The 121896-nt window shown below is 37.6% G+C and overlaps 11 protein-coding genes, 3 long non-coding RNA genes and 1 pseudogene across 14 annotated transcripts; all 15 read left to right on the top strand.

Moving 5' to 3' along the window:
• The first annotated feature begins 4347 nt into the window (after positions 1–4347).
• Positions 4348–5290, top strand: LOC117972716 (olfactory receptor 6N1-like; annotated as a pseudogene).
• A 3229-nt stretch (positions 5291–8519) lies between these two features.
• LOC117972894 (olfactory receptor 6N1-like) lies at positions 8520–9485 on the top strand. Its single transcript, XM_034923294.2, has one exon. It carries the CDS (start codon positions 8520–8522, stop codon positions 9483–9485), a length of 966 nt encoding a protein of 321 aa, XP_034779185.2.
• Positions 9486–15324: 5839 nt separating this feature from the next.
• LOC117968356 (olfactory receptor 6N1-like) lies at positions 15325–18011 on the top strand. The gene is made up of 2 exons (XM_034915982.2): positions 15325–15655; positions 16593–18011. The coding sequence occupies exon 2, from the start codon at positions 16621–16623 to the stop codon at positions 17605–17607; it is 987 nt and encodes a 328-aa protein (XP_034771873.2). The 5' UTR covers positions 15325–15655; positions 16593–16620; the 3' UTR covers positions 17608–18011.
• Positions 18012–27067: 9056 nt separating this feature from the next.
• LOC117968333 (olfactory receptor 6N1-like) lies at positions 27068–28101 on the top strand. The gene has a single exon (XM_059028361.1). It carries the CDS (start codon positions 27090–27092, stop codon positions 28065–28067), a length of 978 nt encoding a protein of 325 aa, XP_058884344.1. The 5' UTR covers positions 27068–27089; the 3' UTR covers positions 28068–28101.
• A 3931-nt stretch (positions 28102–32032) lies between these two features.
• Positions 32033–34631, top strand: LOC131737700 (uncharacterized). Its single transcript, XR_009329322.1, has 3 exons — positions 32033–32672; positions 33355–33593; positions 33814–34631. It is a non-coding gene; the product is annotated as an uncharacterized LOC131737700 (long non-coding RNA).
• A 1327-nt stretch (positions 34632–35958) lies between these two features.
• On the top strand, positions 35959–37376 carry LOC117968360 (olfactory receptor 6N1-like). Its single transcript, XM_034916059.2, has one exon. The coding sequence runs from the start codon at positions 36057–36059 to the stop codon at positions 37131–37133; it is 1077 nt and encodes a 358-aa protein (XP_034771950.1). The 5' UTR covers positions 35959–36056; the 3' UTR covers positions 37134–37376.
• Positions 37377–45681: 8305 nt separating this feature from the next.
• Positions 45682–46647, top strand: LOC117968337 (olfactory receptor 6N1-like). Its single transcript, XM_034915987.2, has one exon. It carries the CDS (start codon positions 45682–45684, stop codon positions 46645–46647), a length of 966 nt encoding a protein of 321 aa, XP_034771878.1.
• A 4166-nt stretch (positions 46648–50813) lies between these two features.
• Positions 50814–53098, top strand: LOC131737701 (uncharacterized). The gene is made up of 3 exons (XR_009329323.1): positions 50814–51171; positions 51822–52060; positions 52281–53098. It is a non-coding gene; the product is annotated as an uncharacterized LOC131737701 (long non-coding RNA).
• Positions 53099–54276: 1178 nt separating this feature from the next.
• Positions 54277–56480, top strand: LOC117968338 (olfactory receptor 6N1-like). The gene has a single exon (XM_034915988.2). It carries the CDS (start codon positions 54523–54525, stop codon positions 55597–55599), a length of 1077 nt encoding a protein of 358 aa, XP_034771879.2. The 5' UTR covers positions 54277–54522; the 3' UTR covers positions 55600–56480.
• Positions 56481–61325: 4845 nt separating this feature from the next.
• LOC117968359 (olfactory receptor 6N1-like) lies at positions 61326–62366 on the top strand. Its single transcript, XM_034916058.2, has one exon. It carries the CDS (start codon positions 61326–61328, stop codon positions 62364–62366), a length of 1041 nt encoding a protein of 346 aa, XP_034771949.2.
• Positions 62367–64134: 1768 nt separating this feature from the next.
• LOC131737699 (uncharacterized) lies at positions 64135–66450 on the top strand. Its single transcript, XR_009329321.1, has 3 exons — positions 64135–64308; positions 65061–65299; positions 65520–66450. It is a non-coding gene; the product is annotated as an uncharacterized LOC131737699 (long non-coding RNA).
• Positions 66451–67744: 1294 nt separating this feature from the next.
• On the top strand, positions 67745–68782 carry LOC131737844 (olfactory receptor 6N1-like). The gene has a single exon (XM_059029623.1). The coding sequence runs from the start codon at positions 67817–67819 to the stop codon at positions 68780–68782; it is 966 nt and encodes a 321-aa protein (XP_058885606.1). The 5' UTR covers positions 67745–67816.
• Positions 68783–73601: 4819 nt separating this feature from the next.
• Positions 73602–74941, top strand: LOC131737696 (olfactory receptor 6N1-like). Its single transcript, XM_059028363.1, has one exon. It carries the CDS (start codon positions 73625–73627, stop codon positions 74588–74590), a length of 966 nt encoding a protein of 321 aa, XP_058884346.1. The 5' UTR covers positions 73602–73624; the 3' UTR covers positions 74591–74941.
• Positions 74942–79979: 5038 nt separating this feature from the next.
• Positions 79980–101178, top strand: LOC117968354 (olfactory receptor 6N1-like). The gene is made up of 2 exons (XM_059029624.1): positions 79980–80879; positions 100906–101178. The coding sequence occupies exons 1-2, from the start codon at positions 79980–79982 to the stop codon at positions 101176–101178; spliced, it is 1173 nt and encodes a 390-aa protein (XP_058885607.1).
• A 12287-nt stretch (positions 101179–113465) lies between these two features.
• LOC131737694 (olfactory receptor 6N1-like) lies at positions 113466–116537 on the top strand. Its single transcript, XM_059028357.1, has 2 exons — positions 113466–113550; positions 114928–116537. Exons 1-2 carry the CDS (start codon positions 113510–113512, stop codon positions 115886–115888), a joined length of 1002 nt encoding a protein of 333 aa, XP_058884340.1. The 5' UTR covers positions 113466–113509; the 3' UTR covers positions 115889–116537.
• The last annotated feature ends 5359 nt before the right edge of the window (positions 116538–121896 follow it).

The raw sequence follows: 121896 nt of genomic DNA on the forward strand, positions 1-121896 counted from the left end.
AGTCGCCTTGGATAAAGGCGTCTGCTAAATAAACAAAAAAAATAAATAAATAAAAAATAACAGCATAGGACGGATATCCTGAGCTGACCGGCTTAGCAGCAGTGGGGGCACTGCGTAAGCAACACCTTTATTTTGTAGTTTTATTTTCCCTTTTCATTTCGCCTTTTGTTTCATTATTATTTTGAGCACCTGTCAGTGCGCCCGCATTAAACTGTTTACCTGTGTTGGTATTCCTGTGGACCTGATTACTGTTACCGGTATTCAGGCCAACAGACAACAGCGCCCTCTGCGGACTAAAATAAATAAGTGCACCTGCGCGGCATTACAAATAAAGTTCTGTCTCCTGTGTGTCAGTGAATTGTCCACCACCCTTTCACATTGGGATACAGCAGGGTGATGCTGTGACTTGTCTTTTTGTTGTCGCGTGTATGTTTTTCAGGACAGAAATGAAGACGCTGTTTGCTGTTTTAAAGTGGGTATCTGAAACTAGGTGTATACTTTGTTCCACTGTGAGAACATTTAAAAAACGACGCAGGCCAGCTCGCAAGCTTGTGTAGCTGCTAACTAAATATTCTAGAAACTAATACAAACTGTTTTTATTTCAGTCTTAGATGCTGTTTTCCAGTTCATATTATTTTTGGTTTGTTTTGACCAATCATTAAAAACTGACACAGCCCAAGCGGTTACTTTTTTAGTATTCCGCTCTTCTTTATTGGCTTCAGTTGTATTAATTTCAGCAGCACTGAGAGAGAGGTGTCTTGTAGTACTCACTGTTTCATTATTATTTTTTTTTTAAATTATTACTGAACTGTTGCGGTCTAAATCCTCCAGGAATGTGTGGACATTGGATTTAGCAAACAAGTTAAAATTTACATGGAGGAAGTCTGACATTGTATTATTATTTAGTTTTTTATTGGGGGAAAAATAGGCAGACATTTCAATTTTTTTTAAACGTTCTTAAACGCTCGGCGCAATAATATCTGTTTGTAAAAAGTCTTAGTTGCTGGGACTTGTTTTTACCCATTGGTTGTACCGTAATAATTCAATGGCTTGGAATGCCTATCAGCCAATCAGGACGCAAATATCTCCCAACCCATTTTATAAACATGTATAAGTAGAAATGTTTAACAGTAAATCGCTCACAAAAAATCAAGTCCAGCAAATTTTGTAGACTGATCAGTGCGTTTACAGTATATCACAGTTAACTAAAGTAGGAGCACAAAAGCGAGCCCAGACATACCTGTATATTTACAGTTTACAGGCATTACATTTCAAACAAGAATGCACTCGCTACATTTTTCAGATACTGCCCAAGCATGGTCTAAAGCAGTGTTTCTCAAACTGGGGTTCCTGACTCAAAAGGGTGTTGCGTGATCACAAAATACTGTCATAACCTTAAAATCCTTAGCATTTCATTACAGCGCATGAACACTTAATCCCTAACAGTAAAAGATGTATTATAAAGCCAGCACCCTCCCCCCCGCCATGTTTTACTGTTCAGTTAATTCACTTTTTCTTGTTTCTTTTTACTTGACACTAGAGCTATACTATAAACGCACTTAACAGTGTCGCCTCTCCCTGCCCACCACACACTGCAAGATTCGAAACAAATGTGTTTGGTGGGAAGGTGAATGGAAGTGAAAATCACTCTTTAAAAATAATATTTGTTATAAATGAAGTTGATTACTACAACCCCTGTCAGGAACTTAACATGTTTGTTTAAATCACAAATACCTTATACTAGTTAAGCAGAAAAAGCTTTAAAAATAATAATGATAAATAGAAAACGTATCTCAGTCCATAGGTAAAAGTGTGGCTAATCTCCTCTTTTTTGATCCACTCGACTGGCGGATTATTTGCATTTTATTTTCTTAGAGTAAACGGTTCCGAGATGAGTCCATAATTGAAAATACCATCTTCTGAAATTATTGTTAATTTAGGTAAGGGACCTAGAATTGGTAATCGGGTTTGTGAAACCAGGAGGGTTTTTTTGTACTGCCCTCTCCTGTGTTGAAGTACTGTAAATGGCTTCTGTACAAAGTATACAATATATATATATATATATTGAAGGCATATGAAAGATACGGTTTTCTTTTTTTTAAATGTACACAAAATGTTTAAAAGATTAAAGAATCTTTTATTTTCAGGACGTTTCGGGCAAAAGCCCTTCAGCTGTTTAAAAAGAAAAGTAAACACAGTGCAGTAAACGTGTTGTTATTCAAGAAATGTAATTATACAAACATTCTGTGGATAGTGTCATGATTATTAGAATAGAATGTTCATTCCCAGAGGTTCCAAAGTTCCCAGTTTGAAGATAAACTCTCGTTTCTTTTATTTCCGAGCATCATCACTGTTGAAGTGACGGACTACTGGAAATGCAGTCCTGTTAATGTGAATGCTTCTTCAGTGTTCTACAAACCGGTCTGCTAAAAGCCTTTTATTTTCCCGAATATACAATTTGTTGCATTTCTTGCAGATGATGCAGTAGACTATTCCTACAGGTACAGGTAAAATGTTCATGAATGAATGTATTTACAGGTATTATTACATCGTGGTCTATTACATGGATATATGCCTGTCAAAGTTTTCCCAGAAGGGCGAATAGCACTGTGTACCACAGGCTCTGTAGATGGGTCTTGTTGTAAAATTTTAAAGTTTCTTTGCACTGCAGTTATGGAAAATGGATATTGCTATTAATTACATTGTAACTATGCATAATAACATTGGAAATATGTGTAAGTACACATGTATTTACTATTATTATTATTTGTTTATTTAGCAGACGCCTTTATCCAAGGCGACTTACAGAGACTAGGGTGTGTGAACTGTGCATCAGCTGCAGAGTCACTTACAATTACGTCTCACCCGAAAGACAGAGCACAACGAGGTTAAGTGACTTGCTCAGGGTCACACAATGGGTCAGTGGCTGAGGTGGGATTTGAACCGGGGACCTCCTGGTTACAAGCCCATTTCTTTAACCACTGGAACACACAGCCTCCTAAGTAACTACTATGTAAATACACAGTAATTAGAGCGACAATGTAAAGTGTTACCTGATCCTGAGGAAAAGCTGAGAAATGTATTGTAAACACTCTTCAAATATTTAGAAAAATATTCCTTTAAACAGTCCTTAAAGTTTTGTGTATAGGGGCCATGATAGATGCATAAATATAACAACAAGTTGGCTTGTGTTGAAATAATATATTGCTGCGATACAGACAGCATTGGATACAAAAAAAGTAAAGTAAGACATTTCTTGTAAACAGTACAGGGTGTTCTGTAACTTTAACACTGAATTTAATTTTATCAAGTGAAAAGGGCCCAATGACTGAATGTGAACTTACTGGAAACATGTATAATAGGTACAAAGTTAGCTAATGAGATCCCCAACCAGTCAGCAGAGTGCTCAGGGCCTTTGGACACAAACTGCTTTGAACCCTGTTGACGCCTGGATATTTTAAACATGGAAAGTGAACACAGCACCTCCCAGAGTGAAGGATATAAAGCTGCATAATGCTGTTTGACAACACACTGCATCTGTGTGACCTTGTATGTTATGGTAGCAAATTTATTGCTAGATTTTAAAGACATTTCTAAATATACCAACTTCAGTTTATTTAACCTTTTTATGTACAGTATGTGTCTATCTTGCAAAAACTAATTTGTGGGCCATAAACATACAGACAAAACACACTGCAAGCAGCATTAGCATCATGGAAATCACTGTATCTACACTGTTCAACACTGCAGAGGCTGCTGCGCACTGGAAAACAATGCCAGTTTAAAACAAAATGTAGTTCCTGGTTGAAACAAAAATCCAGACTGTTGGTTACGGGAGGCCCAGGGTTGAAAACCACTGGCATGCTGTCTAGAAGGTAATTCTGACAACTAATTTGACTGTACTGGCATGTGAAAAATAATACATTACAATCTGTAAATTACACCCTATTACATAAGACATTACTAAGACATCATTGTTAAGTACAAGTGAACAGTTCAAATGTATCAATAGACTGTATAACTTTTTTTTCATTCAAGGTTTAAAGCTGTCCATATCATAGCGTGTTTCAATGAAGGTTTGTCACTCTAGTAGTCATTAAAAATAGTAGTTTACTGTCCATTAATCAAAAACTGTATCATATGACAGCTTAAAAATACTAAACTCATGATCGTTTTTTAATTATTTTTTTTTTAATAAAACTGTCATACATTTTATTGCAAGATAACAACTATGGCATGTATTTTCAAAAGTTGGTTAGTGTTTGTTATTGAGATGTGACATTTCCACCTGTATTTTTTATCAACAGGACTCCTTGGCTGGGACATTCTGATCTCATGAGAACAGGAATGGAAAACAGGTCTTACACTGAAACTTTCACACTCATTGGATTTGGGGACATGGGTAATATGAAATATGTATATTTTCTACTTGCCCTTAGTGGTTACCTCTTGATAATCTTTGTAAACGTAGTTCTTGTGTTAGTAATATTTCTGGAAAGAAGCCTTTATGAGCCTATGTATATCTTTCTCTGTAGTTTATCTGTTAACGCCCTTTATGGAACTTCTGGTTTCTATCCTAAACTTCTGGCTGATCTTCTATCAGAGACCCAAGTGATTCCCCGTGCTGGATGCTTCATTCAAATATTTGTTATCTATGGTTACGCAGCTGCTGAATTTTCAATATTTACAGATATGTTGCAATTTGTAAACCTTTACACTATACAAATATCATGACAGATAGAGTTGTTTGTAAATTGCTGGCTGGTGCCTGGCTATTTCCATTCTGTAGCATGACCCTTCCTCTTTTGTTTTCTTCAAGACTGCCTTTGTGTGGAAACCAAATTGAAAGACTATATTGTTCCAACTGGTCAGTTGTTAAGCTATCTTGTGTATCAGCTACTCTAAACAATGTTGTTGGTTTTGTAGTTACTATTTGTGCAATTTTTCCACCTCTGTTTTTTATATTGTTTTCCTATGTAAATATACTTATTATTTGTCAGAAAAGCTCCAAGGCATTCAAAAGGAAAGCTCTCCAAACATGTCTCCCACTACACTGATTAACTATTCTATCACCATGCTTTGTGAAATAGTTCTTAGCCGTTTAGACTCTATGGCTTTACCCCAAATTGTTGTTGTCACCTTGTCATTAGAGTTTCTAATAATTCCTCCGCTTTTGAACCCACTCATGTATGGTCTTAACCTGCCAGAGGTACGTGAAAGGGTTAGAAATATGCTCCAAAGAAAGCAAGTTAGAGCACTATGTAACATTCCACACACTGTCAAAACCTAGTTTGTTAATATTTAGTACATTTGTTTTATTTTAATTATGCATGATTCTTGAGTCAGGACAACTGACCTGTGTAAGGAAGCTGGGCCTGGAACTCAATTTAAATTGACCCAGAAATCAAGACTCAATTATTTTTTTTCTCATATCAAACTGCGGCTGCTACTTCGTTCCATCTGCAGTCTACAATCCAATATGCAACTGGAAGTTACAGGTTATCATAACAAATAGGCTAACAGATTGAAATCCCTTTATATTCACTTTCAGTACATGTACCAAATAATGACAGGTATGTTATAGTTACAAAATAAATTCACAGCTGAGACAGAAAATAGATGTGCAGTGTATGTAACATTCACTATGTGCCACAGGGATTTCCAATCACAGAATGAGAGAAATAAAAACATATTGTATATTTTAAGTTGTTTTCTTAGGAACATACATTCTTTATTTAAGGGGCCAGTGTAAAAAAAAAAATCTTGTTCAATAAAACTTTATTTCTACAAAATATGTGTGTTTTTTTTTTATTAACAAAAAAGCATATTTATCAACGGATTGTAGAGCAACTGCATTGAGTCTGCATGCTTTTGAAATATTTCTGAGGGTATACAGGACCATTCCTCAATAAATAGCCTCTAATTCTTTCAGTGTAATTCCTTTATTTAACCATGTAAAAAAAAAAAAAAACAGTAGAGAGCAAGTTGTTATTTACCATGGTGACCTGGCCAAGAAGGCTCAAACTGCAGCAAAGACACCATATAATTAACATCCATCATGCAAAATAATTAAAAACAATACTGATGTAACAGAATAAAACAATACATACACTAAATCACAACACATCACTAAAATAAGTAAAATAAAACAATACAATCCTGACCTTTGATGCAGATTTAACAATTGCAAGGATCAGTTTATGACTAAAAAGTTTGGTCCATTTCAAATCCCTCTGTAAAACATTCCAACTATCTGCTGCTGAAAATTCAAACAAGTGCTACCAAAAGTAAAAACCAAAAGTGCTGATAGTTTGAAGTAGAAAAGGTAAGTACATTCCAGAGATAGGCTGGCATTTGCCAGTTATTGTAATCTAAACAAACATTTAACAGGGTTTAAGATGCCAAGTAGTCAAAGAAGGGCAATGTAGCAGTTCATACAAATCACAATGATGGGTTTGGTAGGGCACTCAGGTTACAAATCTAATGAGTAAAATGAATTGTATTATGATTAGGGCTTCTGATTTTCGGTTTTAACCGATAAAACCTGATAAACACCCCCGATACAAATGCTTCTTAAGTGTTCTACAAACCGGTCTGCTAAAAGCCTTTTATTTTCCCCAATATACAATTTGTTGCATTTCTTGCAGATGATGCAGTAGACTATTCCTACAGGTACAGGTAAAATGTTCATGAATGAATGTATTTACAGGTATTATTACATCGTGGTCTATTACATGGATATGTGCCTGTCAAAGTTTTCCCAGAAGGGCGAATAGCACTGTGTACCACAGGCTCTGTAGATGGGTCTTGTTGTAAAATTTTAAAGTTTCTTTGCACTGCAGTTATGGAAAATGGATATTGCTATTAATTACATTGTAACTATGCATAATAACATTGGAAATATGTGTAAGTACACATGTATTTACTATTATTATTATTTGTTTATTTAGCAGACGCCTTTATCCAAGGCGACTTACAGCGACTAGGGTGTGTGAACTGTGCATCAGCTGCAGAGTCACTTACAATTACGTCTCACCCGAAAGACAGAGCACAACGAGGTTAAGTGACTTGCTCAGGGTCACACAATGAGTCAGTGGCTGAGGTGGGATTTGAACCGGGGACCTCCTGGTTACAAGCCCATTTCTTTAACCACTGGAACACACAGCCTCCTAAGTAACTACTATGTAAATACACAGTAATTACAGCGACAATGTAAAGTGTTACCTGATCCTGAGGAAAAGCTGAGAAATGTATTGTAAACACTCTTCAAATATTTAGAAAAATATTCCTTTAAACAGTCCTTAAAGTTTAGTGTATAGGGGCCATGATAGATGCATAAATATAACAACAAGTTGGCTTGTGTTGAAATAATATATTGCTGCGATACAGACAGCATTGGATACAAAAAAAGTAAAGTAAGACATTTCTTGTAAACAGTACAGGGTGTTCTGTAACTTTAACACTGAATTTACTTTTATCAAGTGAAAAGGGCCCAATGACTGAATGTGAACTTACTGGAAACATGTATAATAGGTACAAAGTTAGCTAATGAGATCCCCAACCAGTCAGCAGAGTGCTCAGGGCCTTTGGACACAAACTGCTTTGAACCCTGTTGACGCCTGGATATTTTAAACATGGAAAGTGAACACAGCACCTCCCAGAGTGAAGGATATAAAGCTGCATAATGCTGTTTGACAACACACTGCATCTGTGTGACCTTGTATGTTATGGTAGCAAATTTATTGCTAGATTTTAAAGACATTTCTAAATATACCAACTTCAGTTTATTTAACCTTTTTATGTACAGTATGTGTCTATCTTGCAAAAACTAATTTGTGGGCCATAAACATACAGACAAAACACACTGCAAGCAGCATTAGCATCATGGAAATCACTGTATCTACACTGTTCAACACTGCAGAGGCTGCTGCGCACTGGAAAACAATGCCAGTTTAAAACAAAATGTAGTTCCTGGTTGAAACAAAAATCCAGACTGTTGGTTACGGGAGGCCCAGGGTTGAAAACCACTGGCATGCTGTCTAGAAGGTAATTCTGACAACTAATTTGACTGTACTGGCATGTGAAAAATAATACATTACAATCTGTAAATTACACCCTATTACATAAGACATTACTAAGCCATCATTGTTAAGTACAAGTGAACAGTTCAAATGTATCAATAGACTGTATAACTTTTTTTTCATTCAAGGTTTAAAGCTGTCCATATCATAGCGTGTTTCAATGAAGGTTTGTCACTCTAGTAGTCATTAAAAATAGTAGTTTACTGTCCATTAATCAAAAACTGTATCATATGACAGCTTAAAAATACTAAACTCATATGATCGTTTTTTAATTTTTTTTTTTTAATAAAACTGTCATACATTTTATTGCAAGATAACAACTATGGCATGTATTTTCAAAAGTTGGTTAGTGTTTGTTATTGAGATGTGACATTTCCACCTGTATTTTTTATCAACAGGACTCCTTGGCTGGGACATTCTGATCTCATGAGAACAGGAATGGAAAACAGGTCTTACACTGAAACTTTCACACTCATTGGATTTGGGGACATGGGTAATATGAAATATGTATATTTTCTACTTGCCCTTAGTGGTTACCTCTTGATAATCTTTGTAAACGTAGTTCTTGTGTTAGTAATATTTCTGGAAAGAAGCCTTCATGAGCCTATGTATATCTTTCTCTGTAGTTTATCTGTTAACGCCCTTTATGGAACTGCTGGTTTCTATCCTAAACTTCTGGCTGATCTTCTATCAGAGACCCAAGTGATTCCCCGTGCTGGATGCTTCATTCAAATATTTGTTATCTATAGTTATGCAGCTGTTGAATTTACCATTTTGACAGTGATGGCATATGACAGATATGTGGCCATTTGTAAACCTTTACACTATACAAATATCATGACAGATAGAGTTGTTTGTAAATTGCTGGCTGGTGCCTGGCTATTTCCATTCTGTGACACGGCCCTTCCTCTTTTGTTTTCTTCAAGACTGCCTTTGTGTGGAAACCAAATTGAAAGACTATATTGTTCCAACTGGTCAGTTGTTAAGCTATCTTGTGTATCAGCTACTCTAAACAATGTTGTTGGTTTTGTAGTTACTATTTGTGCAATTTTTCCACCTCTGTTTTTTATATTGTTTTCCTATGTAAATATACTTATTATTTGTCAGAAAAGCTCCAAGGCATTCAGAAGGAAAGCTCTCCAAACATGTCTCCCACATTTAACTACACTGATCAACTATTCTATCACCATGCTTTGTGAAATAGTTCTTAGCCGTTTAGACTCTATGGCTTTACCCCAAATTGTTGTTGTCACCTTGTCATTAGAGTTTCTAATAATTCCTCCGCTTTTGAACCCACTCATGTATGGTCTTAACCTGCCAGAGGTACGTGAAAGGGTTAGAAATATGCTCCAAAGAAAGCAAGTTAGAGCACTATGTAACATTCCACACACTGTCAAAACCTAGTTTGTTAATATTTAGTACATTTGTTTTATTTTAATTATGCATGATTCTTGAGTCAGGACAACTGACCTGTGTAAGGAAGCTGGGCCTGGAACTCAATTTAAATTGACCCAGAAATCAAGACTCAATTATTTTTATTCTCATATCAAACTGCGGCTGCTACTTCGTTCCATCTGCAGTCTACAATCCAATATGCAACTGGAAGTTACAGGTTATCATAACAAATAGGCTAACAGATTGAAATCCCTTTATATTCACTTTCAGTACATGTACCAAATAATGACAGGTATGTTATAGTTACAAAATAAATTCACAGCTGAGACAGAAAATAGATGTGCAGTGTATGTAACATTCACTATGTGCCACAGGGATTTCCAATCACAGAATGAGAGAAATAAAAACATATTGTATATTTTAAGTTGTTTTCTTAGGAACATACATTCTTTATTTAAGGGGCCAGTGTAAAAAAAAAAATCTTGTTCAATAAAACTTTATTTCTACAAAATATGTGTGTTTTTTTTTTATTAACAAAAAAAGCATATTTATCAACGGATTGTAGAGCAACTGCATTGAGTCTGCATGCTTTTGAAATATTTCTGAGGGTATACAAGACCATTCCTCAATAAATAGCCTCTAATTCCTTTCAATGTAATTCCTTTATTTAACCAGGTAAAAAAAAAAAGAAAACAGTAGAGAACAAGTTGTTATTTACCATGGTGACCTGGCCAAGAAGGCTCAAACTGCAGCAAAGACAACATATAATTAACATCCAACATGCAAAATAATTAAAAACAATACTGATATAACAGAATAAAACAATACATACATTAAATCACAACACATCACTAAAATAAGTAAAATAAAACAATACAATCCTGACCTTTGATGCAGATTTAACAATTGCAAGGATCAGTTTATGACTAAAAAGTTTGGTCCATTTCAAATCCCTCTGTAAAACATTCCAACTATCTGCTGCTGAAAATTCAAACAAGTGCTACCAAAAGTAAAAACCAAAAGTGCTGATAGTTTGAAGTAGAAAAGGTAAGTACATTCCAGAGATAGGCTGGCATTTTGCCAGTTATTGTAATCTAAACAAACATTTAACAGGGTTTAAGATGCCAAGTAGTCAAAGAAGGGCAATGTAGCAGTTCATACAAATCACAATGATGGGTTTGGTAGGGCACTCAGGTTACAAATCTAATGAGTAAAATGAATTGTATTATGATTAGGGCTTCTGATTTTCGGTTTTAACCGATAAAACCTGATAAACACCCCCGATACAAAAAAAAAATGAAATCGGTGGAAGGCCAATAAACACTGGAAAACACCGGAAAATCTGTGGAAATGGTTAATCAATTCACGTTGACTTTACCCTATTCCCATTAAAAAATAAAACCTACTACAAAAATAATAATAAATACATTTCCCAGTGCTGCTGGACGTGTCCCGCCTACCTGACTTGCATCTATTATTGATTCGTTCTCAGTACTTTAAAGCCGCCCCAACTACTGAATGACAACACACTCCTACATTTCTATTGGAGACTCTGCTTGCGAGATTTAAAATGAGATTACAATCAGGATGGAGGCTTGTTAGCGGGATTTCAATCTATATTACAGTTAAGATACAGAGGATTTAAAACAGAATTGTGGTGAAATGTACAAAAAAGCATACACACAAAAACTCCAGAAGAATGTGCCCGTGACCATCGGTGTTTTGTTGTGGAAGACAGCAATGGAAAGAAGGTACAACTTAAGTGTGCAAGTACTGATACAAGAAACCCAATTTAGCCTTGATTTTTTGTTTAACAGAAGTAATATGTGTTCTGAAAGTAAAAGCAGTTTCCAACCATATGCCCGGGTATTTGTACTCTATTACATGTTCCAGTGCCGCTTGCTTGAAGTTGTTATATTAAATAAGCTTGAGTGAACTGTAGAATAGCAACAAATCTCTGTTCAGTTCCTTGATGACCAAAGATATACAAGAACCTGCAGAGTACAACATTGTATCATCTGCATGAAGGTGAGCAGTTACCAGGCCTAGAGTCAGACTGGAGCTCAGACAGCATCTTTCAACAACAACAAACCAAAACACAGAAAAATGATGACGAAAATGATGACGAAAATCAATTGATTAATAGAAAATGAATTGGCTTTCATGACTGCTTATCTGCTTTTAAGATATGTTTTTAATTTGATAAATGATTGTGAAATAAATAATCAATAATGGTATTATGTTCTAACACGTTATCAGTATGTAAAATGACATCATAACTAAGGCTACATTTTAATGTTGTTTATGTATCAGAGTACAATATAAAATATATAAAAGGGATCAGTTGGGACGGTTATATTTGAAATGATTGTACATTCAGTAAATTAAAGCAACAAATGGTGAGGACATGACTGACCTTTTTCATTTATTTATTTAAAAAAAATAAATTGTTCCTTCCAATAGTAAATAAAAAACGATGAAAAATAAAAAGTGGTTTATGTTATTGTGGCAGGCCAGCGGCCCTGCACAGGTACATAAAGAGTTTTGTTGGGTTTGTAAATAACATTTGTATGATTTGGAAATAAAGTTTTTGTTGCATATGGCAGGGCTGCCACGCGTTTTTTGGCTGTATTTGACTCTTCCTATAAGAATTCACAATTTATTTTTTTATTTTTTATATTAGCATCTTGGAATTGGTGTCAGTTTTTCAGAACACTCTGGGGAACATTATAAAGTACTTCAGAAACCATTAAAACTTTTTTTTCAACACTATATTTAGTTGTTTTTTTAATTTTATTTATTCTGTATATCCCTTAGTGTTTTCAAAGAGATACATGTATAAAACACATGTACGTGTTATTCTATAACCTGAGGGACCTTAGAACCCTTCCTGAAAGTCTTGTTGAAAAATATTAATGTTTGGGCAAACTACAAGACATTTTTTGTACACATAGCTGACTTTGCCTTTCTATCTTTGAAATTCATCAAAACATCTATTTTAGTCGTAGAATTGAAAATTGTATTTTTTCGTTTAGGACGCTCTATAGAATATTATACAATATAGGAGCTATAAAAAGTACTTTTACTGATTTTCCACTCCAATAAGTAAAAAAAAAAAAAAAAAAACTGATATTTTTTTAAAATTATGATTTCAGTAGATTATGGGGTTTCAAAGAGATAAATCACAAAAAACATTGTATTCTGTTACCTGAAGGACCCTATAACACTACCTGAAAGTGTTGTTGGTTCTTTTTTTTTAAATATGGGTAAAATACAAAACATTCTTTCACCTGAGTGATTTTATGAATTTAGAGCCTTTTGTTAAAAAAACAAACTGAACACATGGTTTAGAACTGAACGTTTATTTAAAAAATAAATAATACTAAGAACACCTATTCTTGCCACATGCTGCTGTACTGTCTGTGCAAGAACAAAATATATCAACCTGTAGGGTAAAGGATGGTGGCCCAGTAAGTTCATAAAATGAAGTGTGTTTTTTTATCATGTTTACCTGATCACAGGCCCCGAAAAGTCATTTCAGTATGATTGTGTTTACACGATCCCGGTCCTTAAAGGGTTAAAAGGGGCTGAAAAGCAAGTCCTTTGTTCGTTTGAAGCCCTTGACTGCGTGTCTTAACCAGGGTGAGTGAGCCAAAAATGCAGGAACAACTGTGTGCATACCGGGGTTCCCGTGTTTAGCGCATAGGGATTTATTTGGGGGATTTTTGATCACAGAAAAGCATTGCTTAGTTGCGCCAGGGAGAAGGTTCCTAGAGCACCACCTCCCTTTTAGTAGAAGCAGCGTTGAGCTATTGTTTGGCCAACTTTTATTTTTAACTGTTTTCCCACTGTGTTTCATTTTTGCCTGTTTGTACTGTATAATTCTCATGTACACTTGAGTGTATATCCTCCCGCACTAGGTCTACCATTGTTGGTACCCTAGTGGCGGCTCCACTTACTGCAATTGCCTGTCAACTTAATAAAACCTGGACACCTGAGCGGTGTTTCAACATTAACCTCTGTGTCTGTCTCATCTATCAGCGGATCCCCACACTCTAACAGAAGCCCCTGTTACAGTTTCTGAGCCTCTTGTAACATGTTTCAAAGTAAAACAATGTTGTGTGATAAATATAATTTGCTTCTGTGAAATCGGCATCAGGGACAGTGCTCGAATTATGGGACAATAAGTAGGGGGTCCTAAAATGTGAGCCCGAAGTGACTGTTAGCACAGCCAATCAATGTTTTCCTGACAGACTTCTCAAGCATATATGAACTCCAGTATGTAACCACAGTATTCCAGGACGCACTATTGATACAAAATCGACATATTTGTCATGTTTGATTTATTTATTCTTGAGTTTTTTCTTCAAGGAAACAAAGCGAGTGGACACAGTAAATATTGTACTACTAATTACCATTGACTTAAATTAATGTATTATTTTTTTAGCTTGTATAACTGACCTTTGTCTTGGTCACATAGACAGGAAGTTGCGCGCCATGAGCTGTCAAGGCTTATTGATGGGCTATCAGGTGGAATGCAGACTGATATAATCAAACTTCAATACATGGCGGCAAGTCCCGACTGATAAATACAAATAATACCGCAACATTTCACTGTTATAATATGTTTTATATGTAGTGGTCAGTTTGACCGCTCCTGGTCGGAATAGATATGACAGTATTTTATCTCCCTAATTTTTGCAGCTACGCGATTCTTTCTTTGTCAGGGTAATTAGAACATATATTTTGGAAATCTCAGGAAAGCACAGCTTCGTATCGTAAACACATGCACCGCAATTTAAATTTAAATTCCCCAAAACAACCGCCGTGGTCATTAAATAGATAAATACATGCCATTGTATTCTCTCATTTTACTAACACTACAGAAAGTATGACCTTAATGCCACATAGGTTTTAACAATATCTTGATACATAATAATATTATTAGTTGATGTTTCTCGATTGGTACAACTTTTGTATTATTTGTTGTTCATCATATAAAACACATTTGTTCTGTTATTTGGTGTCTTGTTGGTGCGAATGTGTGAGTAAATTGAAAATACTCTCACATTCTGTACAATAAAGTGAATGATGCACAAGCACTCTCAGTTTAAGCACTTTTGTGCACACTTTTAATAATCATCAACACAAATGAAACCAAAACACAGGAACAAAATAACAGTTTTAATCAAACGCCTACACAGAACTCTCAAAATAAACAAAACATTTTACAGCTATAGCCTAAGTCTTAATTATGGCATATTCAGCTAACTAAATTAAACTAAAATAAAATAGCACTCAATAGATTACCTGTTAGTTTATACTAAAAACAGCCCTATTCAACAAGTAATTAATTGCCTGTTGAACGTTAGGAGGCCTTAATAAATGCTTGCATTTTATTTAAATAGCATTAATACCAAGTGTTACTTTTAGTTGTCTTTCACTACAATTGCATATTATAGTAAACTAATATGGTTAATAGACTAATTAATCGCCCAGATGGTGGTGGTGGGGGGGGGGGTAATCGATTAAAAGAAAATGCCAGGATTAAAACTCCTAATAATAACATTTATATGTGTAACTATACATGTATTTACTAAGTAACTACAATGTAAATACAGAGTCATTGACACTTAATATAAAGTGTTACGTGATCCTGAGGAAAACTTGAGAAATATATCTTAAGGGAATGTTTGTAAACACTCTTCAAATCAAATATTTAGAAAAATACTGCATACAAGCCGCACTCTGAGATCACGGATGCAGGGCTGCTGTGATCTCAGAGTGAGGGAGGGCTTTTTCTTGTAGAGCTCCTAAATTATGGAATGCTCAGCCTTTGATTGTCAGGGAAGCTGGGACGGTTACAGTTTTCAAGTCAAGACTAAAAACGCACTTTTATAAAATGAATAGGGCCCAATGACTGAATGTGAACTTACTGGAAACATGTATAATAGGTACAAAGTTAGCTAATGAGATCCCCAGCCAGTCAGCTGAGTGCTCAGGGCCTTTGGACACAAACTGCTTCGAACCCTGTAGACTCCGGGATATTTTAAACATGGAAAGTGAACACAGCACCTCCCAGAGTGAAGGATATAAAGCTGCACAATGCTCTGTTTGACAACACACTGCATCTGTGTGACCTGCTGCAGGGTGCTCTGACTAAGGCTGTTGGAAGACAGGTAACTTATATTTTTGAATTTTTGTTATTTCTAAAATTAGGAAAAGTCACAAAGGCCACAAACAATGCAATATAACCACAGGTGGCTGTGTTAATTTTGGTCCTATGTTATGGTAGCAAGTTCATTGCTAGATTTTAAAGACATTTCTAAACATACCGACTTCAGTTAATTTAACCTTTTTATGTACAGTATGTGTCTATCTTGCAAAAACTTTAACTGCATTTGTGGGCCATAAACATACAGACAAAACACACTGCAAGCAGCATTAGCATTAGGGAAATCCCTGAATCTAAACACTGTTCAACACTGCAGAGGCTGCTGCGCACTGGAAAACAATGCCAGTTTAAAACAAAATGTAGTTCCTGGTTGAAACAAAAATCCAGACTGTTGGTTACGGGAGGCACAGGGTTGAAAACCACTGGCATGCTGTCTAGAAGGTAATTCTGACAACTAATTTGACTGTACTGGCATGTGAAAAATAATACATTACAATCTGTAAATTACACACTATTACATAAGACATTACAAAGACATCATTATTAAGCACAAGTGAACAGTTCAAATGTATCAATAGACTGTATATAACTTTTTTCTTCTTCACTGTACTGTTTCATTCAGGGTTTAAAGCTGTTCATATCATAGCGTGTTTTAATGAAGGTTTGTCACTCTAGTAGTCATTAAAAATAGTAGTTTACTGTCCATTAAAAAACTGTATCATCTAAGAGTTTAAAAATTACTAACAGTCATATGATAGTGTTTTTTTGTTTTGTTTTTTTTTTGTTTGTTTTTTAAATAAAACTGTCAATATTTAGCACTCCCATTACAATTAGGTAATACATTTTATTGCAACACAACAACTATAGCATGTATTTTCAAAAGTTGGTTAGTGTTTGTTATAGAGATCTGATTTATTTCCACCTGTATTTTTTATCAACAGGACTCCTTGGCTGGGACATTCTGATCTCATGAGAACAGGAATGGAAAACACATCTTACACTGAAACTTTCACACTCACTGGATTTGGGGACATGAATAAAACTAAATATGTATATTTTCTACTTGCCCTTATTGGGTACCTCTTGATAATCTTTGTAAACGTAGTTCTTGTGTTAGTAATATTTCTGGAAAGAAGCCTTCATGAGCCTATGTATATCTTTCTCTGTAGTTTATCTGTTAACGCCCTTTATGGAACTGCTGGTTTCTATCCTAAACTTCTGGCTGATCTTCTATCAGTGACCCAATTGATTCCCCGTGCTGGATGCTTCATTCAAATATTTGTTATCTATGGTTATGCAGCTGTTGAATTTACCATTTTGACAGTGATGGCATATGACAGATATGTGGCCATTTGTAAACCTTTACACTATGCAAATATCATGACAGATAGAGTTGTTTGTAAATTACTATTTGGTGCCTGGCTGTTTCCATTCTGTGACACGGCCCTTCCTCTTTTGTTTTCTTCAAGACTGCCTTTGTGTGGAAACCAAATTGAAAGACTGTATTGTTCCAACTGGTCAGTAGTAAAGCTATCTTGTGTACCAACTACTCTTAACAATGTTGTTGGTTTTGTAGTTAGTATTTGTGCACTTTTTCCACCTCTGTTTTTTATATTGTTTTCCTATGTAAAAATACTTATTGTTTGTCAGAAAAGCTCCAAGGAATTCAGAAGGAAAGCTCTCCAAACATGTCTCCCACATTTAACTACACTGATCAACTATTCTATCACCATGCTTTGTGAAATAGTTCTTAGCCGTTTAGACTCTACAGCTTTACCCCAAATTGTTGTTGTCACCTTGTCATTAGAGTTTCTAATAATTCCTCCGCTTTTGAACCCACTCATGTATGGTCTTAACCTGCCAGAGGTACGTAAAAGGGTTAGAAATATGCTCCAAAGAAAGCAGATTAGAGCACTATGTAACATTCCACACATGTTTTATTTTAACTATGCATGATTCTTGAGTCAGGACAACTGACCTGTGTAAGGAAGCTAGGGCTTAAGCTCAGTTTAATTTGACCCAGAAATCATTCTTATATCAAACTGGGGCTGCTGCTTCATTCCATCTGCAGTCTACATTTCAATCCAATATGCAATTGGAAGTTACAGGTTATAATAACAAATAGGCTAACAGATTAAAATCCCTTTATATTCACTTTCAGTGCATGTACCAAATAATGACAGGTATGTTATAATTACACATGTTGTGTTTGAATAAAGTCACAGCTGAGACAGAAAATAGACAGAAACAGATGTCCAGTGTATGTAACATTCACTATGTGCTACGGGGATTTCCATCTGATATCACAGAATGAGGGAAATAAAAACTGCATTGTATTCTGTTACCTGAAGGACCCTATAACACGACCTGGAAGTGTTTCTTTTTTTTTTTTTTAAATATGGGCAAAATACAAAACATTCTTTCACCTGATTGATTTCATGAATTTAGAGCCTTTTGTTAAAAAACAAACAGAACACATGGTTTAGATCTGAACGTTTATTTAAAAAATAAATAATACTAAGAACACCTATATTATATAAACTGGATCACTGTCAGACAAGTCTGATTCACTCAGACATAGGGTGACCAGATAGCAAGAGTGAAAAATCGGGACTCTTTCAGTTGGTGCAGGGAGGATAGAAACCTTGTTTAAATGAACTGCACAACGCAAGTGACGCAAACTACGTATCTTTCTCCTGTAGATAGGCTTTTTTTTATTGCTTCGCCTTCCTGTGTGCATTGCACTTAGGCAAAATCAAAAACGTTGAGAAATGTAATTTAAAAAAAAAACCCCAAAGAGGTTAATTTTCTTATTTATTGTTCTGATGACAATGATGTTTTAATCAGCCTATCAGCGCGTCTGTACTGGCTTTTCTGTACAGTAGTAGGTGGGACAAAGTCAGTGCTGCATTGTTTTGATTTAGGTTTGCCAAAATCTAGTTTTCAGCATTAGATGTAAAATACCAAAAATGGATGACAAAGCAAAACAAGCAAAGTATATTTTGGCTGAGGATCGTGTCAAAACATTTACCAAATAAACTGTACATAAGATGGAGGTGGTTGTTTTGCCATCTTGTAATGTGACTTAAAGAAAATACAGTCGATTGCTATAACTTCAGAATCACACATTAAACAAAAGGCTACTACAGAGGCTGCTGAACAGAACGTAAAACAAACAACAGCTTTCAGAAAACAAACTGGAAAGTCAGCGCAGACAAAAAAGTATTCCTGTGTTGGTTGTACCCAAGTTAAATCAGCACTACAGGTACAATCAAGCACAGCTACCTCGGTTCAAACAACCTGATGTTTACTTTTTTAACGCAGTTAGAATTTTAGACCCGAATAGGCAGGTTTTCTTTGTTTGACTTGGTACTGATAAAATAAATTCCTGGATGAGACAAATAACATGACAACAAACGTGCTGCATATATGGTCTTTATTAAAGAATGCCAGATGCCCTTGGGTAACTGAGTTTTGGGACTGTTTCTAATCGATTTCCACATATGTATAACTTGGGAAAGCTTTGCCTTACACTTCCAAGCAATTCAGTGGATGCAGACGTGCAGTCTCAATGTATGGGCAGGCCCACACCAGACAGAGAATGTCGGCAGCAACTGCTGGGGATGTTGCATGCTTGCATTTTAACAAATGACAGCACTCTGTTTTAGTAAGGAAGCAAGTACTGCAATTTTTAGGCTTTTATAGTGCTATGAAATATTATCTAGGTATATTTTTATTTTCGATTCATTTTTACTTTTGAGCTTCAATTACTCCCGCAAGCTTCAATTCACAGTCACAATAAATAATAATAATAATAATCGCTTCATTTGTCAGAAAAGCTCCAAGGAATTCAGAAGCAAAGCACTACAAACATGTCTCCCACATTTAACTACACTGATTAACTATGCTATCACCATGCTTTGTGAAGTAGTTCTTAGCCGTTTAGACTCTACGGCTTTACCCCAAATTGTTGTTATCACCTTGTCATTAGAGTTTCTAATAATTCCTCCGCTTTTGAACCCACTCATGTATGGTCTTAACCTGCCAGAGGTACGCGAAAGGGTTGTAAATATGCGCCAAAGAAAGCAAATTAGAGCACTATGTAACATTCCACACACTGTCAAAACCTAGTTTGTTAATATTCAGTACATTTGTTTTATTTTAACTATGCATGATTCTTGAGTCAGGACAACTGACCTGTGTAAGGAAGCTGGGCCTTGAGCTCAGTTTAAATTGACCCAGAAATCAAGACTCAATTAATTGCATTCTCATATCAAACTGCGGCTGCTACTTCGTTCCCTCTGCAGTCTACAATCCAATATGCAACTGGAAGTTACAGGTTATCATAACAAATAGGCTAACAAATTGAAATCCCTTTATATTCACTTTCAGTGCATGTACCAAATAATGACAGGTATGTTATAGTTACAAAATAAATTCACAGCTGAGACAGAAAATAGATGTGCAGTGTATGTGACATTCACTATGTGCCACAGGGATTTCCAATCACAGAGTGAGAGAAATAAAAACATATTGTATATTTTAAGTTGTTTTTCTTAGGAACATACCTTCTTTATTTAAGGGGCCAGTGTAAAAAAAATCAATCTTGTTCAATAAAACTTTATTTCTACAAAATATGTGTGTTTTCTCATGAACAAAAAAGCATTTTGTCAACTGGTTGTAGAGCAACTGCATTGAGTCTGCAAGCTTTTGAAATATTTCTGAGGGTATACAAGACCATTCCTCAATAAATAGCCTCTAATTCTTTCAATGTAATTCCTTTATTTTACCAGGTAAAAAAAAAAAAAAAAAACAGTAGAGAACAATTTGTTATTTACCATGGTGACCTGGCCAAGAAGGCTCAAACTGCAGCAAAGACACCATATAATTAACATCCATCATGCAAAATAATTAAAAACAATACTGATGTAACAGAATAAAACAATACATACACTAAATCACAACACAGCACTAAAATAAGTAAAATAAAACAATACAATCCAGACCTTTCGCTGCAGATTTAACAATTGCAAGGATCTGTTTAAAAAGGTTAACAGAAACCAGATTGGTCCATTTCAAATCCCTCTGTAAAACATTCCAACTATCTGAGCTGAAAATTCAAACAAGTGCTACCAAAAGTAAAAACCAAAAGTGCTAATAGTTTGAAGTAGAAAAAGTAAGTACATTCCAGAGATAGGCTGGCACTTTACCAGTTATTGTAATATAAACAAACATTTAACAGGGTTTAAGATGCCAAGCAGTCAAAGAAGGCCAATGTAGCAGTCCATACAAATCACAATGATGGGTTTGGTAGGGTGCTCAGGTAAGAGTAAAATTAATTGTATTGTGATTAGGGCTTCTGATTTTCGGTTTTAACCGATAAAACATCCCCGATACAAAAAAAATGAAATCGGTGGACAGCCAATAAACACTGGAAAACACCGGAAAATCTGTGGAAATGGTTAATCAATTCACGTTGACTTTACCCTATTCCCATTAAAAAATAAAACCTACTACAAAAATAATAATAAATACATTTCCCAGTCCTGCTGGACATGTCCCGCCTACCTGACTTGCATCTATCATTGATTCGTTCTCAGTACTTTAAACCCGCCTCAACTACTGAATGACAACACACTCCTACATTTCTATTGGAGACTGCTTGCGAGATTTAAAACAAGATTACAATCAGGATGGATGCTTGTTAGCGGGATTTCAATCTGTATTACAGTTAAGATACAGAGGATTTAAAACACAGTTGTGGCAAAATGTACAAAAATGCCTACACACAAAAGCCCCAGAAGAATGTGCCCGTGACCGTAGGGATTTCATTCTGGAAGACAGCAATGGAAAGAAGGTACAACTTAAGTGTGCAAGTACTGATACAAGAAACCCAATTTAGCCTTGATTTTTTATTTAACAGAAGAAATATGTGTTCTGAAAGTAAAAGCAGTTTCCAACCATATGCCCAGGTATTTGTACTCTGTTACATGTTCCAGTGCTGCTTGCTTTAAGTTGTTATATTAAATAAGCTTGAGTGAACTGTAGAATGGCAACAAATCTCTGTTCAGTTCCTTGATGACCAAAGATATACAAGAACCTGCAGAGTACAACATTGTATCATATGCATGAAGGTGAGGAGTTACCAGGCCTAGAGTCAGACTGGAGCTCAGACAGCATCTTTCAACAACAACAAACCGAAACACAGACAATTCAGTAAATGATGAGAAAAATCAATTGATTAATAGAAAATGAATTGGCTTTCGTGACTGATTATCTGCTTTTAAGATATGTTTTTAATTTGATAAATGATAGTGAAATAAATAATCAATAATGGTATTATGTTGTAACACGTTATCAGTATGTAAAATGACATCATAACTAAGGCTTCATTTTTAATGTTGTTTATGTATTAGAGTACAATATAAAATATATAAAAGGGATCGGTTGGGATGGGTATATTTGAAATGATTGTACATTCAGTAAATTAAAGCAAAAAATGGTGAGGACATGACTGACCTTTTTCATTTATTTATTAAAAAAAATGTTTTATTGTTCCTTCCAATAGTAAATAAAAAATAAAGAGAAATAAAAAGTGGTTTATGTTATTGTGGCAGGCCAGCGGCCCTGCACAGGTACATAATGTGTTTTGTTGGGTTTGTAAATAAGATTTGTATAATTTGGAAATAAAGTTTTTATTGGATATGGCAGGGCTGCCACGCATTTTTTGGCTGTATTTGACTCTTCCTATAAGAATTCACAATTTATTTTTATTTTTTATATTGGAATTGGTGTCCGCTTTTCACAACACTCTGGGGAACATTATAAAGTACTTCAGAAACCATAAAAACGTTTTTTTCAGCACTATATATAGTTGTTTTTTATTTTATTTATTCTGTATTTCCCTTAGTGTTTTCAAAGAGATACATGTATAAAACACATGTACATGTTATTCTATAATCTGAGGGACCGTAGAACACTTCCTGAAAGTCTTGTTGAAAAATATTAATGTTTGGGCAAACTACAAGACATTTTTTGTACACATATTTAGCTGACTTTGCCTTTCTATCTTTGAAATTCATCAAAACATCTATTTTAGTCGTAGAATTGAAAATTGTATTTTTTCGTTTAGGACGCTCTATAGAATATTATACAATATAGGAGCTATAAAAAGTACTTTTACTGATTTTCCACTCCAATAAGTAAAATAAAATAAAAAAATCAGGTATTTTTCAAAAACTTACATTTTTAAAAATTATGATTTCAGTAGATTGTGGGGTTTCAAAGAGATAAATGTACAAAAACATTGTATTCTGTTACCGGAAGGACCCTATAACACTACCTGAAAGTGTTGTTGGTTCTTTCATTTAAATATGGGCAAAATTCAAAACATTCTTTCACTTAAGTGATTTTATGAATTTAGAGCCTTTTGTTAAAAAAACAAACTGAACACATGGTTTAGAACTGAACGTTTATTTAAAAAATAAATAATACTAAGAACACCTATTCTTGCCACATGCTGCTGTATTGTCTGTGCCCTTTAAAAAAACAAGAACAAAATATATCAACCTGTAGGGTAAAGGATGGTGGTCCAGTAAGTTCATAAAATGAAGTGTGTTTTTTTTATCATGTTTACCCGATCACAGTCCCCGAAAAGACACTTCAGTATGATCGTGTTTACACGATCCTGGTCCTTAAAGGGTTAAAAAGGGGCTGAAAAGCAAGTCCTTTGTTCTTCCTCTAGCAGTTTGAAGCTCATGACTGCGTGTCTTCACCAGGGTGAGTGAGCCAAAAACACAGGAACGACTGTGTGTATACCAGGGTTCCAGTGTTTAGCGCATAGGGATTAATTTAGGGGATTTTTAATCACAGAAATGCATTGCGCCAGGGAGAAGGTTCCTAGAGCACCACCTCCCTTTTAGTAGAAGCAGCGTTGAGCTATTGTTTGGCCAACTTTTATTTTTAGTTGTTTTCCCACTGTGTTTCATTTTTGCCTTTTTCTATTGTATAATTCTTGTGTACACTTGGGTGTATATCCTCCCGCACTAGGTCTACCATTGTTGGTACCCTAGTGGCGGCCCCACTTACTGCAATTGCCTGTGAACTTAATAAAATCTCGACACCTGAGTGGCTTTTCAATGTTAACCACTGTGTCTGTCTCATCTATCAGCAGATCTCCACACTCTAACAGAAGCCCTTGTTAAAGTCTTGGTAACATGTTGCAAAGTAAAACTGTTGTGTGATAAATATAATTTGCTTCTGTGAAATCGGGATCAGGGACAGTGCTTGAATTATGGGACGATAAGTAGGGGGTCCTAAATGTGAGCCCGAAGTGACTGTTAGCACAGCCAATCAATGTTTTCCTGACTCCAGTATGTAATCACAGTATTCCGGGACACACTATTATTACAAAATCGACATGTTGGTCATGTTTGATTTATTTATGCTTGAGTTTTTTCTTCAAGGAAACAAAGGGAGTGGACACAGTAAATATTGTACTATTAATTACCATTGACTTAAATTAATATATTATTTTTTTAGCTTGTATAACTGACCTTTGTTTTGGTCATTCCAGATCCAACTCATGATGTACAAAGAAAAAATTAATAAAAAAAACTAGACTTCTGTCTGCTTCAGAGCCAGATTCATCATTGTCTGTCTCTGCTGCATCAGAATCGTTGTTTGGTAAACTTTGCAATAATCCCAAACACTGCTTTGATGTCATGCGTCTTCCACAGTCCATTTTCAATGTGTATTGGGGTAACAATGAATTGCTTAGAAAAACAAGCGACTTATATAGTAACCAGAGTGCATCTAAAACATAGATCAGAGGAGAAAAGTAGTGGCTCACACAAGTGATAGACTGTCACACAGACAGACAGTTGCGCACCATGAGCTGTCAAGGCTGATTGATGGGCTATCAGATGGAATGCAGACTGATATAATCAAACTTCAATACATGGCGGCAAGTTCCGACTGATAAATACAAATAATACCGCAACATTTCACTGTTATAATATGTTTTATATGTAGTGGTCAATTTGACCGCTCCTGGTCAGAATAGATGTGATGGTATTTTATCTCCCTAATTTTTGCAGCTACGTGATTCTTTCTTTGTCAGGGTAATTAGAACATATATTTTGGAAATGTCAGGAAACCACAGCTCCGTATCGTAAACACATGCACCGCAATTTAAATTTAAATTCCCAAAAACAACTGCTGTGGTCATTAAATAGATAAATACATGCCAGTGTATTCTCTCATTTTACTAACACTACAGAAAGTATGACCTTAATACCACATAGGTTTTAACAATGTCTTGATACATAATAATATTATTAGTTGATGTTTCTTGATTGGGATTGGTACAACTTTTGTATTATTTGTTGTTCATCATATAAAACACATTTGTTCTGTTATTTGGTGTCTTGTTGGTGCGAATGTGTGAATCAACTGAAAATACTTGACACAGTCTGTACAATAAAGTGAATGATGCACAAGCACTCTCAGTTTAAGCGCTTTTGTGCACACTTTTAATAATCACCAACACAAATGAAACCAAAACACAGGAACAAAATAACAGTTTTAATCAAACGCCTACACAGAACTCTCAAAATAAACAAAACATTTTACAGCTATAGCCTAAGCCTAAGTCTTAATTATGGCATATTCAGCTAACTAAATTAAACTAAAATAAAATAGCACTCAATAGATTACCTGTTAGTTTATACTAAAAACAGCCCTATTCAACAAGTAATTAATTTCCTGTTGAACGTTAGGAGGCCTTAATAAATGCTTGCATTTTATTTAAATAGCATTAATACCAAGTGTTACTTTTAGTTGTCTTTCACTACAATTGCATATTATAGCAAACTAATATGGTTAATGGACTAATTAATCACCCAGACGGGGGGGGGGGGGGGGGGGGGGTTAATCGATTAAAAGAAAATGCCAGGATTAAAACTCCTAATAATAACATTTATATGTGTAACTATACATGTATTTACTAAGTAACTACTATGTAAATACACAGTCATTGACACTTAATGTAAAGTGTTACATGATCCTGAGGAAAACTTGAGAAATATATCTTAAGGGAATGTTTGAAAACACTCTTCAAATCAAATATTTACAAAAATACTACATCCAGGCCGCACTCTGAGATCACAGGATGCGGGGCTGCTGTGATCTCAGAGTGAGGTAGGGCTTTTTCTTATATAGCTCCTAAATTATGGAATGCTCAGCCTTTGATTGTCAGGGAAGCTGGCACCGTTAAGACTAAAAACGCACTTTTATGAAATGAATAGGGCCCAAAGTCAGCTGAGTGCTCAGGGCCTTTGGACACAAACTGCTTTGAACCCTGTTGACTCCTGGATATTTTAAACATGGAAACTGAACACAGCACCTCCCAGAGTGAAGGATATAAAGCCGCACAATGCTCTATTTGACAACACACTGCATCTGTATGACCTGCTGCAGGGTGCTCTGACTAAGGCTGTTGGAAGACAGGTAAATTATTTTTTTATATTTTTGTTATTTCTGAAATTAGGAAAAGTCACAAAGGCCACAAACAATACAATATAACCACAGGTGGCTGTGTTAATTTTGGTCCTATGTCATGGTAGCAAGTTCATTGCTAGATTTTAAAGACATTTCTAAATATACCGACTTCAGTTAATTTAACCTTTTTATGTACAGTATATGTCTATCTTGCAAAAACTCATTTGTGGGCCATAAACATACAGAAAAAACACACCGCAAGCAGCATTAGCATTAGGGAAATCACTGTATCTAAACACTGTTCAACACTGCAGAGGCTGCTGCACACTGGAAAACAATGCCAATTTAAAACAAAATGCAGTTCCTGGTTGAAACAAAAATCCAGACTGTTGTTTACGGGAGGCCCAGGGTTGAAAACCACTGGCATGCTGTCTAGAAGGTAATTCTGGCAACTAATTTGACTGTACTGGCATGTGAAAAATAATACATTACAATCTGTAAATTACACCCTATTACATAAGACATTACTAAGACATCATTATTAAGCACAAGTGAACAGTTCAAATGTATCAATAGACTGTATATAACTTTTTCCTTCTTCGCTGTGCTGTTTCATTCAAGGTTTAAAGCTGTTCATATCATAGCGTGTTTTAATGAAGGTTTGTCACTCTAGTAGTCATTAAAAATAATAGTTTACTGTCCATTAATACAAAACTGTATCACCTGACAGTTTAAAAATGACTAAACTCATATGATAGTTTTTTAAATAAACCAACTGTCAGTATTTAGCACTCCCATTACAATTAAGTAATACATTTTATTGCAACATAACAACTATGGCATGTATTTTCAAAAGTTTGTTAGTGGTATAGAGATCTGATTTATTTCCAGCTGTATTTTTTATCAATAGGTCTCCTTGGCTGGGACATTCTGATCTCATGAGAACAGGAATGGAAAACATGTCTTACACTGAAACTTTCACACTCACTGGATTTGGGGACATGGGTAAAACTAAATATGTATATTTTCTACTTACCCTTATTGGGTACCTCTTGATAATCTTTGTAAACACAGTTCTTGTGTTAGTAATATTTCTGGAAAGAAGCCTTCATGAGCCTATGTATATCTTTCTCTGTAGTTTATCTGTTAACGCCCTTTATGGAACTGCTGGTTTCTATCCTAAACTTCTGGCTGATCTTCTATCAGAGACCCAAGTGATTCCTCATGCTGGATGTTTCATTCAAATATTTGTTATCTATGGGTATGCAGCTTCTGTATTTTCAATATTAACAGTGATGGCATATGACAGATATGTGGCCATTTGTAAACCTTTACACTATACAAATATCATGACAGATAGAGTTGTTTGTAAATTACTATTTGGTGCCTGGCTATTTCCATTCTGTAGCATGGCCCTTATTCTTTTGTTTTCTTCAAGACTGCCTTTGTGTGGAAACCAAATTGAAAGACTGTATTGTTCCAACTGGTCAGTAGTGAAGCTATCTTGTGTACCAACTACTCTGAACAATGTTGTTGGTTTTATAATTACTATTTGTGCAATGTTTCCACCTCTGTTTTTTATATTGTTTTCCTATGTACACATTCTTATTGTTTGTCAGAAAAGCTCCAAGGAATTCAGAAGCAAAGCACTACAAACATGTCTCCCGCATTTAACAACATTTATCAACTATTCAATAACAAGTTTTTGTGAAATAGCTCTTAGTCGATTAGACTCAAAGGATATGCCCCAAATTGTTGCTGCCATCCTGTCATTGGAGTTTCTAATAATTCCTCCCCTTCTTAATCCTCTCTTGTATGGATTCCACTTGCCTGAGGTACGGAAAAGGATTATAAATATGCTCAGAAGAAAGCAAATTATACCAATATTAGACAGCTCACACGCTGCAAAATACTAACTATTATGTATTATGTACTTTCTTGTTAAGATTATGTTTGTGTACTTTTATACTAAATAACAAAAGTCCTTCAGTTTGTGCATATGCACGACTGCAAATAATAGTACTTTCATTTTTCATTGAAAAAAACTCACAACTGTATAATTTATTGAAATTTGTATTTGTGTTATCAGAGTATTTTGTGTTTTTTGCAATCTTCTCTTTTGCCATTTTGTGTTGTTTATTTTTTTGTGCCACGGTGTGTTTAAATTCAGTCTTCCTGTTCTTGTTTTAATTAAACAAAAGTAATGGAATCCCTTTTTAAGGAGGTGTTTCTTGTGGGGCTTTTTTGTTTCCCTTGGTTTTTATTTGAGATCAGGTGTACATTACATAATACATTTTTATTTTTATTCATATATCATGAGGAATAAAACCAGAGATCTCAGTTGTGGTTACTGTGCTGCAGCTGACAGCAAACACTATTGTATTTTTTTAATTTATTTTTTTTCCTTTATTTGCTATGATGTAAATAGATAGATTGAATGTATATGACAGTGAGGAATCATAGTTTTGTCTACTTTGAAAGAAAACATTCAAAGGGTGTGTACAGAGAGTTTCTTTCATGAAACAGAAAAAAAGGTAAATTATATAAGTAAGTGTATGTTGTATTTACATAATTTCTGGCAAGTTGATTTGGAACAGAGACTAAACATAGTTTGAAAGAACATTCAAGGCCCTTTACCAGAGATTAGGGACCTGATAGTGACCAATCAAGTCAAAGGAAATCTCTGATTGATATTTTAATCAAATTTAAAACACTTTGAAATAAATCACTTCCAGAAATTACATTATGTGTAAAAAGTATGATGTGTAAAAAAAATAATAAAAATTGTTTTCCATATAAAAGTATATTTTTCAGAGCAGCAATAAAGGTAATGAAGGCGCATTCCACATCATAGTGTGCACGGCTACATTTCTTATTGTTTATTTTATAAAAGAAAATTTAAAAAAAACATTGAACATTGTTTGAAGAAAGTGTGTTGCCTTTTATGCTGTTGATGTTTTAAAAGTACATCTCATTTATAATACCGAAAGTTCACATTGTCTTGTACACTTGGTATCCAGTACATATTTTACTGAAGCACGACATCCGCTAAAACTACCTTCGAATTCCTGGCTAGCGAACGAACCTTCAAACACAGCACTACTCAAAGTAATGCAAAACAGATAGCCAGTGGTGCTTATGCAGCACGTAAATGAAATAGCTCCCTCTGTGACTATGAAGGGGAGTTACTACATTTAATTCTATTTATTTATTTAAATTGTACCTATCTTTTTAAAAAGTGTAATTAGTTTCAGCATTGAAACTGTTTCAGTTGGCATATGTATAGTGTTCGTGTGTCATTATAATTGCATAAGCACATAGTCAGTTTATAAAAGTACTCTCCAAACTAATCCAATTATTTTCTCTGCTATGTGTTTGTAGTGTCAAATAATGACAAGGTGACAGCAGAAATCAGCATGAGGGCCCGCTGTTTCAGATCCTTGAAGCACAAGGAGAAGCTGCATAGTTTAAGAGTAGGATGTACAGTTCAGAGTTACAGTTCTGTTTTTGTTATTATTCGTTGCATTACCATAAGTATTATGTCTAACGCTTCTACTAATACATCTAATAATACACAATAATAAACCATTTTGTTTTACTTATCACAAAACTGTTTAATCACTAATGTGTTATACGCAATTTAATTATTTTTGTTTATTTATGATTGTTTGATAATAAATCATGGTCATAATTGTCTGAAATTGTCTCTGTATGTGTGTGTGTATATATATATATATATATATATATATATATTAGTGGCAGGATGGGGAGAAAGAGAAAGAAAATATAGTCCTGGGGGTTCAGGACTACATTCCCCAGAATGCCACAATGGAGTGTATAACTGTTTTCAAATTGATTTAATTGTTTGCCAGCTGGTGATCATAAAAGAAAGGCAGGCAGGCAGTCTATTGGGGGCTGCTGAGTGAAGAGCCTGGTTGGGAGTGTGTGCAACCGTAGAAAGAAAAAGAAAAGGTAGTGAGAAAACCTTTTTTTGATCAGTGTTTGTGAAAAGTATTTTTTTAATCTGGCAAGCAGAGTAGCTGCCCCGTTTTACAGATCAAGGTTACTGTGCAAAGATTAGTTTAGTGCTGCAAGGGGAGCTAGGCTTTTTGTTTGTTTATTTTTGTTGTGTATCTGGGTCACGAAAGTGCTGAAAAAGAACGTATACAGTATACAGTATATATATATTTTTGGTAACATGCTTACTGGGACTAGTTTTGAAATGTGTCTTTGCTTACATTCCAATCCAGTGGTGTGCTGCTGAAGTTCAGAATAGAGCTGTGTGTCGGTAATTCAAACAATACTGCCTGTGATATGTGTTTTATAACAACTTTAAAATAGGCATAGGTGCAGAAAGACGGGCCAATGTAAAACTACGACATTCTTTTGAACACATGAAACGTTCTCTGTGAGCCATTGCTTGTTCTCGAGACCATGGCATTGTACCACACCGCTTACAATTTATCCTCCTGTCTGCTCTGTTATGGCCACCGATACAGAGAAAGTTTTTGATGGTGAGTGAGATTGCCGCTAATAGTTTTTTTTTTCCCCAACTATATTAAATGTTGAAAACCAAAATGAATTGCCATAAATGCGATTCTTCTATGGTCCTAACCCCAACCCTAATGTTAAGGTAGGTGTGTGTGTGTGTGTTGGAGTTAAGAACAGATTTAAATCATAACTCAGTACTCGAATTCTCAGCTGGCCCGTTGCTGAAAAACCTGACCTATCTTTCTACACCTATGCCTTAAAATGCCTGAAATAATTTCAGATTTCTATTGTTGTTTTGATTTGGAGTCCTTGAGAATGAGTTTAGTCAATAAATGCCAGTCTCCGCTCTGCCTGCGTTTGACTTATCCAAACAGCCCGCAGCCCTTTATTTAAAACTGGAAAAGGTAGGAAACAACACAGAGGATGTAAGTTAACAGACTGAGGTCAAGGTTCTTTCTAAAGACGGTTGTGAAGAGTCCATATACAGGTTTCGAAATGCATCCGTGTCAAAGCATAGTCTGTTGACAATGAAAGTAAAGATCTGCCGGGTAAAATACTCCCTGAATTAATTGATTAATATAAAAAACGTACACACTGTATTGCTATTTATTATAAATATATACTTGTGGTCTAAACAGAACACTGAATGATCAGAGCAAGATATTGTGGTGTTTTGTTTGTGTTTTGGTGGTGGTTGGCAGGGATGGGCTTAATTCCTGTCCCTGCCAAAAACATGTGAGAATGTGACTGCTCCTTAATAGAATAATTGGTGCTAATTGGGAGCAGCCACATTCTACAAAAGGAGAGCCCAGGGCTCCATTAAAGTGTCTATCCAGCGAAAATCTAAATATTTTTTACTTTCACCATGTGTTCCCCGCGGGTCCCAGAGTATGATAAAACTATTGGTAACTGAAACTTTTAATTGGTTATTTTTTATTGAGCTCTGTTCAGCTGATTTCTGTAATTTTTATTTATTTATTTCTTAGCAGACGCCCTTATCCAGGGCGACTTAGTCATAAACAAAAAATACATTTCAAGAATCACAGTACAAGTATCGATACAATTAGGAGCAAGATAAAATACAATGACTTCAGTTCTAGTAAGTACAAGAATATGACAAAATACGATTCAATATGGGAGCAGATAAGTGTCAGTGATAGTTACATCAGGATACGATTACATTTTAATTCGATCAGAAAAAAAAAACAGCCACTTCCTGGTTTAGAAAACTCCTCTCGGGAGACGCCGGCGGAAGTGAAGGGGAACACAGCTGCCTTGTATCATTGTAACAGTATGGGAGGCAGATTTGGAAAATGCCAAAAAGGGGTATTGCTGCCAGATGTGGAAACCTCACCAAACAGGAGGTCTCTGTTTCAATTCCCAACTGAAACAAAAATAGCATAAAACATAAAAGTGCAAATTGGCATGGCGCAACTGAGTTGTCTACACTGTGCTCAGATGTGCCCCAGCCTCTGAGGAAAAAGAAACGCAGAGCAATAAGAAAGTGTAACACAGCTGAGGTAAGGGTCCCAATAATGTGCTACTTCATATGGATGCAGAGCACTTTGAAATCGATCGTATATGAAGTATTTCACTTTAAAAAAGTTTTTATTGTCATTTTTTTTCTTCTACCTTTTATTACCTTGGCTGTTATTACAGAAATGTGAAATGGAAGTTTGTCGCTATGTGTCTATTGTAATTTTTTTCTGACTACACAGAAGATCAGATTATCGGATTACTAATAGTACAGGTCATTACATCTTCCCTACAGGGTAAATGGAAATCCACAGGTTTTACAAACAAATGTGTGCGATTAATTGTTAGTCCTGTTATACATTATTTTATTTTTTAACAGATCTTGCAAGAGTCTCATAAAGATCACGAAAGCATAAATGACAGTGCAGCAAAGGACAGCGTAGAGGACACTAGTGAATCCGAATCATTTCCTCCAGCAGGGTGTGGTGTAGATGTAGAAAGCTGTCAGACAGCAGTCCAAACACCGAAATGGAGATTGCCTTACAAAGGCGTGGGTAAGAGTACAATTTAAAACAGTAGTAACATTTCCATAAAAACAAGATATCATCATAATTCACAATCAGGGCACTTCCTGAGTTGTAGATATAAGTTTTGGCACCCCCTGTCTGAACTCAGATAATTGACCTGCAATCTTTAATAGTACTTGCTAGGATGAATGAGTGTTTAATAAACTTCAAAAACATATCACTGTTAAATAAGTATAGTTTAACAATATGTATTATTATTATTATTATTATTATTATTATTATTATTATTATTATTATTATTATTATTTGTTTATTTAGCAGACGCCTTTATCCAAGGCGACTTACAGAGACTTGGGTGTATTAAACTAAATAAATTAGTGAATAACATTGTTTCACTTTAAGGATGACAATACTTTCTTCTGCGACTGAAGATAGATGGATGGATAGAAAGTCTAGTAATCTAGCTGTAAAGTAAATCTTACATTCCCTACAGTAAATGGTTATGTTAGAATGTATAACTGAACAGCAATGACACAATGATTAGCAGTTCACAAGCAATCTGCTGACTACCATCAAGTGCAGAATAATTCTGAAAAACGGCATCACAAATGTATACGTCATTACTTTTAATTAGAACACCGTGAGATCAAGATGCTCTTATTCCACCTTTACATGTAAAATAATACTACCATTGTAATTGTTACTGCAGCTGTGCAGGTGAATGATAGCACACCCAAAAAACTTTTAAAGATGCAGCTGTGCAAACGGATGAAATTGGCTCACCTTGCACAAACTCAACATCTCCAGAACGAGATGACGATCAGAAGCAGAACAATCCTTAAAACCAGTACAAGATGAGATGTTGATACAAAGTGAGGAAGTTGAGGAAAATGAAAACAAGCTGGACCCATTATCTGACACTGACACCTACCAATCTGATTATTCAGAGTAAGAAACCATCTTGTTTACTTATCAGTTTTCTCCATAATTACAGTGCTTGATTTTCACGTTTTTATAATGCCTGTCCAAAGTTATTTCTGTAGTAGCTGCATCCAGTATTTTATTATGTAATTGTCATCCAAGTGATGTTATAACATGCTATAATATTGAAATAAATATGAAAGCAAATTCAGCATTCTAATTGTACGTTCATCTCCATATTTTGCAGAACTTCAGAAGCTGCTGAAGAAATTTGTAACCCCCAAATACAGCTGAGGAGAGAAAGTTTATAGTTTTTGAAAGTCAGCTATTACAATTATTTATAATCGCTTTTATAATTATCGCTTGCTTCAGGATCGTATTGATAAGGATTTTTGGTTTTAAATGATGTTTCTTCTGAATCCCTTCAACAAAGTCGTCCTCCTCACTCTCCGAGGTTTCAGCATCATTTTTTTGTAAACACTTGCTAGCTCCCTGCGTAGCCATGCTGCTTCTGTTCCACTTGCCTTCCCCTGCGCACATCATATAGCAACGGGAGGAGTTCCATAGCAACCACTGAAGCACGCTTCCTGTTTACCAAAACGCTGATTTAAAACTTAAAATTATACTGCTTTCCAGCAACTTTTGAGTAAAACAGAACATTGGAGTTTGTTTTGGGGTAGTTTAACTAGTTAATTTTTATTAGTTGTACAAATCGCTGGAAGGACACTTTAAGGAGGTAGGGAGTTTGGTGAGTTTTTGTTCTGTGTGTTCAGGGAGAATGAATGGGAGAGAAGAGAAAAGCAATTAAAATCATAACAATTGCTACGCATGGTGGAGTGGAAACAGCATGGTACTTGTTTTGCATCTGTTTGTTCGTTTTGGCCACTGTGCCGTTTTGCTTTACAAAAGTGTTTTGTGTTTAAATCTTTTTATTTATAATAAACCGGCGCAACAGCACATTTCACTCACCAAAACCATCTGTCTATTTCCTGGCCTGACATCAGCACATGAGCCACTGTGTCACAGGGATATATCGTTTGTGATACAACTGTGCCCTTATATTTATCATGCATAAAGATTTACACATTAAGTACACTGTAGCTATGCATAATAACATTGAAATTATGTAATAGTACACATGTATTTACTAAGTAACTACTATGTAAATACACAGTCATTAGACACACTTAATGTAAAGTGTTATCTAAGCCTGAGGAAAACTTGAGAAATGTAACCTAGGAGAATGTTTGTAAACATTCTTCAAATCAAATATTTAGAAAAACATTCCTTTAAACAGTCCTGAAAGTTTTGTGAATAGGGCCCACGATAGACGAATAAATATAAAAACAAGTGGGATTGGGTTGAAATAATGTATACAGACAGCATGGGATACAAAAGAGGTAAAGTAAGGCATTTCTTGTAAATATTACAGATTGTTCTGTAACTTTAACACTGACTTTAATTTGATCAAATGAAAAGGGCCCAATGACTGAATGTGAACTTACTGGAAACATGTATTAATAGGTACAAAATTAGCTAATGATATCCCCAGCCAGTCAGCCGAGTGCTCAGGGCCTTTGGACACAAACTGCTTCGATCCCTGTTGACTCCTGGATATTTTAAACCTAGAAAATGAACACAGCACCTCCCAGAGTGAAGGATATAAAGCCGCACAATGCTCTATTTGACAACACACTGCATCTGTATGACCTGCTGTAGGGTGCTCTGACTAAGGCTGTTGGAAGACAGGTAAATTATATTTTACATGTTTCTTATTTCACAAATTAAGCAGGTGGATACAAAGGCCACAGACAATACAATATAAACACAGACAGATGTGTTATTTTGGTCCTATGTTATGGTAGCAAATTAATTGCTAGATTTTAAAGACATTTCACAATATACCAACTTCAGTTTATGTAACCTTTTAATGTACAGCATATAATGTTGCAAAAACTAACTGCATTTGTGGGCCATAAACATACAGAAAAAACACACAGCAAGCAGCATTAGCTTTAGGGAAATCACTGTATCTAAACACTGTTCAACACTGCAGAGGCTGCTGCGCACTGGAAAACAATGCCAGTTTAAAAGAAAATGTAGTTCCTGGTTGAAACAAAAATCCAGACTTGGTTACGGGAGGCCCAGGGTTGAAAACAACTGGGATGCTGTCTAGAAGGTAATTCTGACAACTAATTTGACTGTACTGGCATGTGAAAAATAATACATTACAATCTGTAAATTACACCCTATTACATAAGACATTACTAAGACATCATTATTAAGCACAAGTGAACAGTTCAAATGTATCAATAGACTGTATATGACTTTTTCTTCTTCGCTGTACTGTTTCTTTCAAGGTTTAAAGCTGTTCATATCATAGCGTGTTTTAATGAAGGTTTGTCACTCTAGTAGTCATTAAAATAGTAGTTTACTGTCCATCCCATTACAATGAAGTAATACATTTTATTGCAACATAACAACTATGGCATGTATTGTCAAAAGTTGGTTAGTGTTTGTTATAGAGATGTGACATTTCCACCTGTATTTTTTATCAACAGGACTCCTTGGCTGGGACATTCTGATCTCATGAGAACAGGAATGGAAAACATCTCTTATACTGAAACTTTCACACTCACTGGATTTGGGGACATGAATAAAACTAAATATGTATATTTTCTACTTGCCCTTATTGGGTACCTCTTGATAATCTTTGTAAACGTAGTTCTTGTGTTAGTAATATTTCTGGAAAGAAACCTTCATGAACCTATGTATATCTTTCTCTGTAGTTTATCTGTTAACGCCCTTTATGGAACTGCTGGTTTCTATCCTAAACTTCTGGCTGATCTTCTATCAGAGACCCAAGTGATTCCCCGTGCTGGATGTTTCATTCAAATATTTGTTATCTATGGGTATGCGGCTTCTGAATTTTCAATATTAACAGTGATGGCATATGACAGATATGTGGCCATTTCTAAACCTTTACACTATACAAATATCATGACAGATAGCGTTGTTTGTAAATTGCTGGCTGGTGCCTGGCTATTTCCATTCTGTAACACGGCCCTTACTCTTTTGTTTTCTTCAAGACTGCCTTTGTGTGGAAACCAAATTGAAAGACTGTATTGTTCCAACTGGTCAGTTGTTAAGCTATCTTGTGTATCAACTACTCTAAACAATGTTGTTGGTTTTGTAGTTACTGCCTGTACGGTGTTGCCACCTCTGTATTTCATTTTGTATTCCTATATAAAAATACTTCTTGTTTGTCAAAAAAGCTCCAAGGAATTCAGAAGCAAAGCACTACAAACATGCCTCCCGCATTTAACAACATTTATCAACTATTCAATAACAGGTTTTTGTGAAATAGCTCTTAGTCGATTAGACTCAAAGGATATGCCCCAAATTGTTGCTGCCATCCTGTCATTGGAGTTTCTAATAATTCCTCCCCTTCTTAATCCTCTCTTGTATGGATTCCACTTGCCTGAGGTACGGAAAAGGATTATAAATATGCTCAGAAGAAAGCAAATTATACCAATATTAGACAGCTCACACGCTGCAAAATACTAACTATTATGTATTATGTACTTTCTTGTTAAGATTATGTTTGTGTACTTTTATACTAAATAACAAAAGTCCTTCAGTTTGTGCATATGCACGACTGCAAATAATAGTATTTTCATTTTTCATTGAAAAAAACTCACAACTGTATAATTTCTTGATAGTTGTATTTGTGTTATCAGACTATTTTGTGTTTTTTTGGAATCTTTTGCCATTTTGTGTTGTTTCTTTTTTTGTGCCACGGTGTGTTTAAATTCAGTCTTCCTGTTCTTGTTTTAATTAAACAAAAGTAATGGAATCCATTTTAAGGAGGTGTTTCTTGTGGGGCTTTTTTGTTTTCTTTTGTTTTATTTGAGAACAGGTGTACAATGTTATTTTGAACCACATTTTTATTTGTATTCATTTATCATGAGGAATAAAACCAGAGATCTCAGTTGTGGTTACTGTGCTGCAGCTGACAGCAAACACTATTCTATTTTTTTAATTTATTTTTTTTTACTTTATTTGCTATAATATAAATAGATAGATTGAATGTATATGACAGTGAGGAATCATAGTTTTGTCTACTTTGAAAGAAAACATCCAAAGGGTGTGTACAGAGAGTTTCTTTCATGAAACAGAAAAAAAGGTAAATTATATAAGTAAGTGTATGTTGTATTTACATAATTTCTGGCAAGTTGATTTGGAACAGAGACTAAACATAGTTTGAAAGAACATTCAAGGCCCTTTACCAGAGATTAGGGACCTGATAGTGACCAATCAAGTTAAAGGAAATCTCTGATATTCTGATCAAATTTAAAACACTTTGAAATAAATCACTTCCAGAAATTACATGATGTGTAAAAAGTCAGAGCAGCAATAAAGGTAATGAAGGCACGTTCCATATCATATTGTGCATGGCTACATTTCTTATTGTTTATTTTATAAAAAAAAAGAAAAAATAAAAAAAAAAAAAAAACCATTGAACATTGTTTGAAGAAAGTGCGTTGTCTTTTATGCTTTTGATGTTTTAAAAGTACATCTCATTTATAATACAGAAAGTTCACATTGTCTTGTACACTTGGTATCCAGTACATACTTTACTGTAGCACGACATCTGCTAAAACTACCTTCGAATTCCTGGCTAGCGAACGAACCTTCAAACACAGCACTACTCAAAGTAATGCAAAACAGATAGCCAGTGGTGCTTATGCAGCACGTAAATGAAATAGCTCCCTCTGTGACTATGAAGGGGAGTTACTACATTTAATTCTATTTATTTATTTAAATTGTACCTATCTTTTTAAAAAGTGTAATTAGTTTCAGCATTGAAACTGTTTCAGTTGGCATATGTATAGTGTTCGTGTGTCATTATAATTGCATAAGCACATAGTCAGTTTATAAAAGTACTCTCCAAACTAATCCAATTATTTTCTCTGCTATGTGTTTGTAGTGTCAAATAATGACAAGGTGACAGCAGAAATCAGCATGAGGGCCCGCTGTTTCAGATCCTTGAAGAACAAGGAGAAGCTGCATAGTTTAAGAGTAGGATGTACAGTTCAGAGTTACAGTTCTGTTTTTGTTATTATTCGTTGCATTACCATAAGTATTATGTCTAACGCTTCTACTAATACATCTAATAATACACAATAATAAACCATTTTGTTTTACTTATCACAAAACTGTTTAATCACTAATGTGTTATACACAATTTAATTATTTATGTTTATTTATGATTGTTTCATAATAAATCATGGTCATAATTGCCTCTGTATGTGTGTGTATATGTGTGTGTGTGTGTATATATATATATATATATATATATATATATATATATATATATATATATATTATATATATATATATATATATATATATATATATATATATATATATATATATATATCCCCAGAATGCCACAATGGAGTGTATAAGTGTTTTCAAATTGATTAATTGTTTGCCAGCTGGTGATCATAAAAGAAAGGCAGTCAGTCTATTGGGGGCTGCTGAGTGAAGAGCCTGGTTGGGAGTGTGTGCAACCGTAGAAAGAGATAGAAAAGGTAGTGAGAAAAACTTTTTTTGATCAGTGTTTGTGAAAAGTGTTTTTTTAAGCCGGTAAGCAGAGTAGCTGCCCCGTTTCACAGTTCAAGGTTACTGTGCAAAGTTTAGTTTAGTGCTGCAAGAGGACCTAGGCTTTTTGTTTGTTTATTTTTGTTTTGTATCTGGGTCACAAAAGTGCTTAAAAAGAACCAGAGAGAGGGTCATCTCTCACAATTATATGTATACAGTATATATATTTTTGGTAACATGCTTACTGGGACTAGTTTTGGAAAGGTTGTGGAAAGCAGATCACTCTCTCTCTCTGATCACAATGTTAAAAATGCCTGCACGCTTTTCCACTCGTGTGACGACATATTCATGTGACAGACATGGACCAATCAAAACGCGAGACTGTTATGCGGTTCCATCCCGGTTCCATCATATAGCAACGAGAGGAGTTCCATAGCAACCACTGAAGCAAGCTTCCTGTTCACCAAAACGTTGATTTAAAACCTAAAATTATACTGCTTTCCAGCAACTTTTGAGTAAAACGGAACATTGGAGTTTGTTTTGGGGTATTTAAACTAGTTAATTTTTATTAATTGTTCAAATCTCTGGAAGGACACTTTAAGGAGGGAGGGAGTTTGGTGAGTTTTTGTTCTGTGTGTTCATGGAGAAAGAATGGGAGAGAAAAGAAAAGCAATTAAAATCATAACAATTGCATGGTGGAGTGGAATCAGCATGGTACTTGTTTTGTATCTGTTCATTCGTTTTGGCCACTGTGCCGTTTTGCTTTACAAAAGTGTTTTGTGTTTACATTTTTTTATTCATAATAAACCAGCGCAAGAGCACATTTCACTCACCAAAACCGTCTGTCTATTTCCTGGCCTGACGTCACCACATGAGACATTATGTCACAGTGATATATCGTTTGTGATACAACTGTACCCTTATATTTATGATTGTAACAGGGCGAGGTGCCCTGTACATTGATTTGCTTATTTATTTTAGAACAGGGTTTCCCCCTCCACCCGTGTTATTTTGTATTTATTTGTTTGTTTGTTTAGTTATTTACGGCATAGCCGTGTTTTGTTTAAAAAAAAAAACCTCGTGGAAATGCGTGACTGTCAGCTGGCGATTATTGAATTAGCTGGCAGTCACGCATAGTAATACTACCTGTGCAGACTGTGGCCAAGGGGTAATGAGAATTGATAGCCAGTTAACCCCTCGGCCAGGATATAAAAGACCTGCTGTTTTAGCTGCGGGGGGGGAGGGGGGGGTGTTAGAAAGGAAAAAGCGAGAGGAACGAGAGAGCGGAAAACGAAACGAAACGAAACTTAAAAAGACATAGGAACAGTGAAGGCAATCTGCCCAGCCTGACCTGTGTTTTATTTAGTATTTTGTGTTTGTAATTATTTTTATTTACTGTTTTATTTTCGCTCTGTGAGCAAGTGTTTTTTGTTTAAATATTTATTTTATTTTTGTTATTTAAAAATAAAAAGACGCGCCGCGTCATTTACTTTAACTGCAGTACTTGCCTGGTGTGTGTTTACCTTCCTGCTTCTGCCAGACGTCATCGCCCAGTCACCCTGCCACACTTGGTGTCCAGCATGGGATAACCAGCGCCTCCTAGACTCAGGCAGAAGAGGGGTACTGCAGTTTTTTTTTCGTTTTTTTCGTTTTTTTTATTATTATTAGTACTTGTGGAGAAAGGAGAGTGAGGAGGCAGAAGGATGAGAGGAAAGAGGAGGAAGAGCTGCCAGTAGCAGCAGCAGCAGCATGAGAGAGGTGAGAGGAGATGGTGGTCACAGGACCCCACCCAACTGGGACCCCCTTACTGGGACATGGAACAGGAGCAGTGGAGAGCTGAAGGGGACTGCCCCTATGAAGACCCCTGCTTCTGGGAAGCCTACACAATGGGGAGGTGTCCTGTGCATAAGGCTGGTTTTGGCTGCTGGAGCAGCAGACCCCATCACCTCCACAGGCCAAGGGAGAAAAGGTGAGCAGAAGGAGGCAGAGAGGGGACACGGACCTGGAGTGGGAGACGGTGCGTCCACAGCCCAAGAGGGGGGAGGCTGAATGTCCACAGCCCAAGAGGGAGGAGCCGGTGCGTCCACAGCCCAAAAGGGGGGAGGCCAAACGTCTACAGCCCACGTCTCCACCAGCAGAGGGAGAATTCCTGCTGGTTCCACCTCCGTGGGAGGACTGTGTGTGTCGCTCCCACCTCCGCCAGCAGAGAGTGAGTTCCTGCTGGTTCCGCTTCCACCTCCGTGGGAGGACTGCGTGTCGCTCCCGCCTCCGCCAGCAGAGGGAGAGTTCCTGCTGGTGCCACCTCCACCGCCCTGGGAGGACTGTGTGTCGCTCCCACCTCCGCCAGCAGAGGGAGAGTACCTGCTGGTTCCGCCTCCACCTCCATGGGAGGACGACTTGTCGCTCCTACCGCCACCAGCAGAGGGAGCATGCCTGCTGGTTCCGCCTCCTTTGCCGCCACCAGCAAAGGGAGCATGCCTGCTGGTTTCACGGCTGCAGCCAGAAGGGGAGGGCAGTTCGTACCGTCCGGGGATGCCAGCCTCGCACCGCCCGGGGATGCCAGCCTCGCACCGCCCAAGGATGGCAGCATCGCACCGCCCAAGGATGCCAGCATCGCACCGCCCAGGGATGCCACGCCCGGTCCGCTCAGGGATGCCACGCCTGGATCACCTGGGGCTGCCTGTTGCTCCACATCGCCTGGTGCTGCCTGTTGCTCCGCATCACCTGGGGCTGCCTTTTGCTCCGCACAGGGTACAGGGTACGAGGGAGAAGTGGAGCTCCCGCTGCCGCCTCCATGGCCAGGGGCTCCGCTCCTGAGTTTGCCTCCCGAGGGTCCGCTGCTGCTCCCGTCGCCTCCCGAGGGTCAGCTGCTGCTGCCGTCGCCTCCCGAGGGTCTGCTGCTGCTGCCGTCGCCTGGGGTCATCGAGGATCCTGCTTCGCCTGGGGTCGCTACACTGTGGCCGGAGCCCCATGAAGGGGAGCTGGCGGCCACGAAGAAGTGGGGGAGAGGTCAGGAGACCAGCTCCCCCCGCAGCAGTTTCGCTGCCGGAAATTGGGTGGCCAGAGCCCCACGGAGGGGAACTGCCAGCCATGAAGAAGGTGGGGGGGGGGGGTCAGGAGACCAGCTCCCCCAGCTGCACTTTCGCGGCAGGATAGTGTGTGGCGGGAGCCCCGAAAGAGGGAGCTGTCGGCCACGTAGAATTGGGGGTACCGGACCTCCCACCATGGCCACCCCCATGGACACTGTGCTTCCCCTATTCCAGGACTTTGAGACTGAGGGGGGAGGTGGCCGTTGGGGCCAAGTGTGCGTTGCACAAGGGGGGGGGATATGTAACAGGACGAGGTGCCCTGTACATTGATTTGTTTATTTATTTTAGAACAGGGTTTCCCCCTCCGCCCGTGTTATTTTGTATTTATTTGTTTGTTTGTTTAATTATGGTATTTATATGACGGTGAAGCGCCAGTTGTTTTGTTGTTGTATTTATTTAAAAATGTATTTACGGCATAGCCGTGTTTTGTTTTAAAAAAAAACCTTGTGGAAATGCGTGACTGTGTCAGCTGGCGATTATTGAATTAGCTGGCAGTCACGCATACTAATGCTACCTGTGGGGTAATGAGAGAATTGATAGCCAGTTAACCCCTCGGCCAGGATATAAAAGACCTGCTGTTTTAGCTGCAGGGGGGGGTTAGAGAGGAGAGAGCCGAAAAAGAAACGAAACTTAAAAAGACATAGGAACAGTGAAGGCAATCTGCCCAGCCTGACCTGTGTTTTATTTAGTATTTTGTGTTCGTGATTATTTTTATTTACTGTTTTATTTTTGCTCTGTGAGCAAGTGTTTTTGTTTAAATATTTATTTTATTTTTGTTATTTAAAAATAAAAAGACACACTGCGTCATTTACTTTAACTGCAGTACTTGCCTGGCGTGTATTTACTTTCCTGCTTCTGTCTGACGTCACCGCCCAGTCACCCTGCCACAATGATGCATAAAGATTTACACATGAAGTACACTGTAACTATGCATAAGAACATTGAAATTATGTAATAGTACACATGTGTAACACCTCCCCAGTCATGGAATCGTAAAAAACACACCACAAACCTGCCTTTAATTCATAAATATCACAAGATGTAGCAAGTGTTGAATGTAAAAGTACTAATGTAGCCCGACTACGCCAGTTCAGTGCGATAAGGCACCCAACAAATTACAGAAGATGTAGGAACAAGGTCACCAAGAAAATCAAATACATTTTAGCAGACGTTTGTTTATTATAAACTTCCAATAGCAACTCAAAGTTTCAAACGTTACTGGTATAATTAGACAATTCCATTAACCTACTAACAGGTAGCAAGATTTCAAGCGGTTAAACAAGGTTCACCTGAATTAGACCATGTATTAAAGTGCAAATGCAACAACGCTGCTACCCAGCAATAAAGTGGAGATACACATTGAAAGACATGATAAAACTATCAATAAAAACAATACCACGGTTCAAAAGTACAAATACCCACACCACACACACAATGTCCGTGCAGGGGAGGGAACACACACAGAGAGAGCGAGAGAGAAACCAGCATCGCAATATAGCCTATTCTGTGCACTTCTTAGACTCCAATCGACTACCAAATAGGCTAAAAACACTTGGGCCGATCGCACTCATTATTCCACACCGGCATACCATCAGCCCAATACTTATTGTCGGGATGCTCCATTTACTGATCCGTTTCAGTCTCTCTCACTCATCGTTCCACGCTCCAAACACTGCGTTCCCACTCCTGCACAGACATACAAACCCCAGGATGGTCATCCCGTTTGTGAAAACATGTGCTATTTATATTCAGGTGCATAAATTGATCAATAATTCAATTACTAGGTGCTCAACAGGGCAAACATAGGGAAGTGGGTGGAGAAGCCAACATAACGTGATACAAATCAATTATCAAAAAGTGTCAGACAACACAAAGCGTGCACTAATCAAATCATAAAATACATAATCACCCGTAAGGTAATGTAAAGTGTTATCTGATCCTGGGGAAAACTTGAGAAATGTAAACTAGGAGAATGTTTGTAAACATTCTTCAAATCAAATATTTAGAAAAACATTCCTTTAAACAGTCCTGAAAGTTTTGTGAATAGGGCGCACGATAGACGAATAAATATAAAAACAAGTGGGATTGGGTTGAAATAATGCATACAGACAGCATGGGATACAAAAGAGGTAAAGTAAGGCATATCTTGTAAACAGTACAGGTTGTTCTGTAACTTTAACACTGACTTTAATTTGATCAAGTGAAAAGGGCCCAACGACTGAATGTGAACTTACTGGAAACATGTATAATAGGTACAAAGTTAGCTAATGAGATCCCCAGCCAGTCAGCCGAGTGCTCAGGGCCTTTGGACACAAACTGCTTCGATCCCTGTTGACTCCTGGATATTTTAAACATGGAAACTGAACACAGCACCTCCCAAAGTGAAGGATATAAAGCTGCACAATGCTTTATTTGACAACACACTGCATCTGTGTGACCTGCTGTAGGGTGCTCTGACTAAGGCTGTTGGAAGACAGGTAAATTATATTTTACATGTTTCTTATTTCACAAATTAAGCAGGTGGATACAAAGGCCACAGACAATACAATATAAACACAGACAGATGTGTTATTTTGGTCCTATGTTATGGTAGCAAATTAATTGCTAGATTTTAAAGACATTTCACAATATACCAACTTCAGTTTATGTAACCTTTTAATGTACAGCATATAATGTTGCAAAAACTAACTGCATTTGTGGGCCATAAACATACAGAAAAAACACACAGCAAGCAGCATTAGCTTTAGGGAAATCACTGTATCTAAACACTGTTCAACACTGCAGAGGCTGCTGCGCACTGGAAAACAATGCCAGTTTAAAAGAAAATGTAGTTCCTGGTTGAAACAAAAATCCAGACTTGGTTACGGGAGGTCCAGTGTTGAAAACCACTGGCATGCTGTCTAGAAGGTAATTCTGGCAACTAATTTGTCACTGTACTGGCATGTGAAAAATAATACATTACAATCTGTAAATTACACACTATTACATAAGACATTACTAAGACATCATTATTAAGTACAAGTGAACAGTTGAAATGTATCAATAGACTGTATATGACTTTTTTCTTCTTCGCTGTACTGTTTCATTCAAGGTTTAAAGCTGTTCATATCATAGCGTGTTTTAATGAAGGTTTGTCACTCTAGTAGTCATTAAAAATAATAGTTTACTGTCCATTAATACAAAACTGTATCACCTGACAGTTTAAAAATGACTAAACTCATATGATAGTTTTTTAAATAAACCAACTGTCAGTATTTAGCACTCCCATTACAATTAAGTAATACATTTCATTGCAACATAACAACTATGGCATGTATTTTCAAAAGTTTGTTAGTGGTATAGAGATCTGATTCATTTCCAGCTGTATTTTTTATCAATAGGTCTCCTTGGCTGGGACATTCTGAACACATGAAACGGAAATGGAAAACATGTCTTACACTGAAACTTTCACACTCACTGGATTTGGGGACATGGGTAAAACTAAATATGTATATTTTCTACTTACCCTTATTGGGTACCTCTTGATAATCTTTGTAAACACAGTTCTTGTGTTAGAAATATTTCTGGAAAGAAGCCTTCATGAGCCTATGTATATCTTTCTCTGTAGTTTATCTGTTAACGCCCTTTATGGAACTGCTGGTTTCTATCCTAAACTTCTGGCTGATCTTCTATCAGAGACCCAAGTGATTCCCCGTGCTGGATGTTTCATTCAAATATTTGTTATCTATGGTTATGCAATTGCTGAATTTACCATTTTAACAGTGATGGCATATGACAGATATGTGGCCATTTGTAAACCTTTACACTATACAAATATCATGACAGATAGAGTTGTTTGTAAATTACTATTTGGTGCCTGTCTATTTCCATTCTGTAGCATGGCCCTTATTCTTTTGTTTTCTTCAAGACTGCCTTTGTGTGGAAACCAAATTGAAAGACTGTATTGTTCCAACTGGTCAATAGTGAAGCTATCTTGTGTACCAACTACTCTGAACAATGTTGTTGGTTTTATAATGGCTTTTTGTACAATCTTTCCACCTCTGTTTTTTATATTGTTTTCCTATGTACACATTCTTATTGTTTGTCAGAAAAGCTCCAAGGAATTCAGAAGCAAAGCACTACAAACATGTCTCCCGCATTTAACAACATTTATCAACTATTCAATAACAAGTTTTTGTGAAATAGCTCTTAGTCGATTAGACTCAAAGGATATGCCCCAAATTGTTGCTGCCATCCTGTCATTGGAGTTTCTAATCATTCCTCCCCTTCTTAATCCTCTCTTGTATGGATTCCACTTGCCTGAGGTACGGAAAAGGATTATAAATATGCTCCGAAGAAAGCAAATTATACCAATATTAGACAGCTCACACGCTGCAAAATACTAACTATTATGTATTATGTACTTTCTTGTTAAGATTATGTTTGTGTACTTTTATACTAAATAACAAAAGTCCTTCAGTTTGTGCATATGCACGACTGCAAATAATAGTATTTTCATTTTTCATTGAAAAAAACTCACAACTGTATAATTTCTTGATAGTTGTATTTGTGTTATCAGACTATTTTGTGTTTTTTTGGAATCTTTTGCCATTTTGTGTTGTTTCTTTTTTTGTGCCACGGTGTGTTTAAATTCAGTCTTCCTGTTCTTGTTTTAATTAAACAAAAGTAATGGAATCCCTTTTTAAGGAGGTGTTTCTTGTGGGGCTTTTTTGTTTTCTTTTGTTTTATTTGAGAACAGGTGTACAATGTTATTTTGAACCACATTTTTATTTGTATTCATTTATCATGTGGAATAAAACCAGAGATCTCAGTTGTGGTTACTGTGCTGCAGCTGACAGCAAACACTATTCTATTTTTTTAATTTTTTTTTTTTTACTTTATTTGCTATAATATAAATAGATAGATTGAATGTATATGACAGTGAGGAATCATAGTTTTGTCTACTTTGAAAGAAAACATCCAAAGGGTGTGTACAGAGAGTTTCTTTCATGAAACAGAAAAAAAGGTAAATTATATAAGTAAGTGTATGTTGTATTTACATAATTTCTGGCAAGTTGATTTGGAACAGAGACTAAACATAGTTTGAAAGAACATTCAAGGCCCTTTACCAGAGATTAGGGACCTGATAGTGACCAATCAAGTCAAAGGAAATCTCTGATTGATATTCTGATCAAATTTAAAACACTTTGAAATAAATCACTTCCAGAAATTACATGATGTGTAAAAAGTATGATGTGTAAAAAAATAATAAAAATTGTTTTCCATATAAAAGTATATTTTTCAGAGCAACAATAAAGGTAATGAAGGCGCGTTCCATATCATATTGTGCATGGCTACATTTCTTATTGTTTGTTTTATAAAAAAAAATAAAAATAAAAAAAAAAAAAAAACATTGAACATTGTTTGAAGTGTGTTGCTCTTTATGCTGTTGATGTTTTAAAAGTACATCTCATTTATAATACCAAAAGTTCATATTGTCTTGTACACTTGGTATCCAGTACATATTTTACTGAAGCACGACATCCGCTAAAACTACCTTCGAATTCCTAGCTAGTGAACAAACCTTCAAACACAGCACTACTCAAAATAATGCCCAACAGATAGCCAGTGGTGCTTATGCAGCACATAAATGAAATAGCTACCTCTGTGACTATGAAGGGGAGTTACTACATTTAATTCTATTTGTTTATTTAAATTGTACCTATCTTTTTAAGTGTAATTAGTTTCAGCATTGAAACTGTTTCAGTTGGCATATGTATAGTGTTCGTGTGTTATTATAATTGCATAAGGGCAGCAGTGTGGAGTAGTGGTTAGGGCTCTGGACTCTTGACCGGAGGGTTGTGGGTTCAATCCCCAGTGGGGGACACTGCTGCTGTACCCTTGAGCAAGGTACTTTACCTAGATTGCTCCAGTAAAAACCCAATTGTATAAATGGGTAATTGTATGTAAAAATAATGTGATATCTTGTAACAATTGTAAGTTGCCCTGGATAAGGGCGTCTGCTAAGAAATAAACAATTATGCGCAATTTAATTATTTATGTTTATTTATGATTGTTTCATAACAAATCATGGTCATAATTGTCTCTGTATGTGTGTGTATATATATATATATATATATATTAGTGGCAGGATGGGGAGAAAGAGAAAGAAAATATAGTCCTGGGGGTTCAGGACTACATTCCCCAGAATGCCACAATGGAGTGTATAAGTGTTTTCAAATTGATTAATTGTTTGCCAGCTGGTGATCATAAAAGAAAGGCAGTCAGTTTATTGGGGGCTGCTGAGTGAAGAGCCTGGTTGGGAGTGTGTGCAACCGTAGAAAGAGATAGAAAAGGTAGTGAGAAGACCTTTTTTTGATCAGTGTTTGTGAAAAGTGTTTTTTTTAAGCCGGTAAGCAGAGTAGCTGCCCCGTTTCACAGTTCAAGGTTTCTGTGCAAAGTTTAGTTTAGTGCTCCAGGAGGAGCTAGGCTTTTTGTTTGTTTATTTTTGTTGTGTATCTGGGTCACAAAAGTGCTGAAAAAGAGCCAGAGAGAGGGCCATCTCTCACAATTATATGTATACAGTATATATATATATATTTGGTAACATGCTTACTGGGACTAGTTTTGAAAAGTGTCTTTGCTTACATTCCAATCCAGTGGTGTGCTGCTGAAGTTCAGAATAAAGCTGTGTGTCAGTAGTTCAAACAATACTGCCTGTGATATGTGTTTTATATCAACTTTAAAATAGCCATAGGTGCAGAAAGACGGGCCAATGTAAAACTACGACATTCTTTTGAACACATGAAACGTTCTCTATGAGCCATTGCTTGTTCTCGAGACCATGGCATTGTACCACACCGCTTACAATTTATCCTCCTGTCTGCTCTGTTATGGCCACCGATACAGTGAAAGTTTTTGATGGTGAGTGAGATTGCCGCTAATAGTTTTTTTTTTCCCCAACTATATTAAATGTTGAAAACCAAAATGAATTGCCATAAATGCGATTCTTCTATGGTCCTAACCCCAACCCTAATGTTAAGGTAGGTGTGGGTGTGTGTGTTGGAGTTAAGAACAGATTTAAATCATAACTCAGTACTCGAATTCTCAGCTGGCCCGTCGCTGAAAAACCTGACCCCGTCTTTCTACACCTATGCCTTAAAATGCCTGAAATAATTTCAGATTTCTATTGTTGTTTTGATTTGGAGTCCTTGAGAATGAGTTTAGTCAATAAATGCCAGTCTCCGCTCTGCCTGCGTTTGACTTATCCAAACAGCCCGCAGCCCTTTATTTAAAACTGGAAAAGGTGGGAAACAACAGAGAGAATGTAAGTTAACATACTGAGGTCAAGGTTCTTTCTAAAGACGGTTGTGAAGAGTCCATATACAGGTTCTGAAATGCATTCGTGTCAAAGCATAGTCTGTTGACAATGAAAGTAAAGATCTGCCGGGTAAAATACTCCCTGAATTAATTGATTAATATAAAAAACGTACACACTGTATTGCTATTTATTTTAAATATATACTTGTGGTCTAAACAGAACACTGAATGATCGTTCATGGTTGTGGCAGAGCAAGATATTGTGGTGTTTTGTTTGTGTTTTGGTGGTGGTTGGCAGGTTTAATTCCTGTCTCTGCCAAAAACATGTGAGAATGTGGCTGCTCCTTCATAGAATAATTGGTGCTAATTGGGAGCAGCCACATTCTACAAAAGGAGAGCCCAAGGCTCCATTAAAGTGTCTATCCAGCGAAAATCTAAATATTTTTTACTTTCACCATGTGTTCCCCGCGGGTCCCAGAGTATGATAAAACTATTGGTAACTGAAACTTTTAATTGGTTATTTTTTATTGAGCTCTGTTCAGCCTATTTCTGTAATTTTTATTTCTTTAATTCTTAGCAGACGCCCTTATCCAGGGCGACTTAGTCATAAACAAAAAATACATTTCAAGAATCACAGTACAAGTATCGATACAATTAGGAGCAAGATAAAATACAATGACTTCAGTTCTAGTAAGTACAAGAATATGACAAAATACGATTCAATATGGGAGCAGATAAGTGTCAGTGATAGTTACATCAGGATATGATTACATTTTAATTCGATCAGAAAAAAAAACAGCCACTTCCTGGTTTAGAAAACTCCTCTCGGGAGACGCCGGCGGAAATGAAGGGGAACGCAGCTGCCTTGTAACACTGTAACGGTATGGGAGGCAGATTTGGAAAATGCCAAAAAGGGGTATTGCTGCCAGATGTGGAAACCCCACCAAACAGGAGGTCTCTGTTTCAATTCCCAACTGAAACAAAAAAAGCATAAAACTTAAAAGAGCAAATTGGCATGGCGCAACTGAGTTGTCTACACTGTGCTCAGATGTGCCCCAGCCTCTGAGGAAAAAGAAACGCAGAGCAATAAGAAAGCGTAACACAGCTGAGGTAAGGGTCCCAATAATGTGCTACTTCATATGGATGCAGAGCACTTTGAAATCGATCGTATATGAAGTATTTCACTTTTTATTGTCATTTTTTTTCTTCTACCTTTTATTACCTTGGCTGTTATTACAGAAATGTGAAATGGAAGTTTGTCGCTATGTGTCTATTGTAATTTTTTTCTGACTACACAGAAGATCAGATTATCGGATTACTAATAGTACAGGTCATTACATCTTCCCTACAGGGTAAATGGAAATCCACAGGTTTTACAAACAAATGTGTGCGATTAATTGTTAGTCCTGTTATACATTATTTTATTTTTTAACAGATCTTGCAAGAGTCTCATAAAGATCACGAAAGCATAAATGACAGTGCAGCAAAGGACAGCGTAGAGGACACTAGTGAATCCGAATCATTTCCTCCAGCAGGGTGTGGTGTAGATGTAGAAAGCTGTCAGACAGCAGTCCAAACACCGAAATGGAGATTGCCTTACAAAGGCGTGGGTAAGAGTACAATTTAAAACAGTAGTAACATTTTCATAAAAACAAGATATCATCATAATTCACAATCAGGGCACTTCCTGAGTTGTAGATATAAGTTTTGGCACCCCCTGTCTTTAATAGTACTTGCTAGGATGAATGAGTGTTTAATAAACTTCAAAAACATATCACTGTTAAATAAGTATAGTTTAACAATATGTATTATTATTATTATTATTATTATTATTATTATTATTATTATTATTATTATTTGTTTATTTAGCAGACGCCTTTATCCAAGGCGACTTACAGAGACTTGGGTGTATTAAACTAAATAAATTAATGAATAACATTGTTTCACTTTAAGGATGACAATACTTTCTTCTGCGACTGAAGATAGATGGATGGATAGAAAGTCTAGTAATCTAGCTGTAAAGTAAATCTTACATTCCCTACAGTAAATGGTTATGTTAGAATGTATAACTGAACAGCAATGACACAATGATTAGCAGTTCACAAGCAATCTGCTGACTACCATCAAGTGCAGAATAATTCTGAAAAACGGCATCACAAATGTATACGTCATTACTTTTAATTAGAACACCGTGAGATCAAGATGGTCTTATTCCACCTTTACATGTAAAATAATACTACCATTGTAATTGTTACTGCAGCTGTGCAGGTGAATGATAGCACACCCAAAAAACTTTTAAAGATGCAGCTGTGCAAACGGATGAAATTGGCTCACCTTGCACAAACTCAACATCTCCAGAACGAGATGACGATCAGAAGCAGAACAATCCTTAAAACCAGTACAAGATGAGATGTTGATACAAAGTGAGGAAGTTGAGGAAAATGAAAACAAGCTGGACCCATTATCTGACACTGACACCTACCAATCTGATTATTCAGAGTAAGAAACCATCTTGTTTACTTATCAGTTTTCTCCATAATTACAGTGCTTGATTTTCACGTTTTTATAATGCCTGTCCAAAGTTATTTCTGTAGTAGCTGCATCCAGTATTTTATTATGTAATTGTCATCCAAGTGATGTTATAACATGCTATAATATTGAAATAAATATGAAAGCAAATTCAGCATTCTAATTGTACGTTCATCTCCATATTTTGCAGAACTTCAGAAGCTGCTGAAGAAATTTGTAACCCCCAAATACAGCTGAGGAGAGAAAGTTTATAGTTTTTGAAAGTCAGCTATTACAATTATTTATAATCGCTTTTATAATTATCGCTTGCTTCAGGATCGTATTGATAAGGATTTTTGGTTTTAAATGATGTTTCTTCTGAATCCCTTCAACAAAGTCGTCCTCCTCACTCTCCGAGGTTTCAGCATCATTTTTTTGTAAACACTTGCTAGCTCCCTGCGTAGCCATGCTGCTTCTGTTCCACTTGCCTTCCCCTGCGCACATCATATAGCAACGGGAGGAGTTCCATAGCAACCACTGAAGCACGCTTCCTGTTTACCAAAACGCTGATTTAAAACTTAAAATTATACTGCTTTCCAGCAACTTTTGAGTAAAACAGAACATTGGAGTTTGTTTTGGGGTAGTTTAACTAGTTAATTTTTATTAGTTGTACAAATCGCTGGAAGGACACTTTAAGGAGGTAGGGAGTTTGGTGAGTTTTTGTTCTGTGTGTTCAGGGAGAATGAATGGGAGAGAAGAGAAAAGCAATTAAAATCATAACAATTGCTACGCATGGTGGAGTGGAAACAGCATGGTACTTGTTTTGCATCTGTTTGTTCGTTTTGGCCACTGTGCCGTTTTGCTTTACAAAAGTGTTTTGTGTTTAAATCTTTTTATTTATAATAAACCGGCGCAACAGCACATTTCACTCACCAAAACCATCTGTCTATTTCCTGGCCTGACATCAGCACATGAGCCACTGTGTCACAGGGATATATCGTTTGTGATACAACTGTGCCCTTATATTTATCATGCATAAAGATTTACACATTAAGTACACTGTAGCTATGCATAATAACATTGAAATTATGTAATAGTACACATGTATTTACTAAGTAACTACTATGTAAATACACAGTCATTAGACACACTTAATGTAAAGTGTTATCTAAGCCTGAGGAAAACTTGAGAAATGTAACCTAGGAGAATGTTTGTAAACATTCTTCAAATCAAATATTTAGAAAAACATTCCTTTAAACAGTCCTGAAAGTTTTGTGAATAGGGCCCACGATAGACGAATAAATATAAAAACAAGTGGGATTGGGTTGAAATAATGTATACAGACAGCATGGGATACAAAAGAGGTAAAGTAAGGCATTTCTTGTAAATATTACAGATTGTTCTGTAACTTTAACACTGACTTTAATTTGATCAAATGAAAAGGGCCCAATGACTGAATGTGAACTTACTGGAAACATGTATAATAGGTACAAAGTTAGCTAATGATATCCCCAGCCAGTCAGCCGAGTGCTCAGGGCCTTTGGACACAAACTGCTTCGATCCCTGTTGACTCCTGGATATTTTAAACCTAGAAAATGAACACAGCACCTCCCAGAGTGAAGGATATAAAGCCGCACAATGCTCTATTTGACAACACACTGCATCTGTATGACCTGCTGTAGGGTGCTCTGACTAAGGCTGTTGGAAGACAGGTAAATTATATTTTACATGTTTCTTATTTCACAAATTAAGCAGGTGGATACAAAGGCCACAGACAATACAATATAAACACAGACAGATGTGTTATTTTGGTCCTATGTTATGGTAGCAAATTAATTGCTAGATTTTAAAGACATTTCACAATATACCAACTTCAGTTTATGTAACCTTTTAATGTACAGCATATAATGTTGCAAAAACTAACTGCATTTGTGGGCCATAAACATACAGAAAAAACACACAGCAAGCAGCATTAGCTTTAGGGAAATCACTGTATCTAAACACTGTTCAACACTGCAGAGGCTGCTGCGCACTGGAAAACAATGCCAGTTTAAAAGAAAATGTAGTTCCTGGTTGAAACAAAAATCCAGACTTGGTTACGGGAGGCCCAGGGTTGAAAACCACTGGGATGCTGTCTAGAAGGTAATTCTGACAACTAATTTGACTGTACTGGCATGTGAAAAATAATACATTACAATCTGTAAATTACACCCTATTACATAAGACATTACTAAGACATCATTATTAAGCACAAGTGAACAGTTCAAATGTATCAATAGACTGTATATGACTTTTTCCTCTTCGCTGTACTGTTTCATTCAAGGTTTAAAGCTGTTCATATCATAGCGTGTTTTAATGAAGGTTTGTCACTCTAGTAGTCATTAAAATAGTAGTTTACTGTCCATCCCATTACAATGAAGTAATACATTTTATTGCAACATAACAACTATGGCATGTATTGTCAAAAGTTGGTTAGTGTTTGTTATAGAGATGTGACATTTCCACCTGTATTTTTTATCAACAGGACTCCTTGGCTGGGACATTCTGATCTCATGAGAACAGGAATGGAAAACATCTCTTATACTGAAATTTTCACACTCACTGGATTTGGGGACATGAATAAAACTAAATATGTATATTTTCTACTTGCCCTTATTGGGTACCTCTTGATAATCTTTGTAAACGTAGTTCTTGTGTTAGTAATATTTCTGGAAAAAAACCTTCATGAACCTATGTATATCTTTCTCTGTAGTTTATCTGTTAACGCCCTTTATGGAACTGCTGGTTTCTATCCTAAACTTCTGGCTGATCTTCTATCAGAGACCCAAGTGATTCCCCGTGCTGGATGTTTCATTCAAATATTTGTTATCTATGGGTATGCGGCTTCTGAATTTTCAATATTAACAGTGATGGCATATGACAGATATGTGGCCATTTCTAAACCTTTACACTATACAAATATCATGACAGATAGCGTTGTTTGTAAATTGCTGGCTGGTGCCTGGCTATTTCCATTCTGTAACACGGCCCTTACTCTTTTGTTTTCTTCAAGACTGCCTTTGTGTGGAAACCAAATTGAAAGACTGTATTGTTCCAACTGGTCAGTTGTTAAGCTATCTTGTGTATCAACTACTCTAAACAATGTTGTTGGTTTTGTAGTTACTGCCTGTACGGTGTTGCCACCTCTGTATTTCATTTTGTATTCCTATATAAAAATACTTCTTGTTTGTCAAAAAAGCTCCAAGGAATTCAGAAGCAAAGCACTACAAACATGCCTCCCGCATTTAACAACATTTATCAACTATTCAATAACAGGTTTTTGTGAAATAGCTCTTAGTCGATTAGACTCAAAGGATATGCCCCAAATTGTTGCTGCCATCCTGTCATTGGAGTTTCTAATAATTCCTCCCCTTCTTAATCCTCTCTTGTATGGATTCCACTTGCCTGAGGTACGGAAAAGGATTATAAATATGCTCAGAAGAAAGCAAATTATACCAATATTAGACAGCTCACACGCTGCAAAATACTAACTATTATGTATTATGTACTTTCTTGTTAAGATTATGTTTGTGTACTTTTATACTAAATAACAAAAGTCCTTCAGTTTGTGCATATGCACGACTGCAAATAATAGTATTTTCATTTTTCATTGAAAAAAACTCACAACTGTATAATTTCTTGATAGTTGTATTTGTGTTATCAGACTATTTTGTGTTTTTTTGGAATCTTTTGCCATTTTGTGTTGTTTCTTTTTTTGTGCCACGGTGTGTTTAAATTCAGTCTTCCTGTTCTTGTTTTAATTAAACAAAAGTAATGGAATCCCTTTTTAAGGAGGTGTTTCTTGTGGGGCTTTTTTGTTTTCTTTTGTTTTATTTGAGAACAGGTGTACAATGTTATTTTGAACCACATTTTTATTTGTATTCATTTATCATGTGGAATAAAACCAGAGATCTCAGTTGTGGTTACTGTGCTGCAGCTGACAGCAAACACTATTCTATTTTTTTAATTTTTTTTTTTTTACTTTATTTGCTATAATATAAATAGATAGATTGAATGTATATGACAGTGAGGAATCATAGTTTTGTCTACTTTGAAAGAAAACATCCAAAGGGTGTGTACAGAGAGTTTCTTTCATGAAACAGAAAAAAAGGTAAATTATATAAGTAAGTGTATGTTGTATTTACATAATTTCTGGCAAGTTGATTTGGAACAGAGACTAAACATAGTTTGAAAGAACATTCAAGGCCCTTTACCAGAGATTAGGGACCTGATAGTGACCAATCAAGTTAAAGGAAATCTCTGATATTCTGATCAAATTTAAAACACTTTGAAATAAATCACTTCCAGAAATTACATGATGTGTAAAAAGTCAGAGCAGCAATAAAGGTAATGAAGGCACGTTCCATATCATATTGTGCATGGCTACATTTCTTATTGTTTATTTTATAAAAAAAAGAAAAAATAAAAGAAAAAAAAAACCATTGAACATTGTTTGAAGAAAGTGCGTTGTCTTTTATGCTTTTGATGTTTTAAAAGTACATCTCATTTATAATACAGAAAGTTCACATTGTCTTGTACACTTGGTATCCAGTACATACTTTACTGTAGCACGACATCTGCTAAAACTACCTTCGAATTCCTGGCTAGCGAACGAACCTTCAAACACAGCACTACTCAAAGTAATGCAAAACAGATAGCCAGTGGTGCTTATGCAGCACGTAAATGAAATAGCTCCCTCTGTGACTATGAAGGGGAGTTACTACATTTAATTCTATTTATTTATTTAAATTGTACCTATCTTTTTAAAAAGTGTAATTAGTTTCAGCATTGAAACTGTTTCAGTTGGCATATGTATAGTGTTCGTGTGTCATTATAATTGCATAAGCACATAGTCAGTTTATAAAAGTACTCTCCAAACTAATCCAATTATTTTCTCTGCTATGTGTTTGTAGTGTCAAATAATGACAAGGTGACAGCAGAAATCAGCATGAGGGCCCGCTGTTTCAGATCCTTGAAGAACAAGGAGAAGCTGCATAGTTTAAGAGTAGGATGTACAGTTCAGAGTTACAGTTCTGTTTGTTATTATTCGTTGCATTACCATAAGTGTTATGTCTAACGCTTCTACTAATACATCTAATAATACACAATAATAAACCATTTTGTTTTACTTATCACAAAACTGTTTAATCACTAATGTGTTATACGCAATTTAATTATTTATGTTTATTTATGATTGTTTCATAATAAATCATGGTCATAATTGTCTGAAATTGTCTCTGTATGTGTGTGTATATATATATATATATATATATATATATATATATATATATATATATATATATATATATATATATATATATATATATTAGTGGCAGGATGGGGAGAAAGAGAAAGAAAATATAGTCCTGGGGGTTCAGGACTACATTCCCCAGAATGCCACAATGGAGTGTATAACTGTTTTCAAATTGATTTAATTGTTTGCCAGCTGGTGATCATAAAAGAAAGGCAGGCAGGCAGTCTATTGGGGGCTGCTGAGTGAAGAGCCTGGTTGGGAGTGTGTGCAACCGTAGAAAGAGAAAGAAAAGGTAGTGAGAAAACCTTTTTTTGATCAGTGTTTGTGAAAAGTATTTTTTTAATCTGGCAAGCAGAGTAGCTGCCCCGTTTTACAGATCAAGGTTACTGTGCAAAGATTAGTTTAGTGCTGCAAGGGGAGCTAGGCTTTTTGTTTGTTTATTTTTGTTGTGTATCTGGGTCACGAAAGTGCTGAAAAAGAACGTATACAGTATACAGTATATATATATTTTTGGTAACATGCTTACTGGGACTAGTTTTGAAATGTGTCTTTGCTTACATTCCAATCCAGTGGTGTGCTGCTGAAGTTCAGAATAGAGCTGTGTGTCAGTAGTTCAAACAATACTGCCTGTGATATGTGTTTTATATCAACTTTAAAATAGGCATAGGTGCAGAAAGACGGGCCAATGTAAAACTACGACATTCTTTTGAACACATGAAACGTTCTCTATGAGCCACTGCTTGTTCTCGAGACCATGGCATTGTACCACACCGCTTACAATTTATCCTCCTGTCTGCTCTGTTATGGCCACCGATACAGAGAAAGTTTTTGATGGTGAGTGAGATTGCCGCTAATAGTTTTTTTTTTTTCCCCAACTATATTAAATGTTGAAAACCTAAATGAATTGCCATAAATGCGATTCTTCTATGGTCCTAACCCCAACCCTAATGTTAAGGTAGGTGTGGGTGTGTGTGTTGTAGTTAAGAACAGATTTAAATCATAACTCAGTACTCGAATTCTCAGCTGGCCCGTCGCTGAAAAACCTGACCCGTCTTTCTACACCTATGCCTTAAAATGTCTGAAATAATTTCAGATTTCTATTGTTGTTTTGATTTGGAGTCCTTGAGAATGAGTTTAGTCAATAAATGCCAGTCTCCGCTCTGCCAGCGTTTGACTTTTCCAAACAGCCCGCAGCCCTTTATTTAAAACTGGAAAAGGTGTGAAACAACAGAGAGAATGTAAGTTAACATACTGAGGTCAAGGTTCTTTCTAAAGACGGTTGTGAAGAGTCCATATACAGGTTTCGAAATGCATCCGTGTCAAAGCATAGTCTGTTGACAATGAAAGTAAAGATCTGCCGGGTAAAATACTCCCTGAATTAATCGATTAATAAAAAAAACGTACACACTGTATTGCTATTTATTTTAAATATATACTTGTGGTCTAAACAGAACACTGAATGATCAGAGCAAGATATTGTGGTGTTTTGTTTGTGTTTTGGTGGTGGTTGGCAGGGATGGGCTTAATTCCTGTCCCTGCCAAAAACATGTGAGAATGTGGCTGCTCCTTAATAGAATAATTGGTGCTAATTGGGAGCAGCCACATTCTACAAAAGGAGAGCCCAAGGCTCCATTAAAGTGTCTATCCAGCGAAAATCTAAATATTTTTTACTTTCACCATGTGTTCCCCGCGGGTCCCAGAGTATGATAAAACTATTGGTAACTGAAACTTTTAATTGGTTATTTTTTATTGAGCTCTGTTCAGCCTATTTCTGTAATTTTTATTTCTTTAATTCTTAGCAGACGCCCTTATCCAGGGCGACTTAGTCATAAACAAAAAATACATTTCAAGAATCACAGTACAAGTATCGATACAATTAGGAGCAAGATAAAATACAATGACTTCAGTTCTAGTAAGTACAAGAATATGACAAAATACGATTCAATATGGGAGCAGATAAGTGTCAGTGATAGTTACATCAGGATATGATTACATTTTAATTCGATCAGAAAAAAAAACAGCCACTTCCTGGTTTAGAAAACTCCTCTCGGGAGACGCCGGCGGAAATGAAGGGGAACGCAGCTGCCTTGTAACACTGTAACGGTATGGGAGGCAGATTTGGAAAATGCCAAAAAGGGGTATTGCTGCCAGATGTGGAAACCCCACCAAACAGGAGGTCTCTGTTTCAATTCCCAACTGAAACAAAAAAAGCATAAAACTTAAAAGAGCAAATTGGCATGGCGCAACTGAGTTGTCTACACTGTGCTCAGATGTGCCCCAGCCTCTGAGGAAAAAGAAACGCAGAGCAATAAGAAAGCGTAACACAGCTGAGGTAAGGGTCCCAATAATGTGCTACTTCATATGGATGCAGAGCACTTTGAAATCGATCGTATATGAAGTATTTCACTTTTTATTGTCATTTTTTTTCTTCTACCTTTTATTACCTTGGCTGTTATTACAGAAATGTGAAATGGAAGTTTGTCGCTATGTGTCTATTGTAATTTTTTTCTGACTACACAGAAGATCAGATTATCGGATTACTAATAGTACAGGTCATTACATCTTCCCTACAGGGTAAATGGAAATCCACAGGTTTTACAAACAAATGTGTGCGATTAATTGTTAGTCCTGTTATACATTATTTTATTTTTTAACAGATCTTGCAAGAGTCTCATAAAGATCACGAAAGCATAAATGACAGTGCAGCAAAGGACAGCGTAGAGGACACTAGTGAATCCGAATCATTTCCTCCAGCAGGGTGTGGTGTAGATGTAGAAAGCTGTCAGACAGCAGTCCAAACACCGAAATGGAGATTGCCTTACAAAGGCGTGGGTAAGAGTACAATTTAAAACAGTAGTAACATTTTCATAAAAACAAGATATCATCATAATTCACAATCAGGGCACTTCCTGAGTTGTAGATATAAGTTTTGGCACCCCCTGTCTTTAATAGTACTTGCTAGGATGAATGAGTGTTTAATAAACTTCAAAAACATATCACTGTTAAATAAGTATAGTTTAACAATATGTATTATGTATATGTTTCTTATTTCACAAATTAAGCAGGTGGATAAAAAGGCCACAGACAATACAATATAAACACAGACAGATGTGTTATTTTGGTCCTATGTTATGGTAGCAAATTAATTGCTAGATTTTAAAGACATTTCACAATATACCAACTTCAGTTTATGTAACCTTTTAATGTACAGCATATAATGTTGCAAAAACTAACTGCATTTGTGGGCCATAAACATACAGAAAAAACACACAGCAAGCAACATTAGCTTTAGGGAAATCACTGTATCTAAACACTGTTCAACACTGCAGAGGCTGCTGTGCACTGGAAAACAATGCCAGTTTAAAAGAAAATGTAGTTCCTGGTTGAAACAAAAATCCAGACTTGGTTACGGGAGGTCCAGTGTTGAAAACCACTGGCATGCTGTCTAGAAGGTAATTCTGGCAACTAATTTGACTGTACTGGCATGTGAAAAATAATACATTACAATCTGTAAATTACACCCTATTACATAAGACATTACTAAGACATCATTATTAAGTACAAGTGAACAGTTGAAATGTATCAATAGACTGTATATGACTTTTTTCTTCTTCACTGTGCTGTTTCATTCAAGGTTTAAAGCTGTTCATATCATAGCGTGTTTTAATGAAGGTTTGTCACTCTAGTAGTCATTAAAAATAATAGTTTACTGTCCATTAATACAAAACTGTATCACCTGACAGTTTAAAAATGACTAAACTCATATGATAGTTTTTTAAATAAACCAACTGTCAGTATTTAGCACTCCCATTACAATTAAGTAATACATTTTATTGCAACATAACAACTATGGCATGTATTTTCAAAAGTTTGTTAGTGGTATAGAGATCTGATTTATTTCCAGCTGTATTTTTTATCAATAGGTCTCCTTGGCTGGGACATTCTGATCTCATGAGAACAGGAATGGAAAACATGTCTTACACTGAAACTTTCACACTCACTGGATTTGGGGACATGGGTAAAACTAAATATGTATATTTTCTACTTACCCTTATTGGGTACCTCTTGATAATCTTTGTAAACACAGTTCTTGTGTTAGTAATATTTCTGGAAAGAAGCCTTCATGAGCCTATGTATATCTTTCTCTGTAGTTTATCTGTTAACGCCCTTTATGGAACTGCTGGTTTCTATCCTAAACTTCTGGCTGATCTTCTATCAGAGACCCAAGTGATTCCTCATGCTGGATGTTTCATTCAAATATTTGTTATCTATGGGTATGCAGCTTCTGAATTTTCAATATTAACAGTGATGGCATATGACAGATATGTGGCCATTTGTAAACCTTTACACTATACAAATATCATGACAGATAGAGTTGTTTGTAAATTACTATTTGGTGCCTGGCTATTTCCATTCTGTAGCATGGCCCTTATTCTTTTGTTTTCTTCAAGACTGCCTTTGTGTGGAAACCAAATTGAAAGACTGTATTGTTCCAACTGGTCAGTAGTGAAGCTATCTTGTGTACCAACTACTCTGAACAATGTTGTTGGTTTTATAATTACTATTTGTGCAATGTTTCCACCTCTGTTTTTTATATTGTTTTCCTATGTACACATTCTTATTGTTTGTCAGAAAAGCTCCAAGGAATTCAGAAGCAAAGCACTACAAACATGTCTCCCGCATTTAACAACATTTATCAACTATTCAATAACAAGTTTTTGTGAAATAGCTCTTAGTCGATTAGACTCAAAGGATATGCCCCAAATTGTTGCTGCCATCCTGTCATTGGAGTTTCTAATAATTCCTCCCCTTCTTAATCCTCTCTTGTATGGATTCCACTTGCCTGAGGTACGGAAAAGGATTATAAATATGCTCAGAAGACCACACCGCTTACAATTTATCCTCCTGTCTGCTCTGTTATGGCCACCGATACAGAGAAAGTTTTTGATGGTGAGTGAGATTGCTAATAGGTTTTTTTTTTCCCCCAACTATATTAAATGTTGAAAAACTAAATGAATTGCCATAAATGCAATTCTTCTATGGTCCTAACCCCAACCCTAATGTTAAGGTAGGTGTGTGTGTGTGTGTTGGAGTTAAGAACAGATTTAAATCATAACTCAGTACTCGAATTCTCAGCTGGCCCGTTGCTGAAAAACCTGACCTATCTTTCTACACCTATGCCTTAAAATGCCTGAAATAATTTCAGATTTCTATTGTTGTTTTGATTTGGAGTCCTTGAGAATGAGTTTAGTCAATAAATGCCAGTCTCCGCTCTGCCTGCGTTTGACTTATCCAAACAGCCTGCAGCCCTTTATTTAAAACTGGAAAAGGTAGGAAACAACAGAGAGGATGTAAGTTAACATACTGAGGTCAAGGTTCTTTCTAAAGACGGTTGTGAAGAGTCCATATACAGGTTTCGAAATGCATCTGTGTCAAAGCATAGTCTGTTGACAATGAAAGTAAAGATCTGCCGGGTAAAATACTCCCTGAATTAATCGATTAATAAAAAAAACGTACACACTGTATTGCTATTTATTTTAAATATATACTTGTGGTCTAAACAGAACACTGAATGATCAGAGCAAGATATTGTGGTGTTTTGTTTGTGTTTTGGTGGTGGTTGGCAGGGATGGGCTTAATTCCTGTCCCTGCCAAAAACATGTGAGAATGTGGCTGCTCCTTAATAGAATAATTGGTGCTAATTGGGAGCAGCCACATTCTACAAAAGGAGAGCCCAGGGCTCCATTAAAGTGTCTATCCAGCGAAAATCTAAATATTTTTTACTTTCACCATGTGTTCCCCGCGGGTCCCAGAGTATGATAAAACTATTGGTAACTGAAACTTTTAATTGGTTATTTTTTATTGAGCTCTGTTCAGCCGATTTCTGTAATTTTTATTTCTTTATTTCTTAGCAGACGCCCTTATCCAGGGCGACTTAGTCATAAACAAAAAATACATTTCAAGAATCACAGTACAAGTATCGATACAATTAGGAGCAAGATAAAATACAATGACTTCAGTTCTAGTAAGTACAAGAATGTGACAAAATACGATTCAATATGGGAGCAGATAAGTGTCAGTGATAGTTACATCAGGATACGATTACATTTTAATTCGATCAGAAAAAAAAAACAGCCACTTCCTGGTTTAGAAAACTCCTCTCGGGAGACGCCGGCGGAAGTGAAGGGGAACACAGCTGCCTTGTAACACTGTAACAGTATGGGAGGCAGATTTGGAAAATGCCAAAAAGGGGTATTGCTGCCAGATGTGGAAACCCCACCAAACAGGAGGTCTCTGTTTCAATTCCCAACTGAAACAGAAAAAGCATAAAACTTAAAAGAGCAAATTGGCATGGCGCAACTGAGTTGTCTACACTGTGCTCAGATGTGCCCCAGCCTCTGAGGAAAAAGAAACGCAGAGCAATAAGAAAGCGTAACACAGCTGAGGTAAGGGTCCCAATAATGTGTTACTTCATATGGATGCAGAGCACTTTGAAATCGATCGTATATGAAGTATTTCACTTTTTATTGTCATTTTTTTTCTTCTACCTTTTATTACCTTGGCTGTTATTACAGAAATGTGAAATGGAAGCTTGTCGCTATGTGTCTATTGTATTTTTTTTCTGACTACACAGAAGATCAGATGATCGGATTACTAATAGTACAGGTCATTACATCTTCCCTACAGGGTAAATGGAAATCCACAGGTTTTACAAACAAATGTGTGCGATTAATTTTTAGTCCTGTTATACATTATTTTATTTTTTAACAGATCTTGCAAGAGTCTCATAAAGATCACGAAAGCATAAATGACAGTGCAGCAAAGGACAGCGTAGAGGACACTAGTGAATCCGAATCATTTCCTCCAGCAGGGTGTGGTGTAGATGTAGAAAGCTGTCAGACAGCAGTCCAAACACCGAAATGGAGATTGTCTTACAAAGGCGTGGGTAAGAGTACAATTTAAAACAGTAGTAACATTTTCATAAAAACAAGATATCATCATAATTCACAATCAGGGCACTTCCTGAGCTGCAGATATAAGTTTTGGCACCCCCTGTCTGAACTCAGATAACTGACCTGCAATCTTTAATAGTACTTGCTAGGATGAATGAGTGTTTAATAAACTTCAAAAACATATCACTTTTAAATAAGTATAGTTTAACAATATGTATTATTATTATTATTATTATTATTATTATTATTATTATTATTATTATTATTATTATTATTATTATTATTATTGGTTTATTTAGCAGAAGCCTTTATCCAAGGCGACTTACAGAGACTAAGGTGTATTAAACTGGATAAGGGCGTCTGCTAAGAAATAAATAATAATAATAATAATAATAATAAACTAAATAAATTAGTGAATAACATTGTTTCACTTTAAGGATGACAATACTTTCTTCTGCGACTGAAGATAGATGGATGGATAGAAAGTCTAGTAATCTAGCTGTAAAGTAAATCTTACATTCCCTACAGTAAATGGTTATGTTAGAATGTATAACTGAACAGCAATGACACTATGATTAGCAGTTCACAAGCAATCTGCTAACTACCGTCAAGTGCAGAATAATTCTGAAAAACGGCATCACAAATGTATACGTCATTACTTTTAATTAGAACACTGTGAGATCAAGATGCTCTTATTCCACCTTTTACATGTAAAATAATACTACCATTGTAATTGTTACTGCAGCTGTGCAGGTGAATGATAGCACACCCAAAAAACTTTCAAAGATGCAGCTGTGCAAACGGATGAAATTGGCTCACCTTGCACAAACTCAACATCTCCAGAACGAGATGACGATCAGAAGCAGAACAATCCTTAAAACCAGTTCAAGATGAGATGTTGATACAAAGTGAGGAAGTTGAGGAAAATGAAAACAAGCTGGACCCATTATCTGACCCTGACACCTACCAATCTGATTGTTCAGAGTAAGAAACCATCCTGTTTACTTATCAGTTTTCTCCATAATCACAGTGCTTGATTTTCACGTTTTTATAATGCCTGTCCAAAGTTATTTCTGTAGTAGCTGCATCCAGTATTTTATTATGTACTTGTCATCCAAGTGATGTTATAACATGCTATAATATTGAAATAAATATGAAAGCAAATTCAGCATTCTAATTGTACGTTCATCTCCATATTTTGCAGAACTTCAGAAGCTGCAGAAGAAATCTGTAACACCCAACTACAGCTGAGGAGAGAAAGTTTATAGTTTTTGAAAGTCAGCTATTACAATTGTTTATAATTGCTTTTATAATTATCGCTTGCTTCAGGATCGTATTGGTAAGGATTTATGGTTTTAAATGAGGTTAAGCAATTAAAATCATAACAATTGCTACGTATGGTGGAGTGGAAACAGCATGGTACTTGTTTTGTATCTGTTTGTTCGTTTGTTTTGCTTAAAAAAAGTGTTTTGTGTTTAAATCTTTTTATTTATTATAAACCGGCGCAACAGCACATTTCACTCACCAAAACCGTCTGTCTATTTCCTGGGCTGATGTCACCACATGAGGCATTGTGTCACAGGGATATATCGTTTGTGATACAACTGTGCCCTTATATTTATGATGCATAAAGATTTACACATTAAGTACACTGTAACTATGCATAATAACATTGAAATTATGTAATAGTACACATGTATTTAATAAGTAACTACTATGTAAATACACAGTCATTAGACACTGTTAATGTAAAGTGTTATCTGATCCTGAGGAAAACTTGAGAAATGTAACCTAGGAGAATGTTTGTAAACATTCTTCAAATCAAATATTTCGAAAAAAACATTCCTTTAAACAGTCCTGAAAGTTTTGTGAATAGGGCGCACGATAGATGCATAAAGCATATAAAAGGGCAGCAGTGTGGAGTAGTGGTTAGAGCTCTGGACTCTTGACCGGAGGGTTGTGGGTTCAATCCCCAGTGGGGGACACTGCTGTTGTACCCTTGAGCAAGGTACTTTACCTAGATTGCTCCAGTAAAAACCCAACTGTAAAAAATGGGTAATTGTATGTAAAAATAATGTGATATCTGTATAATGTGAAATAATGTATAATGTGATATCTTGTAACAATTGTAAGTCGCCCTGGATAAGGGCGTCTGCTAAGAAATAAATAATAATAATAATAATAATAATAATAATAATAAAAACAAGAAGGATTGGGTTGAAATAATGTATTGCTGTGATACAGACAGCATGGGGCACAAAAAAGGTAAAGTAAGGCATATCTTGTAAACAGTACAGGTTGTTCTGTAACTTTAACACTCACTTTAATTTGATCAAGTGAAAAGGGCCCAATGACTGAATGTGAACTTACTGGAAACATGTATAATAGGTACAAAGTTAGCTAATGATATCCCCAGCCAGTCAGCCGAGTGCTCAGGGCCTTTGGACACAAACTGCTTCGATCCCTGTTGACTCCTGGATATTTTAAACATGGAAACTGAACACAGCACCTCCCAGAATGAAGGATATAAAGCTGCACAATGCTCTATTTGACAACACATTGCATCTGTATGACCTGCTGCAGAGTGCTCGGACTAAGGCTGTTGGAAGACAGGTAAATTATATTTTACTGCAAGTTTCTTATTTCAAACATTAAGCAGGTGGTTACAAAGACCACACACAATACAATATAACCACAGACAGAGGTGTTATTGTGGTCGTATGTTTCGGTAGCAAGTTAATTGCTAGATTTTTATATTTAACCTTTTCATCTACATTATATGTCAATGTTGCAAAAACTCTAACTGCATTTTTGGGCCATAAACATACAGAAAAAACACATCGAAAGCAGCATTAGCATCATGGAAATCACTGTATCTAAACACTGTTCAACACTGCAGAGGCTGCTGCGCACTGGAAAACAATGCCAGTTTAAAACAAAATGCAGTTCCTGGTTGAAACAAAAATCCAGACTGTTGGTTACGCGAGGCCCAGGGTTGAAAACCACTGGCATGCTGTCTAGAAGGTAATTCTGACTGTACTGGCATGTGAAAAATGTTACATTAAAATCTGTAAATGTTTCATTCAAATTATAAAGCTGTTCATATCATAGCATGTTTTTAAGATTTGTCACTCTAGTAGTCATTAGAAATAGTAGTTTACAGTCCATTAATAAAAAGATAACTGTATAAACAAACTGTATAATACAAAGGTTTTTTTGTTTTGTTTTGTTTTTTAATAAAATAACTGTGAGTGTGTGACACTCCCATTACAATTAAGTAATACATGTTATTGCAACATAACAACTATGGCATGTGTTTTCAAAAGTTGGTTAGTGGCTGAAATAAATGTTTTAACACAGTGTTATGAGATCAGATTTTTAAAATATTTTAAAGGGTTGCCTGCCTGGAATACATACCAAGGAGTTCTGACTCAATATTTCCACCTGTATTTTAATCAATAGGACTCCTCGGCTGGGACATTCTGAACACATGAAACGGAAATGGAAAACATGTCTTACACTGAAACTTTCACACTCACTGGATTTGGGGACATGGGTAAAACTAAATATGTATATTTTGTCTTTACTCTTATTGGGTACCTCTTGATAATCTTTGTAAACATAGTTCTTGTGTTAGTAATATTTCTGGAAAGAAGCCTTCATGAGCCTATGTATATCTTTCTCTGTAGTTTATCTGTTAACGCCCTTTATGGAACTGCTGGTTTCTATCCTAAACTTCTGGCTGATCTTCTATCAGAGACCCAAGTGATTCCCCGTGCTGGATGTTTCATTCAAATGTTTGTTATCTATGGTTATGCAGCTGTTGAATTTACCAATTTGACAGTGATGGCATATGACAGATATGTGGCCATTTGTAAACCTTTACACTATACAAATATCATGACAGATAGAGTTGTTTGTAAATTACTATTTGGTGCCTGGCTATTTCCATTCTGTAGCATGGCCCTTGGTATTTTGTTTTCTTCAAGACTGCCCTTGTGTGGAAGCCACATTGAAAGACTGTATTGTTCCAACTGGTCAGTTGTTAAACTATCTTGTGTAACAACTACTCTTAACAATATTGTTGGTTTTACAATTACTATTTGTGCAATTTTTCCACCTCTGTTTTTTATCTTGTTTTCCTATGTAAATATACTTATTGTTTGTCAGAAAAGCTCCAAGGAATTCAGAAGGAAAGCTCTCCAAACATGTCTCCCACATTTAACTACACTGATCAACTATTCTATCACCATGCTTTGTGAAGTAGTTCTTAGCCGTTTAGACTCTACGGCTTTACCCCAAATTGTTGTTATCACCTTGTCATTAGAGTTTCTAATAATTCCTCCGCTTTTGAACCCACTCATGTACGGTCTTAACCTGCCAGAGGTACGCAAAAGGGTTAGAAATATGCGCCAAAGAAAGCAAGTTAGAGCACCATGTAACATTCCACACACTGTCAAAACCTAGTTTGTTCATATTCAGTACATTTGTTTTATTTTAACTATGCATGATTCTTGAGTCAGGACAACTGACCTGTGTAAGGAAGCTGGGCCTTGAGCTCAGTTTAAATTGACCCAGAAATCAAGACTCAATTAATTTCATTCTCATATCAAACTGCGGCTGCTACTTCGTTCCATCTGCAGTCTACAATCCAATATGCAACTGGAAGTTACAGGTTATCATAACAAATAGGTGAATAGATTGAAATGCCTTATTATTCACTTTCAGTGCATAATGATGACAGGTATGTTATAATTACAAAATATGGTACCCTATCAGAAAACTGTAACGCATATGGCAACAGTTCAGACTGTATTCTGAAACATGTTGTGTTTGAATAAAGTCACAGCTGAGACAGAAAATAGACAGAAACAGATGTTCAGTGTATGTAACATTCACTATGTGCCACGGGGATTTCCAATCACAGAATGAGAGAAATAAAAACATATTGTATATTTTAAGTTGTTTTCTTAGGAACATACCTTCTTTATTTAAGAGGCCAGTGTAAAAAAAAAATCAATCTTGTTCAATAAAACTTTATTTCTACAAAATATGTGTGTTTTTTCATGAAAAAAAAAAAACATATTTGTCAACTGGTTGTAGAGAAACTGCATTGAGTCTGCATGCTTTTGAAATATTTCTGAGGGTATACAAGACCATTCCTCAATAAATAGCCTCTAATTCTTTCAGTGTAATTCCTTTATTTAACCAGGTAAAAAAAAACAGTGGAGAACAAGTTGTTATTTACCACGGTGACATGGCCAAGAATGCTCAAACTGCAGCAAAGACACCATATAATTAACATCCATCATACAAAATAATTAAAAACAATACTGATGTAACAGAATAAAACAATACATACATTAAATCACAATACAGCATTAAAATAAGTAAAATAAAACAATACAATCCAGACCTTTCGATGCAGATTTAACAATTGCAAGGATCAGTTTATGACTGAAAAGGTCGGTCAATTTCAAATCCCTCTGTAAAACATTCCAACTATCTGCTGCTGAAAATTCAAACAAGTGCTACCAAAAGTAAAAACCAAAAGTGCTGATAGTTTGAAGTAGAAAAGGTAAGTACATTCCAGAGATAGGCTGGAACTTTGCCAGTTATTGTAATATAAACAAACATTTAACAGGGTTTAAGAAGCCAAGTAGTCAAAGAATGCCAATGTAGCAGTTCATACACATCACAGTGATGGGTTTGGTAGGGCGCTCAGGTTACAAATCTAATGAGTAAAATTAATTGTATTATGATACAAGAAACCCAATTTAGCCTTGATTTTTTTTGTTTAACTGAAGAAAAATGTGTTCTGAAAGTAAAAGCAGTTTTCACCATTATGCCCAGGTATTTGTACTCTGTTACATGTTCCAGTGCCACTTGCTTTAAGTTGTTTTATTAAGTTGTTATATTAACCTTGAGTGAACTGCAGAATGCCAACAAATCTCTGTTCAGTTCTTTGACCAAAGATATACAAGAACCTACAGAGTACAACATTGTATCATCTGCATGAAGGTGAGGAGTTACCAGGCCTAGAGTCAGACTGGAGCTCAGACAGCATCTTTCAACAACAACAAACCGAAACACAGAAAAATGATGACGAAAATGATGACGAAAATCAATTGACTAATAGGAAATGGATTGGCTTTCGTGACTGCTTATCTGCTTTTAAGATATGTTTTTAATTTGATAAATGATTGTGAAATAAATAATCAATAATGGTATTATGTTCTAACACGTTATCAGTATGTAAAATGACATCATAACTAAGGCAACTTTTTTAATGTTGTTTATGTATTAGAGTACAATCTAAAATATATAAAAGGGATTGGTTGGGATGGGTATATTTGAAATGATTGTACATTCAGTAAATTAAAGCCAAAAATGGTGAGGACATGACTGACCTTTTTCATTTAGTTATTTAAACAAATGTTTTATTGTTCATTCCAATAGTAAATGAAAAATAATAAGAAATAAAAAGTGGTTTATGTTACTGTGGCAGGCCTTTGGCCCTGCACAGGTACATAATGTGTTTTGTTGGCTTTGTAAATAACAATCAAGTTTTTGTTGGATATGGCAGGGCTGCCTGGCATTTTTTGGCCGTATTTGACTCTTCCTATAAGAATTCACAATTTATTTATTTATTTATTTATTTATTTAATTTTTTTAACATTAGCATCTTGGAATTGGTGTCCTTTTTTCAGAACATTCTGGGGAGCATTATAAATATGGTTGCCACCTGTCCGGGAATTGGCATCTGTGTCCGGGTGGCTGGAATTAACAAACCCGGACGCACTAATGTCCGGTTTTAAGTGAAACGCATGAGAAACACCAACCATCCTTCATTTAATTTTTTTTTTTTTTTTGACATGCCATATAACAGGACATTTTGGAGTGGAATTTATTTTGGTTTTATTGGAGGTTTGGATTGGATCACCAATAATACTTCCACCAATCAGAGTGTGGCATACAGTGTGCAATCCCGCCCTCTGACAGACTTGTGGTATGCAGAACAGGTTAAAGAGAAATAATGTGTCGGATGTCAAAATGAGAATGGCAGCGAGTGATTAAGCCAATTTGCTTAAAAAATTAAAAGCAGACCGGACATTTCCATCAATGGATTTAGGAAATCTGGAATTTACGCTGCGATCAGAAACTCTGAGGCAGTGTAAACTGCACCTGCTACTGTGGAACGTGCACAACTGTTCTTTTTTAGGTTAAGCAGTTTTGTGTTATTATTTATTTATTTATTTATTTTTACAAGGGGTTAATTAAGTTGCAGCCAAAAATTGTTTATGCCAGACTTGTTAGAAAATCTGTAACAATGGTGCAAATTTGCTTTGGATTGTTATTGTCAATACGTGTAGATACTACTATCCACCGTGTAGGTATTCCAAAGTCCCTAAACAATATGTTAAAATAAATTAGTTCTGCACTGTATAAAAAAAGCTGATTTTGCCAGTGCCACACTGATAGCCGAGCTAAGTGTGTATTTGGTGGGTGAGCGTAGAGTTAAGCCCCGACATGCCCCCGCACCGCTCGCGGGAGAGAGGGAGAGCAGAGTGGGAGTAACATAATGCCAAGAGCGAGCAGGCAGACAGTGAAGGCAGGCCGCTCTGATGGGAAATCCCTGAGGGAGGCTTACCACGCTAAGTTCAGAATGGTAGCACTCACTAATGGCTGGGGGCCTACCGAGAAGGTTGGACACCTGACAGCTGCATTGGCGGGGAAAGCGCTGCAGGTTCTGCCGGACCTGGGCCCAGGAGAGATGGTCCAGTATGAGGTGTTAACCACAGACCTAGAGGGTCGCTTTGGGGGAGTGGAGCATGCAGTTGGCCTGCGCCTACGCCTGGCTAACTGAATCCGAGGCCCAGGAGAGAAACTGGGAATACTGGCGGCTGACATCAGGTACGTGACCCGAAGAGGTACCCCAATTATCCGCAAGCCACGCAAGAGGATCTGGCCATGGAGGCCTTTGTCTGTGGACTAACCCTGACTTCCCTGAGTCAGTAGGTCTGGCTCACTGCCCCAACCTCCCTAGAGCTCACCGTGACTCATGCAGAATGAGTCGAGGCTGTGCTCGAGGTGGGGGGGGGGGGGGGGGTGCGACCGTGCCTCTGAGGGGAAGAGACGGCCCGACCACACACCACCCAAAGTCTGCCAGGGCCAAAAAGGGCCCAATGACTGAATGTGAACTTACTGGAAACATGTATAATAGGTACAAAGTTAGCTAATGATATCCCCAGCCAGTCAGCCGAGTGCTCAGTGCCTTTGGACACAAACTGCTTCGATCCTTGTTGACTCCTGGATATTTTAAACATGGAAACTGAACACAGCACCTCCCAGAGTGAAGGATAAAAAGCCGCACAATGCTCTATTTGACAACACATTGCATCTGTATTACCTGCTGTAGGGTGCTCTGACTAAGGCTGTTGGAAGACAGGTAAATTATATTTTATATTTTTCTTATTTCAAACATTAAGCAGGTGGTTACAAAGATCACACAGAATACAATATAACCACAGACAGAAGTTTTACTGTGGTTGTATGTTACGGTAGCAAGTTGATTGCTAGATTCTATATATTTAACCTTTTCCTGTACAGTATATGTCTATGTTGCAAAACATGTAAATGCATTTATAGGCCATAAACATAAAAAAACACACCCTAAGCAGCATCATGGAAATCACTGTATCTACTGTATCTACACTGTTCAACACTGCAGAGGCTGCTGCGCACTGGAAAACAATGCCAGTTTAAAACAAAATGTAGTTCCTGGTTGAAACAAAAATCCAGACTGTTGGTTACGGGAGGCCCAGGGTTGAAAACCACTGGCATGCTGTCTAGAAGGTAATTCTGACTGTACTGGCATGTGAAAAATGTTACATTAAAAGCTGTAAATGTTTCATTCAAATTATAAAGCAGTTCATATCATAGCATGTTTTTAAGATTTGTCACTCTAGTAGTCATTAGAAATAGTAGTTTACTGTGCATTAATAAAAAAATAAACAAACTGAATAATAGAAAGTTTTTTTGTTAGTTTTTTTTTTTTTAAATAAAACAACTGTCAATGTGTAAGTCCCATTACAATTAAGTAGTACCTTTTATTGCAAAAGTCTTTTCAAACGTTGGTTAGTGGCTGAAATAAATGTTTTAACACAGTGTTATGAGATCAGATTTTTTAAATGTTTTAAAGTGTTGTCTGCCTGGAATACATACCAAGGAGTTCTGACTCGATATTTCCACCTGTATTTTAATCAATAGGACTCCTTGGCTGGGATATTCTGAACACATGAAACGGAAATGGAAAACATGTCTTACACTGAAACTTTCACACTCACTGGATTTGGGGACATGGGTAATACAAAATATGTATATTTTGTCTTTGCTCTTATTGGGTACCTCTTGATAGTCTTTGTAAACATAGTTCTTGTTTTAGTAATATTTCTGGAAAGAAGCCTTCATGAGCCTATGTATATCTTTCTCTGTAGTTTATCTGTTAACGCCCTTTATGGAACTGCTGGTTTCTATCCTAAACTTCTGGCTGATCTTCTATCAGAGAACCAAGTGATTCCTCATGCTGGATGTTTCATTCAAATATTTGTTATCTATGGTTATGCAATTGCTGAATTTACCATTTTAACAGTGATGGCATATGACAGATATGTGGCCATTTGTAAACCTTTACACTATACAAATATCATGACAGATAGAGTTGTTTGTAAATTACTATTTGGTGCCTGGCTATTTCCATTCTGTAGCATGGCCCTTGTTCTTTTGTTTTCTTCAAGACTGCCTTTGTGTGGAAACCACATTGAAAGACTATATTGTTTGAACTGGTCAGTTGTTAAACTATCTTGTGTACCAACTACTCTTAACAATATTGTTGGTTTTGTAATTACTATTTGTGCAATTTTTCCACCTCTGTTTTTTATCTTGTTTTCCTATGTAAATATACTTATTGTTTGTCAGAAAAGCTCCAAGGAATTCAGAAGGAAAGCTCTCCAAACATGTCTCCCACATTTAACTACACTGATCAACTATTCTATCACCATGCTTTGTGAAGTAGTTCTTAGCCGTTTAGACTCTACGGCTTTACCCCAAATTGTTGTTATCACCTTGTCATTAGAGTTTCTAATAATTCCTCCGCTTTTGAACCCACTCATGTATGGTCTTAACCTGCCAGAGGTACGCAAAAGGGTTAGAAATATGCTCCAAAGAAAGCAAATTAGAGCACTATGTAACATTCCACACACTGTCAAAACCTAGTTTGTTAATATTTAGTACATTTGTTTTATTTTAACTATGCATGATTCTTGAGTCAGGACAACTGACCTGTGTAAGGAAGCTGGGCCTTGAGCTCAATTTAAATTGACCCAGAAATCAAGACTCAATTAATTTCATTCTCATATCAAACTGGGGCTGCTGCTTCATTCCATCTGCAATCTACAATCCAATATGCAACGGCGAATAGATTGAAATGCCTTATTATTCACTTTCAGTGCATAATGATGACAGGTATGTTATAATTACAAAACATGGTCCCCTATCAGAAAACTGTAACGTATATGGCAACAGTTCAGACTGTATTCTGAAACATGTTGTGTTTGAATAAAGTCACAGCTGCTATCACAGAATGAGAGAAATAAAAAAAAAAATACTGTATATTTTAAGTTGTTTTCTTAGGAACATACCTTCTTTATTTAAGAGGCCAGTGTAAAAAAAAAATCAATCTTGTTCAATAAAACTTTATTTCTACAAAATATGTGTGTTTTTTCATTAACAAAAAAGCATATTTGTCAACTGGTTGTAGAGCAACTGCATTGAGTATGCATGCTTTTGAAATATTTCTGAGGGTATACAGGACCATTCCTCAATAAATAGCCTCTAATTCTTTCAATGTAATTCCTTTATTTAACCAGGTAAAAAGAAAAAAAAAAACATGGAGAAGAAGTTGTTATTTACCATGGTGACCTGGCCAAGAAGGCTCAAACTGCAGCAAAGACAACATATAATTAACATCCATCATACAAAATAATTAAAAACAATACTGATGTAACCGAATAAAACAATACATACATTAAATCACAACACATCACTAAAATAAGTAAAATAAAACAATACAATCCAGCCCTTTCGATGCAGATTTAACAATTGCAAGGATCAGTTTATGACTAAAAAGGTCGGTCAATTTCAAATCCCTCTGTAAAACATTCCAACTATCTGCTGCTGAAAATTCAAACAAGTGCTACCAAAAGTAAAAACCAAAAGTGCTGATAGTTTGAAGTAGAAAAGGTAAGTACATTCCAGAGATAGGCTAGCACTTTACCAGTTATTGTAATATAAACAAACATTTAACAGGCTTTAAGAAGCCAAGTAGTTAAAGAATGCCAATGTAGCAGTTCATACACATCACAGTGATGGGTTTGGTAGGGCGCTCAGGTTACAAATCTAATGAGTAAAATTAATTGTATTATGATACAAGAAACCCAATTTAGCCTTGATTTTTTGTTTAACAGAAGTAATATGTGTTCTGAAAGTAAAAGCAGTTTCCAACCATATGCCCGGGTATTTGTACTCTATTACATGTTCCAGTGCCGCTTGCTTTAAGCTGTTGTATTAAATAAGCTTGAGTGAACTGCAGAATAGCAACGAAGCTCTGTTCAGTTCCTTGATGACCAAAGATATACAAGAACCTGCAGAGTACAACATTGTATCATCTGCATGAAGGTGAGGAGTTACCAGGCCTAGAGTCAGACTGGAGCTCAGACAGCATCTTTCAACAACAACAAACCGAAACACAGAAAAATGATGACGAAAATGATGACGAAAATCAATTGATTAATAGAAAATGAATTGGCTTTCGTGACTGCTTATCTGCTTTTAAGATATGTTTTTAATTTGATAAATGATTGTGAAATAAATAATCAATAATGGTATTATGTTCTAACACGTTATCAGTATGTAAAATGACATCATAACTAAGGCTACTTTTTTAATGTTGTTTATGTATTAGAGTACAATCTAAAATATATAAAAGGGATCGGTTGGGACGGGTGTATTTGAAATGATTGTACATTCAGTAAATTAAAGCCAAAAATGGTGAGGACATGACTGACCTTTTTCATTTAGTTATTTAAACAAATGTTTTATTGTTCCTTCCAATAGTAAATGAAAAATAATAAGAAATAAAAAGTGGTTTATGTTATTGTGGCAGGCCTGTGGCCCTGCACAGGTACATCATGTGTTTCGTTGGGTTTGTAAATAACAATAAAGTTTTTGTTGGATATGGCAGGGCTGCCTGGCATTTTTTGGCCGTATTTGACTCTTCCTATAAGAATTCACAATTTATTTATTTATTTATCTATTTATTTAATTTTTTTTACATTAGCATCTTGGAATTGGTGTCCTTTTTTCAGAACATTCTGGGGAGCATTATAAATATGGTTGCCACCTGTCCGGGAATTGGCATCTGTGTCCGGGTGGCTGGAATTAACAAACCCGGACGCACTAATGTCCGGTTTTAAGTGAAACGCATAAGAAACACCAACCATCCTTCCTTTAATATATATTTTTTTTATCATGCCATATAACGGGACATTTTGGAGTGGAATTTATTTTGGTTTTATTGGCGGTTTGGATTGGATCACCAATAATACTTCCACCAATCAGAGTGTGGCATACAGTGTGCAATTCCACCCTCTGACAGACTGGTGGTATGGAGCACAGGTTAAAGGGAAATAATGTGTCGGATGTCAAAATGAGAATGGCAGCAAGTGATTAAGCCAATTTGCTTAAAAAATTAAAAGCAGACCGGACATTTCCATCAATGGATTTAGGAAATCTGGAATTTACAATGTGATCAGAAAATCTGAGGCAGTGTAAACTAAGGGGTTAATTAAGTTGCAGCCAAAAATTGTTTATGCCAGACTTGTTAGAAAATCTTTAACAATGGTGCAGATTTTCTTTGGATTGTTATTGTCGATACGTGTAGATACTACTATCCACCGTGCAGGTATTCCAAAGTCCCTAAACAATATGTTAAAATAAATTAGTTCTGCACTGTATAAAAAAAGCTGATTTTGCCAGTGCAACACTGATAGCCGAGCTAAGTGTGTGTTTGGTGGGTGAGCGTAGAGTTAAGCCCCGACATGCCCCCGCACCGCTCGCGGGAGAGAGGGAGAGCAGAGTGGGAGTAACATAATGCCAATAGCGAGCAGGCAGACAGTGAAGGCAGGCCGCTATGATGGGAAATCCCTGTGGGAGGCTTACCACGCTAAGTTCAGAATGGTAACCGAGAAGGCTGGACAGCTGGCAGCTGCACTGGAGGGGAAAGCGCTGCAGGTTCTGCCGGACCTGGGTCCAAGAGAGATGGTCCAGTATGAGGTGTCAGCCACAGCCCTAGAGTGTCGCTTCGGGGGAGTGGAGCATGCAGTCGGCCTGCGCCTACGCCTGGCTAACTGAATCCGAGGCCCAGGAGAGAAAATGGGAATACTGGCGGCTGACGTCAGATACGTGGCCCGAAGAGGGTACCCCAATTATCCGCAAGCCACGCAAGAGGATCTGGCCATGGAGGCCTTTGTCCGTGGACTAACCCTGACTGCCCTGAGTCAGTAGGTCCGGCCTGCTGGCCCAACCTCCCTAGAGATCACCATGGCTCATGCAGAATGAGTCGAGGCTGTGCTCGAGGAGGTAGGGTGTGACTGTGCCTCTGAGGGGTCCAACCACACACCATCCAAAGCCTGCCCGGGCCAATTCAGCAAAGAGAAGCACCGGACGGTACCAAACACCCCCCCGCCCCCCCCCCCCCCCCACACAGCAGCTGCAGGGCAAGCGCCAAGGGGTCTGCATAGAGGGACAGCACAGGCCCGGCCATAGTGGTTGGGAGGACCACTGCAGGGGACTTCTGCCACGTCCCCATTCAAGTCAAGGAGGTTCCATGTACTGCTCTAGTGGACACCGGTTCAACAGTGACTCTGGTCAGTCCTGATGTGTTCCCCGCCGGAGTCCGGCTGGAGCCCACTACCGTGCAGCTACACACTGGGACAGGAGAGCTACACAACAGCGCAATTCAATCACCAAAACTGTCTGTCTATTTCCTGGCCTGATGTCACCACACAAGCCATCGTGTCAGAGGGTTATATCGTGCAAAAATATTTACACATTAAGTACACTGTTACTGTGCATAATAATATTGAAATTATGTAATAGGACACATATATTTATGAAGTAACTACTATGTAAATACACAGTCATTAGATGCACTTAATGTAAAGTGTTATCTGATCCTGAGGAAAACTTGAGAAATGTAACCTAGGAGAATGTTTGTAAACATTCTGGCATATCAAATATTTAGAAAAAACATTCCTTTAAACAGTCCTGAAAGTTTTGTGAATAGGGCCCAAGATAGACGAATAAATATAAAAACAAGTGGGATTGGGTTGAAATAATATATACAGACAGCATGGGATACAAAGGAGGTAAAGTAAGGCATATCTTGAATGTGAACTTACTGGAAACATGTATAATAGGTACAAAGTTAGCTAATGATATCCCCAGCCAGTCAGCCGAGTGCTCAGGGCCTTTGGACACAAACTGCTTTGATCCCTGTTGACTCCTGGATATTTTAAACATGGAAACTGAACACAGCACCTCCCAGAGTGAAGGATATAAAGCCGCACAATGCTCTATTTGACAACACACTGCATCTGTATTATCTGTTGCAGAGTGCTCGGACTAAGGCTGTTGGAAGACAGGTAAATTATATTTTACATTTTTTTTAAATGATTTCAAACATTAAGCAGGTGGTTACAAAGACCACAGACAATACAATATAACCACAGACAGAGGTGTTATTGTGGTCGTATGTTTCGGTAGCAAGTTAATTGCTAGATTTTTATATTTAACCTTTTCATCTACATTATATGTCAATGTTGCAAAAACTCTAACTGCATTTGTGGGCCATAAACATACAGAAAAAACACATCGAAAGCAGCATTAGCATCATGGAAATCACTGTATCTAAACACTGTTCAACACTGCAGAGGCTGCTGCGCACTGGAAAACAATGCCAGTTTAAAACAAAATGCAGTTCCTGGTTGAAACAAAAATCCAGACTGTTGGTTACGGGAGGCCCAGGGTTGAAAACCACTGGCATGCTGTCTAGAAGGTAATTCTGACAACTAATTTGACTGTACTGGCATGTGAAAAATGTCACATTAAAATCTGTAAATGTTTCATTCAAATTATAAAGCTGTTCATATCATAGCATGTTTTTAAGATTTGTCACTCTAGTAGTCATTAAAAATAGTAGTTTACAGTCCATTAATAAAAAGATAACTGTATAAACAAACTGTATAATACAAAGGTTTTTTTGTTTTGTTTTGTTTTTTAATAAAATAACTGTGAGTGTGTGACACTCCCATTACAATTAAGTAATACATGTTATTGCAACATAACAACTATGGCATGTGTTTTCAAAAGTTGGTTAGTGGATGAAATAAATGTTTTAACACAGTGTTATGAGATCAGATTTTTAAAATGTTTTAAAGGGTTGCCTGTCTGGAATACATACCAAGGAGTTCTGACTCAATATTTCCACCTGTATTTTAATCAATAGGACTCCTTGGCTGGGACATTCTGAACACATGAAACGGAAATGGAAAACATGTCTTACACTGAAACTTTCACACTCACTGGATTTGGGGACATGGGTAATACAAAATATGTATATTTTGTCTTTGCTCTTATAGGGTACCTCTTGATAGTCTTTGTAAACATAGTTCTTGTTTTAGTAATATTTCTGGAAAGAAGCCTTCATGAGCCTATGTATATCTTTCTCTGTAGTTTATCTGTTAACGCCCTTTATGGAACTGCTGGTTTCTATCCTAAACTTCTGGCTGATCTTCTATCAGAGACCCAAGTGATTCCTCATGCTGGATGTTTCATTCAAATATTTGTTATCTATGGTTATGCAATTGCTGAATTTACCATTTTAACAGTGATGGCATATGACAGATATGTGGCCATTTGTAAACCTTTACACTATACAAATATCATGACAGATAGAGTTGTTTGTAAATTACTATTTGGTGCCTGGCTATCTCCATTCTGTAGCATGGCCCTTGTTCTTTTGTTTTCTTCAAGACTGCCTTTGTGTGGAAACCACATTGAAAGACTGTATTGTTCCAACTGGTCAGTTGTTAAACTATCTTGTGTACCAACTACTCTAAACAATATTGTTGGTTTTATAATTACTATTTGTGCAATTTTTCCACCTCTGTTTTTTATATTGTTTTCCTATGTACAAATTCTTATTGTTTGTCAGAAAAGCTCCAAGGAATTCAGAAGGAAAGCTCTCCAAACATGTCTCCCACATTTAACTACACTGATCAGCTATTCTATCACCATGCTTTGTGAAATAGTTCTTAGCCGTTTAGACTCTAAGGCTTTACCCCAAATTGTTGTTATCACCTTGTCATTAGAGTTTCTAATAATTCCTCCGCTTTTGAACCCACTCATGTACGGTCTTAACCTGCCAGAGGTACGCAAAAGGGTTGTAAATATGCGCCAAAGAAAGCAAATTAGAGCACTATGTAACATTCCACACACTGTCAAAACCTAGTTTGTTAATATTTAGTACATTTGTTTTATTTTAACTATGCATGATTCTTGAGTCAGGACAACTGACCTGTGTAAGGAAGCTGGGCCTTGAGCTCAGTTTAAATTGACCCAGAAATCAAGACTCAATTAATTTCATTCTCATATCAAACTGCGGCTGCTACTTCGTTCCATCTGCAGTCTACAATCCAATATGCAACTGGAAGTTACAGGTAATCATAACAAATAGGTGAATAGATTGAAATGCCTTATTATTCACTTTCAGTGCATAATGATGACAGGTATGTTATAATTACAAAACATGGTACCCTATCAGAAAACTGTAACGTATATGGCAACAGTTCGGATTTTATTCTGAAACATGTTGTGTTTGAAAAAAGTCGTGGCTGAGACAGAAAATAGATAGAAACAGATGTGCAGTGTATGTAACATTCACTATGTGCCACAGGGATTTCCAACTGCTATCACAGAATGAGAGAAATAAAAAATGACTGTATATTTTAAGTTATTATTATTTGTTTATTTAGTAGACGCCTTTATCCAAGACGACTTACAGAGACTAGGGTGTGTGAACTATGCATCAGCTGCAGAGTTACTTACAATTACGTCTCACCCGAAAGATGGAGCACAAGGAGGTTAAGTGACTTGCTCAGGGTCACACAATTTCAGTGGCTGAGGTGGGATTTGAACCGGGGAACTCCTGGTTACAAGCCCTTTTCTTTAACCACTGGACCACACAGCCTCCTAGTTGTTTTCCTTGGAACATACCTTCTTTATTTAAGGGGCTAGTGTAAAAAAATGAATCTGTTCATTAAAGCTTTATTTCTACAAAATATGTGTGTTTTTTTCATGAACAAAAAAGTATATTTGTCAACTGGTTGTAGAGCAACTGCATTGAGTCTGCATGCTTTTGAAATATTTCTGAGGGTATACAAGACCATTCCTCAATTAATAGCCTGTAATTCTTTCAATGTAATTCCTTTATTTAACCAGGTAAAAAAAAACAAAAAAAAACAGTGGAGAACAAGTTGTTATTTACCATGGTGACCTGGTCAAGAAGGCTCAAACTGCAGCAAAGACAACATATAATTAACATCCATCATACAAAATAATTAAAAACAATACTGATGTAACAGAATAAAACAATACATACATTAAATCACAACACATCACTAAAATAAGTAAAATAAAACAATACAATCCAGCCCTTTCGATGCAGATTTAACAATTGCAAGGATCAGTTTATGACTAAAAAGGTCGGTCAATTTCAAATCCCTCTGTAAAACATTCCAACTATCTGCTGCTGAAAATTCAAACAAGTGCTACCAAAAGTAAAAACCAAAAGTGCTGATAGTTTGAAGTAGAAAAGGTAAGTACATTCCAGAGATAGGCTAGCACTTTACCAGTTATTGTAATATAAACAAACATTTAACAGGCTTTAAGAAGCCAAGTAGTTAAAGAATGCCAATGTAGCAGTTCATACACATCACAGTGATGGGTTTGGTAGGGCGCTCAGGTTACAAATCTAATGAGTAAAATGAATTGTATTATGATACAAGAAACCCAATTTAGCCTTGATTTTTTGTTTAACAGAAGTAATATGTGTTCTGAAAGTAAAAGCATTTTCCAACCATATGCCCGGGTATTTGTACTCTATTACATGTTCCAGTGCCGCTTGCTTGAAGCTGTTGTATTAAATAAGCTTGAGTGAACTGTGGAATAGCAACGAAGCTCTGTTCAGTTCCTTGATGACCAAAGATATACAAGAACCTGCATTGTATCATCTGCATGAAGGTGAGGAGTTACCAGGCCTAGAGTCAGACTGGAGCTCAGACAGCATCTTTCAACAACAACAAACCGAAACACAGAAAAATGATGACGAAAATGATGACGAAAATCAATTGATTAATAGAAAATGAATTGGCTTTCGTGACTGCTTATCTGCTTTTAAGATATGTTTTTAATTTGATAAATGATTGTGAAATAAATAATCAATAATGGTATTATGTTCTAACACGTTATCAGTATGTAAAATGACATCATAACAAAGGCTACTTTTTTAATGTCGTTTATGTATTAGAGTACAATCTAAAATATATAAAAGGGATCGGTTGGGATGAGTATATTTGAAATTATTGTACGTTCATATTGTTCATTCCAATAGTAAATAAAAAATAATGAGCAATAAAAAAGTGGTTTATGTTATTGTGGCAGGCCAGCGGCCCTGCACAGGTACATAATGTGTTTTGTTGGGTTTGTAAATAACATTTGTATAATTTGGAAATAAAGTTTTTGTTGGATATGGCAGGGCTGCCACGCATTTTTTTGGCTGTATTTGACTCTTCCTATAATAATTCACAATTTATGTTTTTATTTTTTATATTAGCATCTTGGAATTGGTGTCAGTTTTCCAGAACACTCTGGGGAACATTATAAAGTACTTCAGAAACCATACAAAATTTTTCTTTTTCAACACTATATTTAGTTGTTTTTTATTTTACTTATTCTGTATTTCCCTTAGTGTTTTCAAAGAGATACATGTATAAAATCGTGTTATTCTATGACCTGAGGGACCTTAGAACACTTCCTGGAAGTTTTGCTGAAAAATATTAATGTTTGGGCAAACTACAATACATTGTTTCACCTGAGTGATTTTATGATTTTTTTTTTTTTTTTTACACATTTTTAGCTGACTTTGCCTTTCTATCTTTGAAATTCATCAAAACATCTATTTTTAGTAGTAGAATTGAAAATTGTATTGCATGCCCTGTACCTCACACAAAAAAATAAAATCTAAACAATAATATTATAATTAGTATTATATATATATATATATATATATATATATATATATATATATATATATATATATATATATATATATATATATATACATACATACACTACCGGTCAAAAGTTTTAGAACACCCCCATTTTTCCAGTTTTTATTGAAATTTAAGCAGTTCAAGTCCAGTGAATAACATGAAATAATACAAAGGTAAGCGGTAAACTGCCAGAGGTTAAAAAAAAAAGTTTAGGTTACCAAAAACTGAAAAATAATGTACATTTCAGAGTTATACAAAAAGGCCTTTTTTCAGGGAACAAGTAATGGGTTAACAACTTACAGCTGTTCTGCAGCAATGGAAGTAAATTAAGCCTTGAAAGTTGATGCTAACAATTCCTACAAGTGTCCCAACTTTTGTCGATTACTTACAAATCCTCTGTCTGTATAAAAGCAGTGTTGGAACAGACTGTGTTACTACACCCTCTTAAGCATTATTTGGACAGTATTGTACTGCAGGAAGTAGTATATTGCTCTCATAATGGCGAGAAAAAGGCAATTAACAAAGGAAGACAGACATACCATTATAACCCTTAAAAGTGTAGGTCTTTCCTTTAGAGAAATTGAAAAGAAAGCCAAGGTGTCAGTGAGTACAGTTTCCTACACCATCAAAAGGCACTTGGAAACTGGAGGAAACTCTGACAGGAAGAGGTCTGGCAGACCCAAAGCCACAACAGAATCAGAAGACAAGTTTCTGAGAGTCAACAGCTTGCGTGATAGGCGGCTCACAGGACAACAGCTTCAAGCACAGCTTAACACTGGTCGAAGTAAGCAAGTCTCAGTTTCAACTGTGAAGAGAAGACTTCGAGCTGCAGGTTTGACAGGTCGAGTGGCAGTAAGAAAGCCATTGCTAAGATGGCAAAATAAGAAAAAGAGGCTTGCCTGGGCCATGAAGCACCGCCAGTGGACTACTGAAGACTGGAAGAAGGTCTTATGGACCGATGAATCAAAATTTGAAATCTTCGGTTCATCACGCAGGGTTTTTGTACACTGTCAAGTAGGTGAAAGGATGGTTCCTCAGTGTGTGACACCAACTGTCAAACATGGAGGAGGAAGCGTGATGGTCTGGGGCTCTTTTGCTGGATCCAGAGTCGGCGACTTGCACAGAGTGAGTGGCACCCTGAACCAAAACTGCTACCACAGCATTTTGCAGCGCCATGCAATACCCTCTGGTATATGCCTAGTTGGTCAGGGGTTCATCCTACAGCAAGATAATGACCCAAAACATACCTCCAGGCTATGTCAGAACTACCTTAGAAGAAAAGAACAAGACGGTAGGCTTCAAATCATGGAATGGCCAGCATAGTCTCCAGACTTAAACCCCATCGAGCTGGTTTGGGATGAACTGGACAGAAGGGTGAAAGCAAAGCAACCTACAAGTGCAACGCATTTGTGGGAACTTCTGCAACAGTGTTGGGAAGAACTTTCCGAACAATATTTGATTTCCATTGTAGAAAGAATGCCACGAGTGTGTTCGGCTGTTATATCTGCAAAAGGTGGCTACTTTGATGAGTCAAAAATTTAGATTAAATTTTGTTAAACAGAACGATTCCATGATTTTCTTTTTATCTCCAATTGTTTATTTGTTCTATGCTTTAATTTCAGAGTACATTGAGACATTAAACTGCGTAAATTTCAATAAAAACTGGAAAAATTGAGGTGTTCTAAAACTTTTGACCGGTAGTGTATATTTGCATGTAAGAAGAATCATATCGGGTGTGTCCAGTATGTCACTGCATGCAACGCCCCGAGTTGCATCTCGTTGCCCGGGCAACGCGACGCTGTGCGACAGATCTCCAGTCTAAAACTTAGCTAAGGCATGCAGCTGAAGAAATGAATAGTCCTGACGGAACAGAGCGAGCAGGCCAACTCACAGCTGCCACCTTGTGGGGCTTAGATCATGAGCGGAAACGGAAGGCAGAAAAACATGGTTATTTTTTGCATAACAAGAGAATACGATTTGAGTGAATTGCGTAAGCAGCTTCAATAAATGTGTTTAATTGATTAATTGCAGTGGTGATTCTATTGGGAGAGCATTACAGCATGTATTAATTGTATTGCATGAAATTCTATATGGTAAACAATAGCTATCAAAAGAATTATGCACTCACCCACACTCTTTCTCGTTTAACCTTGTGGTTAAGTTTCTATTTATCTAATATTTCTTCATGCTTCGCACAATCCTGCGCCAATCAGACAAATACAGCAAATTAGCAAGCTAATTGATGGAAACGATCCTCCCACCCCTGGACAGGTGTGTGCTTTTAGTAACTACAGGACAACATCGCCTATCGACCCCCTGTGGACTGGGGTATAGGCGGATAAGTCAAAGTCGGATTTGCGAACATCTATAGAAAAAGCAGTTGCACATCCATAAATAGGTTAGTGAACAAAAACAACACGCAAACTGCTTTAAACATTTTTTGCTTTAAAAGTAAGCAAACATAAACAAGATTAATTAGGCTACAAATACACAGTGTTGCTATGCGGTTTGCTATAAGCCATCTCCACGCAAAGCTTTAAAAAAAAAATAATAATACAAAACAAACGGTAAATGTACAGTAACCTGCAACTGATGGCTTCTTTCTTAACTCTAGAAATCCCTGCCTCCCTGGTTCTGCTTTCTTAATATCTCTGTCACGGTACTTTGCCAACAGCCGATAAGCAGCTCGGTTTGAATATTGCTTTGGCTATCTTAAACAAACGTCATACAAACATACTGCACAAAAAAAGCTTTCTCAACTGGTGTACTGAAACATCACTGCTACACGCAGCTGACTGACACACGCACACAGCTCACCTCTCTTAAAGGGGAACGCACCAAAAGGCTAATTGTTATGAGGCTTTCTTTCTGTTTCCATCGCGGAAGCTGCATTTGCTGCCAATGCCATTACTCTCGTAGCCTACTTTTAATATTTATTTATTTATTTATTTAGCGAGGCAGTTAATTGATCAAGGCTGTTATGTGACGATCGGATATGCGACGTTCCACTGTAGTTAGCAAAACAATTAAATTCCTTTAGCGACAGTTCACGCAATTCACACTCACGTTACATGATCAATAAAGTCTGCCCGTAACCATGGTAACCCTGACAGTCCCAATCCCCACTGCGCCATGTGGTGACCTGAGGCATCGCCTGCAGGCTTCCGCGACAGCCAATACCTGGGGCCACCCGCAGAGACGGGGAAACTATTTTACAGTTCCTACAAGATCTGCTGGAAGTGGACAGGTCCCCCTCTATACTGAACGTGTATCTAGCAGCTATATCTGCATGCCATTTCCCCAGGCACTCATTTTCTGGCTACCCGTTTTCTAAAGGGTGCTTGGCGGCTTCGTCCTCCTAGGAAGGACATCCTCCATGAATGAAGTCTAGAAGTGGTATTGGAGGCTTTCACTAAGGTCCCTAAGGTGGTTATGGCTTTCCACTTGAATCAATCAGTGGAACTAGAGGCTTTCCACCCCCCTCCTTTTTCTTCGGAAGAGGATTGGAGATTGAATTCCCTCTGCCCGGTTCAGGCATTGAGATGTTATGTGGATAGAATGGATAGGATGACAGTGCTGCGTCAGTCTGACCAGCTGTTTGTCTGTCATGGTGAAAGGACCCTGGGTCAAGCCCTCTCTAAGCAGCAACTGTCCCACTGGATTGTGGACACAGTTTCGACTGCATATACTGATGCTGGCCAACCCCCACCTGGGAAGGTGGCCACGCACTCTACCAGAGGAGTGGCTACGTCATGGGCCCTCTTTAGAGGTGCCACATTGACTGATATCTGTACTGCAGCTAGCTGGGCTACTCCGCATACATTCACCAGGTTCTACCGACTCAATGTGGTAGATCCCTCCATGCCTTCATTAGGCACAAGGGTCCTTGAGGTTGCACGCTCACACCACAAAGATTAGTTTGGTGGTAATGAGACGTCCCTCATCTGCTGTCCACTCACACGACGGCTTTGACATACTTTCCCAAAAGTATTGGTGGCTTTGAAGGCGATGCTTGGTGTTGCATCAAAGGGTGCTGTAATACATATTCATTTAAAAACACACCCGTAATAAAAAAAAGCAAACAAAGGGGAAAAATGCAGACTACATACTTATCTTATAATTATATATTATGTGGTTAAAGATATTTGTTGTGTTGCATAGTAATATTAGTAGCAAAACATGTGATTGTATAGAAATTGGTTTTTGCAAGAATTGCGAAACCGAATTTTTTGAGTAATTTGTAGACCACCTGGAGTTTACCCATGGACCACAGGTTGGAAACCACTGTTCTTGACGGATACTCCATTGACGTTTCACACTGAAGACATGTAATTTTCCCCACATCCTTATATACACAGCCCACACACAGGGCCGCCGAGAGCCGTCATGGGCCCCGGAGAAGGATTGGTATGTCCCACTGCCCCCCATGGTACTACATTCATCCGACTTTGTAGTATACTGTAGTCTAAACCAAGCTTCTAAACCAAGCAATGATACTTGCAATCTTAGCAGTGTCTGAGGAAGATCATTTCAACCGATACAGTATTTTGATAATGGGTTTGAAGGAAACCGTCAACGATGCCTAGAAGTACACGGTCATTACACAAAAGAAGCACATCGGCTCGGTGTGCAGTACGGGAGTTTTTCTTTTTAATGTGGCGGTGGGAACGCAAAGGCTTGTTTGTTGTGCAGGGCTAGTTGTTTTAAAATATTTTATATATATTAAAAAAAAAAAAAAAAAAAAAAAAGTCCCCCTTCATCAGGGCCCCCCTTCGGGCCTTGGGCCCCCTTAGAGGCGTTGGGCTCCGGGGAAATTTCCCCGTCCTCCCCGCCCTCTCGGTGGGCCTGCCCACACACACACGTTTAAAAAATAAATAAATAAAAAAAGCTGACAGGATACAAAATGGCAATGGAAATCAGACCAAAGTAACCGGAAGCACTGTGAAGATTTTTCATCATTTACAAATGATGAAATTCCTGATGACCCAGGCTGTCCTGTGGCTCTGTTGCACTGTTTAATGACCCAGGCTGTCCGGTGGCTCTCTTGCACTGTTTAATGACTCAGGCTGTCCTGTGGCTCTGTTGCACTGTTTAATGACCCAGGCTGTCCTGTGGCTCTGCTGCTCTGTTTAATGATCCAGGCTGTCTTGTGGCTCTGTTGCAATGTTTAATGTATTTATTTTTTAATGTATCTCATTTGTATAAACCTGATAACATTTTACTAGAAACACATCTGAGCACTACATCTTTAAAGTCAGGATACTGTGATATTAAAGTCCAAAATATATAGTGAAACATGATGCATGGAACCAGAAGAGGGAGACAAACACACACACACACAACAGAACTGACACAGGCAGCCCCTCTGAGAGATGAGAGATGAAAGAGAAAAAAAAAACAGACAAGCCTTTCTGGTGCCCATGCTGATTAGTAACAAGTAGGTAGCTTTTGATTCATACTGGGTATCTTGAGGATTTTGGAAATACAACATTTTTATAAACTAAAACATAACATTTATTTAAATATCTGTTATATGTTTCCTCCACCAGCAATTAAGTGAAGCCTTCCTAAATAATGTCTGTCCTACCCCTTATTTACCTCTGCCCTAAAGCTGTAACAGGGGATTTGAACAGTCGAGAGAGTGAAAGGAATTTCCATAGCGACCCCAGAAAACAGGTGACCAATTTTCAGCTCTTTGAAACAGACAAGAGGCAGTGATTTTGTGGAGTAGTGGTTAGGGCTCTGGACTCTTGACTGGAGAGTCGTGGGTTCAATCCCAGGTGGGGGACACTGCTGCTGTACCCTTGAGCAAGGTACTTTACCTAGATTGCTCCAGTAAAAACCCAACTGTATAAATGGGGAATTGTATATAAAAATAATGTGTAAAAAAAAATAACGGAATTGTATGTAAAAAATAATAATAATAATAATAATAATGTGATATCTTGTAACAATTGTAAGTCGCCCTGGATAAGGGTGTCTGCTAAGAAATAAATAATAATAAAATACAAAATGATGACTATCAGTAACATTTAGATTACCATGATCTAAATAAGCTATATGCATTTAAAATTGACAGACAGGCAGATGCCTAAGATACACTATATTAACTTGATACCCTCGTCACCTTCTGCTAAAGATTGCCAAACCGTGTTTAATGACAATTGAATAATAATATGTAAAAAATAAATTGAGACATACTGTATTGACATACAGACAGGGAGACCACTATATAAACCCCTCCATCACCTGCCCCCCCGCCCATCCGATCTTGATACTCTGGGACAGTAAGTAAACGACTATTTTGGGTGCATGATATTATCAAGTTATATAAAGTTAGAGGCAAAATATTAGATGTAATTATGCTGAATTCAACAAGCCAGGCACTTCTTCATAATGTAATATGGAACACTGATAAGGCTGTACATCATTAGAAGAGTGTATGTATTACACACAATAGAGTTAGGTACAGTAGCTGCTGGATTTGACTGTCAGTGCATTTCAAACTTATGATACCAGCTTTTTAATATAGCAATTATTCTAAGTAGACACTGTAGTCAGTAAGTGGTAAGAGTGATGTAGTCTTGCATAATGGTTGTCCTGCACTAATTAGCTATCCTAACACACCCCCTTGCAGTTCAATTCCCTGCATTGTTCTTCTCAGATGTTGCCAGTTGCTAAGTGACAGAGGGAAACACACCTGGGCAGACAGAGTGGCCTTGGCAAGCATGCTTTCCCTGTCAATAGAGCCTCTGGGTCACTTGACCACAGACTTTTTAAAAATATTAAACAAACGAGTGTGAACCCTAGTAATATTTTCTGTGATGCAAAGACATTTTGGATACAATTCTAAGAAAGACAAAAAGGTGGAACATGGTAAAAGCATGGCTATGGGCATAGGCGACATGTTTATATTTAGACAAATACATTAAGAAGTCTTTTCTTCACAGCATGTGTTTCAGTGCTATCTCAGTTTTGTTTCTGTGTACACAATAGATCAACCTGATTGAATTGATACAAATCTTTTCTTTTTATTTTTAATATTAAGTTAAAACTGTGAAAAAGGCCCGGTGTCAAATGCAATTAATCATTTAAAATAATTATTTATTTTTATGTTATATTTATTTTGGGTATTCTCAACAGATTCAGTGCAAATCTTGGTCTCCAATGGATTTGTTTTTTTAAACAATTCAAACCATTGCATCCATTCTTTTATGTGTATTTTTACACAGTCTGAGAGAGATTAGAGACTAGCAGAAAGCATACAAGCAGCATCTTATTTACCTCTGCCCTAAAGCTGTAACAGGGGATTTGAACAGTCGAGAGAGTGAACAGAATTTCCATAGCGACCCCAGAAAACAGGTGACCATTTTCAGCTCTTTGAAACAGACAAGAGGCAGTGATTTTGTGGAGTTGTGGTTAGGGCTCTGGACTCTTGACTGGAGAGTCGTGGGTTCAATCCCAGGTGGGGGACACTGCTGCTGTACCCTTGAGCAAGGTACTTTACCTGGATTGCTCCAGTAAAAACCCAACTGTATACATGGGTAATTGTATGTAAAAATAATGTGTAAAAAAAAAAATAATGGAATTGTATGTAAAAAATAATAATAATAATAATGTGATATCTTGTAACAATTGTAAGTCGCCCTGGATAAGGGTGTCTACTAAGAAATAAATAATAATAAAATACAAAATGATGACTATCAGTAACATTTAGATTACCATGATCTAAATAAGCTATATGCATTTAAAATTGACAGACAGACAGATGCCTCAGATACACTATATTAACTTGATACTCTCGTCACCTTGTGCTAAAGATTGCCAAACCGTGTTTAATGACAATTGAATAATAATATGTAAAAAATAAATTGAGACATACTGTATTGACATACAGACAGGGAGACCACTATATAAACCCCCCCATCACCTGCCCCCCCGCCCATCCGATCTTGATACTCTGAATAAGATTTAGTAAAGAATGTCTTTTTTAACTTTAATAACTTGATAAGCAGTTATCTGGATAAATGATACAACTGTTGCATGTTACATTCAGTAACTTGTGCTAAAGAAGGTGTTTAGAAAGTTTCATCAGAATTGGACAGCATGACGTAAATATGTGCTTACCTACCTATGATCCCATGATATCCCCATAGCAGGGGATTGCACCCCCTGCTGGGACAGTAAGTACACGACTATTTTGGGTGCATGATATTATCAAGTTATATAAAGTTAGAGGCAAAATATTGGATGTAATTATGCTGAATTCAACAAGCCAGGCACTTCTTCATAATTTAATATGGAACACTGGTAAGGCTGTACATCATTAGAAGAGTGTATGTATTACACACAATAGAGTTAGGTACAGTAGCTGCTGGATTTGACTGTCAGTACATTTCAAACTTATGATACCAGCTTTTTAATATAGCAATTATTCTAAGTAGACACTGTAGTCAGTAAGTGGTAAGAGTGATGTAGTCTTGCGTAATGGTTGTCCTGCACTAATTAGCTATCCTAACACACCCCCTTGCAGTTCAATTCCCTGCATTGTTCTTCTCAGATGTTGCCAGTTGCTAAGTGACAGAGGGAAACACACCTGGGCAGACAGAGTGGCCTTGGCAAGCATGCTTTCCCTGTCAATAGAGCCTCTGGGTCACTTGACCACAGACTTTTTAAAAATATTAAACAAACAAGTGTGAACCCTAGTAATATTTTCTGTGATGCAAAGACATTTTGGATACAATTCTAAGAAAGACAAAAAGGTGGAACATGGTAAAAGCATGGCTATGGGCATAGGCGACATGTTTATATTTAGACAAATACATTAAGAAGTCTTTTCTTCACAGCATGTGTTTTAGTGCTATCTCAGTTTTGTTTCTGTGTACATAATAGATCAACCTGATTGAATTGATACAAATCTTTTCTTTTTATTTTTAATATTAAGTTAAAACTGTGAAAAAGGCCCGGTGTCAAATGCAATTAATCATTTAAAATAATTATTTATTTTTATGTTATATTTATTTTGGGTATTCTCAACAGATTCAGTGCAAATCTTGGTCTCCAATGGATTTGTTTTTTTTAAACAATTCAAACCATTGCATCCATTCTTTTATGTGTATTTTTACACAATCTGAGAGAGATTAGACACTAGCAGAAAGCATACAAGCAGCATCTTATTTACCTCTGCCCTAAAGCTGTAACAGGGGATTTGAACAGTCGAGAGAGTGAACGGAATTTCCATAGCGACCCCAGAAAACAGGTGACCATTTTTCAGCTCTTTGAAACAGACAAGAGGCAGTGATTTTGTGGAGTAGTGGTTAGGGCTCTGGACTCTTGACCGGAGGGTCGTGGGTTCAACCCCAGGTGGGGGACACTGCTGCTGTACCCTTGAGCAAGGTACTTTACCTAGATTGCTCTAGTAAAAAAAAAAAACTGTATAAATGGATAATTGTATGGAAAAAAAATAATGTGATATCTGTATAATGTGAAATAATGTATAATGTGATATCTTTTAACAATTGTAAGTCACCCTGGATAAGTGTGTCTACTAAGAAATTAATAATAATAATAATAATAATAATAATAATAATAATAATAATAATAATAAATACAATGTAATCCATTTAATGGCAGGATAGTTTACGCTGGACTACATCGATATATTAAGCATACAGTATAAATAACTGCCTGTTTGTTTATCTACTGCATGGCATACAATAATATCTGGTTTGGCAAAGCAGTTTGGCCCCACTACACCATAACTATGTATTATAGGGATATACTATCTGTGACAGTAGAAAACTGAAATTGCAGACTGCCACGATAACATTCGATTTAACACTAAAATACATTGATGCCCATTTACGACTGCCTTCTGTAGTTCAAAGCAAACCATGTTTATATTCCAGTTTGTTTACTTTCCCTAAAGGCAGTTATGAACCGGATACTATTTGCATGAACCTGATAACATTTTACTAGAAACACATAAGAGCACTACATCGATAATGTCAAGAAACTGTGACATTAAAGCCAAAAATATATATTGAAACGATGAGCCATGAAACCAGAAGAACACACACACAAACACACACACACACACACACACAAACACACACACACACACCAGAACTGTCACAGGCAGCCCCTCTGAGAGATGAGAGATGTAAAGCTGGTACATTCGTATCTCAGAGAAAATGGAGAGGAACGGGAAATTAAAACAAGGTAAAGGCAACTGTACTACTAAACCTTGTCTTCTTTAATGTTAGCATTACAAGGGTATCCATGTATTATAAAAAATAATAGAGAGGGGTCTCCAGTGAGTTACAGGAAAACAATTCAATTTCGGGTTTCTGTGACAGTTTATAAATTACTCGACCTTTGGCCTCATAATTCATGATGTCACAGAAACCATATATATTATTTTATTTATTTATTCTGTTTAAACAGTAAGAAATCAGACCAAAATAACCTGAAGCACTGTGAAGTTTTTTCATAATTTACAAATACTTTGAGACCCAGAATTCCTGATGACCCAGGCTGTCCTGTGGCTCTGTTGCACTGTTTAATGTATTTATTTTTTAATGCATCTCATTTGTATGAACCTGATAACATTTTACTAGAAACACATATGAGCACTACATCTTCAAAGTCAAGAAACTGTGATATTAAAGCCCCAAATATATAGTGAAACCATGATGCATGGAACCAGAAGAGGGAGACACACACACACCCCAGAACTGACACAGACAGCCCCTCTGAGAGATGAGAGATCAAAGAAAGAAAAAAAAAACAGACAAGCCTGTCTGCTGATTAGTTGGTAGCTTTTACATCATTCTAGGTATCTTATGGATTTTGGAGATACACATTTTTATAAACTAAAACTTCACATTTATTTCAATATTTGTTTCCTCCGCCAATAATCAACTGAAGCCTTCCTAAATAATGTCTGCTCCTTGTGTTGTCTCAGTAGAGAATGATAAAGGGGTGCTAATGAAGGGTTTACATCTTTTAATAATATAGCACATCTTTATAATATAGCACCGTCTTTTGGTCCTTTGCTTGCCAAACCATGTTAAATGACAATTGAATAATAATATGTAAAAACTAAATTGAAGCCTACTGTTCTGACATACAGACAGAAAGATAACTTTTCATGTCGTTTTAACAACACAAGCTGACATTATACAAAATGGCAATGGAAATCACTGAGGTAAAACAGTGGATTTGAAAAAAAAGCAGATTTGAAAAAAAAAAATCATAAATCATGTTTAGGGCAATTTTGTTTTAGTTTTTTTTTTATTAAATATCCTTACGCTAATAAAGTAGTCCCTTGTATAACTTTGAACTACACACTAAGTTAAGCTGAGTAAATTAATTTAGGGAGGTGGTGTGGTCCAGTGGTTAAAGAAAAGGGCTTGTGAACAGGAGATTCCCAGCTCAACCACTGACTCATTGTGTGACCCTGAGCAAATCACTTAACCTCCTTGTGCTCCATCTTTCGGTTGAGATGTTGTTGTAAGTGACCCTGCAGCTGATGTATATTTCACACACCCTAGTCTCTAAGTCGCCTTGGATAAAGGCGTCTGCTAAATAAACAAATAATAATAATTAAAACATGTAAAATAAAGTACATCTGTATTTTTGATATTGTGCACATTATTTATTTATTCCTGTCACTGACAGTGGAGACACACTATTTGAGCAGAACAGACGGGAGGAATAAAAATAAATTCAACAATGTCTCGGATTTCAGTGATTTTTCAAGGTCTGTGTCAGAGAGGGGTGGATAATGCTTTTTGTGTTTTTCTGTAGCGTTTACAAACTGCTAAAAATACATTATTTGAAGTGAGTATGAAGACAGCAATATTTATTTATTTATTTATTTTTTTCTGTTTTGCTTCCAGTTAATTTAATTGTGCTTCATCCAAATCGGCATGTCTACTTACTACTTTGGGATTTTTTGCAGGTAATTTGTCACACGGTTTCATAGTTACTGCTGTTCATCTGTAACTGTAAGCAAGATGGCTACCGATACTTTAAATTCTGTGAGGCAGCGCAGTGATTTAGAATATGTGGCAAGGCTCCAACTGTCCGTATCCATCCAATATATGGACAGCTGGAACCTTGATCGACCAATAACAGTGCTTGTTTCATGTTCCATTGCCAGCCCTGGATTATATTATATATATATATATATATATATATATATATATATATATATACATACACAGTGCCTTGCGAAAGTATTTGGCCCCCTTGAACTTTGCGACCTTTTGCCACATTTCAGGCTTCAAACATAAAGATATGAAACTGTCATTTTTTGTGAAGAATCAACAACAAGTGGGACACAATCATGAAGTGGAACGAAATTTATTGGATATTTCAAACTTTTTTAACAAATAAAAAACTGAAAAATTGGGCGTGCAAAATTATTCAGCCCCTTTACTTTCAGTGCAGCAAACTCTCTCCAGAAGTTCAGTGAGGATCTCTGAATGATCCAATGTTGACCTAAATGAATAATGATGAAAAATAGAATCCACCTGTGTGTAATCAAGTCTCCGTAGAAATGCACCTGCACTGTGATAGTCTCAGAGGTCCGTTTAAAGCGCAGAGAGCATCATGAAGAACAAGGAACACACCAGGCAGGTCCGAGATACTGTTGTGGAGAAGTTTAAAGCCGGATTTGGATACAAAAAGATTTCCCAAGCTTTAAACATCCCAAGGAGCACTGTGCAAGCGATAATATTGAAATGGAAGGAGTATCAGACCACTGCAAATCTACCAAGACCTGGCCGTCCCTCTAAACTTTCAGCTCATACAAGGAGAAGACTGATCAGAGATGCAGCCAAGAGGCCCATGATCACTCTGGATGAACTGCAGAGATCTACAGCTGAGGTGGGAGACTCTGTCCATAGGACAACAGTCAGTCGTATACTGCACAAATCTGGCCTTTATGGAAGAGTGGCAAGAAGAAAGCCATTTCTTAAAGATATCCATAAAAAGTGTCGTTTACAGTTTGCCACAAGCCACCTGGGAGACACACCAAACATGTGGAAGAAGGTGCTCTGGTCAGATGAAACCAAAATCGAACTTTTTGGCAACAATGCAAAACGTTATGTTTGGCGTAAAAGCAACACAGCTCATCACCCTGAACACACCATCCCCACTGTCAAACATGGTGGTGGCAGCATCATGGTTTGGGCCTGCTTTTCTTCAGCAGGGACAGGGAAGATGGTTAAAATTGATGGGAAGATGGATGGAGCCAAATACAGGACCATTCTGGAAGAAAACCTGATGGAGTCTGCAAAAGACCTGAGACTGGGACGGAGATTTGTCTTCCAACAAGACAATGATCCAAAACATAAAGCAAAATCTACAATGGAATGGTTCACAAATAAACATATCCAGGTGTTAGAATGGCCAAGTCAAAGTCCAGACCTGAATCCAATTGAGAATCTGTGGAAAGAACTGAAAACTGCTGTTCACAAATGCTCTCCATCCAACCTCACTGAGCTCGAGCTGTTTTGCAAGGAGGAATGGGCAAAAATTTCAGTCTCTCGATGTGCAAAACTGATAGAGACATACCCCAAGCGACTTACAGCTGTAATCGCAGCAAAAGGTGGCGCTACAAAGTAATAACTTAAGGGGGCTGAATAATTTTGCACGCCCAATTTTTCAGTTTTTTATTTGTTAAAAAAGTTTGAAATATCCAATAAATTTCGTTCCACTTCATGATTGTGTCCCACTTGTTGTTGATTCTTCACAAAAAATTACAGTTTCATATCTTTATGTTTGAAGCCTGAAATGTGGCAAAAGGTCGCAAAGTTCAAGGGGGCCGAATACTTTCGCAAGGCACTGCATATATATATTTATAATAGATGGGCTTCAGTGAGTTACAGGGTTTCTGTGACATCATAAATTACGAGACCAAAGATCGAGTAATTTATAAACTGTCACAGAAACCTGAGATGGAATTGTTTTCCTGTAACTCACTGAAGAGGCCCATCTGTTTTTTTTTTTATAATACATGGATACCCTTGTGATGCTAATATTAAAGAAGACGAGGTTCAGCAGTACAGTTTGGTTTTTTTAAACATAGTGTTTCAGTGCTGTACAGACGTTCTATGTTTTTATCCGTTAGTGCTTCAGCTTTATTTGGATGATTGCCTTTACCTTGTTTTAATTTTCCGTTCCTCTCAAGTTTCTTTGAGATACGAATGTACCAGCTTTATATAATGTTTTTTTTTTTTTTTTTTTTTTTTAACATATTCTCAGTTTGTTGATCATTAATGAACATTTCTGTACTGTGGGTGTTGTCGAGTGATTGAAAACGAGACATTTTGTGTTTCAATTGAAAGTGATGGTCTTGAGGAGTCGAATGGGTCAAAGTTCAAGTATATTTTCCTGTAGAGGAATTATTTTATATATATATATATATATATATATATATAGTAAAAGATTGGTAGTGTGGTGTTGCTGGGCACCGGTATTTTTCTCTACAGACTGGAGTGAACACTTCAGTAATTCAGGTGAATACTTTTATTTACAATATTTACAACAAGACATGTATTCTCTTGCATTCATTTGCCCTGTACGGGCCACTAACTATCTCACTTCTTCTCCCCTCTCTATGCTATGGCGAGCGTAAGTTGGACTCCCTCTGGTGGGGTGAGCCAGGACCACAGGTAAGTATCGATTGGACTCCCTCTGGTGGAGTGAGCCAGAAACGCAGGTGTGTATCGGTTGGGCTCCCTCTGGTGGAGTGAGCCTGGAACACAGGTGAGTATAGGTTGGGCTCCCCCTGGTGGAGTGAGTATCGGTTGGGCTCCCTCTGGTGGAGCAAGCCTGGAACACAGGTGAGTATCGGTTGGGCTCTCTCTGGTGGAGTGAGCCTGGAACACAGGTGAGTATCGGTTGGGCTCTCTCTGGTGGAGTGAGCCTGGAACACAGGTGAGTATAGGTTGGGCTCCCCCTGGTGGAGTGAGTATCGGTTGGGCTCCCTCTGGTGGAGCAAGCCTGGAACACAGGTGAGTATCGGTTGGGCTCTCTCTGGTGGAGTGAGCCTGGAACACAGGTGAGTATCGGTTGGGCTCTCTCTGGTGGAGTGAGCCTGGAACACAGGTGAGTATAGGTTGGGCTCCCTTTGGTGGTTATCTCCTGTAACATAAGAACAGCACATCCTCTATCCTAGGCTGCCTGGAAGACAGCAAGGAGCAGGCCAGAAGGAACCAGCAATAATAAAGATTGTTCTCAAACCCAGATTCTGTGCTTGGTGGTTTTCTTCCAAATGTCTACCCCTCCTTCTTAGGGCTGTACCGTTACTCCGGCAGCCTGTAATCCACCCTGTATGAGCCGGACCTGGTTCTGTAAATTGTTCCTTGATGTGCACTCGCTGCACCAGCAGCTGTAAACCGTGCAGTATTTTTTTTAAAACGTCCCGCAACAAACTTGGTCAAAGTAATTGCTGCTCCTGCAGCTGGAGAACACGTAATATTTGTAGCGAGTCCTGTTCATATAAACAATACACTCAGTCAAAGTAATGCTGCTCCTGCAGCTGGAGAACACATAATGTTTTAACAAGTCCCGCTCTTATAAACAACACACTTGGTCAATGTATCGCTGCTCCTGCAGCTGGAAACCAAACAGTGTGAACACCGTACTATATTTTAATCCAAAAATTATCTAACAAAACCAAACAGTTCAAAAACAAAAGTCTGCCTCACCAAGAGGAAAAACGCTCTATGCTAGACTTTTCCAAAATCGCTATAATTCAAACGTAACGCACTTACTAAATTTCCGTCAGCACCAGAATACTCTTTGGAAGTTTGAACATGCAGGCCAACCGGGTAGAGTTCCCCACCAACGCTCTACTATTGTTCTGCCCCGCTTCCTTTTAAATCCTCTAACCCCGCCTTCTTAATCAACACTGGGGACTGTGGGTTGTGTTGTTTTTTATTAAGAAGTAATACATTTTTTTCTCAAAAAGATAGGTGTCTGAATTATTGGCACCCCTAAAGATTCTTATAAATAAAATCAAACAAAATTAACTCTGCATTAACATTCTACTTCTTAAAGTTCATCTCAGTCTTAAGGAACTGTATTGTGGCCTTCCATGGCTTCCTGTTTCACTGGGGTATAAAAATGAGGTAACACGCATATGAAATCCATTTGTCATCCATCACCATGGGGAAAGACAAAGAACTCACAAATGAAAAGAGACAAATGGTTGTTGACCATCATAAATCAGGCAATGGGTACAAAACAATAGCTAAAAAACTAAATATACCACTTACCACTATTAGGGCAATAATTAAAAAGTTCAAAACCACTGGAACACTGGTAAACTTGCCTGGTAGAGGATGCAAGTGTATCTTACCCCCACGCACAGTGAGGCAGACGGTTTGGGAGGCAAAGGGAAATCCAAGGGCCACAGTTGTAGAATTACAGAACTTGGTTGCATCTTGGGGTCACCAAGTCTCCAAATCTATAATTAGACGCCACCTCCAATAGGCTATTTGGAAGGGTTGCACACAGTGCTCGATGCGCATGGTACTCGGTGCATTCGGTGCACTTGGTGCCTCGGTGCTCACGCTGCTTTGGTGCCTCGGTGCACGTGGTGCACTCGGTGCTTGTTGCACTCAGTGTGCACGGTACCAGGTGCACTCGGTATGCATGTTGCTGCGGTGTCTTGGTGCGCATAGTGCTTTTGTGCTTGGTGCACACGGCATTCGGTGCGCTCGTTGCACATGGTACTCGGTGCACTCAGCGCACAGAGATTGATATGTGCGCCGCCCTCTGTGCTTTGGTACCTCAGTGCACACAGTGCTTAGGTGCTCAGTGCAAGACAGTGTGCAGTGCCCAGATTATACAGCTAGCATGTCTTGGTTCCATGTTTACACGTCCTGGAGGGTGAACATGCCCCAGGAGGACGGGCATACATTGTGTACGCGGTGCTTGGGTGTCCAGCACGCCACTTCAGCCCTAGGGTACGAGACATTCTGCGACATCTGTGCAGCTTTTCTGCCCCGGGTGCTTCGCAAAAGGCTGGACAGGGCCATGGGGACAGAATGTTTGTCCCCTGTGACCGAGCTGTCTGAGGCCTTAGGAGCCCCGGTTCCACCCCTCCTCTAACTCTCTCAGAGCCCCTCGCAGGGTATCCCATGCGCACAGGCTCAGCAGGCACCCTCTCGCAGCCGCTCCCCATCTCCACAGACGGCGAAGCGGGTGAAGCGCTCGAGGCAGGCGAGGGACATCATGGACCTGAAGGCTGCCGCCGCTCCAACCGCGGCTCCGCCAGCGTCCATCCCAGTACCAGCCCGTCTCCCTCAGAGCACCCCCATTTTCGAGCTCCATGTCGGCCCTGATGGGACATGCTGCAAACTTTTTGCAGGTCCCTTGGGCAACAGCAGCTGAACCATCCGTGTTCAGGACGCAGGCTGTGGCTCCCCGCCCTCAGCCCTTCCCAGTGTTCCGGGATTTCATGGAGGAGGTACGCTCCTCCTGGGATCGTCTGGCCTCAGCGCCCAGTGTGCTGAAACAAGCGGCCCCGCTCGCTTCCTTAGAGGGCGCGGACAAGCTGGGCCTGGCCGGTTTTCTCCCAGTGGACTCCAACATTACGGTGTTGGTCAAGGCTCTGCTAGTGGGGGGCTTGCCCAAGGACCCTGCGTGTCTGAACCCACAATGCAGGGTCACGGAGACGCACTTGAAGTTGGCTTACGCAGCGGAAGCACATGTATCTCGCCTAGCGAATATGTCGAGTATTCTGACCGCCTATATGGATGACATACTATAGGAAGCCCCGCTCCCTGAGCCAGTGGCTTCCGAGTTACACCTCCTTTCAGACATGCTGCTCCAGATCTCCGACCTTCAAGGGCAAGCCCTAGGCCGGAGTCTGGCAAGCCTGATGGTGGCTCACATGAGCTATGGCTGTCACAGACGAGGGTCTCCGATGTGGATAAGACGGCGTTGTTGGATGCGCCGATATCCCCAGGGCATACCTTTGGGCCAGTAGTAGAGGAGATCCTGCAGCGCTCCCACTGAGAACGCGAGTCTGCGCAAGTGGCCGCGCTTGCTACTCCCTCCCCGGGCTCCGACGCAGGGCAGGTCAAGCCGCTGGCAATCTCCCCAGGCACGCACGATAACCTGGATGTTCTCAGGCCCCACAGCTCCTCTGGGTGACCTGAGGCTTTGCTGCAAATAACATCTTACCAGAATCCCCCAACAGACTGCTTCCTTAAATAATGCAATAATGTATTCCAGATGATTTGTTTTTAAGAGAATATTTTCTTCTTGTATGAGGTTTAAAACATAGGCAAATTCCGAAATTACCCATGCAGCAAATAATTTCGTGCATATTCAAATGTAAAATACTTCACATGTGCATGCATTTTTTTCTTCATGTAAATCTGTATTGTTCAAAGTTGTTCTAAAGTTAATGAAGGTACAGTCCACATCAGAGTTCGTACAGCGGTATTATGTATTGCTTATTTTAAAATATAAGAAATATATATAACATGGAACAGTTTGAAAAATGCGTTCTCTCTCTCTCGCTCGCTCCTTCTCTGTCATTGGTTGCAGTTGACTCTTCTTAAAGGTATCAGCTGTGACTGTGTTTCAAATAAACCTTCCTACACTTGGTTAATTTGAGACGCAGGTGCCCCTATAGAGACGTGTGCTGTCTATAGAGACTTAATTAAGTCGCTTTGAGACTGTGTTACATTCCCATTGTTGTTCTCTGTCCTGGGATTTTGATCATTAGGGGAAGTATCAAGAGGCTGAAACATCTCTTCAGACTGTAATCCAGCATCTAAGGCCCTGTCCACACTATGCCTTTAAACCATATTAGTTGCATTTAATCCGGCTTAAAAGTGCTAAATACGGTTAGCGTCCACACTACGCAGCATTTAATACCGTACTCGAGACCACCTCAGGAGGTAGTCTTGAGTCCGGTTCTAATTAGATCACATCAGGTAGTGCGGTTTATCAGAAGTGTGGACGCTGTAATACCAAACTATATTTCTGTTGTGTATCCTCCAATATCCCAAAATTCCTGATACCCGTAGGTAGGTCATTCCACCACTGAGGGGCAAGGCTGGAGAAGGAGCGGGCCATAATCACAATTTGCTGAAGCTCCGGTATTGTACATCGGGTTCATTACAAATCTAAATATAATAATTTATGATAGATGTTGCACTTCGTTACAGTTTTCAGCAGTTTTCTGCAATTCATTTTGCGATTCTGCCAATAAGGGAGATATAGTCTAGATTTCACTTTAATGTAATGCAGTACTTTTAAGTACAATGAAGTAATGCTGCGAACTATGAGAACTATGTTCTCTAGAATGTGAGCAGCTTAACTTAAAAAAACAAACATAAAACAGATAAAATGATTTGCTTAAAAATCAATTCTAGACAAATGACTCCCTTTGTATGAAGTTCTTTCAGTTTTTAACAGTATGGTATTCGGTGCTACCTTCTAAGGTACATTGTTTTTGTTTTAGAGGAATAGTGTAAAAACAATACCTTTTTAAAAGGTGCAAAAGAGCTATTTGTATGAATGTATGAACGAATGAATGAATGCATGCAGAGAGTGTTGCATCTGATTATGTTTTGATAAAGACATTTTACTTGAACCACCTAAAAAGTGGACACATGTACACATGGTGACATATGTTTCTTGAAAATGTAGTTGCATTTGCATTTTCTATAGTTTGTTAAAATGTAAAACATTAGAATAGTCCAGTACTTAGAATGAACTCTTCAGAGGTGTTCAATATTGCTCCCCTATAGGGGCATGAAGAAGCTGTTGCTAGGCACTGATGGTTTCTAGGGTTACCTTTTGACCGCAAAGCTTAAAACTCCTTAAACTCAGCGCCATTCATTTTGATGTGCTGGCGCACCGAACTTTAAGTGCATATTACTTAGGCAATGTAAAAGCCACCTACGTGGTTGTTTAAAAGTACAGTCCCGGCGCTTTCCAATGACGTATTCAATGTTGGTGTGCGGTATTCCTAGCCGGGGCTACGGTCGCCTGAAAGTAAGCCGCTTATAACCGATAGGGGTCACCTGCATAGGTTTCGTTATGAGTTGATTACGCCATCATTTTAGCAGCCAGATGGAAGGGATATAAAATATATATATATATATATATATATATATATATATATATATATATATATATACACATACCGGTCAAAAGTTTTAGAACACCTCCATTTTTCCAGTTTTTATTGAAATTTACACAGTTTAATGTCTCAATGTACTCTGAAATTAAAGCATAGAACAAATAAAAACAATTGGAGATAAAAAAAGAAATCATGGAATCGTTTTGTTTAACAAAATTTAATCTAAATTCTTGACTCAAAGTAGCCACCTTTTGCAGATATAACAGCCGAACACACTCGTGGCATTCTTTCTGCAAAGGAAATCAAATATTGTTCGGAAAGTTCTTCCCAACACTGTTGCAGAAGTTCCCACAAATGTGTTGCACTTGTAGGTTGCTTTGCTTTCACCCTTCTGTCCAGTTCATCCCAAACCAGCTCGATGGGGTTTAAGTCTGGAGACTGTGCTGGTCATTCCATGATTTGAAGCCTACCGTCTTGTTCTTTTCTTCTAAGGTAGTTCTGACATAGCCTGGAGGTATGTTTTGGGTCATTATCTTGCTGTAGGATGAACCAACTAGGCATATACCAGAGGGTATTGCATGGCGCTGCAAAATGCTGTGGTAGCAGTTTTGGTTCAGGGTGCCACTCTGTGCAAGTCGTCGACTCTGGATCCAGCAAAAGAGCCCCAGACCATCACGCTTCCTCCTCCATGTTTGACAGTTGGTGTCACACACCGAGGAACCATCCTTTCGCCTACTCGACGGCATACAAAAACCCTGCGTGATGAACCGAAGATTTCAAATTTTGATTCATCGGTCCATAAGACCTTCTTCCAGTCTTCAGTAGTCCACTGGCGGTGCTTCATGGCCCAGGCAAGCCTCTTTTTCTTATTTTGCCATCTTAGCAATGGCTTTCTTACTGCCACTCGACCTGTCAAACCTGCAGCTCGAAGTCTTCTCTTCACAGTTGAAACTGAGACTTGCTTACTTCGACCAGTGTTAAGCTGTGCTTGAAGCTGTTGTCCTGTGAGCCGCCTATCACGCAAGCTGTTGACTCTCAGAAACTTGTCTTCTGATTCTGTTGTGGCTTTGGGTCTGCCAGACCTCTTCCTGTCAGAGTTTCCTCCAGTTTCCAAGTGCCTTTTGATGGTGTAGGAAACTGTACTCACTGACACCTTGGCTTTCTTTTCAATTTCTCTAAAGGAAAGACCTACACTTTTAAGGGTTATAATGGTCTGTCTGTCTTCCTTTGTTAATTGCCTTTTTCTCGCCATTATGAGAGCAATATACTACTTCCTGCAGTACAATACTGTCCAAATAATGCTTAAGAGGGTGTAGTAACACAGTCTGTTCCAACACTGCTTTTATACAGACAGAGGGTTTGTAAGTAATCAACAAAAGTTGGGACACCTGTAGGCATTGTTAGCATCAACTTTCGAGGCTTAATTTACTTCCATTGCTACAGAACAGCTGTAAGATGTTAACCCATTACTTGTTCCCTGAAAAAGGCCTTTTTATATAACTCTGAAATGTACATTATTTTTCAGTTTTTTGTAACCTAAACTTTTTTTTTTAACCTCTGGCAGTTTACCGCTTACCTTTGTACCATTTCAGGTTATTCACTGGACTTGAACTGCTTAAATTTCAATAAAAACTGGAAAAATGGGGGTGTTCTAAAACTTTTGACCGGTAGTGTATGTATGTATGTATATATATATTATATATATATATATATATATATATATATATATATATATATATATATATATATATATGATTACTCCTCCACAGGACATCCTGGATTGGGGACCGATACAAGGACAGATTTTTTTTAAATGTATATTTTGTACAGATTTGTTTTTTAAATAAAGGGTTTAACTTTATATTGTTGTCCTTGCTTCTTTGCCCTGTCATATCCCTACTGAACCCACTATTTTCTTTCTAGCATGATGCTTTTATCCAGAGCGAGCTCGCTTTTGTTGTTTGAAATTAAAATGTAGTCAGATAATTCCCCTTTATGTACTTCCTTGGCATGTAGTTTTTATTATTATTATTATTATTATTATTATTATTATTATTATTGGTATTATACATTTTTTTCTATTACTACTGCTAATCAGGGTCTGTACACTATTTCTAATAAAAGGGTCTATTAAAAGACCCTTACAAATACATCACAGAGATATTTACATCCGCTAATATCCACAGTTGTTTATCAAAAGTATCCCAATGTACTGTACGTTTCAGTTACACACATTAAACTGCGATTTCTTGTTTCTTTGAAAAGATATTTATTCAGGGCTACAAGAGCCCAACACAGACAGAGCAGTACTTAACTGTAACAAGCTGAACTGACGGTTTTGTTTTGGAACTTTTTTTATTTTTTTCATATTAGAAAACAGAAGAATAAGGGGATTTTAGGACTGTACCATTTACATATATTTACCATAAATAAATAGGGGTGTTTATAGGAATGTACTATATACATGTATTCAACATTCATTTTAGGGTGTTACACTTCCATAAATTAGGGTTTGTGGACAACCACTGTATACGCACACACACACAGTATAAATCTATTCTCCGGCAACTTTAGGTGCCCTGCCAAACGGGCAAACAAACATTTATACATATTGTGGCAGCGGCGGACAAAAGAAACACAAAGGCAGTTTTGGGGCCAAAACAGCGGAAACAACAACCACTGTTTATTTCTTCCTTGAGAAATGGACGCTCTGAGAAATTGGATGGTGTGCTGGTAGTAAACAAAGAGAAAACATATGCACATCCAAAGTCTTTCAAGGTGCAGGGTAGAAAGATTTTAAAATTAAACAAGCATATTACCCGCACACTTATATATTATGCTCCAAGGTGTTTATATTTTTTATTATACGTTTCGATCTGCAAGAGATCTTCATCAAACCCCCTATGCAACTGCTTGCAATTGTGCAATACGAATCTTACTGACACTGCTAGGTCATATTAAAACCTGCATACTGAGGGGGCAGGGGGAGTTCCTGGTAAGTGACACGTTTGTGAACAATGCAGAGTCTTCTGGGAATTGAATGTAGCTCAGCACAGTGATGTTGTGGCGCTGTTATTGGCAGAGACTACCTGCTGCACCCACCTCCATCGCCAGAGGGAGACTACCCCACGCGCCCACCTCCACCAACAGAGGGAGACCACCTGTTGCTCCCACCTCCACCACCAGAGGGAGACCACCTGTTGCTTCAGAACCCTGCTACTTACTCTAGGGTCTGTGGTTAAACAAAATAGATTCAGACTGCCGTTTTTTTGACGGAAAGAGTATTTTTATGTTCAGAATAAACAAAATACTATGGGGTAGATGTACTAAGATGGGCCAGTCGCACCGCAAACATACCGCAATTTGCATTTCGTATGTACTAAAAAAAAATATGTTAATGAAGAGAGCCGCAATATACTTATACTCATTTAAATATTATTTGTGTCATCTTAGCGAGATCTCTAACAAGAGTTGTGCAACATTTTTTCAAATAAAATAGCAGCAGAAGGATAACGTCTATATATGCAAGGGTGCAAGAATCAAAATAAATGTAAACGTCATTTGTGCAATGCATTCTGTCCGTCTTCATTTTACATATTTTAATACTGATATATATATATAATATATATATATATATATATATATATATATATATATATATATATATTACAGTTTTAATGCTCTGTGCATCGGTGTCTTCAGTGCCCTTGGGGACCTCAACCTCCAGTGCCCCAGAGCCTCGGTGCTTCGACACCCTCGGTGCCCCAGGGCCTCAATGCCTCTGTGCTTCGACGCCCTCTGTGCTTAAATGCTCTCTGCATCGGTGCCCCGGTGCCATGTAGGCTCGACGCCTTGATGCTCCGGCTCCATCAACGCTCCAGAGCTTCGACGCCTCGGTGCTTCGGCGCCTGCGGTGCTCACACACTCTGTGCATCAGTGGCGTCAAGCCCCTCGGTGCATTTATACCTCGGTGCCCCAGTGCATCAGTGCATTAGCACCTCCCAGTGCTCCAGAGCCGTAGTGCCTCGGTGCTTCGACACCTTGTAATGTCGGGCTTTCACCCTTGCATGTCCTGCAGGGCGAACCTTCCCCCACAGGACAAGCACATATTGCTGTGCGTAGGCATGCAGCACACCTCTTTTGCCTTAGAAGACAGGACATTCTGCCCCGCCTGCGCCAACTCCAGGGAAATAAGGCTAGTATTACTATTAATTTTTTCAAATCTTATTCCCAATAAATCTTTTTCGAGACATGATAGAACTTTCTTTTTCCTCCCTTTACCTGCAATATTCTTAAATTGATCTCGTATCTCTTAATTTCTTATCTGCCATTATTTTTTAACAATATTCTTGCCAGTACTGCCTTTTTCTACTTCTGATTTCTCTTTGTGCCATTGTTTTAGATTTTTTTTTTGTATCAATGTTTCCTTATTCATTTTTTTTACTTTCTTTAATGCTTTTTTCTTTGTTTTATAACTTCATCACATTTATTATTCCACCATGGAACTGCTATTTTTTTCTTTTATTTTTTTCTTTATTAGAATAGATTATTATTGCTGCCATATTAAGTCCCTTTATTATGTTCTCGTTAAATTCATCAATATCTTCTGATATTATTTCAGTACTTCGTCAGGGGCCCAAAATCACCTCTTGAACCCCCCACGGAAAACACTAGTTGCGCCCCTGACAATCATATAGGGGCCCGGAAAATTCACGCTATTTTTAAAAGTAATTCACTAATGACAATACCAACATTTTATATATAATTTTTTTTTAAAAAAAATCTGTTTACATTATATTCTATATGTAAGTTGCCTAAAATGTGTTGTCATTGATAGTTCATCAAGAACATCACCCAAAAACCAAGGCTAGCTACTGAGTCAACTCTTTAAAAATGTACATTGTAACTCGATTCCCTATTGAAACCATCTTTAAAATGTAACAAACTTCTGCTGGAAACAAGAGTCATTTAAAATGGTCTCTGTTAGCTGCAAAAAAAAGTAACAAGCAGACAAAACAGATTTTTTAAAAACAACCTTAAATGACAAATTCAGCAACATTTTCGAGTTTTGTAAACCTTTCAAACTTATGTTGACACATCCATTAAAATGACCGTGTAATTCCCATAGCTCATTTTGCTGCCTCTAATCCCAAAATATTAAACATGGAAGAAATGTAAACCTGAAATGACAAAACTGAAGCTTTTGTTTTTCTCTTTATACACACTGTACATTAGTAGTATGTAGAAATGCCATTATACAGTATGAGGAAAATCACCAATCATGAAGCCGGTACTTGTTTGACCCCATTGCTGTAGTAACCAAATGCAAGGCATTGACGCTGCACTGTGCACAGCTACTGTAGCCTGCTTCTACTTGATAAAAGTATTAAACGAACAGATTTTAAACAGTTGCAATTGTTGCTGGCATTTCCCAGTCTGCTTGTTCTCGTGTGTTGCCAGTTGTGCTCAATGTATTTTTGAGGCTAACAACCAAATACCTATTTTTTCCCTAACAGCAGGATGTACTTACAAGCCTTGAAATGACATTTCTGGTTTCTCCAACGTGTTGGGAGCAATAGACTGCACACATGTGCTGCTAACCCGTCCAGCTCATTCTGAGCATCTGTACAGGAATAGGAAACACACTTATTCTATTAACGTGCAGGTGGTTTGTAATTGTGCACAATTTAACACTGCAACACTGACTAACTGAAATAAAAAAAACTGACAGTATACATTTGGCTTATAGGCTACTCATGATAATATGAATTAGTGGTATAATATAAAATGAGTTTGCGCAGATTCTGTGATCAGTTTTGCTCAGTTTTGGTTTGACGTCACAGTTCAGTTTTTCCCGACTGGGTGTCGCACACTAAGACTGAATTACTGACCACAACTAGATACCAGTGATTTCTATGTATGCAAATGTAATTAATACTGCCCTGTACACATTTTTGTATTAACTTAGCCCATCATAGTGACCCTCATATTATGCATGGCATCGTATGCTGATTAGACGGTAGAGACAGTGCCGCGAGGCAACCAAGAAGCGCTTAGCCAATTAATTTAGCTATTGACCATTTACACCGTGGAAACGTTTCAGGCAGTGTTTGCCTTTTTGTATAGTTTGTCTACTACACTTTAGCCTGTGGTAAATAAAATCCAACCTGTTGATTTTTATTTGACTGTGGCGTTTTTTTCTCAGCGTGCGGATCTAGGGGCTTTTTGATTTGTGACCTATTGGAGATCGACACACCGGTTACTTCTGTTTTAGTGCAGTAAGAAATTATAGGCTGTCAGTAGTTGATTGATAATAAAAAGGTAAATTGATCATTTACCTTTGATTAGTAAACGCCTAAAAAAAACTATTCAAATGTGCACATTATCTGGTATTTTTGAATTTGGGACACTCAGAGCAATTCAAGACTAATGTATTTTTACCTGTGGAACTAAAGCTGTCGATATTCCGCCATCTTGTATGACAAGTTACATGACAAGCTACGTCACGTAAACCTGCTTCACTATTGGTTGACACCCTTATGACTAATCAGTCTCAGTCAGTCTTGGTCGGCAACCACCGCACACAGACAGACTGATCACATCTGAATGAAACTGCGTCAGAAAAAGATTCAACATGTTCAGTCTTCAAATCTGAAGACATCCCGACTGAAATCTGCATAATCTTGGTTTTAAGGGCAAGCACACTGCTATAATTCATCCAGACTCTGTAAGGCCAGTTGAGATGAGATGAGTTGTGACGCCTTGAGTCGGGCTGTGTGCAGTGGGCTTTACTCAGTAGGACTGAGTTAGTACCACACAAATCACTGTTGTTTTTTAAAATGGTAGACTGATGAAATGCACTCTGTTTTTAGCAACAGTGGAAATTATGTAGTACAATATTTTAGTCCATAATGACACCTTAAAACAAAAAAGTGTCATATTGTTTCCAAATTGTTCTGGATCAGAGGTAGAGACTGGGGCACAAACGTGGTACCTCGCTCTTATTTTAAAATTAGGCTTTAAAATGGTACATCCCCTGTTGTAAACTGTCTAATTTATTCATTACTTTTTTTGTTCCTGTGTGTTCATTGAAATCCATTATATAAAACCTGGAATAACAATGGAAAATAAGCTTTTGTTTTTCTCTTTATACACACTGTACATTAGTAGTATGTAGAAATGCCATTATACAGTATGAGGAAAATGTAAGATTTGTGGACATGGGTAACAATAAATATGTCTATTTACAGGTGGAGACTGGAGCACAGACTCCTGTCCGTTCAGTGTCTATACAAAACAGCCCGGCACGTTTCAGCAGACAGTCTATTTAAACAAGTTTAAAGACCTGGAATAGCCATGGAAAATGCATCCTTTATTGAATTGTTTATACTTGTAGGTTTTGGGCACACGGGTAACAATCAATATGTCTATTTTTGTTGTCTCTTTAATAGGGTATCTTTTGATAATCAATGTTAATTCATGTTTTATTTTATTTATAATTCTAGAGAATATCCTCCATGAGCCTATGTACATCTGTCTCTAATGTATTTATGAATGCACTCTTTGGAACAGCTAGTTTGTTTGCTACATTCTGGGTGGATATTCTCTGACACCTAGGTAATTTCTTATGCATTTTGTTTTGTCCAAATGTATTTTATGAATCTCTATGCTATGGTAGAAATGACAGTTTTATCAGTTATGGCCCATGACAGATATGTAGCCGCGTACATGCCTTTACAATACCACACCATTGTGACAATTCCAAAACAATATATTTGATTGCTGGCTGGATCATCCCTGTGTGTTTGATGATCATTTTAGTGGTACTTGCTGTGATGCTTCCTTTATGTGTAAACATCATTGATAAGCTATATTGTCACCTGGGCAGCAGTCAGACTTTCTTGCACAGGCACGACTGTTAATAATGTATATGCTTTATTTTCAATATATTTATTTTTCATATCTTTTAGTTTTATTTTATACTCTTCGATAAACACACTTAAAGTCTGCAAAAAAAAAGCTCCAAGGTTCATAGGAATAAATGAGATTTGATAAAGGGCTTTCCTGCCTCTAAAGCAAGCAAAATGTCTTTGTAATTAATGTTCTTACGTAATTTAGAACATAAAATGAAGAAAGGATTTGATAATGCCCAGTGGTTATATGTTTTTGTTTTTGTTATTATGTATTTACCTGACCTGTCAAAACCCACTTATAGTAGAGCATTACAGTATTTTTCAATAAGCCTATTAAGGCACAGTCATTTTAGAAAAAAATATGTGCTATGTTTGAAGTAGACTAGAATCCTGAGTGCTTTGAACTTGTGAATTATATAAAATAATAAAGTCTAACAAACTGAGGTACAGCCACTAATTTATAATGGTTCATCACAATAGGGAAGGAGATCAATTCAGTCTGTAGTAGTGTGGTGTGAAACAAACCCACTGACCTCCCTTAATACATCCTACTGTCTCACAAAACACCTCTGTGCTCTGTGTCTGACAATCACCCTGGATCGTCCCAGAATGGCCACTTACAGTAAGTCTGTCTCTGCTGTAGCCAGTGGAATAGGTCCTCAGTGGAGGCTGCTTGATTCCTTGACGTATAGTTTGATCTCAGTTAAAAAGTGGTTAATTTAAGAATGAATGAAAGTGTCAGTGAAGTTCTATCCTCAGTATGTTGGTGCTTTCTGTTTGTATTCCTTGTTTACTTGTCCATGTTGACTTTCAAGAGCATACTACCTGTAACTGTTACAGCTGTGATGCCTTTGCATGAGAATCAATGTCTAACCCTGAAACCACTTCCAAAGACACAAATGTGGACTACAGAAACTTGATTTTTAATAAGAATGAAATTAAAAATATATTGAATATTAACATACTTACGTTTTCTTTACTTATTCAATTATTATTTGTTTATATAGCAGACGCCTTTATCCAAGGCAACTTACAGAGACTAGGGTGTGTGAACTATGCATCAGCTGCAGAGTCACTTACAATTACGTCTCACCCGAAAGACGGAGCACAAGGAGGTTAAGTGACTTGCTCAGGGTCACACAATGAGTCAGTGGCTGAGCTGGGATTCAAACTGGAGACCTCCTGCTTACATGCCCTTTTCTTTAACCACTGGACCACACAACCTTCTATTCACAATGACGTCACAGAACTCAAAGGTATCAAAAAATGTATTATTCATACAAAGTGTTTAAACATTCAACATAATGACTAAAGAGTCTATCCTATATTGTGCCTGTACATGCATGGCATAGACATTACACTAGACTGATTTATCAGTGGTCAGGGGCTCTGTGATGCAAGGCTTGTGCTCAGGTGCCTGTAATCCTTCTTGCCGCTGTTGCCTTGAGCTCTGCAGGGCAGGATATTGAACATCAAACATTCCCTTCTGGGTCTGAAAGGTCATGTAAACAGAGACACTGACTTGCTAATAGATCTTGTTTTCAATGGATTATTCATTAAGCTCCTACATCCCAGTGGATGTTTCAGAGGCAGTACCCCCTCCCCCCTCTAAAGGAAGCATATAAAGCTCAGCACATTTCAACAGACTCAGAAGTACTGTCCACACAGCACTGCATGCTTCTACCAGCAGCGTCCACATAAGCACTGCATGCTTCTACCAGCAGCTTCTCCTGAGGATCTCTCTGAGAGGTAATTTGAAAAATAATATTTTAATGTATGTGTGCCTTTAATCTCATGTTATTGTGCTATTGTAAACATGTTATTGGGTCCTGATTCTATGTATCTTTATTATTTGTTTATTGATTTATTTGGGAGATTCCTTTATCCAAGGCGAGTTACAGGTGTTACAGGGCAGTACAGGCTTACAAGGTCAATATTTAAATACACTATAGTGCAAATTAAATTACTAAAGTACAATATGAAATAAGATGCAAGTTAGGATGACAGCAATTTATATCTACAGTGAGAGAGTCGTAGTGCAATAATAGTGCATCTGCTGTACATGTTGTATTTTTATTTTTTTGTTTTATATATATATATATATATATATATATATATATATATATATATATATATATATATATATATATATATATATAGTTGTAATACTAGTATTTGTATTGATTAAAATCAAGTGTATTCACAAAGCTTAAACTTGTCAGTCATTTAAAGAACGCTAGCTAATCATAGAAATGTTCGAAGCTTCTTTAACAGTCTGAAAAAGTGCATCTTTGCTGCACCCCTAAAACATTGCTGCTCTCTGGCCAATGGAGAAGGGATGTCCAGTTGTTATAATATGTATAATACTGGTAACGTGCTTCAAGCGAGAACTACTTTTTTTGATCTGCTTCCCCAGGAGTTGTGTGTGGTTTTACCCAGATTATATGACTGAGTGCTTAGATTATGGGAGAGCTTGTACAGTTGATGACAGCTCCCAGTGCTGCTTCAGAGAGCAGCAGGAGACTGCCTGTGTAGTTACACAATGACATGAAGGGTTAGGATTTGACAAGATGTGTGTGCCTGCACTTAAATCTACCTTTAGGGAATGTAAACAAGCTTGAGAGCCCACAGGGTCTGGTTTCTGATGAAGTTCATTACACAGCTAGGTAAACTATAGGACACATGTTGTAAATAGTGGACTAACACTTCAGCAAAACTGGACTGATGTTGAGACACAGCTGTTAAAGAGTAATCACTTGCATATTACAATCTCTGTCTTTTTACATGCATTGGTTTAGGGTTGAATGTCTAACCATTTAAAGATGACATCTTTTTTTAAATTATGTTGTTATGCTTCAATGCATTTATTCAATTTTAACTATTATGCTTCATCATGTACACTTCAAAATTTAAAAAGGGCATGAATTGGAAAGAGCACAATATATACAGTGATTTCAATATTTGCAGCACAAAGGTATCCCCTTTTTAAAATAGGAATAGCATATTTAAAGTAATATTAACTGAGATGCTTTAGATGATGTGATAATCAATTGCACAGTTATACCACCTGTATTTTACCCCTTCTATTCTTCATACTAATATGTTTTTTTATGTATTTATTCGCAGGTATTTTCAAGAAACAGCTATGGAGAAAAAGAACTCATCCTACGTTACAGTGTTTACTCTTTCTGGATTAAATGAATCAAGCACAAATAAATATATCTATTTTTCTTTCACTCTCCTGGGTTATCTCTTTATCATTTGTGTTAATTTAACTCTAATTGTAATAATAGCTCTTGAAAAGACACTTCATGAGCCCATGTATTTCTTCATCTGTAATCTGGGTGCTAATGCACTGTATGGAACTGCTGGTTTCTATCCTAAACTACTGTTTGATTTTCTGTCTGATACGCATGTCATCTCATATTCTGGGTGCCTGCTTCAAATATTTGTCATCTACAGTTTTTCTGCGAGCGAGTTAACAAATTTAACAGTGATGGCATATGATAGGTATGTGGCAATATGCAGACCCCTGGAGTACCATGCTGTCATGACTCCTTTGACGACTGGTAAATTAATACTGTTTTCTTGGATTTTTCCACTCTGTTGTTTATGTGTTAGTATTCTTTTGACTTTCAGGTTGCCCTTATGTGGCTCCCACATTGAAAAACTGTATTGTGATAGCATATCAATTGTGAAATTATCTTGTGTAGATGCTATTGCTTACATTGTATGTAGATATGTTATAATATGTATATTCTTTGCACATTTCCTTTTTATTTTATTTTCCTACATGAAAATACTCAGAGTGTGCCGGGCATCTAGTATAGCAATGAGTAAATGTTTGCAGACCTGTTTGCCACATTTGTTGTCGGTGATCAATTACTTCATTGCCATTATTTTTGATGTACTGTATGGTGGACACGGTTCAAATGAAATTCCACAGGTTTTACACAATCTCCTGTCAGTGGAATTTCTAATCGTCCCTCCTGTTTTCAATCCTGTCATTTATGGTTTAAACTTTCAAAATGTCCGGAACAAGGTCACAAGAATGTGCAGCAGAAACAAAGTAATTCACACTTATTAGATTCCAGATGTGGTTGCTACTATCGTCTTACATTTGTAAGAAATCAAAACTTTAAAATGTATTTTGTTTTCAATAATTAATAATAGAATACATTAAATATTTTTCATGAAAGACACACTTGAATGTAATACAAAATGGATAGAAAGTTGAGTAGTTTAGTAAAATATGTGCTTATACATACAGGATTATTTAATTTGTAATTGACTCAAGAAAGTAACAGAATCAGGTAAGTTAAATGGACGCGATGCACTTTTTCAACTTCATTGTAAACCTCTTCCTGACCCTTCTTGGTTTTGTTAATATAAACTGAAATGCTTATTTATTAAGGGTCACCCATTTCTGAGGGTAGCTTAACATTTTATATAGAAAAATGTATCATCAAAGGAACCAAATGTACTGCAGGCATAAGAGCAGCTTCTTATGTAAAAAAAAAATAAAGTAATGTTTCATAATTGTATTTCATGTAATGTAATGTATTTTAAACTGAAATAGTTTATATCCATGTTAAACACAAGTACATTACACGTGTACGAAGCAAATAGATAAATACATTGTTGGTCTCGTGGTTAAAAACAGTAATTCCAGTCAGCGTTTCAAAGCAGATTCATGGACAGGTTAATATGCATGTTTTATCATTTCTGAAACAATAAAGAGATGTATTAAATAAGCCATAATTCATGACATGATTTATATTTGTATATAATGTTAACACTAATGCACAACCTTGAATATTTTGTTTTTATAATGTGGCTTAAATACAATTGAATACATATTTTATGTTATATACTGTACAAATACAATGTAGTATATATATATCGAACATTTATTGTGTACACAATACAAATGCAATTCAGATACTTGAAATCAATATTGCTTCCTTAAACTTAAACTTCCTAGATGCCACAGCCCTCTGACACAGTTCAGTGAAACCTGGTCCATTGAGCATCACCTACTGAGTAGTGCACATAACATTAGCATTAAAGGAGTGCTATCCAATCAGGTAGAACGACACAATAGAATATATTTTTGTTCTTTGTTTGTTTAAAAATGTTATTTAAGATATTTCAAATACACCTCTTCCTGATACCTAATCACATCATGTCCAATTGTCTAGCTATAATCATACTGTACCATCTAACCATGAGCACAGAAACTGAATAGCAACAGTGTTATTGTACCAGTGATCGGCTGTGACTTGGATAACTAGGTTAAGCACTGGCAGGTATTTGCTGTAAACAAGTTAGAAAACAATAGGAAAACAATGGAACTACATTTCAATATGGCTGTAATAATGATAATATAGAAGAAAATTCAAAACTTTGGAAAGTAGGACAAATTTCAACAGGAAAACATTATGGCAACTACAAAAACAAGTCACAAAATATGTTGAGTTTTCAATAGTGTTTTCATTTAATGGTAAGTAGTACTGTATACCATTTTGAAATTGTCACACATGATATAAACTATTATTTCAAGCCCCCCCCCCCCCCCCCCCCCCCCCCCCCAAACTGGCACTGGCCTACCACCCTCCAGGCGTTCCATTGTTAAATAATCAATCCCTCTTCTAAATGAAATGAGATTTGCACCAGCTACTTTTATTTAAAAATACTCTTAAGATCATTTTCGGGTATTATCATTCACTACATGTTTTGTCTTATTATCGCACTGCTGTAAGATATGATACAGAATAGCTATACATGTGCAAAAAAATAAATAAATCTGTTCTCTCTTTCATATCAAATTCTTGTACCACCGGCTCAGTCTGCTACTCTGGATAAGTTGGCAAATGTGATATTGTTTAACAATATGTTTATTAGCGCTGTTATATATTTATTAAAAATACTCCATACCCATTTTCAAGAGATTTTAACATCTCTGAATCTACAATTACATTGAAAATAATATTTCCTTACAAGACAAACTTCCACAGTGGCAGCAGCCATTTTGGTTTTGCTGCAGTTCACTGACTCTCAACCCAAGACATTCCTGCCCTTGAGGTAGGTAATGCTGAGCTCACTATACCAGAGCTGCCGAAGGCCCCTTCCTGGGATGACGCACTCGGTCCCGCCCACCGAGGGTATAAAACCGTCACTCACAGGAAGATCTCCCTCTTTTTCCATCGAACCTGTGAGGACGTGGTTGGTGGTCGTCTTCTCTTTCAGGAAATCAGGGTTATGGTAAGTAACCTAACGTTCCCTTTCAATTCGAAGACAACCACCAACATTATGTATGGGATAATGTATACCAGAGCCGTCGCGAGGGAGAAGGAACGGCAGCATATGAGGGACGCACAAGCACTGCCTAACCCAGAGGTTAGCGGTGTGAACTTACACCCTCAAGGACCCTTGTGCCTACAGAAGGCAAAGTAGGGTCTATCACATTAATACGGCAGAACCTGGATAAAGTATGTGGCGTAGCCCAGCTAGCCGCAGTACAAATATCAGACATCGAGGCACCTTTGAAAAGGCCCTAGATGTAGCCAACCCTTTAGTTGAGTGTGCAGCTACCGTACTAGGTGGGGCAAGCCAGCACCATTATCCATAGTCCAGTGTGACGCTGCTTAGAGAGGGGCTGTCCTAGGGTCCGTGTTCTGTGACAGACAAAGAGCTGGTCAGATTGACACAGAGCTCTTGTCCTAAGCACGTAACATCTCAATGCCCGCACTGGGCAGAGGAAATTCAATCTCTCATCCTCCATTGAAGCAAACTGAGGTGGATGAAAAGACTCCAGTTCCACAGACTAGTTAATGTTGAAAGCTGTAATCACCTTGGGGAGGAAAGCAGGGTTGATGCGCAGCGATACCCTGCTGCCATCCTCCCAAATACGCATGCAGGAGCTGTGCACCAAGCATCAAGCAATTTTTGCAGGAACTGCAATATGACTGGCATAGGGCAAGTGATGGGGTCATGGTTTCTAGCCAGACACCAAGCTTGTAAATACTTCCACTTATAGGTATACAAAGACCTAGTGCAGTCCGCCCTAGCGCTCTGCATTCTACTCACAACCGTGTCCAATAGCCCTAGGGCTAGCCAGCGGCCCCTTACAGGGGCCAGACCCATAGCTGGAACCTGCCTGGTTCCAGGTGCCAAAGAGAGCCTTTCACCTGTGAGGAGATCCAAACGAAGTGGAATCTCCCATGGCTGGCTATGCAACAGCTGGCACTGGGTCGAAAACCACATTCTCCTGGGCGACTTAGGAGCCACTAAGAGAACTGATGCTTTCTCTAACCAGACTTTTTCTAGAAAAGCCGGGAGCAGAAAAGCGTACAAAAACGCTTTGGCCCACTCGTGGGCTGCTTTCAGCTCCCACGCATTTATGTGCAGGGATGTCCAGCGATCCGACCAGGGTCTGGGAACTCCTCTACCGTCCCCCCAACCAGAGTTGGGTGCGTCTGTCATCACCAATTGACAGTTGTGCATCAGTCCTATCCTTGCGCCTCCGCTCAGATGAGAGGCTTGACTCCACCAGCGTAGGGCTTCACAGCATAGGCGAGACATGGTCAGCTGACGGTGTCTGTCGCGCTTGGGGTTCTGCCGAAGGCATTGAGCCATACTTGGATTGGGCGCTTGTGGAGTAACACTGGTTGGGTGGGTGATGAAGACAAGGCCATCAGACCCAATAGTTTTTAACACAACACCAATTGTACTGTGAACCATTGCTGAACAGGGCCAGACAGTTGCAAATGGCAGCTACTATGTCGTCCGACAGGTAGGATTGCACTGTGTGGGCCACTGCTCCTTCCTGCGACTGGGCAGACCAACCAGTCATTCAGGTAATTCATCACCCTGATCACTTGCAGCCACAAGGGAGCTAGGATGGCATCCATGCACTTTGAAACGTGCGGGGGGCTAAGGAGAGGTTGAATCACAGCACAGAAACTCAGGATGCTCCCCTATAAGGCAAAGCGGAGATACTTCCTGTGTGCTGGAAGAATAGGAATGTGAAATCCGCGTTCTTTCTGTCCAGTGTAATAAACCATTCACCCGGCTGGACAGCCTGGCAAGTACGGCAGACGCCAGCGTCTCATTCTCTACCTGCCGAGACGCCTTGCGCTGCAGCAATTCCTCAACTGCTGGTCCAAAGTAATGGTCAGGGGAGGTAGGGGCTGCTTTTGAAGGAAGAAGCCACCTTCTCATTAGGCCGCGACATAATCACATCATGGTCCTCCTCAGCAAAGCTGAAATCTGGTTCCGTAACATCCGGAGCAACCACCAGCAGCGATAACCTGGGTCTGGACCGCGTTCAGTCACACAACATGGCAGCACATAGCGTATGCCAGGGTGGAGCACAGGCTCAAGGAGCTGGGGCATATTATTTCTTTTTAACTGCAAAGGCAGTAATAGGAAAACATACAGGCTTATACACACAGCCATTCAGCTATGGGAGAAACACATTCACCCTGCCAGGCGGGTGACCAAGCGCGCCGAGTAGGCGGGCTGAAACAAGCTGGCGGATTCAACTCAACAGCGGGACACAGCACAGCGAGGCAGATCCGGTGGAGGATCACGCGTCTCTTTTTCTTTTTAAACTGCAATAGCAGAGGAAAAACACAAAACAGCGATCGCTGTAAGGTTTTAAGCGATGTAAGCTGTTACACAGAAAAAGAGTAAACACAGCGTAGTAATTGGACAGGGGTGTCTAGCCTGGACTACGTGCAGTCACACGACCAGAGCAGCGCGTAGCCTACAGCGAAGTGGAGCACCGTCTACAGGCAGAGGGCAACGAGGCACCTCGTGCACCGAGCACCCGAGGGCGCTATGCGCACTGATGTACTAGACACCTGCCTACCGAGCACCATGCGCACAGAGTACTGTAAGCACTACGTGTACCATGCGCTCTTGCACTAGCTTTGTACCAAGCACCGCACGCAGAGGGTACCCTGTGGGATGATGGAGTTGCAGGCCATACAGGGATGGGACGCCTGACTTTGTGCATTAGCACTGAGGCACTGCTCGCACTATGTTGAACGCTGGTAAGTGTACACTCACTAGTGTTACATCAACGTATTAAGCAGTGTGGAGTAGCGGTTAGGGCTCTGGACTCTTGACCGGAGGGTCGTGGGTTCAATCCCCATCGGGGACACTGCTGTTGTACCCTTGAGCAAGGTACTTTACCTAGATTGCTCCAGTAAAAAAAACCCAACTGTATAAATGGGTAACTGTATGTAAAAATAATGTGATATCTTGTAACAATTGTAAGTCGCCCTGGATAAGGGCGTCTGCTAAGAAATAAATAATAATAATAATAATAATAATAATAATAATAATAATAAAAATAATAATAATAATAATAATAATAATACTGCGCACTGTGCGCTGAGTACCGTGGGCACGTAGTGCACCGCGTACGGTGCCGCGTATGAGCACTAGTGTAGAACCAGTTTACCTATGCACCGTGCACTATGTACACCGCGTGCACAGGTTTCACAGGTACCGTGCAGAACCGTGCGCTATGCGGTAGGTTGAGCAGTGCTTACGGAACGAGCGCAACGTGCACCGCGTGCACTGCTTGACCTGTGCGTCCCAAGCGCCATGTGCACTGCGTACCGTACACTACGTGTACTGCGTACCGTGCGGCACCGTACTAGAGTGCTAAAGGTACTAGCACTTACGCACACGTGCACTGTATGTACCGAGCACTGCGCACACCGAGTACTGGGGCACGACGCACACCGCGTACCGTGCAACGCTATTGTGCACTACCACAGAGGCGCTGGTACCGATCACTGCTTGTTAGTGGGTACCGTACACTACGTGAACTGCGTACCGTGTGGCACCTGCACTAGAGCGGTAGAGGTGCAAGCACTTGCGCACCAGTTGATGCACCGGTGAATTTAACAACAGTTCGCTGAGCAACTCCTGGTGAATTTAACGGTTTGGTGAATCCGCTTTACATCGGTGCATGCAGTGAATTTAACAACGCACTCGTATAAATTGCATGTTTTGATTGGACGGTCCCATTATTTTGTTGTGCTTTATACCAGCCATTCAGCACTTTTCATTTTGTAT

The sequence above is a fragment of the Acipenser ruthenus genome, chromosome 8 (genome assembly GCF_902713425.1).
Source record: "Acipenser ruthenus chromosome 8, fAciRut3.2 maternal haplotype, whole genome shotgun sequence".
NCBI lineage: Eukaryota > Metazoa > Chordata > Actinopteri > Acipenseriformes > Acipenseridae > Acipenser > Acipenser ruthenus.

Coding starts and splice junctions, on each gene's coding strand:
- LOC117972894 (XM_034923294.2), top strand. CDS start 8,520: ATGGAAAACAGGTCTTACACTGAAACTTTCACACTCATTGGATTTGGG.
- LOC117968356 (XM_034915982.2), top strand. CDS start 16,621: ATGAGAACAGGAATGGAAAACACATCTTACACTGAAACTTTCACACTC.
- LOC117968333 (XM_059028361.1), top strand. CDS start 27,090: ATGAGAACAGGAATGGAAAACATGTCTTACACTGAAACTTTCACACTC.
- LOC117968360 (XM_034916059.2), top strand. CDS start 36,057: ATGTATTGTCAAAAGTTGGTTAGTGTTTGTTATAGAGATGTGACATTT.
- LOC117968337 (XM_034915987.2), top strand. CDS start 45,682: ATGGAAAACATGTCTTACACTGAAACTTTCACACTCACTGGATTTGGG.
- LOC117968338 (XM_034915988.2), top strand. CDS start 54,523: ATGTATTGTCAAAAGTTGGTTAGTGTTTGTTATAGAGATGTGACATTT.
- LOC117968359 (XM_034916058.2), top strand. CDS start 61,326: ATGGAAAACATGTCTTACACTGAAACTTTCACACTCACTGGATTTGGG.
- LOC131737844 (XM_059029623.1), top strand. CDS start 67,817: ATGGAAAACATGTCTTACACTGAAACTTTCACACTCACTGGATTTGGG.
- LOC131737696 (XM_059028363.1), top strand. CDS start 73,625: ATGGAAAACATGTCTTACACTGAAACTTTCACACTCACTGGATTTGGG.
- LOC117968354 (XM_059029624.1), top strand. CDS start 79,980: ATGGAAAACATGTCTTACACTGAAACTTTCACACTCACTGGATTTGGG. Junction 80,880..100,905: donor CAGAGGTACGCAAAAGGGTT/GTAAATATGCGC, acceptor TAACTCTCTCAG/AGCCCCTCGCAGGGTATCCC.
- LOC131737694 (XM_059028357.1), top strand. CDS start 113,510: ATGCTTCTACCAGCAGCTTCTCCTGAGGATCTCTCTGAGAG. Junction 113,551..114,927: donor CCTGAGGATCTCTCTGAGAG/GTAATTTGAAAA, acceptor ATTTATTCGCAG/GTATTTTCAAGAAACAGCTA.